The sequence below is a fragment of the Pelodiscus sinensis genome, chromosome 4 (genome assembly GCF_049634645.1).
Source record: "Pelodiscus sinensis isolate JC-2024 chromosome 4, ASM4963464v1, whole genome shotgun sequence".
NCBI classification, from domain to species: domain Eukaryota; kingdom Metazoa; phylum Chordata; order Testudines; family Trionychidae; genus Pelodiscus; species Pelodiscus sinensis.
This window is the reverse complement of record NC_134714.1, coordinates 31,000,409-31,144,587: the sequence shown is the minus strand read 5'-3', so window position 1 is coordinate 31,144,587 and position 144,179 is coordinate 31,000,409. Positions and strand designations below refer to the sequence as shown.

General features: G+C 43.2%; 2 protein-coding genes across 5 annotated transcripts; both read right to left on the bottom strand.

Annotated features, from left to right (window-relative positions):
* Positions 1-6,629: 6,629 nt before the first annotated feature.
* On the bottom strand, positions 6,630-51,965 carry TC2N (tandem C2 domains, nuclear). 3 transcript variants are annotated; one of them, XM_006133650.4, is made up of 12 exons: positions 51,745-51,965; positions 35,411-35,524; positions 34,666-34,890; positions 32,247-32,414; positions 25,438-25,529; positions 24,804-24,879; positions 22,057-22,157; positions 21,138-21,254; positions 15,722-15,913; positions 14,129-14,243; positions 13,467-13,666; positions 6,630-9,518 (listed from the first exon to the last, which is right to left on the bottom strand). In XM_006133650.4, exons 2-12 carry the CDS (start codon positions 35,475-35,477, stop codon positions 9,408-9,410), a joined length of 1,464 nt encoding a protein of 487 aa, XP_006133712.1. In that variant the 5' UTR covers positions 35,478-35,524; positions 51,745-51,965; the 3' UTR covers positions 6,630-9,407. The 3 variants fall into 3 exon arrangements, with proteins under 3 accessions (XP_006133712.1, XP_006133713.1, XP_006133711.1); XM_006133651.4 differs by lacking the exon at positions 51,745-51,965 and adding an exon at positions 51,165-51,494; XM_006133649.4 differs by lacking the exon at positions 51,745-51,965 and adding an exon at positions 51,038-51,492.
* Positions 51,966-67,798: 15,833 nt separating this feature from the next.
* FBLN5 (fibulin 5) lies at positions 67,799-138,519 on the bottom strand. Of its 2 annotated transcripts, none has more exons than XM_006133652.4 (11): positions 138,116-138,519; positions 134,818-134,872; positions 130,611-130,662; positions 129,260-129,490; positions 95,653-95,775; positions 91,669-91,785; positions 88,340-88,459; positions 84,731-84,853; positions 84,087-84,213; positions 80,821-81,016; positions 67,799-76,946 (listed from the first exon to the last, which is right to left on the bottom strand). In XM_006133652.4, exons 1-11 carry the CDS (start codon positions 138,139-138,141, stop codon positions 76,785-76,787), a joined length of 1,332 nt encoding a protein of 443 aa, XP_006133714.1. In that variant the 5' UTR covers positions 138,142-138,519; the 3' UTR covers positions 67,799-76,784. The 2 variants fall into 2 exon arrangements, with proteins under 2 accessions (XP_006133714.1, XP_006133715.1); XM_006133653.4 differs by having other exon boundaries at positions 130,611-130,659.
* Positions 138,520-144,179: the final 5,660 nt, after the last annotated feature.

Genomic DNA, 144,179 nt, shown 5'->3' with positions numbered 1-144,179 from the left:
AAAAAAAATCTGACTGCGTGTGCTGATAGATTTGGGTAACTCCCGGTCACGCTGGCCCAAAATCTCTTTATGAAAGACTGCTGGTACACATCTTGAGCCGCAAAATCATTTATCAGATCCAAGAATTCCTCCTGTAGATCCTCTGGAACACTATTAACATCTGTTGTAAATGGATTCCTGATGAAAGAATCCATCCCTTGTCCTGTCCACCTCTGGAAAGTATCGTTGGCTACTTGTGAACACAGCATAAAACAGCCTGACGGCGGTGCCTGCTCATGCTGTGTGACTTTGGACAATGTTCCTGTGGACCACCAAAAAAGTCACCATGGACCACCAGTTGAGAACCACAGTTCTAAACTGTGCAGGAGCACAGCTTCCCAGGAGGTTAATCAGCCCACCCACTCAGTCAGCCCTATGCACTCAGCCCTGAGCTGCTGACTGGGCAGGGTTGATTAATCACCTGTGAAGCCATGCTGCCACACAGCTTAGAGCAGTGGTTTCCAACCTTTTTAAGCACAAGATCATTTTTTGAATTTAAGTCAGTCCAGGATCTACCTCATACACAAATACCCCTGGCCCACCCCCTCTATGAGTCCCTGCACCTGCCCCACCCCTTCACCGAGGACCCGCCCTCCTCACTCTTTGAAGATGGGGTACAAGGGAGCGGGACAGAGCAACATCAATGCCCCCTGTCTCTGTCTCCCACACCCTGCACAACAAACAGGAGGTTCCCAAGGGGCAGCACTGAGGCTCTGGGCAGGAGCAGCAGAGCAGTAGAGGGAGGTGCAGCTGAAGTGGAGGCACTTGATACCTTCCCGGCCAAACCATTCAGGATCACCTGTCAGAGGCTCCAAAATCCATTGGTAGATCCCGATCAACTGGTTGGTGACCACTGATTTAAAGGGATCACTGAATATCACTTCTAAGATCAACACAACAGTCACCCATTTTTATAAGAATCTTAAATTTTTTTCCTCAAGGAATACCATCAAATTGAAATCTAGAGAGTTAAATGCATTTTCACGGGCCTGGTCTAGTTGCAACTCTACCTTTAGATCATCTAAAAGTTTAAAATAAACTGATTTAGTTAAATTGGTGCAACTTTACATAGACTTTTAAGAAACTCCATGTTTAAATCTGGTTTATAGCGCTTGTTAAACTGAGGAAGTATGCTGAAGCAAGTGTCTATGCCCATTCAACTAAGTCTGCTTTCAAGATGATTTAAGTTGTTCTGCTGCTACCAGGGTACGTCTAGACTACAAGCCTCTTTCGAAAGAGAGCGTCTAGACTACAGCCAGTACTTTAGAAAAAGCGAACTGCTTTTTTCAAAAGAGAGCACCCAGGCAGTCTGGATACTCTCTTTCAAAAAAGCACAGTTTGCATTTCATAGCACCTTTTTTCAAAAGAGCACTTTAGAAAAAAAGGCACTATTCCTCATAAAATGAGGCTTTCTGTAGTCAAAAAAATTGCCACGGTTCTTTCAATTTATGTTCAAAAGAACACGGCAGCAGTCTAGACACGGGGGAAGTTTTTCGAAAATACTCTGTAGTCTAGACACACCCCCTGTGTTAAGACAAGGCTATGCACTTGTAGCCCACTGGTCAATGCATAATATAGATCTCTCTGCTCATCCACAGCAGGAATGAATGTGTGTCTGGGAGCAAAGCTACTATGGATTTCAGACCCTTTAGATGAACGACCTTTGTGCAGAGAAGGTACATAATACTTTTTCAGTGCATTTGTAAACATGTCCCTGTATACCCAACCTACAGATGATATGGGTCTGCTATAGTGACAGCTACCAAACTATGGCTCCTTATCTCTGTGAGGAAGGGCAATTTCCTGGACAAACCTTAGTCAGGTAAGTTGAATCTTATTAAATGCAATTTAAGTATTTTGGTAGCCATCCCATTAAAATGTACATGTGTATATACTATTATGGGATATATGGAACTATTTTTGGAGGAAGAAAGGATTCATGTAATATCTGGGGAGTATTGCAAACTTCCCAAAACGACAGCAACATAGACACAGCTGTCTTTTGGGACAGTGTGTGTGAAGTGGAATTCTTACAATATGGGGAGGAGGTGGGGGGGGGGAGAAGAGAGAGAGTTGGAATGCAACCCCTATGCACCTATCAACAGCCTTTTAAAGGAGACCTTTTATCTACTGACCACCTGTTACATAAAGACTGTTCAAAAATTCAAACTAGATTCTCCAGGAAGCAAGAAACAAAGAAAGGACTTTTGAATAAATAGACTAAATTTAAGCTGACTCAGGACCTGACCTTCTTTCCAACACAGGAGATGAAAAGTACTTCAGGTCCATAAAGGGTCTCAATACTTAGGGAAGATCTGGAAGGACTTTGGCTGGCTGAGGCACTCATAAGACTGGTTTCTTGTTCTGAGAAAAGGGTGTGATAAACATGAAATCACAGGAAAACCCTTGGGTGGGATTTGGAAGGACTGCACCCTCTAGTATGTATGTTGGAAGGGATGATCTCTGATAAGTTCATTAGCACGTGAGTAGGCTCTTTTATGGTTTTCAGTATGTTTCTTTTGTAGTGCTTTTACCTTAATAAAATAGGCATGCATAGGAAACAATGTATGGTATCTTGTAACTGTGGCAATCATGCTGCCTACCATCTCTGAAGAGAGAAATGAAACAGATCAGCCAAGGCAGATGCTTTTTTGCTGGCAAGAGAACAATGAAGGCCAGGAAACTGATCAGGGATACCTGGAGATAACCCACTGAGAACGAAGACACACTCTTCTCTATCTAAGAAAGGAAACAGATGACATCTGAGAGCAAGTGCCATTGCTGGACTACAGAGATGGGCACTGGGAAAACTCATGCTTCTAGCTGTAACGGTCCCTAAGCCAATCCCTGATGTATCCTCCAACATGCTCTAATATTGTCTTCGCACTTACATTTTGAAAACAGATTCTCTCAAACAAGATGGAGAGAAAAACAAATGAAAGGAGAAATGGTGAAAGTGACTATATACACTACCTTCTGCCACATACACAAAATAAACTAACAAATAAGAAGTCTCAGGGGTAGCCATGTTCATGTGTAACTTAAAAAAATGTGTAGTGCTCTCTAAGGTTTATAAATTATAAAATAATGGAGATTGCCTATCTCCTAGAACTGGAAAGGACCTTGCAAGGTCATTGAGTCCAGTCCTGTGCCTTCACAGCAGGACCAAGTACCATCCCTGATGAATTTTTGCCCCAAATCCCTAAATGGCCTCTGCAAGGCTTGAGCTTACAACCCTGTGTTTAGCAGGCCAATGCTCAAACCACTGAGCTATCCCTCCCCCCTAAGGTGCTGCAAGATGCCTGGTTTTGCTTTGTTTTTTAAATAAAAAATATTTTCTCCAGCCTTTTCAGTGATAAGCTTGGATATTAGTTGTAACCAAAGGTAGTTTAAAAACGTTAACATACAAGAGTGATTTCTTTAGGTTGTCCCTTTAGAAAAGTCTCTGATGCATTTTCCTGTCTCCATTTTTTTTTTGGTAGTCAGAAGTAGACATCAAATGTACATGCAACTTCACTGATTGGGCTCAGAAAATCACTCCCAGACTGATGGCTTTTCTTCTCTTAGGGTATGTCTAGATTACATGCCTCTGCCGACAGAGGCATGTAAAATAGGCTACCCGACAGTCAATGAAGCGGGGGATTTAAATATCCCCGGCTTCATTAAAATAAAAATGGCTGCCACGCCGTGACAGCTCAGCTGATTATCGGCACAACGCACAAGTCAAGACGCAGATCAGTTGACAAGGGAAGCCTTTGTCGACCACTCCCTTATGCCTCGTGAAAACCTGGCCCCATTGAAATCAGAGAGAGATTTGTGATCAACTTCAATGGGGTCAGCATCTCACACAATCTTGATAGCATTGCAACTACCAGCTCTTGAAGAAAAGGATCTTTGAGATAAGAAGCAGGGTCTCTTACCATAGGTGCTCGAACTAGTGGTGTGGGGAAGGGTAGGGGTGCTTCCACGCCCCCTGGCTTGAAGTGGTTCCCTTTATATAGAGAGTTTTCAGTTTGGTTCAATGGCTCTCCACAACACACTAATAATTGTTCCAGAACCCTCATCTCTTACACATAGCTCTCAGCAACTGGCTATGTTCACCTTAACTTCTTTACAATATACAACACAAGCTGAGGAAGAGGATTTATTAAAAACCCATTAGGTATTATGTTCTAAGTCCTATGCAAAAGAAATTGTCTCCTGGAAAAGCAATGCTTCCATTTGTGCCAAGGGTAAGTTCCAGCACTTCTAGGGTTGGCCATTCATAATCCCAGCACTTCAAGGCATTCAGCATCAGATGTTAAGGTTAAAAAAAAAAATTGCTTGAGCCCCAGTAGCTCTTTCATAGCAAATTGCTGCAAATAGCCAAAGCTTTCGGAAGCTCAACACGTGTACATGTGTGTGTATAAATAAATGAGAGAGAGAGAGAGAGAGAGAGATTACCTCAGTGTTCAGCTGAGCTCTCATTAACATCGGAATAACTTTTGAATGCTTTTGAGGCCATGTCTGAATGAAGAGAGCTAAATTCTGCTTACACTGAAATCAATAGTAGTTTTATCGTTAACTTCAGTGGGAGGAAATTCAGGATCTAGGTCAGATCCAGAAGCACCAAAATTTTGCTCAACTTTCATAGTGCATATTGAACCTTTCCATGCAGATTCTCTCTCATGATCCTGCCTCCACACACTTAATCCTTGATTTCCCAACCCCCTGCTGCCTCCCTAAAACAGACTTCCCATTTAGTCTATTTTACTGGTGGAGTCCCTCACCAGCCACCTCCCAGCTGATTCGTGATTTATCATGAATTAGCTGCCGCATCTGCTCCAAGGACCTTGTCTTAATTATCACCATCTGACAACTGAATTATAGGCATTTACAATTCAACAATTTGCTAACTTTTTTGCTTCATTTTAAAAGAGGTCTGTCTCAAAAACTCCATTTCAGAGTGTTCTGTTCCCTGTGTAAAATACTTCTCCACTCTCCAAGTATCCAATCAGTTCCACTCTTCTCCAACAATAGAAATCAACCCCATACTTCCAAATCCATCAGTCCCTCTTACCCCAAACCTGTTTCCATACCTTTCAACCCATTGTTTTCTTTCCCATTATCAATACCTCATGGAATCTCCTATCAGCAACTCCCTTACCTGGTAGCAGTTCTTGGAGACCATCAACAGTGTTGTTTAGTGGCTCATCCTGTACTCTCTGGCTTGCCTTGGGTAAGGAGCTCTCCTACCTGGATAAACTAGGTTAACAATTCTTGAGGGTACACTTCCAATTCAACTGGCCTATTTTATGCAGAAATGCGAGAGAGAGAGAGAGAAAGAGAGAGGCCTTTCATCCCTTCCTCCTCTTCCCATTCACCAATCAACCTCCTGCAAAGGAATCATGGTGCCTTCAATTCCTTGTGATGTTAGGGAATTTGCATTGGTCATATTTTCTAGACCATCTTGACAATGATGAGAGATTAAGGTCAAATTTTAAATAGACCTTTTAAACAGCCCAAACAAATAGTCCTTTAATATTGCACTCAAGTGAGGCCCCCCAGGTTAGGCAGGGGAAAAACTGATTTTTTTTTTCTCTCTCTCTCTCTCTCTCTCTCTCTCCCCCAGATACCTCTCTCTGAACATTTTGCTTTCAAGAAACTTGCAGAGAGTCCTCTTTACCCTATGCTACAAAAGGGAATCTGATCATTATTTTTGCACCCTGGCCTTTTGTTCTCAAAGCTAATAGAGTGGACAGTTCTACAATGGATGAAGAAACCACAAGAATACATGTGTAACATTGCTAAAATCTTCTAGTTTCCACTTATGAAGAACAGAGCAGAAAAAAGCATTGCTGAATGGAAATGCATAAAATAGTTCACAGCATAGTGAAGCTTCATCTAGAAACAATTTGGTATATAGGGGATTGATTGTGAATGTCAGGGCTGCTGAATCTTCTAGCTCCAATTAAGTTCAATTAGAACTGTGGGTGCTCAGGTGTTGTTGTTTTTTTTAAATCCAACCAACAATTTGTTTTTTGGGTTTTTTTTAAACCAGTCCTAGATCTTTGTTCTGTATGCTAAGGATCTGAAAGCTGTTGAGGACCTAGTAAATAAATTGTGTTGGCAAGAGATAGAGGTATTTTAGTTAATTTCTGAGTCTTGCCAAGTCAGTTCTGCACAGTTGATATTGTAAAACCTCTGCTCCATGACGGTTATGTGACTTCAGAGAAGTAACATTCCACAGTGGAGTGCACTGCTCTGTTGTATATTCTTAGTAGGTAGGAAGACATGTGACTTCTACATAATGGCACAAAGAGCCATAAACATAGCTCTTGAAAGTTCTGGATCTTTTAGATTGAGCTAAGGGAGGTCAGTATGTTCTGCATAGGCATTTACACAACTGCTGTGATAGCTGAGCACCTGCTCAAATTCAGAGACCACACACAACCCCAGTTTTAATAGAATACACTTTTTTAAGTTAAAAAGAACTCAACCACCTCACCAATTACTAAGTTGAAAAGGAGTGTCGTAGAAAAAAAAAGTCAGAATTGTACTCAAGGAAGAGGACCAGGTAAACATTATAAAAACCACAACCAACAACAAAATTAGTTGTAAACACACATTTTTATTTATTACCGATGTATCTAGAATAGATGTTAAACATATACTAAAATGTCAATATATAAGAGAACATGACCAGCTATATTTTAAACAAGGCTCAGTGTCAGAAGACAAGCTTAAGTAATTTTAAATGCTACTAATTCTTCTCTTTAGAGAAGACTTTGTAATGAATAGTTTCTTGCCCTTCACTTTCCCTCCGCCTATTAGCAGTGCTGACCAGGACTGTAGGAAGCAACAGATGTAAACAACAATGCTGTTTTACAATACTGCTGTTTTCATGAAAGGAGATACTTTGGACATATTAAAATAGATCACTGCTTTTTCTGTAAAGGCCAAATCCTGTTCTCATTAAAAATCAGCTGGCCAAATTCATCTGATGTAAATCAGTATAGCCTACGATGAGTTGGGCTCCATAGCAATTTTGTAATTGACATCAATGGGAGCAGGATTACATTTTTGTTTCCTAACTCTGAGAATCCATGGATAAAATATTACAATCTTGTTTCCGTTTTCTATAGCAGGTGAAACACACACATACCTCATTGCATTTCTCCCTCTCCTATATTTTTGGTCAAAATGTCAATGAAAATTTGTTAAAAGCTGGAAAGTTTCAGCCAACAATATAGCCAGTCAAAAAAATAGAAAGACATTTCATGAACCTTCCCTGCATCAAACTGTTAAACATTACAGGACTATCAGTAAGATATATGTTTTTCCACTAGAATTTTTTCTGTCCCCTCAGTTGTTCCTTCACACAGCCAGTGCGCGCCTCTCTCCCCCCTCCCTCCACTCTCATTCCAAAAGCACACTCATTCCAATCCAAATGTGAAAACTCATCATGGGTGAGTAGGATTGAATTTAGACAAAATGATTTTACCTATTCCTTATTGGTTATTTATTTAGAGTAAGCAGACAGTATCTGTGCGATCTGTATTAATATTGTAGAATGAAATGGTGAGAGAAGTGAAAGGTGGTGTTTTTTTTTTTTAAACACATTCCAATAATTACCAGAGAGCAAAAAAGTTTGTGGAATTTAGATGTCTATATATTAGACATGCATCTTATTTTTGGATTAAAGACCAAAGTAAAATTACTGTTGTTCTGAATAAACAGGTACTTGAAGATATGGAATGAAAAAGAAGCTAGATTTAGCAATGGCATGCCAAGATGGCACCACAAAAATAAATAAATATTGGTACCATTTGCAACAATCTCTCTCAATCTGTTTCAGTTTCTTATAACTATTAAAATGTAGTCTCACTTTTGGCCTGCCTCAAATAAAACCTGAGTACTACAGTGTACTGCATTCTTTATTGAATATTCAATAAGCACTTCTATATCAGTAAATCTTTGCTCATTCCACAGTACGTTAGTCTGGTTTTAATAAAATGTAAGTAAGCTACCACATTTTTTATTAGATAGGAGGAAGTGGTCTAGGTTTTAAAAAATACAAATGGACACATGTATCCGCTAATACTGGCCCCAATCCCAGGTCTTGTTCTGGCCATTTTGCCCCATTCCATGGACACAAAGCAGCCAACAGATCCAGCCCATAGGGAGATCATTGGATGACACTGAGTAGCCATAGTAACTTTTACAGTGCCATTCCACTCCCTGTGTCAGAACAGCAGAGGCAACTGAAAGAAGAGATAATCCATTCCTGGCAGCTATCCCTGGCTGACTGCTACTAGTTAACACAGGGTAGAGCAGTTTTTGGCCTCTAATTACTATTTGGGGTGATCCCAGCATCCCACTCCTTGGCAGTGCTATGTGCTCCTTGGCTTCAGCTGAGACTCTACCCCATGAAGTTTGCTCTTTCATAGAGATGTTCAAATACAGTCAACGCTCATATGACCCCTCAATTTTAATGGAGGGGCTCCAAAATGGAAATACCTTGAATATTAGTGGCCGCCTGCCTTCAGTGTGAGCCTGCCCTACTAAAGACTTCACATATAGGCCCACACCAGAGAACAATGTTTTATTTTTTAAATTGTTTTCTATTTGAAATAATCAGGAATACCATGTTTGTATTTCCCTGTTTTCGTGCAGGTCTCAGGAGGAATAGAGTACTCTCAACCCTTAAATGGAAGTGAGATGTTGCAACTTTAATAAAGGCATCTTTTCTTCTATTTATTTAGCAGTTACTTACAAAAATGCTTAGTCAGACTTCATAACTAACATTTTTCCTTTCAGTCCAGTTTCATTTGTTTGGTGTCAAAGTGATCATAATTTTGCCAGTTCTCCAGTCATCCGCAGACACATCCGGGGAAGAGGAGAACTGAGTTTCTACTGTAACTAAATAAGTTCAGAAAGAAAACTTTTGGGAAAAGGCCAAAACCAAAAACACATGTGCAACCCCTTTTCAGACTTCTATAAAGAGGTATAAATTGCAAAAGGGCATGAACTCAGTTCCCTCACCCCATCTTTAAAATAAGCTTTAATTTACATAAAGATTAACAACTAATCCTGCTTGGAAAATAATCAACAACAGTTCACTTTTCAAGGTGGCTTTTTACTTCAGGTGTACAGTTTCACTAATTCCGACCTGTTGTCATACCAGTATTTTACCAGGGTATTCTGTAGCTCTGATCCCTTTTCTTTTTGGCTTTTGTGCGTTAACAGTTATGAGATACAAGTCCAGACTTCCTGAAACAAGCATTGAAGTAGGCTGTATTTTTCCCTCTTATCTGATTAATTCATTTTAAGAGTGTGGAGTTTCTTGTATCAAGTCCATATCAGCTCTGAATTCATCTCTGACATCTTCAGGATGGATTAATGTTATGCCATTTAATGGTAACCTTTTCAGGGTTTATAATTGCATCTCTCCACTGATTTGCTGCTTCATTACTACTGCTATTAGAGCTTAGCCAGACCTGTGGTAAGAAACAAAAGCAATAGCTGAGTTGTCAGAGATTACGTTACTAGCAGCCTCAGGCAATCCCCTAGCATTACTTCTGACCAGTGATTGTGCATGCATATAATGAAAGCTAGCATGTATCTGCAGAGTATAACAAAATTCTGTCAAAGTTTGTATGGTCCAACCTGAGGGCTGAGAACACAGGGTATAAGAACAGAGTTCAATTTCTGCCTCAGAGAGAGTGACTAGAGTGTGGTGGAATCACAGGGAACAACATACATATTTCTACTTTGCAACAAACTGCCAGTTAAGCACCATTTGCTATCTCTGAATTCCACGGGTGCTACAAGTCAACGCTCAGGAGGAGTCTCAGAACTTTAGACTGCGGGTGGCTCTACAGTACTTGCATGATGCATTTCAAATTCACAGTTTAAAAAAAAAAAAAATCAGATATGCCCTAATTGTGCATTTCCTTGACCTTAGTGGACTTCTTGCCTGAATGACAGAATGGGTGATATAATATCTTGTATTGGACAGACTTCTATTGAGGAGAGACACACAAGGTTTGGGCTTTGCTCCAGGTCTGGGAAAGGAACTCAGCAAATCATAACTAAACACAAGGTGGAACCAGGGCCATCCCTAACAATGCTGATACCCTACATAGCCCAGGACCAGCACCATGAAAGGGGGAGTGGTTGTTTCAGAGGCAAAAAGCTAGGGTTGCCAATTCGCCCAGAGTGGATGGACTGGACACTGTTTGTTACAATGGCATCTGGTCCATCTCATCCAGGAGAGTTAGCTACTCTGGAGCAGGGCAGGAAGGGGGGCTCACCCCCACAGAAGTGTGACTGTGAGCTGGAGGACTCAAGAGGAGCAGTGGGCGGCTGCACAGCCAGCTGCAGAAAAGCAGTGCTTAGTAGGAGAAACCACTGCTTCTCTCCAGCTGCTAATTGCAGGGCCACCCTCTTTTCCTTGAGTCCTCCGGCCAATGCTTGTGTCACTTGCATCACCTGGTGAACAGGGGCTTGAAACAGCCCACCTGGGGGAAGCCCACCTGAGACACAGGGCTGAGGGCTGCTGGGCTGGTGCTGAGACTACCAGGGGTGAGGGGAAGTTGGAGGGAGAAGCTGTGGCCACTGGAGCCCATATGCAGAATCTAGCTGCATAGTGATAGAAATTTGATCTGAGGAAGTGGGTCTGGCCCACGAAAGCTCATCATCTAATAAACCATCTTGTTAGTCTTTAAAGTGCTACATTGTCCTGCATTTAGCTGCATAGGGCACCACAAAATTGTGGTACCCCATGTGGCTGCAGGTTTTGTGTATTGGTAGGGACAGCCCTTGGTGGAACAAATTGCTTATCATGAGTAGTCAACACACATTCTAGGAGACCATTCCAGGGGAAGTGGCCAGAATAACAAGTGAAGGAATGTGCCCATACCACGTATAGTCATGCAAGAAAAATCAGTTATCAGCAGTGTTCAAGTAACAGACAGCTGGTACAGAACAAGGAAATGAAGAGCAGCGCAAAGGAGGAAGTTTCTGTTTAATAATCTCCCTTCCATATGCACAAAGAGTTTCTATTAACTAAAGTTATTGGGATAAAACAGATAAAACTTTTCATTCTTTGCTCCATGCTTCAGAGGACTAATCCATCTAATACAAATCCCAATAGATTACACTATAATTGTTGTTAAAATACACCATGCATACACAATGTTGGCTCTCAGGACAGTTAGTGGGAATTTCACAACCCAGGAGACTACAGGATTAGGTCCTTTGTATACCTAATATCACAAAATAACTCCTTTCTGCATTAAAATAGTCATGCTTATGATCAAAGACATGCCTACAATATGCACAGTCTAAGCTTTGTCTTAGAATGCCATCCAATTAAACACCACAATCTCAAAAAAAAAAAAATGAAGCTATTGGCTTCAGCTATAGTCATCTTTTTTCAGCTCTACAGCCAATTGTTTGCAAATCATTTTTTTCTGTGGCCATGTTTCATGTCGCCTGTGTTATATAGCAGTGTCAGTTTAAGTATAAACAAGCCTTCCCACATCAATTCTAAACAGCAGAGGTGGTGCATTTTTATTTTTTTTTAGGAAAAAAATAAGATATTGAGAACAGCTCTGCAAATCAAGACAAAGTGACAAAGCTTGAGAACTGCAACATCATGCCCAAGATATTATTTATCCCAAATTAAAATAGCTAAAAAGGATGTGTCTATCCTCCGGCCCTTTTTTTTAAAAAAAATATAGTTTTACTGACAGGATCACAATGAGATCCAGCACAGGTGTGGAATTCTGCTCTGTCCAGCCTGGGGAATTCATCTTACTCAAGCTAAGATATGGCCTTCATAGCATATACAGCACTCCAGTAACTGTGTAAGTTTCAAATGTCATAAAAACAAGGTGTACCGATACAATGGTAAGTTACATGTTTACTATGTAAATTGCATGGTACTTCAGAGGGACATTATAAAGGTAGCAAAGCTCTCAAATAGATAATTTAGGTTCTAAAAGTCAGATAGCACTGGAAGTGGATTATCAGGCCTGACCAGTTGGTCATTAAAGCAAGAAGGGAGGAGCGAATAGACAGGAAGTTGGGAGGGGAGATTTTAAAAAACGAAACTCTTCACTAGTAAAATAAATGTGGCCACCCAGTACTTTCAAGATGATGTAAAGGAAATCACCAGCATAAAATAAAATACTGTGCATTCCACTCAAGCATTTTATTAACAAACAAACAATTATGGAGGATCAAGATAACCATGGAACTCTGATTAAGTCTCGTGTACTCTAAACTGTGCTAGTTTCAACAACCACTGCAATAGATTTCTGAATTTCCTGCTTCCCTTTCAGGGACTTGAAAAGGAAACAAAGGTAACATTTAATATTCTGAATTGTAGGGGAAGGGAGGGAAGGCAGTCATTTAAGCTCCTGACATTTCCTTCTATGCATACATGTGAGAGCACTGCAAGCTGATATACCCTTTTTTTTTTGTAGAGGCTATTCAGAGTTGCGGAGCTCCTGTGAATGTTTCATTAGTTTAACTTCAGACAGTCTAAGTTATTGTCTACACTACAGACCTTACAGTAGCACAGCTGTACAGTTGCACCTGCACTGTGGTAAGATCTCCTGCATAGACATTATGCTAACAGAAGAGAGCTGTCCTGCCCAGAGGAGACTGGTGAAGGAGGGCACCACTTGCTCCGCTGTTGCCAGTAAGAGTGAAGGGAGAGGTGTATCTCCCCGCTACTCTACCTGTTGGTTGCTGGTCAGCCCTTTTACCCATGGTTTGAGGGGGACCCCTTTGTGTCCCACATGTCACTTATGCTCCTGCTGCATAATTAACTCACCCCTAACATCAATGGTAGCTTTATTGGCAGGCGAGCATTTCCAGTTGCCATAGCGCTGTTCATACCAGCACTTTCATTAGTGAAACATTCATGGATCAGGAGGATTTTTTTCCTCGCACCTTTGACTGACAAATGTTTTACTGACTAAAGTAGTAAGGTAGACAAAGCCTTAGTTGGTTAGGTATTCCACAAGGAGGAGTTTATCTGTATGTATGTGTGCATGAGAGAGAGCACAAGACTGGTATTTCACAGAGTGGGATTCTTCAGGGTAAGAAGGGGAGGGAATAATCAATAGTGCTGTGAGGTATTAAGTGCCTTCTGAAGGGCAATAAGCACCCTCAACTACCTCTGCATGGGCCTTGTAGGAGCTCAGCACCACTCAGGAGATGCTCACATCATTGTAGAACAGGGCCCAAAGCTGGTACTAGCTGTTTAATCTCTGAGTGTCAACCATTTCATTCAATATACAATTCAAAAATATGAAGAGCATTTACTTTAGTGAAGGGCTTGACAGGATTGCTATTTAGCTCATATTAAGTAGATTTTTAACCTCTGGATTTCATGATAGTTACCAGTGGTTGGGGGAACAACAAAAACTAACCTGTCCCAGGAAGTGTTTTCTTCTTACTGAGGTCCTGCTGTAGAGTTTGATAAGAAAATTAATTCCTTGTTCATTCTGACTGACTGGAAAAATCATAGTTTCTCCCCACTTCACTCGGCCATTGGTGGGCTTCAGTAGACGAGTCTTTTTCTTATAAACCAACCCTTCTGTACTAAACATTGAAACCTTCACAAAGAAATCTAGGATAAAGGAAAAATGTGACACAGAGAGGTTAGCCCACTAAATCCTGACAAGGTTCATGTGTGTAGTTAATAGTCTAATAATTACTTAAAAGCTGAGCCAAATGAGTTCCTTTACTTAAACATTACAAGATCCATACAATAGCTTTCATTAAAAAACAGACATGCCTAATATATTCAATAATGTTGAAAAGATTAACATAGCATCCAAATCGTAAGGGCAGGCTAATGCTCTTGCATGTTAATATTAGGAGAAAAGAAAAGCCCAAACATAGAATAAAACCAAACATTTAATCTAGCCTGACATCTAAGGAAACAAATCTTGGCAATGGAAATCTACTGTGCTATTTAATATTAACCCGAGGTTTGTGCGGAATGTTACGAATTGCCAGCTGTTCAAGCAGTACTCTACCTGTTACAAATACTTCTAGACAGGAGGTATGAGACAGCTGACGTACGTACTTAAAGAGAGTGGTGTGGATGAGCTTGGGAGGCTTTGGGCTTCAAGAATCTGTAACTGAATCCTGCTGTTTATAGCTTGAAAACAGACTCCAATTTGAAGTTCTGCATTGCACACCTATAAAAAGAAGAATTTTGCTTTATTGTCTGGATTAAGTTGCATATAAACACTCAAGAAACATTAATTTACTTATACAGATATTTAAATAAACAGATGCCAAATTTCTGAATACTGAGGTATAGACAGATATACAATACTTTATACCATGAATACCCTGACTCTTACCCAATGTGTTTATGGGCTTTGAGCTTTTTTATGTAAAATGTATTTGTTCCATAAACAAATATAGTGTAAATATAATAAGACGTCTGAGTTTAACAAACACTGCACAAGTGAAATGGTCAGGACAAATTTTGAGACCTGTTGCTGTGTCTTAGCAAGCTCTATAAAAATAATGGTAATGAATGATTAGACATTATTTCCAGTATCTCACCCCCTCTTTTCAAGTATTAGGATGGAACTTCATGAACAAAATCTGGAAGCAAAATTTAGACTTTTAACCAGGCAAACTGCCACAGAATTCTTCCTGAAATGCAAAACCTCAGGAGCTGGCTCTTTATGAGTTAGTTTGTATTTAAGAATTCATCTGAATCCTACCATTAGTTATGTAATGCTGTCTAGTGTCACACAGAGGATTATAGCTTCAGGTGATGAATGAGGAGCATTTATGAATATTCAACAACATCTACATTTGGCAAACTACAAGTATCATTTACAAAGGAACATTACTGATTTATTCAGATGTAGTTTGCTTCCAAATGTATTAACTAAAATTTGATTTATAAAAAATATGAGCATGTGGGCACATTTTCACATCAGAGATATATTTGGGGGAACTCCCCACAATGAAAATTAAGATGACTCTATTGTTGTGACACACAATTCTGTAACAACTGTCATGCTGTGGGTATGTCACCACACTGGGCTTCGTAATAGCAATAAGTAAAACAAACCTTTCATTACATTTCTCAAAGGATAGCTTTATTGTAGTTTCTGATTTAATCAGGCCTATAAATTAACACAGGTTTTATTATTCTTTCCTGTAACACTGAGCCACCAGCTGCTGTTTATTGCTCAGTTAACTGCCTGAGTTATTGCTCCAAAGCACGTAGTTTGAATACATACCATTTACATGGTCAAAACATCAAAATGGAGCAAGTAATTACTAATACTTCTTAGTACTTTTAATCCATAACACTTCAGGCCCTGTCTACTTTGCATGAACAATAAATTTCCCCAGTTGCCAGAGTGTGGTGTGCTTTCCAACAGCTGGTTGCAGCGCTGCACCCCACAAGAAGCTGAATTTCAGGAGTTTAGTTATAAAAAGTGTTCTGTTGTAAAGGGTTTGTTTTTTTGGGTTTTTTTTGGAGGGGGGGGGGGGACAAATACAAACTGGTGGAAAATATTTAGTATAACACTCCAATTTCCAGAATTAATCTTACACTTGTTATTTGACTTTTCATCTCTCCTTCTAGTGTATGTGATAACAGTAGCAACCACGGTATATGGTATATAACTAGTGATCTGTCACTTACTGAAACTTTGGACGGAGGCATTATATCCAACCAATAATCTGATTCCTGTGCATTGAGTTCTCGTAGTGGCAGGGCACACTCTCCAATTGTTTTCTTCCGGGGAGCCTGAGTTTGTATTTTAAACACTAGTTTTACAGTCTGCAGAATTTGCAGTTTGATAGTAAACACAAACGTTTCCATGAATTCAATGTCCTGGAAGAAAATACACATATGTAATAGAGCAGTACAAAACAGTCAAAACAATGAAAAGCCCTATACAGCATGAAACCCAGAAAACATAGGTTAAGTCCTACAGTAGGTATAACTGGAAATATTCTTAGGCTGTGGCCATGTCTGCACTGCCACTGTACTACACTGCACCGCACCTTTCTGGCTGAGAGCTGTGGAAACCCTCCTCCCTGCCACCTAAGTGCAGCAAGTTACAATGCTGTAAAGCACCAGTGTACATGGGGGCTCTCAGCACTGTTAGCTACTCTGCTCATTTAGGCAGTTTACCTGGAGCACTGGGAGAGCCGTCTCCCAGGGCTGGAGACATGGTCATACTTTCACATTAAAGTGCTGCTGCAGCATTACTTAATGTTTTAAGTGTAGACTTGGCCCGTGTCTTCAATGGATAAAAAAAAGTGTATTTTTACAGCTAGATAACTATCATGGACTAACTATCTTGTGTAAAATCCTAGTAGTGACAACTCTCTAGACTCTTTTTTGCAGTGTAACTACGCAAGGATTGGAATGTGAGAGATCAATCGTGTGAAACTCTGAAATAAAACACATGCACAAAGACTCACTGTAAACCAAAGAGTTTTTGTTTCCTAGAATTTCATCTCATGGTAAACACACGCCTTTTTTGGCAGAGCAGATAAAGGTTTACAAAGTTCTCAGTCAGGACATTCTCTGCCCTGTGCTGATTGGCTGTCTGCTTCCACCCATCTCTTTCATTATTTCACTTCAGCCTCACCTCTGCCTGCCCGCCACTCTCTTTTCTCTGTCCCACCTATCTTTACCATCTGTGGTGACTTTCTTTATAGCTAACTCCCTCTTTACCAGCCACCCCCCAAAAATGCAACAAAACAAAACAAATAAATGGTGATACCAACATGGAAGTTTTCAAACCATTCCTTAGCTTCTGTGTTACACCTCTGGCTTCTTCCAGGTGTCTGGCCTTTTCTTTTAGGCCAAGAGTCCTTTGGGACAGGTGTTATCTACTACTCTGCCTATCCATTGCCCTGTATAGTGGAGATCTATTCTCAGTTGGCCTCTACACTGTACCGTATCATTGTGCTCTCACAGAGGTCAGTGGGAATTGGCTTCCATAAGGTAGGCCCCTTACTTTAAGATTTCTACCCCTTTGCACAAGCAAGGTGAATCTACGCCTGTCTCTATTCTCATGTAACCCTCAAAGAAAAAAAGAACCCTCCTTACTGAAGTAGATGTTCAGTCATTAGTCAGCCAGTAGGACCCCCAAGCTTTAGAAATACACAGTAAAAATTAAGGGATCAAACGATCCACTTCCCAATTCATGTTTGTACAAAGAAGTATGTCCAATTTTAATAATAAAATATCACCAAAGATAGTCATTGTAAGAGAGGCAAGTTTTTGAACTATACAGAACTCTTCTTGAGCTCTGGGAAAAGTACTCCGAGCGTCCCAGATACACAAAAGGTGGAACAGGTTGTTTAACAAAGTAGTTCATACATATCAAGGGACTATTCACACCTCCAGTCATAAGGGAGAAAGCAAGGGAGCAGAAAAGCAGATGGAGATGAGGGAGTTTCTAGTGGGTAATACAGTAGATGGCTGTAATAAGCCCTAAATCCTGTGTCCCTGTTCAGTCCATGATTGTTAGCATCTAGAAGATTTTTTAATTTAAGTTCCAAGGCTCATCTTAAGTGTTGTGCAGGGTTCCTTTGAACTTGTCTCTCTCACCAACAGAAGCTGGTCCAATAAAATACTCCTGGGGGAATTCTGTGTCAAAAATTAAAAATGTTGACCACAATATTTGAAAACTATGCATATTTATCAAACTAACAATACATTCACATCAGTTTCAATTACTTTGATAATGTTTTTAACTACAATGCAATGGATGGAGAATCACAGAATCATAGAACACTAGAACTGGAAGTGACCTCAAGGGGTCATCGAGTCCAGTCCCCTGCCCTCACGGCAGGACCCAGCACCATCTAGACCATCCCAGATAGAGGACTACCTAACCTGTTCTTAATTATCTCCAGAGATGGAAATACCACAACCTCCCTAAGCAACTTATTCCAGTGTTTAACCACCCTGACAGCTAGGAAGTTTTTCCTAACTTCCAATCTAAACCTCCCTTGCTGCAGTTTAAGCTCTTTGCTTCTTGTCCTATCCTCAGAGGCCAAGATGAACAAGTTTTCTCCCTCCTCCTTATGACACCCTTTTAGATATCTGAAAACTGCTATCATGTCCCCTCTCAGTCTTCTCTTTCCCAAACTAAACAAGTCCAATTCTTTCAGCCTTCCTTCATAGGTCGTGTTCTCTAGATCTTTAATCATTCTCGTTGCTCTTCTCTGGACCTTCTCCAATTTTTCCACATCTTTCTTGAAATGTGGTGCCCAGAGCTGGACACAATACTCCAACTGAGGCCTAATCAGCACAGAGTAGACCAGAAGAATGACTTCTCATGTCTTGCTCACAACACTCCAGTTAATACACCCCAGAACCTTGTTTGCTTTTTTTGCGACAGCGTCACACTGTTGACTCATTTAGCTTGCGGTCCACTATGACTTGTAGATCGTTTTGTGCAGTGTTCCTTCCTACATAGTCATCTCCCATTCTGTTCCTACCTAAGTGGAGTACTCTGAATTTGTCTTTATTAAACTTCATCCTATTTACCTCAGCCCATTTCTCTAGTTTGTTCAGATGATTTTGAATTATGACCCTATCCTCCAAAGTACTTGCAATCCTCCCAGCCTGGTAACATTTGCAAACTTAATAAGCAAACTTAATAACATCTAAATTGTTGATGAAGATATTGAATGGAACCGGTTCCAAAACAGACCCCTGCAGAACCCCACTTGTTATGCTCTTCCAGCATGATTGTGAACCGTTAATAACTATTCTCTGAGAACGGTTATCCAGCCAGTTATGTACCCACCTTATAGTAGCCCCATCTAAGTTGCATTTGCCTAGTTTATTGAGAAGAACATCATGCGAGACCATATCAAATGCCTAACAATAATGAATGGGAGTGGGGAGCATAACTGCAACCCCCTTTTGCCTAAAAGTAACATATGATCTTTTACTGATAATTATTAGTCAACAAATATATGACACCATATGCTCAGTGTTACTTTGTAAGCAACTAAAGAGCAAGTGAGTGCTGGGGAATCAAATTCAATTTATATTGGCTACTGAGCATCTGCAGAAAGGTCAGTAGCAAACAGGACATGGAACATATTTTGATAGGATATTTTTCCATTCCAAAATGTGGACCAGTTCTAATCACTAAAGCACCATAAGCATTTTTAAGGCCACAGAGTCTTTTACAAGAAGGCTCCTTTACACCACTCTGGCAATGCAAAGGACCCTTTAAAAACGTTTACACCTGCTTTATACTTTTGGGAAAAATTCACTAAACAGTCAGGCTGCTACATTCTGCTTTGTGTGTGTGGATAGACCTTGCCCCATACCTGCCTCTCTCATGTAGAGAATGCCACAATAGCAAGCAAGAGACAAAATGTCTCTCTCTCTCTCACACACCCCACCCCGCCTAGCCTTTTCCCTCCTCCTCTTCCTCCCTACCCCATGGTGATTTACATCACTAACTGCTCTGGGCACCAAAACCAAACTGCTCTGGGCCCTGCCTGCATTGCCAATGAAGGGTACATGACTATTCCTGCAGTTTTCCTTCTCTTCCATCAAAAGTCATTTCTATCTGAGGAAACAAAGAAATCTGTGGAACACATGAATTCTGTGCTTGCACAATGGAGCAGAATTCCCCCAGGACTAAATAAAAGCTATTTACTCACTCACCTTCTCCCTCTAATATCCTAGGACTGATACAACTATGACAAAACTACCTACAAAAATAATCATGTCTTGCCCATCCACTTCCCCCCAAATATAGTTTATATTTTCCAAAGTGCACTGTTAATTATCACACTTACGGCCCGATTCTTCTTCTTAATATAGAAGCAGAGTTAACAGGTTTGCACAGGGACTGTGCAGAGATGAAGATGAACTGAAGCCTTCATATGCAATTGCTGGGGAGTAACACAAGGCAGTACCAGTCATGTGACAGCCTCCCCCCTTCTCCCCCCCCCCACGACTCCTCCCTATTCCACATCTAGCCCAAGGAAGGACCATCACTAGGAGGGTGTGGAGCCCAGGACAACCCTCTTTCACCCCAGGCCCCGCTTCTTCCTGCCCTAGCCCCACTCTCATTCCATCAAGCCCCCTCAAGTGATGTGGCCTGGGGGTCTGGCAGAGCACCTGGCAACAGCAGCAGGTGTTCCCCTCACAATGCAACTCCCACCGATGGTGGTGGGAAGCAGAGCAACCCAGCTGCCAGCGACGTTGCTCCATTTCCCGTTGCCAAAGAGCGCGGGAGTCGGTTCCACCCCTTCCCAAAAGCCCCCTCCCCATAGCCAATCTCTACTGCCAATGCCAAGTGCCACACTGGCCCACTGGACCCTCACAGGGCTCTTGATGATTGCCTCGAACTACCCAATGGATGGGACAGCTCTGCCTGCTGACCCCTTGTCCCTTCCCCACTGCATTTGAGGGGGCACACGACTCTTCATGCCTTGCTCCCCCATATTACCCCAGAAGCCTCCACTTTCCTCCCTAAGCCAGAGCCAATGTGAGAACTGTGAACATACTCCAAGGCAGTTACCAGGGATCTTAGCCAGTGGATATATGCAGGACATGAAAGTAAGTGGGTACACACAGATGCACAGCTCTGGCAGGAGTTGGCTGAACTGCAGCAAAAGCAAGCAGGGAGCTACTTAAAGAGCTGAATAGGATACTACTTGTAAAAAAAATTAAATTACTTTCACTACTAGACATATGTAACAACTACACCCTCTGGCCAGGTGCCTTCACCTCCCCTGACCTCCCCTCTGAACTGTTGCAGAAAAAGGCACTTATGATCTAGTCCCGTCAACTAACTCTCCATCTCCAATGGAGCAGGACTACAAAAATTCTGCTCTTTCATGATGTTCTATACCTGCAAAGGATGAAGGAAAGGATTGGTGAGATAAACAAGGTGTGTCCCCTTTTTAACTTCTTAGAAACCAATAATAATGTCCTGACACTAAGAATTCTTATGGAAAACATGGTGCAAGAGAAAATGAATTAAATAGAAACAGGATCAAAATAATTTTTGTTTGCAGAAAAAAAAAAAAAAAAAAAGATGTTTTTCCCTACCACCACTTACATTGGAACCTTCTTTGGCTGAAGATTTGAAATGCACCGGCTTAGGCAATGTGAGAATTCCTTTGACAGTAATATAAGGATTTTCTCCACAACTGGACGGCCAGCTCAGATCTTTGCACTACAATATTGAAAAGAGAGTCATGTTAGAGAGCGCGAGTCCCTACCTTTAGGCTAACACAAAAGTATGTATTTTTGTTTACTGTATATTGTAAGGAAAACATTTTAAGAATATTTTTAAGGTAAATCAGAGATAGTGTGATGTCCATGTCATTTCAGAGCTTAATTTTTGAGTACAAGAGAATCCATTTCTGCAGCAGGGTGGAACAGTTACTTAGGAAACTTTAGTGAATTACATGATATTCCAATAGTAGGAAAATGCCCCAATGCAGTGTATATTGTTCCTTTCAAGCGTCACAGGATCCCTTGCTATTCAAAATTCTACTACCACAAAACCACTTACAGTTCATGGAATTGTGTAAATATATGCAAACAGAAAAGCCACAAGAAGTTACAACTCAAAATATTGTGTAATGGTGTTACGGTTTTGTCACTGACATATTGGCACAATTCAACATTACTTCACTGCATCTTATTTCAAGTGCAAAACTATCATATAGGGCCTGATTCTGCCACTCTTGTACAGAGTGAACAGTACCTTATTCCAAAAGCAGTCATACTACAAAGCATGACAGACATTCATTAGTGATTAAAACAAAAATTCAGGAGGCAACATCTTGAAAGAAGCAATGAAAGGTATATCACAGTTAGGCCAAAGTAAGGGCATATATTGAGATACAGATGGTCTCTAGACTGAAGTATCATCAGTTCTCTCAGTTAGGTTGGACTTCTTGCTTCTGTAAAACTAAGTACAATAAAGTCTCCACTTGAATCCATTATTTAGCTAAGCAATATTCTCTTACATGCAAGACTGTGATCCAGATCTGTTCTGCAGAAGGAACATAACACAGTTTCACATTCATTCGTCCAAAGTCTCGTTCATCCCCTGATAATGTAATGGTATCTGGGGAAAAAGCCAAAAAAGCTGTTTAAAAGCCTTCCAATATTTTGGAGATCATTCTGAAAAGCCAGGATACTGTTCAGTTTTTGACTAGCATACAGGCAGTCCCCGGGTTACATGGATCCGACTTACATCGGATCCCTACTTACAAACGGGGTAAGGCAACCCCGCACTAGCTGCTTCCCCCCAGCAGACCAGGGAGCCGCGAAGCTAGCACCCCCCCTCCCCCCCAGCAGACCAGGGAGACGCGGAGCGGCTTTTCTCAGCAGACACCTCAGCTTGAGAATAAAGGACTGAGGGAAGTGAGGTGTGAGAGAATAAAACTGAGCTCTGGAGAAATGTTTGGCTAGAGTTTCTCCTACAATATGTACCAGTTCCGACTTGCATACAAATTCAACTTAAGAACAAACCTACAGTCCCTATCTTGTACGTAACCCGGGGACTGCCTGTAATTTAAAGCTCTCTCAAACTGAGTTTGAAATATTTCAGCTCTGATTTTAAGGCTGAGGGCCCAACAGATCTTCAAATTGACCCTCTGTGAATTACAGGGTATTAAATTTCATCCAGTTGCCCTGCACTAAGACTAATAATGTATATTTAATTAAAACATATCCTCTAGAAATAGGTCCAGTATTGATTTGAAGCCATCAAGAGATGGAGATTCCACTAGTGGTTAACCACTTTCACTGTTAAATGCGTGTCTTATTTCTAACTTGATTTTGTATGGCTTCTGCTTTCAGCCATTGACTCTTGTGATGCCTCTCTCTGCTAGAGTAAAGAGCCATTTTAGTAGCTGGTATTTTGTCCCCATAAACGCACTTCTACATAAGGCTAAGATTTGTCACAGATATACGTAGTAAAGAGTCATGGACAAGTCACAGGTAATAAAGACAAAGTCACATAAACCCATGACCTGTTAGTGACTTTTAATAAATGTATCTGAGATAAAACGGGAAGGGAGAAGGCTTCAGCACCCATTGCTGTTGGAGCTCTGAGGTCCACCACTGTGGTTAAGGAACTGAGGCAGGGCACCACCTTGGGGCTGAAGTCATGGAGGTCTCTGGAAGCCACAGAATCTGTGACTTCTACAGCCCGTAACAAAATTATAGCATTACTTATACACTATAATTAAGTCACCTCTCAATCTTTTAGATAAACAAATTGGGTTCTAAGTATCTCACTATAAAGTCATTTTATCTAATCTTCAAATAATTTTTATGACTCTTTTCTGCACTCTCTAAGTTTTCAACCTTTTAAAAAATGTTTATACTAGAACTGTATGCAATATTCTACTAATAGGTCTCAACAATAATAGTGGTATTGGATTGCAAGCTTCTCCATTAGGAAAGGAAGAGAAAGGACCAGAACTATCACTGAGATACTTCCCCTTTTCTGCTCTCCCACAAATTGACCAATATCCTAATTAACTAGCTAGTTAACTCATGGTGGGATTTTCCAGAGCATTGAAGCTTGTCCTCCTATGGGTAGGTCTATATTGTAATTACTGGGTGTGACCCCAGCTTGAGTTGACATATCTGAGTTTAGCTAGCGCAGATCCTGGGGCAGGAAGCATGGGATCTACGAGCAAGCCCGCAATTCCGGGTAATTACTCAGAGGGCTAGCCCACACTGAAACCTTGCATCGCCGTGCAGTGATGTAGCTAACTTGAATCACACAAGCTGCAATTACAGCATCTCCAGACTTTAGGTCACTAAGGTGGTCTTAAAAATCCCATGTTCCATCTTTTTCAATAGAAAAGCTGCAGATGGAAGCCCAAGATAAGTAGGCATCTGTCAGGGGGCTCCCCCTGGGTTTGGGGTTGCCACCCCCATCCGGGGCATAGTTCGGCCCACGTGGGCCTAGCCCCCAAAGTACAATGCCCCTCTCCTAGGGGAAATATGGCCTCCTGGGCTAGTCCTCCTGATGCTGGCTCTGCAGCCTAGTCCTCTGGCTGAGTTTCCCACTCGCCGGGGTTCTGGGCAGGAGGGGTAGGGGGGCCCCGACCCAGGGCCCTATCAGTGGCGGGTGGCTCCCACCACTGGCTCGGCGGGGGTTCCTCCCCGCAACGCACCCAGCTCTCAGGGGCTTTTCCAGCTCCCTGCCCTGGGTCACTTCCTACCCTCTGCCCCCGGCCCGTCGCGGCCCCACCAGTCGGCGTTGGTTGGGTGGCTGTAGCGGCACTTCCCCAGTCAGCGTCGGGGTTGGCAGTGTCCGGCTCGGTGCCTGGGTCCCGGGGTGTCGGCTGGCGGCTCCTTCGTTGGAGTCGGGCCCGGCTTGGGCCTGGCAGCGGCGCGTTCAGCCATCCCGTTGACTCCCTCCTCGGCAGTTGGGTGCTCCCTCCACCTCGGGCCGCAGTCTGCCCCTCCTCAGCAGGCCAGCAGCCTTTTATACCTATGCTCCCCTTGGAGCGTGCCCAGTAGGGCTGTGTGGGTGGGGCTCTCTCCGCCCCTGGCACCAGGTGGTTTCCCTGGGCTTGAGTGCGGGGCGGGGCTGCCCCGTCACAGCATCTTACATTGCACATTACAAACTAGCTACCAATGGATTTGCTTCTCAATACCACTCCATAAAATCACCTGTCTGCAGTAACGCAGTTTAATGTACATTGGACTTCACTGTGTTTCATTGCTAAACTAAAAAAGCACCTCTTACCCAGGCTCTTGTTACTGCCTTGTGAATCCTTCTTCGAGGAGGTACTGCTGGGTACGCTGGAGACGGAATCATATCTCTGCAAAGAAAATGCCTCTTTAGTCAGAGAGTGGTGAGTGTGACAGAGCCAGGAGAGTTCAGATTGTAAAAAGGTGGGACACTCTGATAACTGAGAGGATGTAAATTGAAGTTCTCATTCATTACTAACCCCATGGAGCTGACAGTCTGGGATTCCTTGGAGCTAGGAATGAACATAAAATGCAGTGCCAGTAGGCATTGATTTTCCCCCATTGACGCATGAAGATTTGTCATGAGTTAGCAAGGTTTTCATTTCCACTGCACTGTTGACAAACTAACCCCCTGTGCAGTTTTATATTTGGCAAGGGATATGCAAGACAAGGAACCACAAGTACTTATACTTTTCCGAACCAATTGACTCAAGTTTCCCCACTATGCTGTGGGGAAGGCATGATGGGGGGAGGGAGATTAGGAAAGAACCAAGTGAAATTTTTTACAGTTTTGAACTTCTTCCACTGCACATCAGATCGGCTCTTAAAATGTGAAATGTGATGGTATCACACAGGTACACAAAAGAAAATGAGTTCTGGGTGTGTCATAAGTTATTATAAGAACTCACCTGGATGACACGGTGGGGAGGATTTGAGAGATCAAACAAAGAATGACTTAAACCAGATGACCCAGGAAGTGTACTACTCCTTAAATCACAAACTGAAACAGAAAGGGACAAACATATTTACTCTGAGCAGCTGAAATGACTAACAGTTGAGCTGGCAGGAAAAAAGAGAAAGTAGGTCTTCATAAAACTGGATTCAAAACCAAGTTACAGTAACCAGATGTTTGTCCATCCCAAAACTTGCTTCCTTCACCCAGTCCCAAACCAAATATGGGTTTAAAACCATTTGTAACTATTTAGATGCATGTGGCTATTCTGCATGGTAGAGCACACGCATGCCAGAGCCATATCCAAATCACTGCATTTTTAAATACATTAACTACAGATTTGTCACACTGATTGAAAAGGACATGAAAAACAATTTTTGTTGAGCTATTTATTACAACATACAATAATACACTTTGATGCACAACAGCATCTAGGTTAGATGCAGGTATGAACTTGAAAAGGGGGACAGACATGACTGTGGTTTTTGCTGAACAAGTTAAAAAATAAACCATAAGAGATTGTTCACTAATATGAGATTTAGAATTAAACATACCTGGGAGTGGGAGGAATCACGAAAAATTGAAACATTGTTTTCATTTTGAAAACGTAAGATCAAGCTCCCTTTAGTTTTGTTTCTAAATCAGCATTTTTACTAAAGAGAGTTAATGAACATGGAGTTTTCATTGTATCAGTGATTTATTAGTTTTGTTTTAGGGTGAAAAAAGCCCATTGCTGGTTGAGAATTTGAAAAAAGGATGACCAGCTCTATTTATAATTTAAGAATAAATCACTAAGAAAGAGGAATAAGCAAATGAGAATTTTCAGACATTTTTGCAGGTTTGCTTTCTAACTATGAAGTTCAAGAAGCCATTAGGTGTGCAGCAAAACCAGTCAGATTACGTGCATAACAGGGGTGCACAGTTCAGTGCAAGTAGTAAGGAAGAGCAAGAATTAAGGTTTCAGCAGCTAAGTTAACTCTGCTGCATTGCACTCATCCTGCATATTTTATAAGATCAAACTGTAATACATGGAATGACACATGTAACCAGAAAAAGGGAAATTGATAGATGCTTTAGAAAAATCTGTGCGCCAAATATCAAACAGACTTCCCCTTTGCCTCCTTATTTCTTCGCGCACTTCTCTCTTCTGAATGGCAAGAAGTGGCATTGCTTATGGAGTGCTTTAGCAAAGACATGGGTCTTCTCTTCAAATTCGGTTCAGACTTGGGTTCAGGTTGACCTCCTTAGATAAGGTTTTCCACTAGGGTTTCTTCACCAGGAATTATTAATTTTCTGCACCCAGGGGTCTTACCCTTGTGCTTGCAGCAGCACGCCTATCATAATTGTGTTGCTGAGTCACAGGTAGGAAACTGGTCACAACATCCAGCTCCTAGTGAGTTTTGTAGATTAGAATTAGAGTGATAAAGTCAGTCTAGAGGCCATAGTGCCAAAGAGAAGAAGTAAGGTAATTGATCAACAACTTTTCTTGCTAAATGGGCAGACTGCTGTCCAGAGCAGTTTTCATGTTGCGTCTATATTTAACTTCAGATAGATCAAGTTGTAATAGCTAACGAGGAGGTGACAAATTGTTCTCTATCACAATAGCAAGGTCCTCATTTGAGGGGAAGGGCAGAATCTCCTGGCTAGCTAGAGATGGTTGAAGTACTTATCGCGCCTGGAATCCTTGTTTCCCCAGAAGCAGTGAAAGAGGCTGGGCACCAGCCAAACACTACAATATTGAGAACAGAAAATACATCTTCATATTGGTGAGTTACTGTCACTGTTTACAGAAGCTTTTCAACTCCCTCCCAACACCAGTTTTCAATAGACCTCTAACTCCGCCATGCTGACTCATCTCCAATTTTAAACCTATTAGAAGGCCACTTGCCGCACTGCAATGCTTTCCTTACTAAGTGATCTGTAGTCAAGGGACATTCATTATTCACAGTTCAAAAGGAGGGCACAATGAGAATTTAGATGTTATCATTTTCAATTGCCTTCTCACTACCCCCAAAAGAAAATAATTTTGTTAGTATGAACTGTCATCACAGCATAATGCTCTTCCTGAGAGGGAGAAAGAGGCAAAGTTCTGACTTGAAAGAAGGAGGGAAAAGCAAGAAGAGCATTCAGTGATCATTTGTGGATCTGAGACCACTTCCAAATTATCTATCTTTCTTTGCAAAAGAGCAACAGGGCTTCTGGTCGGTTTACAGCAGCTTATGCAGAAATACTAGATTTAGGGTGACCAAGTGCCCGGTTTTGAACTGGAACATCTGGTCAAACAGGAATCCTGGTGGGTCTGGTCAGTGCAGCTGTCCAGGCCATTGATTATTTGGTTGCTACACCACACAGCAGAGCTGGCAGGGTTAGGCAACAACCGGTATGTCCAGCTTCTAAGGGTGGCCGGCGTGATGCATGCTCCACCCCGTGCTCTTAGGCACAGCTCCTATGCAGGACAAGGGAAGAACTCATGCAACTTGCAAGTGCTTACCAGGCAGCTGTTGAGGGTTTGTGTGGTGCACTCTTGTCTCCCTGCTGCCTGGCACTCTTTTCCTCACACTCCTCCTGGACTCAAGCTCTGGTGCATGCACTGTGGTGAATTGTTGTGTGCCTGTCATCCCATCACTGGCACAATGTATGCATATACTGTGACAGAGCTCTGGCTGTGCCCATGGGTCCTGGCCAGTAACCTTCAGTCTCAGAGGCACAATGTGTCCACCACATGGCCTCCTCCTTTTTACTAGAGGCAGGGTTCATGGCATACTGAGCCATACTCATCCCAGGCTAGTCCATAATATGGGAGTGAAACCCCCTCTCTAATCCCAGACTCCCTATCCAGGAGGGACTCTGTATGGGCATGGGAAAGGTTGGGGGGAACCTGGGCACAACCACTACTCCAGGTTCTGGCCCAGGGACCCTAAGATAGCAGGTTTGTTCTACTGCCCGTCTTGCAACTACTTCCCTGGGCTACTTCCCCAAATGATCCCTCCCAGTGCCTTTCCTCTGGTACCTGATCCTCCACCACTCTCTTCCTGCCTTGCAGCTCCTAGCTCTCAGCCAAACTCCCCTCACTCTCAGCACTTTGGCTCCTTCCTTCCCTCTTCCTTGCATGCCACCTAACAGAAGAGGAGCCCTTTTAAACTAGTCTTAACTGGTTCTTGATTGGCCCAGGTAAGTCTAATTAGCCTGATTCCCTTTGCTCTGGAAAGCTCCTAATGAACTCCAGGTGTTCTAACTGCCCTGATTGCTTCAGAGTGCTTCCAGAAAGTTCCTGCTAATTCTAGGCCAGCCCCTGCCAGTTTACCCAAGGAACAGAGACCTAGTTAGTCTAAGGCTCACATACTTTCCTTCTAGCACTCTTTTGTAAGCCTCTGACCTGACCCTGTCACAATACCCGTCTCCAAGTGCTGGGAACAAGGCTGCACTCAACCTCATCCCCCATCACTGCATCCCTTCCCGTCCCAATCCCTAGAACCAGTTCCCATTCTGCCCTGCCTCCATGTGTCTTATAGCACTCTCCCTCCCATCCTCACCAGCTCTCAGAGCTCCCACCCTCCAACCCTCACAGCCAACAGCCCTGCACCCCATTCACTCCCATTGTCCCTGCGTGCCTTCCACATCCTCATGCACCAATAGCCTTCTGCCTCCCCCTGCTCGCTCATCCACTCTACATATTCCTCACATCTCCCTCCTCACTCTTCACTGCCCCCTCACACCTTCACCCAGGTCTTATCCTTGGCCACTTTCCTTCTCCATCCTCTCTCCCACCCCTATCTTTTCCACCCAGCTAAGCTCCCCACCAGTTGGGTGAGTTAAGCTGCCCCTGGAAAGTGTATGAAAAAAACGTGTCTCTGTGTAGGCCAATATGTGCCTATTAGGTGAATGTACTGCCACACGTGTATACCTTTGTGAACAAAATTTGCAGCCTGACTTTTGTTCCTTTTGCTGGCCTGCGCACAAAAATTGATGACAAAATGTGTATGTACTCATTTCATAATGAATTTTTAAAAGATAAAAGAACTTTAAAAGAAATCTATTATTTCTTAAAAAGTGAGTGTTGATTACTAGTATTTGCTGAAAGAGCCAATGTATCCTACATCTTTTCCCTCCTTTGTATAGCTGCATTATAAGCTCTTTGTTGGGGATTCTTTGTGTGTGTGTCCAGCACTTTCCGCCCTGGGGCCCTAATCTTAGTTGGGTTTTCTAGGCTTGAAACAACAATTATAATATTAAATAATGTGGAAGTATGTATGCTAGTGCATGTTAGATGCGTGCACATGAATGCATGTGTGTATCTGCATGTAGATGTGGGAATCGGTTTCTGCAGATGTGTATATGCCTAGGCTTTGCAGTGAAAATGAGCATGGGAGGGTGGAGGAGAGCAAGCAACAGAGGCAAGGGGGAATGGAGTGAGTGGGGGTAGGGTAAGGAGTGTTCCATTTTCTGGCATTAGAAAATTGGCAACCCTAACTGGATTACAAAAAAAACATGCAAACTCTGGAAACACAGTTTTGATGTAATGAAGCAAAATGAGCTGAGGCAAGCCCATAACTTGATTTAATAAAAGGTGAAATGGTATTTACAGAAATATAATCCATATGCAAAACAAAGGAACTCAGATTATTGGAAAATTTATCCGGTTGTTTATTCTTTTAGTTGAAGAAAAGGATTATAAATCAGTTGGACATTTTGAAAATGGCATATTTGTAGTAGGTTTCTAGTACAGCTGGTTGACATTTTTCAAACGAGTGGACTGACGAGTGGCTTTTTCTAAAACCAAAAATATTCAAAAAAATTGGTAACCACTTTTTAAAATCTCTCATTTTATTTATATATATATTTTCGAGAGTTTGTGCATCTGTCTGTCCATCTGTGAGTCCATTTGTTCAAGAACGCCTTCTAAACAGTAAGAGCTAGGACAACCAAATTTGGTAGGCAGCTTCCTCTAATCCTAACTTAAAGCAAAGTCAGGGTTTGGTTGTACCAGGAAAATGGGATATACCAGGATTTCAATTGTTTTCCATAAACAGTTGGGACAATTATGCTCCAATATGACCACAAGGGGCAGCAAGCATGGGGGACAGTCCTACGGCAGAGGGACCCTGATGGGGCAGGGAAGGGCAGCTACACTGGGAAGAGAGTGGCCAGGTAGGGCTGGGGGTCTTCACTTTGCCAGCAACCAGCCCAGGTAAGCACCAGAGCTGGACGGGGGTGGCAAGGGGGGGAAGAAGGAAGAGAGCCACTGGGGGAACCAGGCAGCACAGCCCCAGCCCCTCCCTTATGAGAGACCACAAGGGCAGTGTAGCCCCAACCCCCCCGGAAGGAGCTGCCTTGGAGCACAGCCAGCCTCACCACCACGGGCAGCCCCAGTAACCAGTGTTCCCTCTAAACTGCAGCAGCACAGCTTCACAGGTGATTAATCAGCCCTACCCAATCAGAGGCACTATCACCTGTGAAGCTGTGCTGCTTAGAGGGAACACTGCCAGTAATCCCCCACCCCCAACTTCCTAGACCTCTGCCCTCAGCCCTTTGGCTTGAGCCTCTCTCCCTAAGCCCTCCCCCCATCTCTTCCTCTGAGCCCTACATCTTCTGCCTTGCCTCTTGCACTTCCCATTCCATGCCATGACTCCTGCACTCCCCACCCCCTATCCTAAGCCCCCCAATGCTTTCACCCCTCACATCTCCAGCCCCGTCCTGAGCCCTCCACATCCCCAAGCACCTGCCCTAAAGTACTGCCCCCAATGCCTTGCAGCCCCCTGCCCTGAAGGACCTGAGAAACACCAGGTAATATCAGGCTTTCAAAATGCAAAATTTGGATTAACCTATATTTCAATACTGTTTATTTTTAACCCCATGAAGTGAAAAATTTCAAAAATATTTTTTCCCCCCCCTTACATTTTTAAGCCAACTCTACTAATAAGATCATATGCATGCAACAGAGACACTTCTACATGCTGCAGCACCGGGGCAGATGACGATTTTGCAGGGCTCAGGGCAGCACAATTTCACGGCGTCCCCCTTTTGACACGGTGCATGCACGGTGGCACCACGGCACATGCATGGGGCTTCTTGAAGCGCAGGGCCCGGAGCGGCCGCCCCACTCGCCCTGCCCTATATCCGCCCCAGTGCAGCACAGTAGGCTTAGAAGATTACCAGCTAGATTATGAAAGATGGCAGAAACCTTACAAGGGAAAAGTATTTAAAATTCATAAATAATGCCGTTTTTATGTTGCATCTACATTTATTTTTAGGAAAGTCAAGTTGCAATAGTTTAACTGGCGGGAGACAAAGGCATGATGTCACCATAGCAAGGTCCTCATTTGAGAGGATGGGTAGGGTCTCCTGGATAGCTGGAGATCCTCATTGTTGGCATCATTTATTGGTGAAAAAGACAAGGTTTCAGGACTACAGCATTGATTAAGAGCACTAGCAGGCTTGAAAGCTGAAGTTGCTCCAATATATTGTCTTCAATCTTTTGCTTAAGTGAGATCAGGCACTACTGATCCCTGCACAGATTTATGGATATTAAGACCAAGTATCAAAATATTTTCTTAGTGTGGACCAAAGATCACATATGGGGGGTCTTTTAAGCAGAGAAGTTGGGAACAAGGAGCAGGACCACATAGACCAGCTAGTTCTGTGGTCAACAGACCACAGTGTAAGAATTGTGGTATTCATACATACCTTCTATATTCCCAGTGAGTGATCCTTCTGCATTTAAGCATTTTAATCAGAGGAGAGAAATACAATGGGATCAGCTCTTACCTGATCCATACAACCTCACATCTGATTTTTCTGGGAAGCGTCTAGTCAAATCTGGTGAAATATGCTGCTGCCTATAGAATGGATTGTACACTGTATCACCATGGGGTCCTTGCTGGTATATATTGGAAAGTTCTGCTTTCCTGTCACGAATAGAGACACTGGCCAAGCCTGTGAAGCAGAACATAAACCACGTGTCAGAGTCTTAGCAGTTAATGAATGTATCGCTATGGTTCATAAAGCAGACAACGTGCCTTTCAGGCAAAGGACACTTTGCTACTTGTTGAGGAAAAACTAACAAGTTCTATTAGATTTCAGCACTCTTAGAAATTAGTGGCACAAAAATGAAATTGTACGTTGAGTCACATACACATACTTTGGAGTTCTTTGATAAAAACTGAATGTGATTTATACATAGATAGTTCCAAAGACTGAGCAAAACAAATGTTCACAGAAAACTGACCAGCATGTGCAGAGAACCTGTGCTTCCACATTGGCTATATCTCAGAGTGGCAGCCCACTTGGTTATAGTAACCCCAGCAACTTCAAGGGGGATCTAGGAAGGACAGATAATGTAGCCTGTGGCTATGTGTACGCTTTGCTTAATTTCCATAGGATACCTATCAGTACAGAGAGATAAAATGACTTGGTCAAAGTCATTCAAATTGTTGGCCGAATCATAGACCATAGAAAGCTTGCCTCTCAGCTGGATGTTTAGTCCATTACAACACAGCTGCCCTACTTCTCTTTTTCCTTTCCTTTTAAGGAGTTCAGGTACAATATTAAGGTCCTAGTATCAGGAATTCAAGTGTGATGGAAGCACAGAAAGTGATGTTAATTCCATTAAGAGCAGTCTGCCATTTAGAGGAACATTATGGTAATATTAAACACACGGGCTATGTCTACACCGGTGGCTCCTTGCACAAGAACTTGCGCAAGGAGTCCTGCGCAAGAACATGTCCACGCTGCCACGTATGAGATGTGCTTTTGCACAAGAGTGTCCATGGCAGTGTGGATGCCCGGCAGGGGTTCTTGCACAATAAAATTCTATAGCTAAAATAGCTAGAAAGCGTCTACACTTGTGCTTCTTATGCAAGAGCTATGCTCTTTTCTTACAAGTGGAAGCTGTCTTGGCAAGAGCTCTTGCACAAGAGCTATGCTCTTTTATTACAAGAAGCCATCTCTTACCACGCTGTACTGTACATCGTCTTGCGCAGGAGCAGGTGGGCAGTGTGGATGCACTGTGGATTATTGCGCAAGAACAGCCATTCTTGTGCATGAAGCCACAAGTGTAGACAGCCACGGAGTTAGAAACGCAGACTTTTTTGTGCTAGCCTAGTTTGTCACGTAAAATCATGGATAAACTGTTACAAGCCTTGCAAAGAAAATTTGCCAGAACACAATCAGCAAAGAGGCAAACAGCAATTCTGAAAGCATGTCCTATTTAAAGAAGATACACACTCACACATACAGAAAATGGTGTTGCACTAAAAGCACAATTTGGGCTGTTAACCAACCGTCTGAAAACCACGAAATCTAACAGTACTAGTGCTTTAGTAAAATTTAGTGAAGGAAGAACTGCAGCCTATTTCTCTAAATGCAATAAATCTTCCTAAGAAATACATTTTGCCTTTAACATAAGTGGCACACAGCTTACAGGGGTGATTCAGTGGCAATGTTCCATGTTGCCAGTGGGTCACAGCACCCCATTTCTTCTTTGTGGGCTGTTTGGCTGCTTTATGGCCTTTTCTGAACTCCAAGACCTTACAAAACCAACTGTTCACATTGCTTTTTTTGCTGGTCGTTTGTTTTCCCCTAGGTGTCATCCTCTATTCTGATTGAGACTTGGGGGCTTTGTCCACTTTGAGCATTTCTCATATTGCAGAATGAGTGGGTTCCATTGAAAGTGTTCGTCACAGCCGCTCTTGTGGCTGTCAAGGGAACAGTGACTGAAGTAAAGGCAGAAGTATGGGCTTCTAGAAAAATTCTTAAGCTCAAAATCGGCCATGAATATTTACAGAAGACACATTTAGCATCTTTGGTTTCCCCAAATGAGAGCTGAACAGCAGTTCTGGGACTGATATATTAAGTATTACCTAATTTTTAAATGCATGAATTTTTACTAACAATGGGGGAAAACCTGAAAAACATCCAAAACTCTTCAGTTTGCTAGAATGCCAGAATAAAAATAGCATAAACATTAGAAACAGAGATTGTTCAAAACCAAAATCTATGAATATACCTTCAAAAACTTTGGTTTGGCAGTGATGCTGGGAAGCATTGGAATGCAAACTAACATCCGGAGAGTGGTCTGATTTACATTGGTTAGGCACATAGCTAATTAACGTATCTAATGAAATCCTGTCCTTTTTCTGCAGTTTTTTTATTGGTGCTATTTCACAATTGTGATTTTTAAATTTACCTTGAATTTCCCCAACATGTGATAAACTGCCAAGATTTTGGGGTTGTATGTAAGTTAATTTAAACTGAGGGACCACAAACGGGACCTCCCTGCCATCTGATGGCAGCTTGGCAAGGAGATAATCTTCGGAACAGCCCACTTGACGCTTCACTGACACAGCAGACAATGGAGGTTTCTCCACAATGCTTGTTTTGCTTTTGGCTTCAGATTCCTTCTCCATGGAAACTGTTAAAATAAAGTAAAGTAGTAAGTGCACTCAATCTTGGACAAGAGTCTGAATAGATGTCGTGTGTTTAACAGGATCAACATTTCACAGGGTTTCCTTACCCTCATTGCAAATAGGACCAGTACTTGGAAAGTGCACTCATTATGGAAAGCATTTGTACTGATCCAAACCAGTTTGCTACCCAAACTTTACTGTAATAAGCATCTGTGATTAATACATTATACCTACTGAAAGCTGGGATTACAAGCTTCCAGAAAGTAAACTGTTTTTTTGTTTGTTTTTGCCAGTATTCCAGAACCAAATACAACAAGCACCAGAGTTTGGATAACTGTCATTTTCAGTTCCTGATTAATAATGCTAATTTTGAAAATAAGACTATAATAAGAATTTTGGGTGCTCTAAACAGATTCAAAAGAAGTTGATGATTTTATATTTGATTGCCAGGAAGTATTAATGTTAATTAATCTTCAATATAAAAGCTATTAACCTGCATGCTTATTATTATAGTGTGGAACTCACAGTCATTCTTTTCCTTCTCCACGTAGAAACACCCTTTGCAGCAGTTCTTTATGCATTCTTTTGCCATAGCTTCTATTATTTCAACATAGGCAAGGCTCCAGTGCTGAAATGAATCTTGAAAACATACACACCACACATCAACAGCAGAAATTAAATTCTAACACCATTATTTTAAGACTGCTACATCATGTCCTGAAGTCAACACTATTTACTTCAACGGAAGCAGGATAAGCACTATGAGGTTTATCTTATTGTAGCTAGTTTTTCTTCTAGATAAAACATGGAGGTGGAGAAAAAAAATCAAAAGATTGTGTTTCTAAGGCAAAGTCACTGAAGATAAACAAAATTCTTCCTTTTAAGAGTGCTAATGCTTGCCTCACATTTATATGAGCCACTTGGCTCCATAGAGCTCATTAGCCTTAGTAAAGCGAGTTACAAGTTGTTTATTTTTCCTCCAACTTCTTTTGTTCACAGAGCCCTATAGTCTAATTTTCCACAAACATACATCAAATTCCATGTTTTACAATTTAACATATGATATTCATGAATGATACAAAAAGTATTTTTCCCGTGGAACTACTCTTTCATTTGTTTATGTATAGAATGAAAGACCTATTTCATATACGATTGTGTCCTCCCCACACACAGAAGAGCAGAGATTGCTGACATCTTCTAGAAAACTAAGTGGAGAGGAATCAATGCAGGCCTATAACCCCTGGTGAACATTTAAAGTACCTTATAACAGTAATAACTGGCTTCATATTTAAAGGTCTCCTTTATTCTTTTCAGAGAGACAAACAGCTGCACAGCCTCCCATCCAAAAACAATCTAGCTGCCATAATATTTATGCACATCTCAAATGTGAGGTCCTTTACAGAACATAATGAAGACACCATTGCCTCTCTTTGGAACTACAATATGAGACCAAACAGAACATCAATATGAGCAGAAAGGGTAAGACAGACAACAAAGAGGAAAGATGGGAGTTATACAAAAAAACTCAGACCTGTGGTTACTTGGTTATCTCCGTCACAGAAAATTATGCTAATAGTTTTCATGCTCCAGTATAAAGACTTCCATATGTGCTTTAAATTAGTTTGGTTTTTGTTTGGGCTTTTTTTGGCATGGGGAAAAAGGCATTTAGGGAGCCCCACACACTGATCTAGTGCCTTTATTGCTAATTGTTAATAGAATTAACAAAAAGCCTACATCTACACAACGAGTTTTTTCTGAAAAAAATATGCTAAAGCAGGACTCATTTGCATGAGTTGCAATCTCATTTGTATATTTTCTGCCAATCCGTTTTTGTGCAAAAATAAGCAGTGTGGACGTTTTCTTTTTTGCACAAAACCCCCTTTTTCTGCAAGAGCCTATGAAAATTTTAATTTACTTTAACTTTTCTGAAGGATTCTGAGGGGTAGCAGTGTTTCTCAGAAGGACTGTAGTTTTCTTTATCAATGGAGAGGAGACCACGACTTCCTCTAATTTATTTATCTATTACATGGCATGCTCAAGATCTCACTGTGGGCCAAAAGTTAAAATCCAAAAGTAGCCCTGTGATTATATAGTCAAACATGGCACCATTATTGGCAGTCTGAAATATGGGTGTGTTTAGCTGCAAGGCAGAATGCTACCCAGGAAACTAGAAAACATCCTGTTCCTTTGCAAAAGTTGTTATGGGATCTTTAACTTTCAAGGATAATCAAACAAGACTGTGGCTTAATATTCCATTCTAAAAGAGGGACACTTCTTATCAGAGTATTGATTAAAAACGCATAAGAATTGAATTGCTTATATGGCTGATGAAGGGAAGTGAGATGCAATGTAACATTAAATCCACTGGACTACCCCTCCTCTTCAGGCACATGCAACCTGTTGGCTAAGCATTGTGTAATTAGAGTTTACTGATTTTCCTTCCCAGTTTTTAGTCAGTACACAGCTGGAGTTAAATATTTACTCCCCCCCCCCCCCCCCCAGTTTTTCAACTGGGCTTGTAATAGTTATTAATTTTGTCCTAACCTCTGTAACAATAGTATCTACAACTTGTCAGTTTTCTTAGGTGCAACAGCATTCTCTATCTCAGAATGACTGGTTTGAATTTATCACCAACACTGAAAGATTTTTGGTCTCCAGAAATTTCCCCAGGCTTCTAAGGGCAGGAAAACTAATTTTCCACAAAAAATGTACCAGAAACAGTTCACTACATGACAGAGCAGATTTAGTAACTCATACCCATAACATTACTGAATAGGGCTCACTGTACTAGAGAAATACTTATGCACTATTCATCAACCCAATGACAAATTATTTGCTTTTCATCCCTTCCCAGGGAAGAGAAGAGCATAAACATTGTTGTAGCAGATTTTACACTAATAGTAGTAACTTATTTCTGTATCTTAAGCAGACTTTTTTTGTTTTAAATAATAAAAGCAGGCCATATCCTGTTAAAGTTAAAACCAACTGTGATCTTATTATTTGATTAGTGAAAACAGGAAGTCAAGGCCAGTGTGTGACCAGCCACACATTTCCATTCTGTAGGTGTGTAAGTGTAATTCATCATCTACTGTACAGAAACAAACATGCCGAGATAGTGCTGTGTACACATTAATGTTTTACTGGCATAGAAATATCAGCAGTGAGCTGCTGAGTATATAGACATGAACTTAGCGGCTACGTCATAGCATTAGCTTAAATTAGACTTTTTAGAAAAAAAGTTCCCAGAGCAAATGGGTAACTAACTAAAAGCTATGCCTGTTCTAGCACTTTGTAGCCTCTGCTTATGCCACAAGCACATTACAGAAGCATGTTGAACCTTGCTGATGGACTGATCATTTAAAACATGGCTCCAGCTTATGTTGCTTGGCGTGTCTGACATGGAACCTGAATTACTCACTCTTTCTAAAAACTACTTTTAAAACTAACCATGAACAAACTATCGAGTATAGCAAAAGGTTTCAGACTCATTCAGATATTAAAGCCCCATGTTTCCACTTTAGAAACGGAGTAGCAGTTAAATTATTCTAAATGATTTAGTCTACCAGTCCTCAGCACATTTACCTTTTCACTCCCACATTTTCAGAGTCATATAGGATTAGCCACATAACTGCCATTGACTTTATGCATCTAATGGTAAAAAAGTTATGTGGGATAGAGATTAGTTTAACAGATTGTAGCATTGCCAATTCTCACACTTATCAGGACTCTCGCAATTCTGGCATGTTCTCTCCTGAAAACCTGATCAAAAGCTGCTAAGTCATGAATCCTCTCTTACTTAAAATTGAAAATATTTTATGTTGCTGCCCATGGGGCTGAGAACAACAAAACGTCTGACACTTCCCTATAGTCTATGTGCACATGAAAGAGAGGCTCCCAGAGGTAAAATTGGCTGAGACCTTGCACTGTTTTTAAGGAGACTGAAGCCACGCCTACAGGCAAAATGGCTCTTACCAAGGGTGCTGAGAAAATGTTTACAGTCGGAGTATGGAGAGCCATTGAACCAAACTGTAAATCCTGTATACAATGGAAACACCTTCAAACCAGGTGTGCTGCAGCACCCCTCTCATCCTAGTTCCAGCACCTATGTCTGCCACTCCAGAGTTTATAGGGCTAGACAGGACACCAGCGCTGTGAAGAATAGTAGAGACTGAAAACAATATGGAGAGAACCAAGGGTGGTGACCATGGAATCGCAGAGGAATGGGGTGCAAGGAGGTATAGGAGGCAGAGAACAGTGATATAAGTCTGATGGGAGTTCAGCTCTCCTAGATTGAGGGTTGCCAATGCTGTGAACTGATTGCAAGTCCTAGTATTTTGGCACCTGCAGGAACAGGTATTGTGATCATGTGAGTAGCTCCTTTTATTTGGGTTGCCAGATGGTTTAACCAAAAATACCAAACACCCTCCCCCGCAACAGTTGTTTAAAAAAAAACCCCAAAACCAAAAAAAAAAAAAAAAAAAAAACCACCACAGAATGGCCCCTTTAAGGCCTTTGGGGTTTTTTGCCAGCAGCCATATTGTTTTCTTACTCTGTGTGGGAAGAGAGCTCCCCTGCAGAATGAGGTAAGTGGGGAGGAGGAAGGGCTTGGGGAGAGGGTGCGGGGGGAAGAGGGGTGTCCGGGAGAGGCCCTGGGACTCACCCGGTTGCTGAGTATGGAAGGGTTGCCAGGTGTCTGGTATTTTCGCCTCCTGGCAGGGAAAAAGAAAAAAAAATACTGGACATTTTAGGTGTCCGGTATTTTCTGATTTTTTTTTAATCCGTCAGGAGGCGAAAATACCAGACTATCCGGGTCAATACCGGACACCTGGCAACCCTATATTTTATCCCACAATTTTCAGGCCTAGGCACATGAGGAAGAGCTGTGTTTGTGAATCCTGAGGGGGGGGTTGTGTGTGTGTATGGGGGTGGGTTCTCAATATTAGAAGGTTCTGACTCATGGTTTTGTTTCTCTTAAAATTGGCAATATTGAAGTTCTGTTGTATACAGGTTGACCCTCCCTAGTCACTGGCACTCTCATACCAGAGTGGTCCCAAACAAGAGAATTTGCTGGACCAGAGAAAGTCAGACATTCGGGGTCTAGAGTGACTCCCCTCCTTGCTGCTGCTCTGAAGAACCCAGAGGCCTGACTTCCTGTGGCTCATCTGCCTAAGTCTGCTGCCCCCAGCGCACTCCTGGGGCTTTTCTCCCTGACCCCAGCCCTGCATGGCAGGGGCAGCTGCTCCCCGGGTTCCCCAACTCTAGCCCTGCATGTTAAGCAGGAACAGCTGTTCCCAGGATTCCCAGGACTTGCGTAAGGCAACAGCTGCTTCTGGGCCTCTCTACCCCCAAGTCACAGCCCCTGCACTCTGATGCGGACCAGACTGGCTCCGCTCCCAGATGCTCTCAACTATTGCGGCCGGAGCTCTCTGGTCTAGCAACATCTGTGGTCCTGCCAGACTATGGATGTTGCTGAACTAGGGAGTCCCAGACGAGAGAGGTTCAACCTTTACACTGATTATTTTTTAAAAAAATCCTGCTGGGGAGTAGAATAGGATTTTTCCTATAGGTTCTAACTATCATCAAATTCTGTATGATTTAGAGATATTGGCTCTAAAGGAAGGATTCTGAGAACCCTTTGCTCAGATCTGGTTACAAATTTCCAGTAGTGTCACTGCTGTGCTTACATAAAAATGAGAGGCAATCTGTATTTAGCCCCAATGAAAACAAATACCTATAAAATAGCAAATACACATTTTAAGTACACATGGGAGACTGATGTTTCCCACTGCACCAAAGAAAGCCTTTGTCAGCCTCACAAATTCTGCTCTGCTTTACCTTCCCATCACTGACGCGAGAGCCCCATTTTGTTAGGTCTGTAAACAGAGATTCCCTTCTGCAAAGAGCTTACAGTAAAAATAGACAAGATGAAGAAGATGGAAGGGAAAAAAAGTGCTCTCCCAAATATACTGGTGAGGAACAGAAATTAAGTGACTTGCCCAAGGTCACACCAAAAAAGACTATAGCAGAGAAGAAACTCAACCCAGCTATCCTGAGCACTGTCCAGTGCCTTATTTACAGAGCCCAACCTTTTCTCCCAGCACATCTTAACATCAATCTTCGCCAACCATCCAACCTCTGGATGATCAGATATAACTCAGTGATAGTCCTCTACAAAACTGAATGGGAAAGTCCAATTATTCTCCTAACAACATAAAATATATTCTTTCAGATTGTTTTCTAACAAACACAATCCAGAGACTTAAAATTGCTGCTATTTTAATTTAGACAGAAGATATTTACCTTAAGGTTTTCCAGCTCAGACAGAAATTGTAATTGAGTTCAAATCAGTTAAACTGGATATCAAAGACATTACTGCCAGATGCTTTCTGAATAATTGCAAGAAATGAGATACAAATGTTTGGACAGGGAAGCCGATATTTTCAACAGCTCATTAAACAGAATTGGAAATAACTGAATGTAGTATAAATATTCAGGCTGGAAGTGGTCTAAAGAAATGTCAGATCTCTTATTGTCCCATGATGCAAAATATATTGTTCTAAAATATTAGAACTTGGACAGCTTGTTTATTTGGTAAGATCATTGCATCCTTGGAAACAGACAGGTGTTCATACATATACTGATCGGATTTGCCATACTGCAATTTCCCACAGGATTACATTTAGAAGTCAGGCCAAAACAGTTATGTGATTTCTTTCTAGCCTGAAATACATAAAACTTGTTCTCAGACCTCCATTCCACAAGTACATTACCGAATCACTGCAGATATTTTGTCAGGACACCATTCTAAGAAGCATTCAGCAAAATAATCTGGAGGAATAGTGCCTACCATCCAGGAGCAAACACTCAGCTGACGTAAGTGCTCATAGCTCCACTGACTTCATTGGTCCTGGGAGCATTTATGCCAGCTGGCCATTTGCCCCTTGAATATTGCAACTTTGGACTAGGGATGTAAATGACTAGTTGAGTAGCTGACTATCTGATAAGCCTAAGCATGAGTCACTACTGACTATTCGCTTTTCCCCCACCCAGCCTTACTTCCTCTGTATCAGATGCTGCACGAGGGGGAGTAGGTGCTGGGGAGAGCTGACTTAAAAGCCTCCACTGTGTGGAAGGGAGAGGGGACAGATTTGCAGCAGGGGTAGGTCAGGAACCTAGCACGAGCCATGGTTGCTCAGTCCCGGTTCACACCAGGTGCCAGACCTACCCCCCACTGCAGCAGCTCTGCCTTTTAAATATAGCAAGAGCCAGGCCACATAGCAGAGTTTAAAAATTCCTATTTAAATATGAAGCATAAAATGGCATGCTATCTGGGGCTAGAAAGCAGCTGCATTTCCCATTTGCACATCAGGACAAAGCTTTGATCACCTCAACATGTCCACCATTCTGTTTATCTTCTTAGCCAGCATACAGCCCACCCATCATGTTTCCACTGGTGATTCCTCTGCTTGAAACTTGGGGAGCAGGGGAGTGACCTCTCTGTCAGACACCAGACTTTCTTCTCCAGAATACTTCCCAATTATAACAAGGAGCACCCTCTCTTAAAATAGAATCATGGCTTTAAGGCCAAAAGGGACATAATCTAAATTTACCCTTTATTATAATATAGGTCAAATAATTTCATACAGTCAGTTCTGCATCAAGTTACCTATGAAGTATTGTCGGTAGATAGCCAATGATTACCACATTTTGCCACTCGGTGTGTACAGTGGTACTCCCACAGTGCATTGTGGAATGCTCACTAAGACTAACAGGAATTCTGGGATGTAGTGTCAAGATAACTCCCATTGTGCCTTTCCTGGCATCTGTATTTTTCAAGGTCTATTTTTGAATTGGCATCTTGCAGCATGAAAGATATGCTCGGTGATTGAGCTGGTGCATGTGTATTGTCAGTCAGACAGCAATGTGTGACTGATGTGGAGAACTATTCCTCAAAACTTTCAGCAGAGTTACACCAAAAGTCAATTTGCAAATTTCATAGATAACAGATAACCATGGTTGAGTTTACAAACCCCTCCTCCCAAAAAAAAACCCCTCTCCACCCCCCCAAGAACATTGTACAAACCCACAACCAATGGAACTGTGGCATGCTCAAAGTGTAGAGTACTAACACACTACCGTATGTAGGGCATTGTAAGCCATTACCTCCAAGGGGGATGGAAAAGCCCGAAATGTGGTGGATTAAAAGGTGGTCCCAGTTTGACATGGTCCCCATAGCTTGCAGGACAGTGATAGGATCAGGCACTGTACTTGACCTTTGTAACAGAATGTGCTGCACTGCATTTACTACCTCTGCCTTGTCTGCATCTTACTTTTCAGCACCACACGCTCCCTTTTGAGCATCTGAGGGTATGTCTACACTACCCTGCTAGTTCGAACTAGGAGGGTAATGTAGGCATACCGCACTTGCAAATGAAGCCCAGGATTTGAATTTCCCGGGCTTCATTTGCATAAGCGGGGAGCCGCCATTTTTAAAACCCCGCTGGTTCGAACCCCGTGCAGCGCAGCTACACGGGGCACGAACTAGGTAGTTCGAACTAGGATTCCTAGTTCGAACTACTGTTACTCCTCGTGAAGTGAGGAGTAACGGTAGTTCGAACTAGGAAGCCTAGTTCGAGCTACCTAGTTCGTGCCCCGTGTAGCCGCGCTGCACGGGGTTCGAACCAGCGGGGTTTTAAAAATGGCGGCTCCCCGCTTATGCAAATGAAGCCCGGGAAATTCAAATCCTGGGCTTCATTTGCAAGTGCAGTATGCCTACATTACCCTCCTAGTTCGAACTAGGAGGGTAGTGTAGACATACCCCAAGTGTGCTCCAGAAAGGCATTCCTTCCACATTTCTGGCCTTTCCAGCCCTCTGGCGGGCTGCAAGCATTCATCTTTTGAACGCTTCCTTTTGCCTTTTCCCCTGAGGTTTGTCTATTTTTCAGCAGGTGACAAGTTAATGCCAAATTTATGCACAAGCTAAGTAAGCTACAGTTTAGAGCCTCAAATTATGAGGAGCCTCTAAATAAAAATAATATATACTATTTTAAGTGCATCCTCACCTATGTAGTGATATACATGCACATATAAAATTGTATTACTGTACTTATATTTTCATTGTCCTTTCTGTTGGAATACAGTTCTTGCCTGCCATGGGGAAAGAAAAGTCTCCTTCTTGGATCCTCTTAGTTTTAGGGCAGTCAAAAAGCATCTTTTGTGGATTGTGGTTGCTTTTCAAAAAGCTTTCATCACAACATTTGCATATAATGGCATTGTGGCATCCCTTTGAAAAATGCAGTCCCAATACTAATGCAATGGATAGGCAGTAGGAACATTACCACGGATCCGTTCCCTTGTGCAGGAACATTACCAGAGATCCTTTCCCTTGTGCAGCGTACTTGGCTTTGCATCAGCACTAGCACCACCTCCAGAAATGTCCCTTCAACTTCATTTGCTCAAAATGCATCAAGGAGAGGTCTGCATTTGAGGACTTCTCCAGGCAGGACTGAACACGCAGCTCTGCAAAGAGGGGCATCAGTTCCAGGAGCTTTGCAAAGGTCTACATGGAAGCAGGGGCAGCTGATATAACTGGTAAATTGGTTGTGTGAACTCACAACTACCTGGTATCCATGAGGGGCATATCTGGCTGAGTGCTAGCGTTTAACAGAGAGAGGATACATACACCTGATTAAGTAACACTTGGAGTAGTGACGGGCACACAGGCAGGCTGATTCAAGTATGACAAAACTGCACAGTATAGCATTGCACACACTTCTGACAGTGAAACAGTTAGGAGACGGACTACATGTACCTTAAAGTGAATGAACCTCATGTGACAGTAAAGTTTCTCGTGTTCCAAGGGGGATTACTTGCTGCAGGCTCTGATGAAGAATTCTTAACTTTTTAAAAAAATACATGCATGTGGATACAAGGTGCTGTGAGGCAAATTGAAGTTACTCTGATGTAACATCTATGTGCAGACAAGCCCCCTCCCCTCCCAGAAAGCTGGTTTATTGATAACTGAACTGCAGTTCACTGTGGTTCCACTATTCACTTCACACGCTTCTGGGACTATAGGTATGCTGAACCACTGCAGTTGCCATGGAATGGGACTTTGCCTGCAGCAGAATAGTGGACACCACTTGACTGCCAGGCTTGGCCAACAGCAATTTGTTCAGATGTCTCTGCCCCTATAAAGATCTATGCACACATCTCCCCCCATAGAGGCCTTTAACTGAACTCTGCAGGACACGCACTTGTGTAATCTTGCATTAGCCTCTGTGGGTTTAGCAGCTGCTTCATCAGGCACAGATCTTGAAAGCTGAGAAAGATGCCTTACCCACTCACCGCAATCAATATATCTGTGCACAGAGTTGAGGGACAGACCACCAGCAAATAAGGAACAAAGTAAAACTGCAGGTATTGCTGGCTCCTTCCCCAAAGATAATATGGAGCAGCAAACATGCCTTTGAACTGTTGGCAGCTGTAGGAGCAATTGCCTCAGCTCTTAAGACATCCCTTAGAGAAGAAGGAAGGAAACTTTCGGCAGTTGTTCCTACGACATGGCCCCAAATGACAACTGTCCACTTTGACCCCATCCCACTCCTCAGTAGTCACAAGAAAGGAGGTAACCTTCCCCCGATGCTAGGCCAGCATGCTTTGGAGATGCAAAAAGTAACTGAATAAAGTGAAAGAGCATCTTAAACTAAGATATTTAAGAAAGTCCCTTGGAGGGAAACATTGCAGCAACAGGAGCCTCCAGTGAGTTGGGTGAGCAGCTGTTTGCTTGTTTCCAAGTCACTTTATATTTGCACCTGCAGTTCTTAAATGCTGTCATAATCCAAGGCACTAGATGATTAATATAATTTTAAAGGGGCCAAAATGCATAATATCCAAAAGTGAGCCAATTTCACATGAAATATTAGCTCCAATATAAATGAAGTGATATTATACAGTAGTGCAATGCAAGCTTAAAATTTATTTTTTAATATACTGGGAACCCCCCTCAGGACTAGCACATGTAATAGCTGTTAGAGGTACTATATCTATGTGCCTAACCCAGCATTAGGCAAGTACCACTGCAATTATTGTACTGATATCTTCAGCTTCCAGGAACAAGTTTGTGGCCACTGACCTGGACAAGAAAGTACAGTGAAATAAGTTGTGGAGGTGGTTAATGCAAATGAATGAATCTATTATATTGGCTGGCATTAGCATTTGATTCAGATCTTGTGGGCTGACAATGAAAGAAAGTTCTGAGAATGAAACTTGTAAGAAGAAGAATGTGCTTTCAGTGAAAATGAAGCAGTAAGTCCAAGAGGAGAGGCTTCATCCTTTCTAACCCAAGACATTGATACTATTTATCATAATCAATGGTTACTTTATAAGGAGTATAAAGGATTTACATTATCTAACATTCTAAATTTGTGATTCCAAGATGGTTTAGGATGCAGAAGTCTCTTCTTTTTACATGAAGGAGAAGAGTAGTTTGAGAAATGAACCATCAACTATCCTGCTAAGCCTTAGATACTTGAAGAACTGGAGCTATTTGTAAGCACCGTACAAAGACTATAACCAGGAGAGGATACTGCAAGCAGAAGACATCACTTTGATGTCTCAGACTAGACTGGAGGGCCCAGCTTGGAACATTTGTCCCTTAGTAACATATTCAAAGTAACATACCAATGCCCCTCTGCCTTATATATATATTGGCCAAACCAAACAGTCTCTATCCCAAAAGATAAATGGAAACAAATCAGATATCAGGAATGGTAACATATATAAACCTATAAGGCAACATTTTAACCTCCCTGGACACATTCATTAATAGATTTAAAAGTAGCCATCCTTCTACAAAATCATTCCAAAATCAGATTATAAAGAGAGACATCTGAACTGGAATTAATTTACAAATTCAATACTATCAATTTAGAACTGAATAAAGATCTTAACTAGTTAACATATTACAAATGCAATTTCTCCTCTCTTGATAGCCACATTTCAACATCAACTGCTGTGAGTGAGCCATTTCCACCCTGACTTGATTAGCCTCATTTACACAAGCACCCTTTCTTTTGTTGTCCTTATATATACACTCATGACTCTATAAACTCCACTCCAATTCATCTGATGAAGTGGGTTTTACCTACAAAAGATTATGCTTGAATTAATCTGTTAGACTCTAAGGCAGTGGTCTCCAACCTTTTTAAGCACAAGATCACTTTTTGAATTTAAGTGCAATCCAGGATCTACCTCATACCCAAATACCCTTGCCCCACCTCCCTTAATGCCCCTTTTCCAAGGCCCTGCCCCTGCTCACTCCGTCCTCCCTTCCTCCCCCATTCTCCTTCCCTTACACCAGGCAGGGGCACAGGCTCTGGTCTTGGGCTAAGGGATTTGGAGTGTGAGAGGGGCTCTGAGCTAAGCCTGGGGCAGACAATCAGAGTGCAGGAGGGGTTTCAGGGCACAGGCTCTGTAAGGGAGTTTGGGTCCAAAGGGCTCAGGGTTAAGGCAGGGGCTTGGGAGCCAGGAGAGGGTTCATGACTGGGGCTGGTTCCAGCTGGACACTGCTTACCTAAGGTGACACCTGGGGGGGGGGGGGGTGCAGTGAGGATAAAGCAGGCTCACCCCTGCCTTGGCCCTGCACCAATCTCAAAAGCAGCCAGAAAACTCCCTCCATCCCAAGCCCTGTTGTGCCTCCATTGTGTGGAGATAGAACACAAGGAGGGAGAGGGAGCATCCTGACATCAGTGCCACTGCTCTCCCTTCCCTGCTCTGTACCTCAAGCAGGAGGCTCCTTGGGAGGGGCAGCACCAACACAAAGGGCAGGAGGTGTGCAGCAGTGGTAGGAGGGGCAGCTAAAGTGCTGCACTTGATAGCCTCTTGTCCAAACCCATCAAGATCACCTGTCAGAGGCTCTAAGGTCTACCAGTAGTTCCGATGTACTGGCTGGTGACCACTGCTCTAAGGTGCCTCTTAAGCTTTACACTAAGCAGACCACCGAATAGAACCCAGATCTCTTCAGTTTTAAGACACACAAGATATTTTTGGTGTATTGATGGACAGCTCACAGAAATGAACTTGGAGATGTCACTGGAGCTAGTAAAAAAATTCCCATTTTCACTAGAGTACAGAATTTCAGAACAAGTCAAGGGTGCAATGCAGAGGGAAGATAAGCCATCAGCATTTACAGTGGAAGTGATCTGAGGGTTTTTTTAAGCTTTGACTTATGATAAAACCTAGCAGTGATGATAAGCAGACAAACACACATACTAAGCAGAAGAGATGTGCCCTAGCTAATTTTGTATGTTCTGATGAGCCAACTAACATAGCTAGGAGTTATGAATACAGATAGGGTGTAACCAAATCCAGCATCTTATTTTCCTCCCAGTTTATGAACCAGTCCTACACAGACTTACATTCATGTTATAGTCACTAGTGAACCTTTGAGTAAACCTCCTATGAGTAAAGTTAAATCCATGTGCATAACTGTTTGCAGGATCAGGAAGGAAATCCATAAGCAGATTCTTATTCACATCCAATGTCACATGGCCTCTAATATTAACATAAAATGTATTCAGAATTCATTACATGGCCCTAGTCCCTGACTGGGGTCTCTAAGTGTCACTGTGCATACTAACAATGATGTTGTTTGCTATATATGTAAAAATTAGCATCTGTTATCATTAACAGTTTTTTCACTTTCTAGATGGTTGGGGGGAAGCTTGTTCATTGGAGCAGTCACCAGGCTGCAAAGGAAATTGAGTATGCTATTCACTGGGAGGATAACAAGATTTAACACAGTCAGACCTGCTCTCTGATGGTAGTGAGAGTTGTGAGCATTGACTTCAAAATGAGCAGCTCCCAATTCTGTGCTGGGGGAGTTAAAGATTTGTCTGAGGAAGATTAGAGTGGGGATATCTACTAATTTTAAGGCATCTCAAGAAATGTAGCAGCTTGATGTAAATACTGTTATCTAGGTTGCAAAATTAAATAAACGCTTAAAAAAGTAATGAGAGGTTTTGTTGATGGTCAGACAAAACCCACTGATTAAGATGACATTGTTTATTTCAATCTACTAAGCAAAGTCAAAGTTTAAAAGAGTATTATTGTCAGTTTAAGCCAGAGTGCAGCAATGAACATCTTTAAACACAAACTTCTTGCACTATTGGTTACTAGAATTGTTAGTGAGGAAAGTCCAAGGCCTAGTTCTCATTGTTACATCTCCATTGATTTCAGTGGAGTTTCTGCCAATTTATACCAGTTTAAGTTGAAGGAGATTCAGTGCCACGTTATTTGCCCTTTCATTCTTGACTAGTGAAACATGCTGCTTTCAAGTATGGCAGCATGCCTAATGCTTAAAGTCAGTTACAACATGAGCTTAATTACAATTAATCTTTGTTTTTACAGTGCTATTGTAATGATTAGTGCGTGAACACACCACCCAAGCATACAGAATTCATTAGCAAAAGTACAACCTGGCTTTAGAATGGGATGTTTTTATAGATACTTCTAATTCACAGATGACACTAGGAATTTAATAGATCAGGGCTAGAAGAGCAGAATAAGTATGCATGAGATATGTTCTGCCACGTAAGGGAAGGATACCTCAGTTGACTATACTTTACTTTTATTTATGGTGATCTTAAGCCATCAGTTCGATACAGAGTTCCTCTGCAAGTGATTGTTAGCTACACTACTCCTTGTCTGAGCTTAAGAATGAACAATGCCCAATTACATTTTGATCATAATGAGTCTTGGTTTACATAAATTATTTTGAGACAAACAGATTCATTCAATAATGATGATTTAGTAATTGTTTTGGTGAAAGAGTTCTGAATATATGGATGATCACATAATTAATGCAAAGTTAATTATTCTGTAGCTGAATGTAGTAACCACTTCTATCATCCACCTCCATTCTTGGCTGTTTGCAGCCAGAGGAAAGCTGTTGAGAGCAAATTCTCAATGGGACACTGTCAATTCAAAACTAATATTATTGTAACAAGAACAAAAGCTCCACCTTGCAGAGTTCCACTGACTCAATTTGACCTTCAGCTCACATCAATGGAAGTTGTGGATACTCAGCACCTCTTATGAACAGGCTGTTCATTAGTGCCAACTTTAACAATTGACATTTTGCCAGTTGAAATTACACAAATGATCCCATAAGCAAAAGTGATAAAGAGTCTGTTATTAAAATTAATGCTATGATCCTGCAAACACTTCTGTATGTCTAACTTTATGTATGAGAGGACTCAAGCAGGTAAAGGTAAGCAGGATCAGGGCACCTGTTTGCTTTACCTTTACGGGAACCTTGTATATCCCAAGACAGAATTATAATTTGCATTCTAAGATTTTTCCATCTTCATTAGTGTGTGCACCAGGATGTCAGCGCACACCTCAGTCAGCTCTTAATAGGGACATGTTTAAATACCAACAAACCAAATAGTTATTGTTAGCTGACTCAGGCCAAGCTCTTTCTCCAACAGCTTCTTGTAACTCTATCCCTAGTCGCTCTTAGGTCCCACTGGCTGCAACGGCCTGAGCCAGCGCGAATGCCAGAGCACAGTGCTGCGACAGAGTGGGTGCGTGGACCACACCACAGCGCAGTTCTGGTGAAACTGCGGAGCTATACTTTAGCCTTCAGAGTGGCGATTGCACAAAAGGATGGGGGAGGCACGAACTCTTGTTTCCCGAGCCCAGCAGTGACCGTGGGGGCTGCTGACACTCCGTCAGGCAAAGTGCTTTACCCGCTAGACAGCGCCCTGGCCAACTCTCTCCCGCCCTTCGCCAGAGAGAGCAATCCAATGGGACCCTCAGGCAGCATCACAGCTCCTAACGCAACAGGGCCGGCTCTAGCCTCACTGCCCAGGACAGTCACTAACGCTGAAGGGCCGAAGGGGTGTTTGGACGAGCGCACCTGCCCGGTTCGCAGCCGGGATGTGTCCGAGCAGCGCAGCCGCCGCCCCGCTGTAACACGCCGGCGAGGCTGGGCGCGGCAGAGCCCGCAGTGGGAGGCTAAAGCCTCCGAAGCCACTTCACCAAGAAACCCCAAGAGAGGCTCCGCCCTGCAGGAACCCCCGGCCCGGGCTCAGAGCCCGTCCGATAGCGCCCACCCTGGTGCGCAGCCGCTGGGAACGGGCTGGTTACCTCGGCAGCCTGCCCTGGGCAGCGCGGCTCCTCATCCTCCTCTCAGGGCCGGCGCCGGGAGCAGCCCCGCTGGAGACAGCTGACTCCTCCCCGGGGCGCAGGGGCCAGGCTGATGTGGGACACTCACCGCCAACGTCGCCCCTCCTCACTGGGCACGGGGCTTCCGCTGGCTGGACAGCGCCCTTGGCAGCGGGGTGCCAGGCTGCCTCCCCATGCTGCAGAGCGGAGGGCGCTTGCACCTGCCCTCCCCAGCCGCTCGCCCCGTCCCGCCCCAAACCGCTGGCTCCTCTCCTCCTCCTCCCCCGCCTGCCCCACACCGCTGGCTCCCGTCCCCGCCCTCCACACACAGGGCTCTAACCACGAGATCTCCCCAGGGTTTGTCCCGGGCCCAGCTGGCTCCTGGTGCCCCCTCCCCTGCACGCAGCTGGCTCTAGCCTCGCTGCCCAGCGTCTGTCCCCAGCCTCTCCTGCAAAGCTCCTCCCCGTTAGGCAGCTGGCTCTAGGCACGCAGCTCCTGGACCTTGCCCCAGCCACCTGCAGGCTCAGTGCGGTTGCTTCCCAGCTAGAGCCCCTCCCGGCCCTTCCTGTGCTCAGCTGCCGCTAAGATTTTCAGCCAGGGCTTCCCTCGCCACCTGCCCACCCCGGAAAGCGCCCCAGGGCTGCAGCTCTTCCCTCTTCGTGTGTCTCCCCGGGCACTGGGTTACTCACCCGCCCAGGGTTGCAGCCGCCTTTCCCTCTGGTTTTGCCGCCTGACAGCTCTCCGCGGCCAACGCAGGACTTTCCGAGCTTGCTCTGCCAGCCGGCTGTAAATCGCAGGTGTCCTCCCGCGGTGCAGCGGTTCCTCTTCATTAGTGATCGATCGCTCTTGTTAGGAGAAGAGGGAGCTGGTTCACTTCGTAATTTTCCGTTTGCGGGGCTGACCGCAGCTCTTCCCAGGAGTGGCCGCTTATGGGATTTCTCAGAAGGGGCAAAACGCAGGAAACGCATTTAATTAAATTAACTTCCCTTCACTGTGGCATGTGGTGGCTATCCAGCTCCCATTGAAGTCTGTGGCAGCCTCGCCATGAACTCTTTGGGACTGGGGTTAGGCCCCTATTATCTGGATTGGGCCTCATGCTATGATGGTGGGTGCAATAAAACCTCTATAGAAGAGACTATTTAGGGAGGGGTGAGTTATTATTTATATTGGGGTAGACAATTTTTGTTGGGGGGCATGCCAAGATTTTGGTAAGTTATCAAGGACTGCACTTTTCTAGGGGTGTGTGTGTCTGGGACAGAGGCGGGGTGTAGAACGGGGCTCAGGGTAGGGAACTGGGGTGCAGGAGAGGGTCTGAAAGGGAGTGTGTGTGAAGGAGGAGGTTGTGACCTGGGATAGGGGACAAGGATGCAGGGTTCAGCAGGGGGTTTACTGCAGGAGAGGATTCTGACCTTGGGAGCAAGATGTAGGAAGGGGTGCAGGGATGTGAGAGGAGGGTGGGATGCCAGAGGCAGGCTCTGGCCTGGAGGTGCTTACCTAAGCAGCTCCTAGCCAGCAATCCAATAGAACCCTCAGGCAGGCTCCCTGCCTGCCAGCAGCCCCAGACCAGCTGTTCCATGTGGCCCTCTGCACTGCCAGAGTGGGTGGGGAGGCTTCGCATGCAGCCCCAGTACAATCTTTCAACGCCTGTTGGCACGGCACAGAGAGCCAGAGGGAGGAACCAGATGTTTTGAGTGGCATGGAGCTGCTCTGTGCTTCAGGGGCAGGCAACGGGCCAGATTAAAAGGCTTGGTTGGCGGCATCTGGCCCACAGGCTGTATCTTGCCTGCCCCTAATTTATATTTTTGTAATGCCCAGAGGCCTCATTCAGGCTCAGCCAAAAAGTTTGCGGGGGCCCAAGGCAGCACACTGTGTTTGGCTGAGCCGCACGGCTGCGTGGCTCCCAGTCAGGGCAGAGCGGGTGGGCGGGGCCCTGAATGCATAGACCCCAAGAAAACTGCCTCACTCACCTTGTCCAAAGGCCAGGCCTGGCCTCTATCAGGAAACAGCTCCCCTTGTGCTAGGCACTATGAAGGCACATAATGAAAGAAAGCCCCTAAGTCTATAAAATAATTCACAATCTACCACTGGTGGGTAACCTGTGGCCTGAGGGCCATGTGTGGCCCATCGGGGTTCTGTGTGAGGCCCACAATTCATTTTGTTTACCATTGCCCATGCAGAGGGTTGCCAGGTTCTGCTGGTTTCTGTTTGCATATTTTTTTTCCTACTGGTATTTCTAAAGTGATACACATGTAAAGCAAGAGCACACAAATCAGTGCATGTTGATTGCACACAACATTGACTGTAAGAGCCATGTGCTCCCTCTGCTGCTAATTACAGTGCTGTTACAATTCAACTGGCACACCCTGCAAATTTTAGGCATGCAAATGCAGTTAGCAAAACTACCCTAATGTGGGTTACAACCATCTTGCAGCCGACTGAGATAGAGGGCCATTCACTAGCCTAAGTTGCCCATCACTGATCTATACAGTGAAGCAGTTCAAAATTTCCCCAGGAACATTTGCTCATTTCTAGACTCAATCGCTAACTGAATGTTTTGTGAGATTCCAAAATGTTTACATGTATTTATATAGGTCTCCTCTTTCCCCCGCTTCTCCTTTCTCCCTTCCAGTTCTGGCAAGTCCCAAATTAAAAATGACAAAATTCTTGAGGGATTCTACTCATAACAGAGACAAAAAGCACTCGATTCCACATAGTCTACAAGTTTGGAAAGTTCAAAAAAGGCTCTAAATGTTGAGTGCTCATACTAAAAGCCTTTTGAGGTTCTTCAAGTCCTAGAATATTTTAGAATTCATAATGTCATAGATTTGATACCAATTAAGAATATCATGTCTGTTACCATGGTATTTGGTTGAGCCACATGAAACTTCAGTTTGCAGTATGCAATTTGCATACCTTTTTTCTACTTTTTTTTTCAGAAGAGTCTTTCCCAACATTTAGCCCATCTACTTGGAGCCAAATGTGGGAAAAGCCTCCTCTTCTGAAAGAGCCCTTATACCTTACAAAATGAGGAATACAGGACTTTTGAAAGAACATGCCTGCTTTTTCAGAAACTGTTCCGAAAAAGCGGACATGTTCTCTGGACGTGGCAGAGTATCCAGAGGTATCCTGGAAAAACTCTGAAGTCTAGACATACCCCAAAAGCATGTCTGTCGCCAGTACAGAGCCAACTGCCACATGGTTGAGCAGCTCTTATTTTCTCCAGCAGAGGGCACACTACCTAGTAGTAATTTGCGACTGTTTCTAAAATATGTGGGTTTGTTTGAAGCTTAATTCAAATAAATCTTTCAAGGCATCACTTTAACTGATTTGGTTGAGCATATATTTTAATGTTCCTGATGAGTAGCTATTTCATATATTCCAAGGCCAGAAGAGATCACTGTGAGCATCTAGTCTGACCTGTAAAACACATATCAAAGACCTTTTCCAAAATAATTCCTAGAGTAAATCTTTTAGAAAATTAACCAAACTTGATTTAAAAATGGTCAGTGATGAAGAATTACAATAGTTACAATGGTTATTTACTCTCACCATTAACATTTTTCCTTTTTCCATCATAATTTCTATAGCTTTAACTTCTAGACACTGGATGGAGCATAGAATCATAGAATATTAGGACTGGAAGGGACCTCGAGAGGTCATTGAGGGTTCCCTCACGGCAGGACCCAGTATTGTCTAGATCATCCTATTCCTTTGTCAGATACATTGAAGAGCCCCTTATTCATGGGCACGGGCTTCTTTAGGCCCATAGGATGCTTCACCCCAGGCCCCACCCACCTCAGCCCTTCCCTAAGTCCCCGCTCTCCGCCTTCCTCCCAACGTCTCTTGCACACTGAGAAACAACTGATTGTAGGTGGCTGGAGGGTAGAGGAGAAGATAATTAGTGGGGCCACTGGTAGATGGAAGGCACTATGAGAGAAGGGAGAGTAGGCTGGCAGCGGGTGCTATGCACCACCTGCACATTTTTTTCCGGGGGTGCTCCTGCCCCAGATCACCCACAGAATTGGCACTTGTGCTATTATTAGATAGTCCTTCTGTATATATGTACTTAGACACTGTAGTCAAGCCAATGGCCTTTCTCCATTGAGCTTAATACATTGAGCTCCTTGAATCTATCACTGTAAGACAGGGCTACTCAACTTTGGAAGCCCTGGGGGCCACAATAATACAGCACATGCTGAGGGCTGCAACTTAAGTGTGGTTGCATATACATGCAAATATATATGTAAATATATTCAAATAGCTTTTTTCACACGGATGGGCATGAATACAAAGCACTTGCCACAATGGCATAGAGCTCCTGGCACTTCCTCCCTGCGGGCTAGAAACGCCGATACCCTGTACCCATCTGTTCCGGCCAGCCCATCCACTTGTGTCTTTCAGTGCTCACACCGCCTGGAAGATGCCTCGCCATTGTGGAGTGTATTCCCAGTGGAGGCCATGTTCAAAGGATCCCACCTGCAGGCCACATGTTGAGCCCAGCATAAACCCAAAACACACTGTGGGCTGCAAACAAATGGGCTGCAGGCTGCATGCTGCCTACAGAAGGTGTGTTGAGTAGTCCTGCTGTAAGGCATGTTTTCTAATCTTTTAGTGCTCAAGAGGGTCTTCTCTGAACCATCTCCAATTTATCGACATCCTTATTGAACTGTTGACATCAGAACAGGAGGTAGTATTCCAAGAGTGGCCACACCAGTGCTCATTAGTTCGAGCTAGGTAGGGTAATGAGGGCAAGCGGAGTTGCAAATGAAGCCCAGGATTTAAGTATCCCGGGCTTCATTTGCATGTTCCCGGGCGCCGTCATTTTTAAATCCCCTTTAGTCCAAACTCCGTGCCCACAGCTACATGCAGCCCAGACAGGTAGTTCGAATTAGGATCTTTAATTCGAACTAACGTTACTCCTCATTCCACAAGGCTCTTTCATTCGAACTACCTACTCCGTGCTGTGTGTAGCTGCGGGCACGGAGTTCAGACTAAGGGAGATTTAAAAATGGCGTCACCTGGGATCATGCAAATGAAGCCCGGGATATTTAAATCCCGGGCTTCATTTGCAACTCCGCTTGCCCTCATTACCCTACCTAGCTCAAACTAGCCAGCTAGTGTAGACGTACCCATAGTGAGCTAGAATAACTTTTCTGTTTACCCAAGATTTCTTCTCTTTATGCATACCAGGCTCACGCTGGGAGATCATGTTCATGTCCACCATGGGCCCCAAATCTCTGAGTCACTGTTTCCTAAGACAGAATTCCCCCACCTATTAGTGTGGCTTACCTCCTTTGTATATAGTTATATTTAGCCATATGCATAGATGACTGGTTCCGGTAGGGGAGGGGATGCAGAGAGTGCCACCCAGGAGAGCGAGGGGACAAATGGGGGCACCCCATTTAACAATTAACATTTTTGTGGGGGCCTATGAGGGTGTTGCACAACGAGTATTATCACAAGTCACCTGTGGCCATATTAAAATACAGTATCTGAAAAGCTAATGTACCTGAAATATTTGAGCTCCAAGAGATATTTAAGATGTCGCACTGATGATGTGTATTAAACCAACTACACTCCTATATGTTCTGCCATAGTCAGCTGACAACTATCAGCTTTTGTTCCTTGTCCAGCTTTCAGGATTTAAAACTAGAGCTCTATGGGAATACACAGCAATGGGCACCTGTCCCAAGTCCATGCTTGCCATTAAAGATAGCTGACTGTCTTATCCATAGCTTTCTGCAAGAGAAAAGTACCCTGCAGGCAACGTCTTTATATAACAGAACATAAATTCTTCTCAGCCAGAGCCAATAAGGAGTTAATATACCTTCCTTTCAGCCAACCTCTGCAGCCAGTTTCAATTTCATAAAAACTTTTTCAGTCAGATTCTGTCTCTTGAGTTCTCATTGGAAGGAACCTCAAACTGTGTCCCTTCACCTTTCCTGTCCTAATGAAGAATAATCTCTGCAGGATTCTGCCTTTTCCACGCCAGTGTAAACTATGCACTTTAACAGACTGCTGGCTTGTCTTCTCTGCCCATTGAGAGTTAAAACCTTTTCTCCCTAGCACAGGGTACGGGCCATACTCTTCATTATACTGAGCAGTTATAATTCAACCAGTGGCTATTACATTTGAGTTTCCTTTTTTCATAAATTTCTGACATGTACTTTATACTTTCCTGATATTTTTCACTGAGATTAATAGTTACTATTTGCACTGGCAGCCAGATATTCAATATTACAATGCTTTTGAAACACACATCTAATCCATTATCTATATAAATCTATCTGATGAGTCTCTAGAGAGTGCAGAGCACCAAATTAAATAGTAAGATACACCAGTATTGTTTGGAGCAGTTTCTTCACTCTGCTTTTCCCCATTCAGCAGTCTTGGTTATCTATGTCTTTGGGGTGGTTTGTTTTGTCTTAATGTTGCAATTCCTTGCCTTCAGTGATAGCATGAAAACTTTTATGAAAAGCTATAAAACATGCTCTAAAAATAATCCAAGTTGGGTTCAGGTTTTTTTATGACACTTTATCATCTCACTTCTGAAGTAGTGCTACAATTTACGATCACTAAGGAAGGAGAAAGGAGAACCGAGTAGGAGGTGGCAATCTACACTTCATAGGAGGAAAGTTTGGAAACCTGAGATGTCTTTGACTTTGTCTTTATTTCAGTGTGCATCATAGTACAGTTGGACTCTGTTCAATAGAAAGGTTACAATTGTTCCCAATATTTCAATGCTTAGGAAGAAAACAGGAAAGACCTGTTCCAGGAAAGATTATTATATAATTGAAAACTGCCCATACGAACACCTGACCCTGCAATCCTTTTTAAAAATAATTTCCATGGCATCACATTAACAGACATAAAAGGTCATGAACTCTGGTATCTGAAGCAAATGTGTTTGACATCTGGCATCTATTCCTCCTGTGGGACGAATTGTTTGCGCAGAGCTTTATTGAATATTAAGAATGAATTACAAAATATTAGTTTAACCCAGTAAAAAGTTGTTGTATTTTTTAACATAACACATCTCGCAGAGCTACTTTACTTAGCCAGAATCAAAGTTATGTTAAGGAATAATATCTAGAGACACACATTTCTGTGGTTTTAAGTATCGCAGTTGAAATTAAATTTGGTAGGAGTGGCCCGGATTCAGGAGAGCATTTAAGCACATGCACAATCAAGGCTTAAAAAGGACTATATTCTCACTCACTATGAATCTTGCAAGAAATACAATTGCTGGAGGTTGCCACTGAAGGAGAAAGGGAGAAGCTAAAAAATAAATACTCTCAAAGTTTTATTACAGCCATGCCATGTCTCAGAATGGGGCCAGATCCTTAGCTGGTGTAAATCAGGATCAGTGATGGATTACCACATCCCCCCATTTCCCCTGCAAGCTAGAACCCCTCCTCCACTCTCCATCTCTCTTCCCTCCCCAAACTCCAATGTGCTTCTTGTCCTCTTCACCCTTGAGGCCTCATTCCCTGGCCTGGTTGGACCAGGATAGATGCAGGGGCTGTGGTAGGATGAGCACTGAGCATATTCCTCCCGTGCAGAGCTACTGCCCTAAACCCTTACTTCCTGTGTGGATCTGAGCCTGAGCACCTCTCCTTCCCCCAGTTTATACATGGGTACAGTGAAATATACAGAGGCTGAGTGAATTGCCAACAGTTAAGCACAATCATGTATCACTGCTAGTTACAGAACTGAAGAGTCCGGACTCCCAATTTTCCACGCTTAACACTAGATATTGTTTTAAAAACAAACAAACAAACACCTCATGTCTCAGCTATTACAATATTTTCACTAGGCAGAGCTCTCTGGAATAACGATATATTATGTGTACAGCAGCTGCAGCTGTCAACATGCACTCACCTGAACTACTGGCTCCAAAACTACAGTCACAAGTAACAAGGTTATTAATTCAGAACCAAACAATTTTTTATAAGGGGATAATTTTAAGATAGCCACATTTTAGAACATTGAACCAATTATTTTTCTCTGTACTTATTTCTATGCCACCTAGGCAGCTGAGGGAAGCCCCAGACCCTCCACCTGTCCTAGGTGAGGAGGCAGGGTGCCCAAGAGCAGCCCCTAGTCTGTGTCGCTGCCCTCCAGGGCACACCATCCATAGGGGTTTCTTGCGCAAGAAATTCATGTTGCCTGTCTACACTGCCTTTTTGTGGAAGAGCTCTTGTGCTAGAGAGCTTATTCCTTGTGGGGAGAGGAATAAACTCTTCCAGAAGAAGCCCTGTTTTCTGATGCTGTACTGTAAATTTACTTGCGCAAGAATGCGCATGCAGTGTAGACACCCGGCAAGTTTTTGCGCAAGAACAGTTGTTCTTGCACAAGAAGTCTACAGTGTAGATATAGCCCTAGTGTGGTTACCATGCAGTGGTACCAAGACCACAGCCACAGTTAAGACCAAGAGACTTCTACAGCACGGGCTGGGAGCCAACTGGCTTTTAGCTCAGAGCATAGCGGCTCCTATACTCCATTTCAGAAGTCCCAGGTTCATATGTGCCTGGTGGTGATTACAGTAGCACCTAGAATCCTAATCAAGTCAGGGATCCATTGTACTAAGTACTGTTTGTGACAGATATGGCAATTTCTTGCAAAGCCCTGAACAAACCGTAAGTAATTAAGTTAAACTTAATTCGGATTAATTTAAGTATCTTAGGAGTTTGCTATATTAAAATGCTAATATTTTTGTAATATTGTAGAATTATCGGTAGTGTCTTTGTGTTTTGCTGGGGAGTAACAATGTGTATAAGAACAGAACCATCAAGTTCAGTAATACCCTTGTTAGGAGGGAGAGAGACAGATGTATCCACCAAAGAAAGGTGAGAGAAGCCTGAGTGTGGGTGTCCTTGCTGGACCAAAAAGACAAATACAGCTACAGTTGTCCTGAATTATGGCATTCATAACAAAACAGTCCCTGCCCCAAAGAACTCCCACTCAAGCACACAAGAAATAACTTATAGATGAGCCAAAACAGGTGGTGGGGCATGTGCATTAGAGGACAGGGGAAGACGTATTACTGGGTATTTTTGGGTGTGTCTAGACTACCTAGTTTTGTCGACAAAAGTGGACTTTTGTCGACAAAACTATACCAGCGTCTACACTACCGCTGAGTTCTGTCGACATAACATCGACAGAACTCAGCAGTTTTGTCGACACTGGTATATCTCATTTTACGAGGCATAACACCTTCTGTTGACAGAACTCTGTCGACAGAAGGTGTTATTGCCTGTAACATTGCGTCCAGACTACGGAGTTCTGTCGACAAAGCAGCTTGCTTTGTCGACAGAACTGAATGTGTCTGGACGCTCTTTGTCGACGGAAGTTTTGTCGACAGTATCTGTCGACAAAACTTCCGTCGACAAAACGCGGTAGTCTAGACGTACCCTCTGTGCAGACTATATGAGTGTGCAATTCTTAGGCAATCAGTAGATATTAACTCTTTCTACAAAACGGCTGTTGATATCAACAGGAATTCCATGCCAGGAATGAGGATAGATTATGCTCATCATAGAATACAGGGTTTTAGAATTCCCATTAAGTTGAATGCATAAACCCATGCTCTCTGAGATAATGTGTATATGTCTGCACAGACCACATCAGTGACTAAACAGAGCCAAGTCAAAGAAGAATGTGTTTCACTCATGTGCAATTCATAACTTGGGCTGCATTAACCAAAGCTGCAAATTGCAAAGCATTTATTCTTAAAACCGTTTGATAAACAGAGTAATTTCAGGCTGGAGCAATCCACATTAACTATATGTATAATATCTATTTGCAGGGAAAGGTAGCTGCATTTTGTATTTGTTTATGCTCAGGTAGGAAGCATTCATATTTACCATGAAGACTGGTCCTTTAATATCACAGGAACCACATATGTACTAACTAGGCATTCTGGGGTGAAGGGTTAATCATTTCACTGCAGCTCAGGGATTAGTATCGCATTAAAAACACATGTATGTATATCCAAATGACATGATGAAAAATGACCAGTGGGGGTAGAAGGTGCATTCACTCAAGCAAAGATATGTTCAGCACCGTTTCAAGGAATAAGTAAACTTTACTGCACACTTCTCAGTTAATGCACTGATTGCTCCCCAAGTGCTCTTGGTTATATCAACACAGTGTGTGTGTAATCTTCAAATCCATCATTAACATGCAAAGGCCAAGAAGATTTTGCTTTGAGCCCTGCTTCACTGCTCTATTTTAGATTAACTTGGTGATCATCTTGTAATGATATGGTGACTGAATTTGTGGAAGCACTGTTGCAGGGAGAGATATTTAAAGATAGAATGGAAAATATGACAAGATCCTTACTGCTCATCTTATTCTTGCAGAGCATGTTTCATCGAAGAGGACCTCAAAATGGTTTATAAACTATGGGATAGATTGAGAGCAGTTACTCACATGAGGCCTCCACATGAAGGCAATAGGATTAATGGTATGAAAAATTGCTCCTTAGTATAAGTATGGGATTCACAGTCTGATTTTATAGAATTCACTTCACCTGCCGTTGATGTAGGCTCCTGGATACTGAAATGGAACAATGGGTTAACAGCATTCACTAACCCCAGACACACAAGAAGGGAGGAATGCCTAGTGCCACTGAAAGTACAGGGGGAAATTTAAATAGGTAAAATGCATTTCCCCAAGGGTATGACACAGCAACATTATTTTGAAATAACTAATGTGTTATTTCAGGCAGGCAGTTATTTTGAAATAATGTCGAAATACTTTCAAGCTGGAGAACTTCTTACTCTGACTCCTGTAACCATCATTGCAGGAGGAGTAAGGGAAATTGGAGGAAGAGTGCTCTATTTCGAAATAGGTGCTTTGTAGACCTTCCAAATTTTGAAATAAGCTACACAATTGATGTAGCTCAATTTGTGTAATTTATTTTGAGTTAAGCCTCCTGCATAGATGTGCCCCAACTGAGATTCAGTCAGGAAAATTGGGCTAATACTCCTACCTTTAGGAAAAATGCAGCAAGAAATGTAGTGACAACCAATTTCCAGGACCTCAGTTGTACACCTAGCCAAAAAGGAGATTTGTCTAGCAGCACAGGGGCTCAGTATTGACAGAAAAGAGTGCAAACTCTTCATGTATCATCCAGACTTCCACAGACCTTGTGGGTTTCCCCCCCGAAGAGCCAAATTATTTACAACCCCATCTGCTTTGCATGTGAGATCATATAAAAAAGGTCATTGGAACAGCTTCTAGCAGAAGACAAGTCTTGGGAATGGGAACATATTATCCTCATACTGTAAGTAGGGCTGAGGGAGGTGGCAGTACTGCTACGTACAAACCCAGAAGGAAGTGACACACACCAGTGATTATAACAACACTGACTTTAATAGTACACAGGGAAAACAGCTAGAGAAGCCACATTGTACAAAGTGCTTAAAACCATATTCAGACACCAAACTGGAAGTGGCCTACTTTCCAAAGTGCATGGGAGTTGCAGGTGCACAGCAAGTTTGATAAGCAGGCCATTTCTATTAAGAAGCTCCAAATACAGCTGTCATAGCCTCATTTTCAGCTCCCAGTTTGAAGATTTTTGGCCATGGACCATAGAACAGTGCTAACAACTTTTGGCCTGGGTAGCTTTATTAGGATGTTTGGCTCTGCTCAGGTGTTTCTAACCAGTATTCCTGCCCTTGGTCTCCTTTCCCATCAACTGTTATATCACACTCTTTCAAGATCCCTCAATTCAGAGTGTACAGTGCAGTAGAGGTGACTTCAGTATACTGGCGACATTGTTAAAGAGCAACGTAGCTGTCAATTTGTATTTGAAACAGTTAAAGATCCTTATCAGTGCCATGAATAGCTTATAAGTCAACATATTCCCAGTGAATGTCAAATTGACAGGGCACGCATTACTCCAGTCAGCCGTAGGAGTTATTTGGTGAGAGGCAGGAAAAGCAACATTATGACCCAACGTCATTTAGCCCCTAAACAAAAGGAAATACAGTCAATGACTCAACTGCCTCTGGAATTTACTGTAATAAACAATGGGAGAACATTCCACTTGAAAGAAAACAAAGCAGAGATAATTAAACCTGTTAGGCCAAAAACTGGAGATACTTTCCTGTAGTAGAGCCCTAAGCTATGCAGCGCATGTGGGGATGAAAGCTAACTGGTTAATGATTTAGTGAGCAGGAAGTGCCCCTAGAACATATGGACACCAGACAGAGTGATGTGATTTAGATCATATTAAGTTGTATCTTGCAAAGGCTAGTTCGCCTTCCACATCTCAGGGTGAAATTCTGGCCTCAGCAGCTGCACATAAGCTCTAGTCTTCTCTTAAAGGAAAGAGGAAGACTGCTGGGGCAGTGTGGAGTGAAACCACTCAAGGGGCCAGGAAAGTACATCAACTCCCCACTAGGCAGCAGCACCAGTGTACCGCATGCAAGCAGGGGTGACAGATTTGCAAAAGTTTTGGTGGTGCCCAGAACTCCTGGAGCCCACACCCTCCCTTACTGTCCCCCACATCTGCCTGTGGCTCTGGGAAGAAGCTTAGTGCAGGAGAGATGCAGGCTCTGGGAGGGAATTTGGGTGCAGACTTTGGGCTGGGGCAGAGGGTAGGAGGAGATGTGGAAGGGAATCTGGTGCGCAGGCTCTGGGAAGGAGTCTGAGCACTGGGTGCAGGCTCTGGACTGGTGTGGGGGTGAAGGTTGCAGGTTCCAGAAGGGAGTTTGGGGGCTGAATGGGTGTGGATGGAGGTGGGGTGCAGGAGGGAGTTTGGAGACAGTAGGGGTACAGCACTTACCTGGGGCACCCCCACTGGCAGCAGCTCCTAGACGAGGGGCACCAAGGGGTCTCCATGCACTGCCACTTGCAGGCATGGCCCACACAGCTTCCTATTGTCTGTAGGGTCTCTCAGGCTGGAGGCTGTTCCTGCAAGCAGCAGTATGCAGAGACCTCTTGGTGCCTCGCACCTTGGAGCTGCTGCCAGATACCCCTCCCCCAAGGGCCACAGGGATATGCCAGCAGCTGTGTAGAGCAAGCAGCCGGAAGCCACCTGTTGAGCTGCCGGTGGTGGTGGTTGCCTTAGCTCCATGTCATTTTAAATTGCCGAGGGACAGCATGTGAGTGCATGGAAGCAGCAGGTGGGGTTCGGGGAGAGACCCAGCTCTGAACTTTGCTTAAGTTGGGCCCCAGGCCATGAATATTTTCAGTACCCAGGCAACACGGGCCCATGCAATGCGAGAGGGTGCAGAACAGTCTCCTTTACAGCTGGCTGTATATGCTTGCCATGTGTTGGGATAGGGTATGACTAGTGCCCTCCCACCCCACCATAGGAGCTTGCTGGAAAAGTATAAGTGAACCTTTGATGGGAAGTTTGAGGAGGAGGAAGGCCCCCACATACCCATTTCTCTCCCTGATGAAGTATTAGTCCGGTTTCACATGAACCTTAACACACACAAGTCAGTGGGAGAACAAACAAAGACACATACGTACAAAAGCTAGCTGCAGTCTATATGGATATTCAAACTGCACATCAATGCAACAATAACAGCATCTTTAGTTTAATGAAATTTTAATTATGCATGGAATTAATTAACCATGGCTTTATTAATTCATTCATTAATCACAGCTATGGTACTGTAAGTTTAATCAGCACTTACGGCTAATTGAGTGAGTTTGAGATGATTACATCTATTTCCATTGTAAAGAGATTCCCTTGGGATGAATACATTAAATGGAATCAGAGCTATCATTTAGAAAACTTACCATGTGCAGAGCACTGGTCACAACAGTTTCATTCAATTATAGTTTTATGTATTTTTACTTTAAAAAAGCTTTAAGAACAGTCCCACACTGCATATCCAGGATAAATCCTTCACAAGTGGCAAAACAGTACAAAAAAAATACTTTCAGATACAAATGAAGGAAGAGTTTGTATGTGGAAGGGGCATGAAGAATACAGAACCATCTATTTTAAATTACAGTTCTGTCTCGATACAAACCAGGGTTATAAAACACAGCATGTGTTTAGCAATCTGGAAAATCTGCACATAAACTTTAGAGAAATGTTCATTACATTTCTGCTTCAGCTTAAACAGTCAGCTTCTGATCTAAGTAGTGAATCTGCTCCTATAATGAACACTAGAAACTGTTATACCTTTGCTGTTTTGGAAGCCCTGTCTGCCTTTTAGCATTTATTACTAGATGACAGGTTGAAGCAGCAGTAAGATAAGCAAGAGATTTTGAACACCTTAAACAAACATAACTGAACAATCCAGCCCAGTGGTCCCCAACACGGTGCCCGTGGGTGCCATGGCGCCTGCAGGGGCATTTGTATTTGCCCGCCAAGTGCTTGGGGCTGGCCTGGCCCCGGGCATGTGGCGCAGGCATGGTGCCGGAGCCGGCCCTGGGCGCATAGCGCACGGTGAGCGCCAGCCCCGGGAGCGCTACGGATTGGCCGCCCGCGCTCTGCACTTGGGGGGAGCCCCGGCACCGGGCGCGCGGCTATGGGGGGCCCCGCCCCCGGGCGCGCAAGCATCCCCGCCATCTGGCGCCCAGCGGGCGAACGGCCACACCCCCTAGCGCCTGGCAACCTCAAATGGTTGGGGACCACTGATCCAGCCTGATTCTTTAAGGCTGGAACAGAGAGAGCATCCTTCAGCCAAAGTCCCTAGGGGACAGGGAAAAGGTTTTCAGGCTGAAGTGGCAAGGGACCAATCCCTACTATTATTTCAGGATTCTGGCTTCTTCCTTCTTCTCTTCTCTATTGTGAAACCTTATATACACACCCATCAGGCAAACAGCTCTTCTGTATTCATGTGGTGTAGACATGTACTTAATCCCTTCTAGTACAGCCTCGCCTCAACTTATGAACCGGTTATGGACCAAGCAATTGGTCATAACTCGGTTTGTTCGTAAGTCAGACCCCATAGAGTTACACGTGACTGCGCTGTTTGTAAGCGCGGATCACGTTCGTAACTCGGGGTCCACCATTTATGACAGCTTCAGTCGTAAATGCGAATGGTCATAAGTCAACTGTTCGCAACTCGGGGACCGGCTGTATAAAACAAGGGTGAGTGGATGTTTGGGGTGGTGATCCCCTGCTTTCCAGAATTAGTGTGGAATCCCTTCATCTCATAGCTATACATGGTGCGCACACATTTTCTAAAAAGGGTGTCTCTGGTTGTTATGGCATTTGTTGTCAGGGCCATCCTTAGGATTTATGGGGTCCTACACAGTACTATTAAACTAGTGCCCCTGTGCCCAGTGGCGGCTGGCGTAGAGGAGACTATTTTTTAAGAGTTGTGATTTTTGTAATCTTCAGCAATGCATTAATGAAACATGTTTAAAGCAAATTTTAAACTAAAGTCATGTAGACTAACACAGTACACTCAGAAACCAACAGTATATACCTGGGGATAAATGGCTTCAATACTACTTGAATGGCTTTTTCAAAGGTCCGACATTCTGCTAATAGGTCTGGCAGGCTTTTTCACTTTTAAGTTAACTAGATCCTCTTTCCAGAGGAAACTAAGTCACATAATAGGAAGAGGTAGATGGGTTGACATTAAGACTCAGTGGTACCCCAAATTTTTGGGTGCTCTATGCAACTGCGTATTCTGTGTGCTGGTGAGGATGGTTCTGGTTTAGTGATGCTATAGACACAGAGTTGAAGATCAGTGAATAACCACCCCTTATTTTCATAACTCCCTGATTAATTATAGTTTTGTTCCTTTATAGCCTCCTAATCTAAATTGATGGGTCTGATTCTTCTTTGTCCTACACCTTGTACAGTTACTTATACTTGTATAAAGTACTACCGAATCAAACTGGTAAAGACTGATACCGTGTGCCAAAGTAACTGATTGCACAAGGTGCGGTGCCTGATCAGTCCTTCTGATAGTGATGAAGGAGGAGATTTTTTTGGAAAATATGCATCCTTCTTTTTGATGTTGCCAATTCTGCCCCTTCCCTGCAAGGTCTAGGTGATATCAGATTGTCAAGTCTAATGGAGGTGATTTTAAAAGATCTGTTAGAGCATTGTGAAAACCCTAAATCCTTTTTTTCCCCCTCCCTGGCAATATTTATCCTGCCATCACACTGGCCATTTTGCCTGTATTCATATCCATTTTGTTTTTAGGTCCCAAAACATTCTATCACATGAGCTTTCTGGCTGGAAAGCTTCTATGAAATAGCCAATTTTAAGTGAACATTAGAGAATCTTGAACTTATTGGTGCTAGAATCTTGAATCACACTTAGCTAATCATGGAACACAAATCATAGTAGATGACTTAAGCTGTGTGACCAGTCAAAATTAACAGATTCAACTATAATTAGATACCTTGAATACTGACGTCTTACAAAGAGTGCTCATGAACATTCTATAGCTAGACCAAGGCTCCAGTCTAGCAAAGACGTATGCACAATGCTACACTTAACACACTGAGCACTCCCGTTGAATTCACTGCAACTATTTACAAGGAGGAAAGATGAGTCAATGGATATTTTCTCTGAATTATTTTTGGGCCTGCAAAGATATGCATGTATCCTTAATTTTACGCACCATGAATGACCACACTGGGGTCAAAGGGACTTTTCACAAGGTGTTAACATGTGCTTGAGTCCTAGCAGAACTGGTATCCAACAACCATTCATAGCAATTTATTAGTGAGTAATCTGAAACATGACAAAAATCTCAAAATGCCTAAGGACACTTCCCAAACAGAAAGAGAAGCTGCAGCTATACAACTGTTTGCATTATTTATTAGAAATGAATATTCAGGCCTTGTGTGAAAATATAAATATAGTCAGATAAATTGTAACTGATAATGGGACAACAAATCTTAAAATAAAACAGGGCAAAGTCCAAGCCTAATGTAAGGGAGGTGGCAGCTCCACTGACTTCAATGCAGTGTGAGCACTTTACACTGTCTATGAATTGGTCTAGTTGATGTTTTCACAAACTGGGAAAATATCTAAAATGTAATGTATCCAGATATGTATGGCATCACAGTCATGCTTTTTTAGGAATAACAGAGACTCCCAGACTGGCATGAGATAATCAAAATTTCAGGAGAGAAACAACTTGCTAGAAGAACCAAAAAGTGTTTGTTACCGTGAAAGCCAATTTTCTTTATCCTCTTTGTAAAATCCCATTCTGTAAGCAGGCTGATCTTTGGGCAATCAATTCAGAGCTAACATTTTCCCCAGGAGAAACAGGATCTGCAGCTTAACATTACAGTAACTGCAGGGAGGACAGAATATCTGTGTTTCCAGAGGAAACATAAGAAAGAATTCTGAGAGCTTGCTATACACACACAGTCATCTGGGCAGCAGTGGAGGGTTTAGCATGGCTCTCCTAGACTTGTAGAAATCATGAAACCAAGGGTGCAGAGACAGGCAAAAACACACTTCTCTTCCTCCAGTAGGGCAGAGTGGCAGTGCCCGGGTTATGGAGTGAGTCCACCCCATGCTCAGCCTGCAGCAGCAGCTCCTGTCCCACGGGTTTGGGCCTAGCTCCCCACTCCAGGCATTGTGACCTGGTGCATGCGTGGCAGTACTGCTCAGATTTGGTGAAGGAGTGAGTGTGAGGTAATTTACAGTCATAGATTCATCAAAGTACAGAAAGAAATGAAAGCCTGCCAAGAGATTAGTTAATTCCACCAGGAAATATAGTTGTTAGGGGTATTTTATAAGTGGAGCATTTTCTAGAGATCATATTTTTTATTCATTTTGACTTAAAATTATTTTTATGCATTAATATTGACTTGTTTGCATCAAGGTGGATCTAAATAGAACCAAATGCATCCCTGATGCGACTCCTGTGATGTTAGTGGAATTCATATTTGTAATAAATTTGGCTCATGGATATCCAAGATACAAATAGTCTCAGGAGGGGTAGCTGTGTTAGCCTGTAACTTTAAAAACAACGAGTAGTCCTGAGGCACCTTAGAGACTAACAAAATATATATAGTATCATGCACTTTTGTGGGCAAAACCCACTTCAGAAACTGATACATCCTAGGAATAGGTGCAATTTCCCATCCACTCTGAGTAATGTGTGTATCACTACATAAAAACGTATAATTATTATTAGTAGTGCAAAAGAGGCAGAAGTGATCAATAAATATTTCTATTCTGTATGTATGGAAAAAAAGAAGATGCACTCAAATCATATAACACACTTTCCATTCCACCAGTACCTCTGAGGATGTAAAACTTTTTACGAGTAGATCCAGATAACTTGAACTCAAGTATTTTTAAAAAGAGCTGTCTGAGGCACTTGCTGGACCATTAATGTTGATATTTAATAAATCTTGTGGAACTTCCCTGATGTTCCAAGACTAGAAGAAAGCTATGGCTGTGCCAATATTTAAAAAGAGTAAGCAGCAAGATGACTTGGCAATTATAGAACTGTCTGACATTGATGCCAGGCAAGATAATGAAGCAGCTGATATAGGACTCCATTAATAAGAAATTAAAGGAGGGCAATATAATTAATGCCAATCAAAATGGATTATGGAAAGTACCTCCCGTATCAATCTAACTTGATCGTTTTGTGGTGAGATTACAAGTTTGGTTGATAAAGGTCAGCGTTTATGTAACTTGACTTGGTACCTCTAGTATCTTTGACTAGACTGATACAAAATTAGCATGCCTTAAAAGCTGTCTAATGGAAAGGTCTCAAAATGTAATTGTATATGAGGAATTAGTCAGGGTTTCTGGGTCAATCCTGCAGGGACTGGCTCTTGGACCTACCTTGATTAACACTTTTACCTGGAAGAAAACATCAAATCATCACTGATAAAACTTGCAAATGACACAAAAATTGGGGTGGCAAATAAGAAAGAGGATGGCTCACTGATATAGATAATCTTGGACTGCTTGCTAAATTGGCTTAATGTATTTTAATATGGCTAAATATAAATGTATACAAAGAGTGCAGGCCACACTTCTAGGATGGGGGAGTCTCTCCTAGGAAGCAGTGACCCTGAAGTAGATTTGGGGCTCATAATGACAGTGAAATGCTGTAGCCAAAAGTACAATGTGATCCTGGGATGCCTGAACAGGGGAAATCATGAGTAGAAAGAGTTTTTATTTTACCTCAACAGTTGGCACTGGGATGACTGCTTCTGGAATACCCTCTCTAGTTCTGGAGTCCACAAGTCTGGAGTCCATATTGGCTGGATAACCGTAGTCAGAGAGTTGTTGTTAACGGTGCTAAATCCTGCTGGAAAGGGATAACAAGTGGAGTTCCGCAAGGGTCTGTTTTGGGACCTGTACTGTTCAATATCTTCATCAATGATATAGATATTGGGATAGAGAGTACGCTTATTAAGTTTGCAGATGATACCAAACTGGGTGGGGTTGCAACTTCTTTGGAGGATAGGGACATAATTCAAAATGACCGTAGCAAGTTAGAGAAATGGTCAGAGGTAAACAGGATGAAGTTTAATAAAGAGAAATGCAAAGTGCTCCACTTAGGAAGGAACAATCAGTTCCATACATACAAGATGGGAAGCGACTGTCTAGGAAGGAGCATGACGGAAAGGGATCTAGGGGTCATAGTAGACCACAAGTTGAATATGAGTCAACAGTGTGATGTTGTTGCAAAAAAAGCAAATATGATTCTAGGTTGTATCAACAGGTGTGTTGTAAGCAAAACGCGTGAAGTCATTCTGCCGCTCTACTCTGCACTAGTTAGGCCTCAGCTGGAGTACTGTGTCCAGTTCTGGGTGCCACATTTCAAGAAAGATGTGGAGAAATTGGAAAGGGTACAGAGAAGAGCGACAAGAATGATTAAAGGTCTAGAGAACATGACCTATGAAGCCAGGCTTCATGAACTGGGCTTGTTTAGTTTGGAAAAACGAAGATTAAGGGGGGACATGATAGCGGTTTTCAAATATCTAAAAGGGTGTCACAAGGAGGAAGGAGAAAATGTGTTCCTCTTGGTTTCTGAGGACAGGACAAGGAGTAATGGGCTTAAAGTGCAGCAAGGGAGGTTTAGATTGGACATTAGGAAAAAATTCCTAACTGTCAGGGTGGTCAAATATTGGAATAAATTGCCAAGGGAGGTGGTGGAATCTCCCTCTCTGGAGATATTTAAGAATAGGTTAGATAGACATCTGTCAGGGATGGTGTAGACGGAGCTTGGTCCTGCCTTGAGGGCGGGGGGCTGGACCCAATGACCTCTCGAGGTCCCTTCCAGTCCTATAATTCTATGTTAAGTCAGGAAGGATGTTGATAGATCGGGGTGGGTTGAGAAAAGGACCATAAGAATGATTAAGGGTTTAGAGAAAATGTCTTATTAGTGACTGAGTTAACTGAAACTATCTATTTAGCGTACAGGGAAGATAAGACTGATCAAATCAAAGTACCTACATGAGAAACAATTGTTTGATAGTGAGCAAGTTCTTCCATCTATCAGAGAAAGGTATAACACATTCCAATGCTAGAAGCTGTAACTAAACAAATTCAGAAGTTTAAATGTGAAGGTGACTATCCATTTGAACAGTTTACCATGGATTATGGTGGATTCTCTAACACTGGCCATTTCAAAATCAGGATTGGATGTTTTCTGAAAAATCTGCTGTAGGAAGTATCTGGAGAAGTTCATTTGTTTGTGTTATACAAACTAGTTGGGATCCTCAAACACTGCTCAGTCATCTTCTTTACCTTGCACTCTTTTACTGTACATCTAGACTTACTCTCACTTTCAAAAGATATGCAAATTCAGTGGTAATTTGCATATCTTTTTCCGATTGCTTTTTTGAAAAAAAAAATTTCAAAAAAGTAAGCATTTTAGAGTTTGTTCTTTTGGGAAAAATATCCCTTTTTTTTTTAAAAGAATCTTCTTCCTCAAAAATTCACAGGCTCTTTCAAAAAAAAAAAACCCCCTCCTTTTTTTCGAAAGAACCACATCTAAACTGCTTGCTTTTCGAAAGTTTTTTTCGAAAAAGTGATCAGAAGAAGATATGCAAATTACTAGCAAATTTGCATATCTTCTTTCAAAAGTGAAAGTCTAGACGTACCCTTAGTTAGGACCAGGGCTCGCCTAACTGCGGCAAGCCCCGCTTGCCAGCCGTGCTGTCCGGCGATCTGCACATGTGCAGATCGCCCAAACCCGGCTCTTCCGGGTTACAATCTACTCGCCTGTGGCGAGTAGATTGTATTATTTGTCGAGCCCTAGTTATGACTATTTCTAAATGCGGCCGAGTAGATTGTATTATTTGTCGAGCGCTAGTTATGACTATTTCTAAATGTGTATCTGCACACACCATATCATATCTAATATTTAGCCATTATAAATTCTCCCTCAATTCATGCAGAAATGTGTAGACACACAGAGAGAAATAAGGGGAAGACTCTCTGTTGTAATTTTTCATCTCTATTGAAGTCAAGGGAGCTATGATAATTTATACTGGCAAAGGATTTATACTAGTGAAGGATCTGCAATAAACAGACATTCACCTTTCGTAAAAATTTCTGAACTATAGCAAGAATGAATCATCTGACAGAATTAAACAACATATGAACAAAAATCATTTCTTTTCTATCTTGCTGAGATGTGAATTTTCCAGCAGGATTTTAATACTGATAGAGACTACAACAGGAAATCCTAGAGACAGACTTCAGGTTCAAAGTGTGTTTCAGTGGAGGTCAGTTAATGAAAATAACATTCCATTTTCTGTATATAAAATATACCCCTAAGAAGATCCCCACGATAAATGTGCTTGATATAAGCAGTTAGAGGATCCAGTCAGTTCCCCACTAGGTCACCCACAGATTTTTAATTGCAGCGTCTAGAGGCCCCAACTGAGATTATGCTAGGTACTACAAACACATAGCAAGAGACAATCTCTGCCCAGAAGAATTTACAGTTTAAAAAGACAAGACAGTCAAAGGATAGAAGGGGAAAGAGATGCAAAATGACTTACCCAAGGTCACATACCAGGTGAGTGGTAGAGCCAGAAACAGACCTCAGATCTCCTGAATTTCTAGTCCAGTGCCATATTCACTATGTGTGCTGCCAGCTCTAGATACTTTTGATTAGAACTATTGTTTATTAAAAGCTTCCTAAATAGAGATATGTCATAGTTCTATATACTCCCACCTAGCACAATGGGGTGAGGGACTAGAAGACTAATTGTACCACTAAGATCAGAATTATGTTCCAGCTCAGGTTATAAAAAGTTTGGGTTGTAGGGGGTGGCAGAGTAGGGCTTCTCTCCAGCATAACAAGCACTCATAGCTATGCCCACACTTGCTTTAGGCCCAATTTACTGTTCAAACTGAAGCAAATAAGAAGTTCCTCCTGATGGTCTAAGGTTTCTCAGCCTCTTTTTCCAGGAATACTGAGTACCTGACTTCTTGCTCCAGAGTCTACCAAAAACATTAGTATCACTCCCCTACAGTTCCCCATTCCAGGAACAGCCTATCCCCCTCAGCTATCTGCCTTCTGACAGGCCTGGATAGCCCCAGATGTAGCTCAAGTCCATTTAATTAGCTCAAGTGGCCACACCGGCTCTGCTGAGGCAGCCTAGTTATTTGTGCCACAGGGTTATGCAAGTGTTTGAGGAGCTGGAAAGTTTGCATTTTTAATTATCTGGGTCAATAAGATGTAGAAACAAGTGTAGTCCTTATTTGTGAGAACTGCTGCAATGTGTGCTTGTGTACTGGAAATGAATCCTTTGAATAGAAAATGTAGGGGGAGAGGAGATTAGATGCTGTAACCGTCTAGTAATTTGTTATTTTGAGGTTGGTACATAGTTTGGCCAGGGTGATACTGAGTGATGGACAACTTCATGGCAATGGGGAAGTGGCTGATTTTTCATTGCTTCTAGACACTTTCACATTTTTTAAGGCGCAAACTGTGTGGAAAGTGTTTTATGGGCATTCCTGGGCTCTGCTGAATCATGCTTTCAACCCTGAGTCTCTTTTGACAAATGTTTAGTTATGGAATTCCTCTGGTGTTTTCATGTGCTTTAATGAGTGCCAAAGGCTTGATTAAGTTGGCAGAGGTTGGCCCAGAAAGAAAGACCTGCTCCAAGAGATTATATAAGGACCAGCAAAGTGGGGTTCCTGTCTAGGAGACAGGACAGAGAGGGCTGGGCAGAGCAGGATTTCTTGGTGTGCTAAGGGATTAGAGGAAGGAAAACGAGAAGAGAGGATTTTAGCTACATACAAAACTAAACATTAAAGTTTCATAACAGACAGCATTAAGAATTTAAATAAAGTCTTTCATGCAAGACGTTTTATTTCCTGGTGGTGCTCCCAGATCCCTTGTTTCTCACTTTTTATCTTCTACTGATGCCTATCAGTGCTCCTCTATCCTGCCCTCCCAACCAGCTCCATATACCTCCTATCACCTGACCTCCCCTTTCCTCCAAGACTGAGGAGTATGACACCTGCACCTGTTTTGAACTTCAGTCCCTATTGATACTTCTCTCTGTGTTCCTTCCCTGGCTCCTCCAGGGCAGCTGTTTGACCATGTTCTCTCTGACCCCTCAGTCTTTATTTCTAGCTCAGCACAGCCTGGAATCGGCAGCAGGTCAGCTTATACTCTGTAGACACATTAAAAGAGCTCTGTGTCAGCATATTCCACCCAGCAGCTAAGGTAGCAGGAAAAGATAAAATGATAAACAAAATACTACTGCTACTTTAAGGCACACTCAGCTCTGTTTGGACTTGGGCTTTCTTCAGGCAGATTAAAAATAAAGAACTTGGTAAACAAAGGGTACTGCTGCTGGGAAAAATACAAACCTGGCCTGAATGTGCAAAGCTAATTATAAGGAAGATACAGGTCGAACTTCCCTTGTCCGGCACCCTGAGGACCTGTGTGATCCCAAATACAGAATTTGCCAGACAAGGGGAGGTCAAGGCTCTACCCAGTTGTAGGCCCTGCTCCTGGCTGGGGCTGCACTCAGTGCCATCTGCTCCATTTCCTCTGGCCCTCCCTGTCAGCCCTGGCTGGGGCTGCATCCCCCTAGATAGGGGCCATTTCCTCTGGTCCCCTGCTGACTCCAGTCCCTGGTCAGGGCTGTGCTCCTGGCTGCTGGCCTGCTACTTTCAGCCCCGATGGGGGCTGTGCTTCTCACTATGCCAGCTTCAGCTGGGGCTGTGTCCTTCCCCCCTCCTGCCCCACTCCGCCACACCAGCTCTGGTGCACCATGGATGTTGCTGGACCAGAGAGTCTCAGATTTTAGAGGTTCAACCTGTAGTCGGTTTCTCTGTTCCCTCATGCAATCCGTGCCTGAGAGCTTCCTAAGCCTGTAGTCCTCTTCTTTACATCCCTACTCTAATGAAGCTCTGTTAGTATGATCCTTCCCAGTCTACCATAATGTGAGAGTAAAAACACCTCTTCTACATTGTACATCATCATAAATCCCCTATTAGACCTCTCTGAGAAACACTCAGCCAATTATCTTAAGGAAGGCCTGCAAAATTTAGTCTTTGTTGGCCATGTCAATTGGTAGGTAAGGTGAGTCAACAGGGAGGAAAGCCTGGAAACATTACAGACAGCCAACAAGAGAGAAACTTACAAAAACCACATCAGGGTGGAATCCTGGCCTACTGAAGTCAATGGCAAAACTCCCCTTGATTTCAACAGGGCCAGGATTTTAACCCATAACTTAAAAAATTCTGTTTCTAAATGTTTGCCTCAAAACTTTTCAGAAAAATTGTATTCTGAGAAGAGTTTGGGCCTATGTAATTTCAGGGGGATTATTTTCTTGTGAAGGAAACTGAGTTTGGCAAATTAGTGCTGGCCGTAACTACAGAACTAGCACTGGCACTTCATAATATTTGCTAATTATGCATAATCATTAAACTAAGCAAAGCAGTTGAACATTCAGTACCTGATTATCAGTGATGCGGAAGCCCCTTTTATTGTTTTGGCAGCATAAACTTATGCTCATACCGCATTGGTGCTGTAAAGAGTAGGGCCTTGGTGAAAATAAGGATCAAGCCCTAATTATTTTAAAATACATGATCCAGTGATAGGTCCCTTTAAACTCAATTATGCAGAAATATGTAATACAGCAAGGAACCCATACAGGTGACATTTGGTAAAAATAAGGAGGGCTTGTAGACCTAGAAAGTATAGTACAACATGTATTTTAGAAGGAACTTAAAATGACTCAACTAAAAAGTCAAATAAAAAAAGGACAAATGGAACTAAGACAAATGTAAGGACAACTGAGACAGACTGTATGACTGACAATTCCAGAAACAGCTAAACAGCTGGCAATGGTAGTTAGCACATCTCTGATACCACTTTTCAACAGATGAATTTTTTGTTTGTTTACCTTCCTGTTAAAATGAAAAAAAAAAAAGCAAAATAGCAAAAGCCAGCTTTTTCCTCAGTTTGTTTGGTGCCTTTGCTAAGCAGTGTTACAGTTACAGAGGTGGGGAGGTTCACAGTCTTTGGAGCATAAAATCAAACTCTAGAAAAGTTTTTAAAATCAACAACAAAAAAAGGTTCTTAAAACATATAATCACATATAAAATCATACGGGATCTGCTGACAATACATGTTCATATGTCTGCATCCTGAAAAAGACTGTACACGAAGAGGCTTCTCTCATCAGATGGCATAGGCCTTTATGTCTATGGTAACACTGGTTAGATTTTGAGCTGCTATGTATATGGACTTCTGAAGAAAAAGGTCTGCAGAAAAAGGCAGAATGTCTTTTTGTTGTTGCTTTTAATGTTTAAAGGGCACGGAGTGAAGGTTTAGAATGGGTACTGTGATACATATATCCTCAGCCGGATGACGGAGCTCCCTCTGAAGTTAACGACAGTATTGACTGTGATCATTTCCAAGTCCAACTGAATGGTACGTGGCCCTTTCACGGGACGGGTCATCACTAGAGTAGCACTGATTGGTCCTGTTTGCTGTATGCAAAAGAGAGAGAGAGAGGCAGGTGAGATTTTGCAATATGATGCATGACGTTTATTATTTTACAGTATCCCACTCAATGTTTGAGTCTTTAACATTTCAAAATGATGATTCCTGAATCTTTCCATCCATTTTGCTGAGCTGGTCAAGCGTCATTATTTCTCTTTGATGCATGGAAAGATTTGGGCACAGAGTAATTAAGTGACTTGAACAAAAGTCAGGCAGAAAGTCAATGGTGTAACTGGGAATTAAATCCAGGTTTTCTGACCCCTAGTTTAGTGCCCTATACATTGTACCTCATTGACTTGGTGACTACATGCGTGGGCCAACTCCAGAGGAAACCTACAGGCTAGTGATTCAATAGGTGTCACTATTTTCTACAAAGGTATATACACAGCAATGGAGATGTGTGATCATAGTGCAGGCAGGTGCACGTCTAACAACTTTCATTTAGCTAGTATGAGTAACAAGGAAGATGTGGCAACCTGGGCTGCTTTGGGGCGAGTACAAGCTCACAGACTTGTCCACAGGGGTCCCCAAATACAATTTGGGATGTAACCTGTGTTGAAATCTGTGCTGCCTTATTCCCTCTTCCTTGTTACCCATGTTAGCTTTTCTCACTGCTCATTTGCTGTGTAGCCACTGACACAATGCTCTAGCATAGGGCTAGAGGACTCAGTCCAAATTCAGCAACCACAGCAGCACAGATGTATAAAACAGAGGTAATTAAAGATCCACATTAATCACTGTAAAATTCTTAAACAGACCATTGCATTCTGCCTCCCTAAATTCTCCTGCGGTCTGCTTCCAATTGGTGCTTTGCATTTCCTGTTCTGAACTGTTGTGTATTTACATGCACTGTTGAAAGCTACTGCACTTCACCAAAGCTGGGAATGCATTTCAATTAGGGCTGTTAAACTATTAAACAATTTAATTGCGATTAATTGTGAGTTTAATCATGTGCTCTTCCCCTTTGAAATGCTGTGGTGGCATTTCAACAGAGCAGCACTGCATGGAGCCTGAGATCAGCAACAGTCCCCAGCTCACCCCGGTTTCCATGCAGTGCTGCCCCTTTGAAGCGCCAGGGCAGCATTTCCAGGGGACAGTGCAAGGCAGAGTCTGGGGTCAGCTGGAGTCGCCAGCTGACCCCAGGCTCCATGCAGCACTGCCCCTTTGAAGTGCCGTGGTGGTGCATCAAAGGGGCAGTGCAACACGGAGCCCAGGATCAGCTGGAGTGCCCAGCTGACTGCGGGCTCCACAGCTGCCCCTGTAAAACACTGCCTCTGTGTGTTTCAAAGGGACAGTGGAGCCCAGGGTCAGCTGGGGTGTCCCCAGCTGATCCCAGGCTCCACATTGTGCTGACCCTTTGAAATGCTGCAGTGGCACTTCAAAGGGGCAGCACAGCATTAACACCTGCAAATTAACGCGTTAAAAATTTAACGTGTTAATGCTGGACTGCATTAATTGCAGGCGTTAACACATTTTCAATTGACAGCCCTAATTTCAATAGAATAGGAAGTGTCACTGTGTAAATGTATCGGTCTGTAAAGCATATGGTGACCCTTGCAGTTGTTGTACATAGGAAAGTTGTTGTACATACAAATCCATCATTATTATCTGGAGGAAAAAGCAGGAACATGGATGCAGGAGGTGCTGACATATTGGACCAAGTAGCCTTTTCCTGTTTCTATTCATTCTTTTGCTTCATGCAGTTTATTTTGCTTTCATGCAGAGAAAATGTATCCATTTAAAGACACACTAGGGTGTGGTTTTAAGTACAGGCTGGCCCTTCTAGTCCAGAACCCTCGGGACCTGACTGGTCCTAGACAAGGGAGTTTGCTGGTCTAAAGGAGACTGGGGGAGAGGGGGAGTCATGCCAGAATCTTCATCGGGCTCCTCTTCCTGCCCTCCTGGGGCCCCGAGCTGTGGCAGCCCTGCTAGCTTTGGAGCCCCATTGGCTGTGGGCTCTGGTGCCCTGCAAGCTCTAAAGGTCCTGGCAGCTCTGTTGGCTCCACCCAGTGTCCCTGCCCTGCCAGCTGTGGGCTGTGGTGCCCCGTGGGCTCTGCTTGCCCCACTGACCCTGTCAGCAGGCTCTGCTCCCAGCCACTAGATATCTCTGTGTTGGGGCTCTCTAGTCTAGCATCATCATGGTCCTCCCAAACCAGGGAGCCCTGGCCCACAGTTCACCCTATTACAAAATTTAGACTGTATTTAAAAAGTGTATATTACAAAAAATGTGTGTGTCTAGAAATCTGCTCATGAATATTTTCCTGTTTCAGCAGGAAAAGGGTTGGCTTTTCATTTATGTGAGCATGTGTTGCAAAATTGGACCCTTTGGAGAGACTCCTTTAAATGTATTAAACACAAAGATTAAGGCAATCCTGGGATTGTGGGTCAGATTTTCAGTGCTCATAGTAACACACCCCTCAAGCTTTTCTGAAAGGCTAACTGTCTTTTAGGTACCTAAATAGGTGCTGAATGCTTCATAATCCAGCCAGAACGGATTAGCATCCAGAACCAGCATCCATGGCTAAACTGAGCAGCAACATACCATCTAACAGAACATCACACAAACCACGTGGGACAGACAAAAGTGTTAGCCAGAGCACTTGGGTTGGGAAAAAGTACCACGAACATTTGAGCTGACAGTGGGATATCCCACCAGAGATGGGCAGCATGGGCTTAAGTTTAATCACCCCCTTGACTGATGGCACCTCTAACAATACAGCAGTATTTGCCCACCCCATCCTCATCCTCCACAACTGCAATCTCTTGGTTTTTTATTCTGATTAAAACAAAGGAACAGGCACCACCTGCTGGCTATAACCGAGACATTCTGGGGATGTTCTGTTTCCAGTTGAAGCAAAAGTGCAGCTTTGGGGTATTTTCTGAGATATATGAAAGACAGGAATCACGTTTGAATAATGGAATTTATCCCTGAACTCCAGACAATTGACTGATCTGCTCAGATAGGTGAAAAAAAAAAACCCTGGGACAATACAACTTTGCAACAGCAAAATCCTGCTAACAGGATGGAAATGATTACTTCTGGAACAGCTTGGAACCTTGTGACAGAGCAGATGCCATTTTAAAGCTGACACGCCCATGAAGAATGTGAACTGGGAAATGCCAGAATCTATTCTATTATTATTTCCTATGATGTGCTGCATATGTCAATGAATGGCACTGGTGTAATTCTGCCCAAGCTTTCCAAAACTACCGCCATAAATGATGATCCGTGTTCAGAGAATGTTAGATGTCCAATACCTATCCCCTGGAAATGGGGGAGGAGGAGGTTTGTTGAAAATTGGGAGTTTTTCTTGAAAATCCAAACCCCCTGCAAATTGAAAATTTTTCACTTCTTAGCTGAAAACGTTTGTGTTTTGGAGTTTGGGATTTTTAGCTTTCTGACGAAAAATCAAGAGGTCTTAAAAAAAGCAGAGATTTTCTTTTAATAGTTTTTAAAACCCCTAACAATTTTAAAACACCCTTCCTCCTCAGCTATTTCAAGGCATGAGGTCACAGATCTCACTGAGCCGTATTGCCATGTATGAAATAGCACAAGTGGGGCATATTGGACCTCTCTGGTGAATTCCCTACTCTGCCATTGTAGAGTATCTTTCCCTAGGGTACAGCACCTTCCTGCAGAACCAGCATCCATGGCCTTTTTGGTTTGAACATCCCACTGTGATTAGAGACCAGTACCTTACACTGCCTGGCTAGGGATGTAGTAAGACAGATACACATCTGCCCCTTGAGAGATCTTGCTCTGAAATTGTAAATAGTATACATTAAAATCATAGTACAGCTGTCAGAGAAGGATGTGGCAAACCATAAGATACTCATAGGACTCAGTACAGATTTACTCACCCGCATGTAGAATTCTCTGCCCTCGTTCCCTGATTTGATTTGGAAGATGTAATAGGCACCAGGGTAGCGAGTTGTTGCTTGCATTTGGAAGATGTCAGACGGCACAGACCGTCCTGATGCCACATCCATGTCTCTGTACAGGATGGTGAATGGTTGGTCTCTGCAACCGGGGTTTTCAGTTGGACACATGCAGCGACTAATGCAGACAGAATTATCATCAATATTGAGCAAATTCTGCAACACCTAATTCATTACATGTTGCTATCACAGCAAAAAATAATAGAGTACAAAACTTAACTGGCTTAAAGAACCAATGGAGTTTAATTTAATTTGCTTGCATTCAGGGCTCTCCATTGCTTCACCCCCACCCTGCCTCTACCTCTACCTTCACCTTCCTCCTGCTTTCTGGCTTCTGTCAAAGCTCCTCTTCATATTGTAACTTTTGTCTCCTTTGATCACACAAGAATTTGAACTTTTTTTCTGGCAGCTGTTCAGCTATGGCCTCCTGTTGCACCTTTGTCCTGGTAGGAATTTAGCCTATATGCTCTTCAGAGTAGGGACCTGTTAATTATTGGCAGCTCACTTAGGGTGCAGCACCATGAACATCAATGGTGCTACATAAATAAACAAAACTTTAAAAAAAAACCAGACTGTGTATCCAACATTTTCTGGGCACAGGCCATGGTTTAAGTACAACCAGAGAATCAATCTAAAGACTGGCAGAACCACAATGTCCAATTCTTTCAAAGCCTGCATCTGGAATTTTGGTTCAGGCATGTCTCTAATTAGATCAGACAGTCCACAATGATGATCTAAGCAGCCCCCCCTTTACTACACACCCCAAACATAATCCATAAACACTCCACCCAGGGTCCAAACTTGAGCAAACACTTTACCAAAGAGATGTCTTGCATTGATGGTCAATAGAGATAAATTTTGTTAGCAATGCAATGTTCTAATGGTCCCTGCTGGCCATAAACTCTGTGGATATTAAAAGACTTAGCAATTTGCTTTCCTGTGATTACTCTGGTCCCATTGTTCAGACTGATGACATTACCCTAACAGCTTCCTATAATCTTTCATCTTCCCTCTATTTAATTAACGCCAGTTTTCTTGACAGTGTTTCTAAAGTAAAATCTGAATCTGCATATTGATATCAGAGCAGTTTAAAATATGGATCATAAACCAGGAATTTTGATCTTGGGGAAAAACTCCCAAAAGCAGCTCTCAGGAATGCAGGTAGAGAAGAAGAAACTTGTACAAGATGAATTTGCTTAAAGTGCTCAGACTTTTGGTTCATGCGTGTTGCTCAGGTTCAGTGACTGCAGCATGTCACCTTGAGCCACACAGTCACTGTAACTGGTGATAAAAGACTAACTGGAAACCCTTTGGATGTTAACAGTCTTGTTGCACATGTCTTTTATTATCTTCAGCATCAGCTACTGACACACAATCTGGAGTTTTCAGCTTTATGATGAGTAACTTCCCATGGGGCAGCAGCCACCATACAGTGATTGAAATGAATCCCAAATGACTAAGATTACACTGGGGAGAATTACAGGCATCATTTGACTCCCATGTATGTGCAAAAAAGCAAGACCCATCTGATTTTGCTGCATTTTTAGCAGGGGGTTATATCTTGAACACTTTGCTCAAAGGACACCACTTATGACCACTTAGTAAGGACACTAACCTTACATATGACCCTCATGATGCAAAGCACATTTCACAACAATTTCTGTCAGCATGTAGATTTACAGCTCTTAGAAAAATCATCTTTTAAAGGGTAAGTGAATCAGCCTTCATTCTAGCAGAGCTGCTATTCCATTATAGTACAGCGTGTTATACTTTCAGAGGACTGTACAAACATTAACTAGTTAATCCTCACAACCCCCTGGATAAGGTATATAAGGAAGTACTATTATAGATTGTGTCTGATCAAGTACAGTTAAAGGCAGGTGGCAATGGAGTCACTTAACTTTTTTGTTGTTGCATTACAACCATTTTGGCCTTCTATTCTGAACTCATTCTGATGAGGGCTTTTCCAGATTAATTTCCAACACAGCTGAATCTACTGCCACCTGGTGACCTAGCAAATAACTACAATTGATCTTTTTTATAAAGCTTGCTAATAGTAAATGCAACAATCACATCTGTATCACACCTTGGATGTGCTTTGCTGTCAGGTCACAGAAGTGCAATGTATTTGCCGCAAGCGGCTTTACTGCCCTTCCATGTTTGTGGGTCAGTTACTGTACCACAGTGTGACTCACCGCCACACATGCCTCCTGCTGGACACTTTGGGAATTAGCATTTCAGCTCTGGAGTGCCCCCTTTTAGCTGGTAACACCCACTGTTAACTATTTTTCTCCACCTCTGTATTACTAGGACCCACATCCCTCCCAGACTATAGCATCCTCTCCTCTCGGTACGTCCTATCACAGCATCCCTGTGCTCTGGGGTCCTCTTCCTTAGCAAACCTCCAATTCCCTATCCCCACCTTGCTTCAGTGACCCACTGCCAGTCTTCATCTAATCCCTTACCTCGGTGGCAAACTGCAGTCTGAAATGGCCACTCATCATTGGTAAGGGGGTGTGGACCTGCTGCTTTTGCCTATCCTGGCTAAGGTTGCCAGGTATCTGGTTTTCACCCGGACAGTTCGGTATTCAGGCCCCCATCTAGTAAAAGAAACAAAAAATACTGGACATGTGAAATGTCCGGTATTTCCTGTTTCCCTCGGATGGAAGCCTTGGGAGGGGGATGACAGTTTTCCCCTGACACATCTGTGGGGGTAGGGGTGTTACGGAGCATGAGGCCATTTAAAGGCGTAGCGCCTTTTTTTTGCTCAACAATTTCGGTTCCCCTCTCCTCTCCCGCCCTTCTTTTTTTTTGCTCAACCAAGTTTGGCATGTTTGGATTTTTGTTGAAAGCATCTGGAAAGCCTAATCCTGGCTGCCTCTCTGCAGCCCTAGTAGCCTCAGGCCTTGCAGCTTGGGATTTTGCCTGGCCAGCATCCCCAGCCCTGCTCTAAGTCAGGAAGTTTCTAACTTTCCTAGCAGTTAGATCCTTCCTACTCCACAGCAAGAGTGAGTCTGTCTCCACTCAGACTCCAAGAGCCTTTATTTATACTGCCCTCAGCTGGCTCCTAATTAGCTCCTACCTGCCACAGCTGCTGGCTCCAGAGCTCCTCTCCAGCCCTCTCCCAGGGCTGGGGTTTAACTCTTAAAGGGCCAGTGCGGGACAGATGCCCCATCACAGTTACTCACTTGTCATTGATCTGGATATAAGGATCCTCACACTTTACTGGGTCTAGACATTTGTATCCTCCTTGGATATTGAAACAGGTTTGCTGTGTAGTACAAGTGAAGTTTCTAGTTTCACATTCATTGATATCTGAAACACAAAAACGAGAGAGAGGATAACATAAGGAAAACTCTACAAAATGCCACCTTGTAAAGCCTAGTGGCTGGAGCACTGAACTGGGCCTTGGGAAACCTGGCTCTGCCACTGACTTGCTGGATGGGGGTTATGACACTAGCCTTCTTTAAAAAGTGTCGTGAGAGCTAAGGATGTAGACAGCTATATAATAGTTAGATATCAGTTATTTGCATAGCCAAAGTGACATTAGATTTATTGATAGCAGAGGGTTAAGTATAAGCAAGGCCTTACTCACACTAGTGAGCACTTCCTACAGATTGCCCCATTCACCTTAATAGGATCACTCATGGAAAGAAGCGCTCACCAGCATTACGCAACAGACCCCGTAAGAAGATTTCCTACCTTTTGCAATGCCAAGATCAAGCAAACATCTCAAGTCTTGATTCTCAGTGAGTCAACTTAATTTTCCTTCCAGAACTATGAGCTATTTCCTGTTTGGTTGGGTTTCAATTCACGGCTGGAATGTTCTTACCTTGGCAGCTTCTGTTATCATCAAGCATAATATAGCCAGGAGGGCAGGAGCAGTAGTAAGAGCCGGGCTCATTCACACACTGGTGCTGGCAAAGGAACTCGGAGAAGCTGCACTCATCCATGTCTGCAGTGGTAGAATGAAGTGTAGAATGCTTTGTGTTAAAAAGAAGTCCTGAAAGAAGTCCAGCCTAATGACAGAGCCTGTCACAACAAAAGTTCTTAGCGCTATAAGATCATGGTGTTTGCTATTCAGCTCAGTTTAACAGGCCTGATTCAACTTTGAATATGACTCACAATAGCCAAGATTGAATGTAAATTATTATTTTACTTAAAAAAGGGAAATGGCCTAATTTGCTATTGTTTACTAAGCCTCACCCATGTCAAGCTCAACCTACAACAGTTAGTAAATGAAAATGAAAATGAAACCCACTCTCAGGAGATCTTCCGGTAGGCAAGCCTGTCTAGAAATGGGACTCTAGCCTGAATGAAATGTAGATTGGCACCTTTCTATTCAATATACCTGCTCTGAGTGTGTATCAGTCAGGGTGGCTTACTTGTCTGATTGACATAACTGTCCAGTATTTCTTTCTTTTGTTAGCTCACAGAGCTAAGAGGCAGTGATCTGGATTTTATTCCTTTGTATGTATCCTGAAGAGAACTGTTTGTTACTTGTCACTCAGCATATAGTTTGACCCGCAGAAGTTTTATTTCTGGTGATGATGGAAGGAACTTGACTCTTGGGTTCCCAGATGATTTTTTAAAAATGGTTTAAACTGACTTCCTCTGATTTGGGTCATGATAGACATGGATGTCCAGGGGGCCATTTTTAAACAACTACTTTTTAGAATGAAATATCTCAGAAAAACATGTGGCCACAAGTCATCCCAAGGCTCCTAGGCCATTTTTATTCTGGGTCAGCGCTACTATGCAACTGAATGTTGCTGATCAAGGCGGTGAGGTGGCCAATGATTAGTGTTTCTGTATTTTTAAAAATACAGCCTATTTTGTTAGTTCTGCTGGGAGACTGTGGTAAAACTGACTGGAGTGCACAGCAGGACTTCATCAGTGCCACTTTTAAAGCTCTTTGATAGGTATAATTAATTCTGTGGTGTCACCAAAGTATACATACACCTGAGGGTCCATTCCTGCATGCCTTGTGTACTCAAAGGCATCTGTTTAGGGAGGGATTTGGTGGGTGAAGAACACAGGGTCAGACCCACAATGACCAACTGATAGTTCTCAGTGCAGCTACACAGGGGACTTAGATTTCATGTAAAGAGCTGATGATAGCTGGCATTCAGCACCTTCCCAGCTCAGGAGCATAGTAGTAGAAGCATGCCCTCTGCTAACCAGCACATACAAGGGGAGGAAGTAGATGAATGAAGAGCAGTAGCCTTGCAAACAATGTAATCCATCTATGTCATCTGCTCTGTTTGGGGTGTCAATGCATCCAACTGAAATGTTACTTCATAACTTTTTGATGAAGCTTTCTCCACAGGTGAGGAAGCATTGAATGAAAAGCTGGAGAATAAAAGGAGCATTGCTCTTATTTCCTGTATCATCAGAAAACCTGTTTCTGATTGTCCATGTTTTTGGCCATTCACTTACCTCCCACTTCACAGATGGAACTAGCTGTGGAACATAGGTGTGTTTACACAACCCACATATTACAGACCTGACATAGCTCTAATCTAAGGCATGGAAGTAAAAGGGCTCTGCTCTGAGAATGAGTGTGTGTGGAGTCTTCCCTCACACCAGAGCTGTGGGTTTTAGTCTAGTTTATAAAGAGAGAAATCTTTTCTGGAAAGCAAAGCCTTCCCTCCAAAAGAGTGACTCCAGTCCCAGCAGAAATGCTGCATCCCACCCTTGCAGCAGCCAGCTCTGGGTTTTTGCCTTGATTCAGTTATTTCCTAGGCATTCCAGTATGGCTTAATAACATCTTCCTATCCCAGTGCAGGTCTACCGGAATGCCTCTAGAGAGCTCCAAACTAGTGAGGAAGCTACGCAGCCTTTCAAATCTTTGATTAAAACCAGAAATGCTGTGTTTTGTTCCATTTACTCTTGATTTGCTAAGTCAACATAATTAGCAGAAGTCTGTGTCCAAGGGAGACAACGGAACTTCAATGTTCCACATGGGATCATGTCTAACTGAGGGAAAAACAATAAGAGGAACGTTGTTGTTAATCATTTCCTTATTCCCCTGCTCAATTAATAAGAGAAACAAAGGCTTGAGTTGGAGCCACCAGACCCTGTGTTTTATTTCCGGCTCTGACACACTGACTCCCTGAGCAAATCACTTGAGCTCTCAACTGGATATTCTCTATCTTTAAAATGGTGGGTAACTGTATTTACCTTCCTCACCAGGGTGTTGTAGGGATGAGTAAGTATCTATAAAGTGCTTTAAAGAGAGGAAATGGTTGATAGTGTTGTTGTTGTTGAAGGGGTTTCTTGGCTTTAAGTTATTGGCAGGGAATGTGCAAAAAACATTTGACAACTTGTGTGATCCTGCTAAAGTCAGAATTTGGGCCAATGAGTATGTTTGAACAAGGCAGTATCTCATTGCCAGAAATACTAAGTGTTGCCCCATGCAGGATTGTGAGGCCTAAGTCCCATTTTCAAAAATGACTTTAGACTTTAGGAGACTAACTGCCTCTGACTTTTGAAATTGAGACTTAAAACTCTTGAGACGCATTGCAGTGCTGAGCAGAGTAACCCCTAAATACCTTTAAATCTGGGCCCGAATCCCGTTCTTTACAACAAGGCTTTCAAAGAACAAATGCTTAACATACACTGCACGTCACATGCTTATTCTCTCAAACACAACCCTTTACATCTGTTTAATATACATTAAAAAACAAATATTTTCCAGTGAGGTTTTTTCCTTCCAAGAAATATTGGCTGGATTCTCTCATTTAAGCAGACTGTTGGGACACTCACCAAAGAAGTAAGCTTAACTCTTCTTTTTCAATTAAGCTAAACAACACAAGAAAATAAAAAAGAGAGGGGGAAAGAACAGTACTGTAACAATTTTTCCATAACATGACTACATGTTGGATGGATCATTCCTATCTGATTAGCTTCATATTCTGTTTCTTTAAATCTGTATGGAGAGCCAGGCAGGTAGCTCTGGAAAATGTTTAGGGAAGTTCTGTAGTACAGCAGAGTAAGCGAAATAGCATGTGCTTAAATACCTGTAGAGTTAAGGTAAGTATATTTGCTATATCGGGATAAGAGTAGACTTTGAAATAATGCTATTTTATTTATTCCAACAAAGTTCCTTGGTGAGTGTTAAAAGAAAGCAACTCGTTTCTGTGGTTCTTTACCATTGTCACAGAATAGTTCTAATGTTTAGTCTATTTCTTTAAAACCATTATGAGAAAAAACAAATGCCACTATTGATTTTTATGTGATTTTTACGTTTACCCTCCTGTTTAACTGAAAGTAGGAAGGGATGAATTGTTCTACTGTATTGGATAAGTAGATATATTCTACTTTTTAACAGTGGACCGTACTTGAAACTTCAGAGGAAGGTATATAAAAATGACACATTACAAAGAATTATTTAAATACAGTAACCCCCTTCCTGCACCCAATCACTGAAGACAGTTACCGCTGCAGCTAATTCCATCAGTTTCCAGTTCATAGCCAGGATCACAGCGACAGAGAAAAGAACCATATGTGTTGACACAGTTTTGCACGCAGGGATTCTGGGCTGTACATTCATTCACATCTGTGGGAAACCAATGATCAGTTTATCAATGACTTCTCCCAAAGCATTGCTTCTAATTAATTAGTACAAACAAACATTAAGAAGGACTTAATAAACTGCTGTGCCAGTATTGGTTTGATTCTCTGGCAAAGATTGACTGAGTTTGTACTGTCTAGCAATACCTTAAAGACTAACAAAACATGTAGTTGGTATCAGAGGGGTATCTGTGTTAGTATGGATCTGCAAAAGTGACAAGGAGTCCTGTGGCACCTTATAGACTAACAGATGTATTGGTGCATAAGCTTTCGTGGGCAAAGACCCGCTTCGTCTCATGCATGTAGTGGAAATTTCCAGAGGCAGGTATAAATATGCAGGCCAGAGTAAGGCTAGAGATAATGAGGTTAATTCGGTCAGAGAGGGTGAGGACCACTTCTAGCAGCTGAGGTGGAGGTGTGAACACCAAGAGAGGAGAAACTGCTTTTGTAGTTGGCTAGCCATTCACAGTCTTTGTTTAATCCTAAACTGATGGTGTCGAATTTGCAGATGAACTGTAGCTCAGCAGTTTCTCTTTGAAGTCTGGTCTTAAAGGTATTTTGCTCCAGGATGGCTACCTTTAAATCTGCTACTGCGTGTCCAGGGAGATTGAAGTGTTCTCCTACAGGTTTTTGTATATTGCCATTCCTAATATCTGATTTGTGTCCATTTATTCTTTTATGAAGGGACTGTCCAGTTTGGCCGATGTATATAGCCGAGGGGCATTGCTGGCACATGATGGCGTATATTACATTGGTAGATGTGCAGGTGAATGAACCCGTGATGGTGTGGCTAATCTGGTTAGGTCCTGCATGGATTGGTTCCTGAGTTAGAGTTACCGTGGTGCGATGTATAATTGCTGGTGAAAATTTGCTTCCGGTTGGCGGGTTGTCTGTGGGCGAGGACTGGCCTGCCTCCCAAGGCCTGTGAAAGTGAGGGATCATTGTCCAGAATGGGTTGTAGATCACTGATGATGCGTTGGAGAGGTTTTAGCTGAAGACTGTAGGTGATGGCCAGTGGTGTTCTGGTGGTCCCTACATAAAAGAAACCAACAGGACCTAACCAGATCAGCCACACCATCACTGGTTCATTCACCTGCACATCTACCAACGTTATATATGCCATCATGTGCCAGCAATGCCCCTCGGCTATATACATCGGCCAAACTGGACAGTCCCTTCATAAAAGAATAAATGGACACAAATCAGATATTAGGAATGGCAATATACAAAAATCTGTAGGAGAACACTTCAATCTCCCTGGACACACAGTAGCAGATTTAAAGGTAACATCCTGCAGCAAAAAACCTTCAAGACCAGACTTCAAAGAGAAACTGCTGAGCTACAGTTCATCTGCAAATTTGACACCATCAGTTTAGGATTAAACAAAGACTGTGAATGGCTAGCCAGCTGCAAAAGCAGTTTCTCCTCTCTTGGTGTTCACACCTTCACATCAGCTGCTAGAAGTGGGCCTCACCGACTCTGACTGAATTAACCTCGTTATCTCTTGCCTTACTCTGGCCTGCATATTTATACCTGCCTCTGGAAATTTCCACTACATGCATCTGATGAAGCAGGTCTTTGCTCATGAAAGCTTATGCTCCAATACATCTGCTAGTCTATAAGGTGCCACAGAAAACATGTAGATGGTATCATGAGCTGATATCATGGGTGAAATGGGTTGTGCCCACGAAGGCTCATGATGCCATCTACATGTTTTGTTAGTCTTTAAGATGCTGCTAGACTATTTGTTGTTTTTTAAGTTTTTCCTATTACAGACTAACTCAGTTACCCCTCTGAAACTTTTGAGTTTGTATTGTTACTGGTATTTAAGGCTGATGAATTGTAATGAAAAAAGTGATTGAAAACACAAGACATGTAAAGCAATTTTGAACATCTTCACTAATGATGTTGATGAAGCATTAGGTAGCATTGAATATGAGATTAGAGAGTCTCATATCTAGTAAGTCTGATAACACTTGAAATCGCCCCTAGCGAGGAAAGAGGATCAATTACAACTGAGACTTTGTGGGGGGAAAGCTGCTTGATTTGTCTATGATCAAAACATAACAAGAAACACTGGGATAAACTATCTACTGCAGATGCTTCCTTGTTTATCTAGTAATTATACAGTTCTCCAACTGATTTTATCTGAGCAAGACCAAGCCAAAAGCAGCAGGATAAATCTAGTGAATGATGATGTAATAAGGAAATGATCCTTATAGAAACCTCTTGCTACCAGAAAGCAAAACTGTCCTTTTAGGACACTAGAAACTCCTGGAAGTTCTTTATCCCATTAACACAGGGTCATTTCCTGAGAGGCCGCTTTGAAGTATTTTACTGTTCAAGAACAGAATATAACATTGATCATGAGATCACAAAGGCTCTGATCCAGCAAGGCACTTAAAGCACATTGGAAATGAAGAATGGTCCAACAGAACATGTAGAAGTGGATTGAATTTCCTGCTCTGCAACCTTGGGCAAATCATTTCATCTCTCTATCTCTCTTCTCCATATGGAAACTGGAGCTAATGGTACTGTCCTGCCTGACAGGGTGTTGTGAGTACAAATGCAGTAAGGATTAAGAGGGACGCAGATACTACAAAAATGAGGAGTCCTGTGGCACCTTAAGGACTAACAGATTTTTCTGGGCATAAACTTTTCTGACAAAGTAGGCTTTAGTCACAAAAACTTATGCCCAAGTAAATCTGCTATTGGCACCTTAAGGTGCCACGTGACTACTTGTTTTTGCAGATACAGACTAACACAGCTACCCCTCTGAGACTCGTCAGATACTACAGTGATGGGAGCCATATAAGTACCTACAGGAATGATTACCCTGCAAGCTGAAATTCTAGCACAAGGAGCTACACCTGCAGGATCAAGCGAGCATACTAAAAACAGACTGCAGTTGCAGCACCAGGGACTAGCTGCCCTGAGTACATGCCTAACAACTTGGACAGAGATGTACGTGGGGCAGCTAGCTGCTCACAGCATTGTGGCTATGCCGTATTACCAGTTCATTAGAGCTAGCATAGTTGTCTCTCCTCCTGCTCCAAGAGTAGACATGCCCAATAGCAGACAGTGTTAACACATGTGAAGTCAGCAGGATATTCATGTTCTTAAAGTTTCACACATGCTTAAGTGCTTTGCTGGTTTGGGGCCAACAGTGCAGTAGTTATTGCCTGCATATAGTACCTTGGCATGATCTTCCATCATCATTAAGGGTAAAACCTGGATTGCATGTACAGGAGTAGGAACCAGGTACATTGGCACACAGCTGCTGACAGTAGCCATAGCGACATTCGTCTATGTCTAAAAATAAAATTAAAAAAAAGATGCAAAGATTGTAGTTATTCTTGTCATGCAGCACATTAGATAAACTCATGTAATCGTAGGACTAAAATCTACTCATCAGGAAGGAACAGATTAATATATAATACTCTGACTCCACATCTTGAACAGCCAAAGTCTGAAGTGTTCAGGAAGAAGGTTGTTCAAGTCCATCTCTTTCCAAGACAGCACAACAATACATTTTATTATAAAAGTATGCTGAAATATAATTATGGGGGCTGATGGGTTCTATTGTCAGTTGCCAATAATTCTGCTCAATGCTTTATTGTCTAAAAGCCCAAAACACACATCATTCATATCTATGCTCGATTTGTGTCTGATAGCTTATAGTGAAGAGCACAAAATATTACTCTGTATTTTTGTAATAGTTAGATTGTAATCCTGGTAATTGACACACACATCAGGTCTCCTCATATACCAATGTGAGCAGGATTTGGCCCCAAAAGCTGCTTTTAGTCTTATATGTGGCAATCTTTAAATATTTTTGTAATCCTGAAAACTATTTTTATGGGACTGTTTTCATGGGTTTACGAGGAAGCTTTAAAATATAAGAATTCATAGTTTCACTAAAATAACATTTTTTGTTGAACTGCAGCATTAACAATCATTACATTTGTCTGTCATGAGTAAGAGACAAGATTGAAAGATACAAGCACAATGTGAATTTACTCTGGGATGGCACTGGAACCTAATAAACATTATTATGAAAGTTAGAGCTTTACTCCTTGCTTCAGAGCAGAAATAAAACACCTGATGAATTGTCTCTTTTGTGGCTATTCATTTTCTTTTCGATCAGTTGCCTTCTGATTTATGGAGTTAGTTTTTTGATTACCCTCAAGACTTCATGACCTTCCAATAGTTATTCAAAGTTTATGACCCTCCTTATGTTTTTCTACATGGCTGATTCAAATAAGTTCTTAGAGCAAACACTGCATTGATTTTCAACTTCCATCTCTAGTGACAACCCAAGCCTTGTAGTGACAGTGCAAAGATGATATTGGAAGACATTTCCCATATGAGTGCTTCCTGTAAACAAGGTCATGGATGAATGGCTTACAGGAACAGCAACTCATTCTTCTCTCTCTTTGTGCCCCTCTCTCTGTTGTTTGTTTGAGCTGGAAAGTACTGCTGTGTTTTTAGAAAATCTATAATTATATAAAAGTCTGTGGTGAGCTGGAAAAATAACAACTAAGTTTGATGGAAGCTTAACAGACTTGCACTTGGAGAACCAGAGATGAGCTTCCTCAAAACTGTATCTCTTAGGCTCCTCAATGGTATATTAAAGGATAACATCACTAAGACAGATAAACACAGCTAGATAGGGCTGATTCTTGGCTGAATGTCAAATAGTGCTGAGAACTATGTTGGTCATGGAATTCAGTGAAAATTGTGAGTGCTGAGCATCTCTCAAAGTCAGGCCATGTGTCCAGAAACTTTTGAAAGCTGCATTTTCTGAATTTGATTTTCTGGGCTGATTCTTATTCACTAACTCACAAAGGCCCCTCTACAAGGCCTGCATCTTCTCTCTGCCATACCACTTTCATTCTGGTGCAAATCCTTTGATGTAAATGGAGTTCCACTGGCATAAGCCAATGAGACTTGCTCTCTTCCCTCTGCTTGCTAGGGTAAGTAAGGAAAGCAGGAATTGCCCTTTAGGGTGTCAGGTATTTCAGAAGTCTCTCCAGAAGTTGTGACACATTTGAAAATCAAAATACTGATAGTTTCAGTTTTGTCTCTGTCACACACATGCACAAACTACACTTCATTGTTCATCATTCATCATGTACTTTTTAGCATAATATCAACATTCTCTACTATCTTCAAATCGGTTTAGGGCTGTCAAGTGATTAAAAAATTTAATCGCGATTAATCACGCGCGCCTCCCCTTTGAAATACTGCTGTGGCATTTCAACGGGGCAGCGCTGCATGGAGCTGAGGATCAGCCGGAGTCCCCAGCTGACCCCAGGCTCCATTCACCGCTACCCCTTTGACGTGCCAGGGCAGCGCTTCCAAGGGGCAGTGCAAGGTGGAGCCCAGGGTCAGCTGGAGTCCCCAGCTGACCTCGGCTCCATGCAATGCTGCCCCTTTGAAGCACCAGGGAGGCATTTCCAAGGGGCAGCACAAGGCATTCCACGCAGCATTTCAATGGAACCTGGGGTCAGCAGTGAAGGTGGCATTTCAAAGGAGTAGCTGCCACATAGCTGACCCCCGGAGCAGCACTTCAAAGGGGCAGTGCAGCATTAATACTTGCGATTAATGCATTAAAAAAATCAACGCATTAATCCTGCCCTGTGTTAATTGCAGGGATCAACACATGTGAGTTGACAGCCCTATGTTTCTGGTTTGGATTCTAAGCCGAAATTAGGTGTTGAAGTCTATCTTATCCAATTGAATATCTGAATAATTTCAATACTGAGATGATTTTATATCACCTTGAAGAACAAACAATACTGTGTAGCTTCTAGCTGGCTAGATCCAATTTATCAGGTTTAAGTTTATGGATTTGTTGTGGCTATTTTAGCAAAGAAATAGCTCAGGAAGCTAAGTTATTCAGGAAAAAAGTAATGGAAATATAATGTTCAAAAGCATTAAGGGGCATTAATTTTCATCTGTAATAGATTTATTTTCTATTTTAGTCCAATATCAAGATGACCCAGATGCCAGTGACAGGTGTGTCATATAAACAATCTAGATAGATGGATAAAACCCTAACCCTACAAAATTTTTATACACATTCTCAACTTTAAACACGAGTACTTCTGTTCTCCTCAATGGGACCACTCACAGCACTGAAAATTTAGACACATGCTTACGTCTTTTCAGGACCTACAATTGTAAAATCTTCAAGATGGGGACTTTGTTTTTGTAGGAAGCCATTTTGTGACTGTCCCCTCTTGGCACCACTTTGTTACTACTGTGCTGGCACTTACTAGCTAAATGTTAAATAGCAACAACAACAATTTGGTTAGACAGATGCGGTATTCAACAGTGAAGAAATGTACCAGGAGAGACTGCCCTTGTAAACTCAATCCAACCCTACAGATACTTTTAAATTATCTTTTTTCCCCCCTATCCCCAGTGGAAATGGATTCTGCAGAGCCTTTGGGAAAGTACAGAAAACTGAGAGGAGTTTTTTCAGCACAGATTTTCTTGTTACATGTTTGCATTGTTTTGTGGTGACCTGCCCGCCCTGACTCAGAGTTACCTAAATCAAGCATTGGGATGTTATTGTCTCTTTAAAACAGGATAAACAGATATTCTTGGGCAAACTCAACTCAGTGGAGCAACTGCTATGGGTCTCTGATACTTAAACCAAGCATCAAAGTGTCTGAATTCTGACTCAGGGCCAAATTCTGGTTCCAACACATAGCTCATGTACCTTGTGAACTACATGGGAATCATCACAACCCAGGGATTGATGCAGAGCACCCCCATACTTCCATGCACGGGATTAGCCCAGTGCATTCATAATATCAGAGATCACTCGCTAGCCCCAACTCCCCACTTCAAGAGCAGTGCTGAGGAGTCACACAGAGAAGTGCTTAAGCTTCTCCCATGGGTCGTGATGTCAGTTTATCTCTTGTACCACTATATGCACACATCAGAATCCCAAATTGTCCACAATAATGGAAGATTTTTAACACAGAAGAAATATGAAATGTATGGAATGTGGGAGACCCATAATAATAATCCAACTTCAGTTATCAAAACATTGGGGACACAGAAAGAGACCCTAATTATGACTGAAATGCATTGGATTAATCAAACACACGCTGGTTTTCCAGAATCACTCCAGAGAAAGCATATCAACACTCCAGAAGAACATACCTAAACACTGGCCTTCCAAGAGCCAATAGCCCTCAGTGCAGGAGCAGGTGTATCCTCCTTCAGTGTTTATGCAGATCTGGGTGGGGTTACACTGGTGTGACTCGGAAGCACATTCATCGATATCTGAAACACAGAAAGGTACCAACAAAGCTTTATATAATTATTAAAACAAATATTGAGTTTATTTTCATTGTATGAACACATGCACTATATCAGAAGATGAATCTGAGAATAAAGCTGAGGCAGTTGGACTATACGGAGTGATTTTGAATGTTCTCAATGTTTGACACATTGCACAGAAATCATTAAAAAAATCCAAATTGTAAAGTGCTGAAGTCAATGGGGAAGATACTTCGCACCTCTAAGAAAGATCACAGATCCCTTCAGGATGAGTCTTATAAAAGAAGTGATCAAAAAATCAGTTTTTCCATCCCACGGGACATTTTTGGTGGCTGCATTAAAAAGATTAATATCAACCTACCCAAAACAAAACATTTCAATTTCCCTGATGTCTTGTTGAAAATGTCAATGAAACCCGATTTTTCAAGAGGAAGAAGAGCTCCGTGTAGGCTTGAAATCTTGTCTCTCTCACCCACAGAATGTGGCCCAAAAAAAGGTATTACCTTACTCACCTTGCCTTTCTAATAGGAAAATATATCACTCACAAAACAATAACTAGCCTTACTATTTTCAATATGTTTGGCATTTGGAAAACCTCTTTGGGGTTTTCAGTTGGCTTGCAAATAACACTTCAATATTCATATAAGCTGGGATACAGTAACCTAAATGATTAAATATGGCACCACTAGAACCCTCAGATTGACCCTAACACTGCACTTTTTCACCCATCCATTCATGTGATACCTTAATGCATTAGGAATTCCAGCAGATCATAGCAAACAAATGTCTGCACATCCACCAAGACCTTAATAATGTCCCTTACCACCACTTGAAGTCATGTAAGCCCTTTCAGATCCATGTTTTTAATCTGCATCAATGCAACTTCAACTCTGACACTAGGAAAGACAAATGGAGTTTACAAGAAGTTACAAACACCAACGCTGAAGATCTCCTTCCATCTCCTGTGATGCTCCTGGGCAACCCTAAAACACTTCCACACAAACCACGGGAGATGGAGTCAATTACTGCACAAATGGAAACTTAAAGGCTCTCCAGTGTGCAATAGTGGTCATGCAGAGCAGACCATGGAACGTACATCGCAATGCCTGATTCACAAATACAAAGGAGGCATCAGAGCAATACATTCTGCTACTCTTGACACAATTATCTGGATCAACTATCTGAATGTAAAATTATAGTCATTACTCAACATCTACATCAGCCTTACAAAGAAGAAGAAGATAGAAAAAAATGCATTTCAGAAGCATGAGTTCAGTTTGAATCTCTCCTTGTCTAGAATCGTAACCAATGTTTCAGGCATTGTGTATGGCTTGAGAGATCAGATACAGAAAATCAAATGATAAATGGTAACATTCTTTCAGCTAACTTAGAAGCCTATGCTTTGTTAATGATTTTTAAATTAATCTTGATTCCATCATACGATGATTCCATCATCAGCTGGCCTGCGCTGAGTTACGTCATCAAATTGATATTACTCCCTCAAATCCTCCCTGGCTGTTTTGTTATCCCCAACTCTGTTGAGTCATGACTGACACCTGCTTGTAAGCTAGGGATCACACCTTTGCATCTATCTCATGAGGTATAGAGTGCATTCCAGTTGCTATAAAACAATAGCAATAGAAATATTGATCCACACAGACTTGCTGTATTTAATGTATACTTAAATGAGTGGTACACTTTCCACAGCCATCATGTGTTATTTGTCTTCTTATATCGAGAACTCCATAGGGCTTCTCTATTACTGCAAGTAGACGTCAGATCATGGATACCAGCCAAATACAGATAGTAGATAACAATTATGTTAATGTGTTTTTCATCAAAATGCTTTCAGTTTTTTACTTGCACTTTTTATTTTAAAAGCAGGACCTTGGGACCCTGCCAGCCACGAGTGCTGTTGCCCACAGCAAGCTCTTGGTGGGGCTTGGCCCTGTGCCTCACAATAGACTGCATTCAGGCCATGCCTTGATTATATGCTTACAAAAATACAACTTGGCCCAAAGTGAGGGCAGGAGAGGTTTCTCAAGGTATTATGTGGCACCAATAGTGTCTGAAGTAGGAATGTAAAATCTCAAGTAATGACTTAACCACTTAACCGGGATCCTTCAGGCAGTGGGCCCAGCTGGGCTGAAGTGGCTCCCTGTCCGTGGCACAGTGGGCCCAGATAGGCTGGAATGGCCCCCCACCCATGGCAAGGCACGAGTGGAAGGGTGCTCCAGCCCAATCAGGCCCACTGTGCCTCAGGCTGCTCGAGCCCAGCTGAACCAGAGTGCCCTCCTCCCATGACACCATGGGCCCAGCAGAGCTGGAGCGCCACTAACCTGCATCAGGCAGGGGGCTGCTCCAGCCTAGCCAGGCCATTAGTTAACCAGTTACTGGTAAGCAACACCTGTTAACCAGTTACATTCCTAGTCTGAAGAGTATGACCTCCCTTCACTGTTTTCTCTTCATTCTTTATACACAGTAGCTTCCCCTCTAAACTCAGTACCCCCCAGTACTCTCTTAACTCAGGTCCTAGAAGCAGGCATAATTTGCCTTCATCCAAAACAGAGCACTGCTCTGACATCAGCTCTCCTCTGTGTATTGACCTTGTGAAGAAATTGCTGAAGAGTTACATGGAACGTATTTACTCCAAGAGTATGTCTACACTGCAAAGTTAATTTGAAATAACAGCCGTTATTTCAAATTAACTTTAATAGCGTCTATACATGCAAACTGCTATTTTGAAATTAATTCGAAATAGCGGAGCACTTAATTCGAATGTGGCAAACCTCATTCTACGAGGAGTAACGCCAAATTTGAAATAGCTATTTCAAATTAAGTGCTGTGTAGACACTTAATTCAAAATAGGGGGCCTCCAGCCCTTCCCAGGGAACCCTGGTGGCCACTCTGGGCACAACCAGGAAAACTTACTCTCCTCTCCCCCAGCCCCGGAGCCATTAAAGGTGTAGACCCTGGCCACAGTGCCTGTGCCAGCTTCAAGCCTGCCAGCCCAGAGCCAGCAGTGGCCACCAGGGCCCCTGACCCAGTGGCCCCAAAACATGAGCCAGCAAGCCACTGGCAACCATCCTTTCACCGCTCCCCAGGAACAGTCTGCCAGCTCCTAGAAGCCTGACACAGGCCGGAGAAGGTGAGCGCCTTCCTGGTCCAGGGTGGAGATCATGGACCTTATTCAGGTGTAGGAAGGATGCCCCCAACGTCCATGATCTCCGCACTGGATGGAGGAATGTGGCCCTCTATGGCAGGATAGCTGCCAGCCTGGCCACCAAAGGCCACATGCAAATCCAGAAGCAGGTTTGCATGAAAATCAAGTTGGTCCGGCGAGACCCCCAACCCTGGGCCCTGAGCTTCCCCTCCCCCTTCTTCCCCTTGCTTCCCCCTTCTAGCTCCCTCCTCCCAGGTTTCCCCCTCCCCTCTCACGCCCTCTCTCTTCCCCTCTCCCACCTCCTTTTCCAGTCTCCCCAGAGGTTCATTCCCCCCCCCCTAGTTTTGCTCCACATGGCCGAGTGCTGTGGTGTCCCTAGTGTGGGTACTCAGGGCACTCCAAGACAGGGATGCTTTGCTGACCCTCATCGAGGTAGACAAGCAGGTGGGGAACCCTGAGAACTATCTGTCCGGGGTGGGCATAGGGACCCTTTAAGCACGGAGCTCAGTTAGCTTCAGGCAGCAGCCCCACACACTAAGTCCTAACCTGATGCCCTGCCGGCACTGGTTCCAGCCAGCCTTAACTTTGGTTCAGGGTCCACTCAGTATGGACATGCTATTTCAAAATAGCAAAACGCTATTTCAAAATAGTTTTTGTGTATAGATGCGTTAATTCGAATTAACTATTTCGAATTAAGTTAACTCGAATTAACACTGTAGTGTAGACATATCCCTAGATATTAAGGCATCTTTACTGTTGTCTGTGCTACCTACTGAGAAGAATCCTTAACTTACTTTCAATCCACTGTTTCTGCGATGGTAAATTCTGCGATGGAGACAATTCAACCTTTATTTCTGTGTGAAAGCAAAATTTGGCCAGCAAGGATTGTCAACACTGCTTTTGCCACCTTTGGAAAACTGGCCAATTTCCACTTCTACTAGTGTGCAGTCACCCAGCCAAAACACTTTGTGGTGCCTTATATTTTGCTACCCATGTTGTTCACCTGTTTGACTTGCATGATAAGCCCGGCCTTGCATACAGGAGGCAGGTATAAATTGTATGGGGAAGATACATAACAGACCATGGGTGGCTTCATATCCCTTGACAAGGCCTGAATGTAAACATTCAACCTTTACATTCCACATCATTGGCTGGCTTCCTCCAGAGCAAGCCACACCAATCATGCACATTTAAAACCTTGAAAGCCCCAGTCAGTGGAATAAAATAAATATTATTTGGCAAGTTGCCATCTCAGTTCAAATATATCGAGTAATCCAGTGTAATATGTCATGCTCCTGTCTGCCAGCATGTATTTACATTACATTGGCCTGCTAAGTGATGGATGACAGCTGTACCCTGGGAAAAATATCTGCCCAGGAATGTGGTAACCTTTGCCTGTCCCTTGAAAGAAGATGGAACTGGCACTACTGGAGCAGCTGATGCCTCTTCACAGCCCTCCTGTTTGCACAGAGGCACAAGCAGTGAGAAATCCATATCATCTGTCTGATTGGAGCGCTGATAAAGATGAAATTAAACATTTAATAGGGAGAAAGCAAACCAGCTGGAGGGGAAACTACCTATAAAACATAGTGACCCATAGACGAGTTGGCCATACTGAATAGATTGGACTTCAATACCTGCGGAAAAATACATTCAACCATGCCAAGGACATTCTTTGGCATCCCCTGGTGCAGCGGAAAATTAAAAGTAAAAGTAACCTACTGTAGGGCATTCTGTGAAAATTATGTCCTTTTTTGGTTGGATGGTTTGTTTCTACCCCATTCTCAATACAAGGGAAAAGTGCAAGGTGCATGTTCCCCAGGCTTTTCCTTGCCAAATGCGCACAGAAGCAATAACACTAACACTTTACTAGTGATTTTCATTTCAAGATACTTTATCACCATGACCTAATTTTGAGGGGATGGTGAGTTTTGGCCTTAACACCCTGCTGTAATGCAACCTCCTTGTTCTCTTGATCTATTTATTTAGGTCCCGTTGGTATTTGGGTGCTGAATGTACATTTATTTCAATGGAAGTTAGATGCCTAAATACCTTCACTTCTCATTGGTAAAGAGATTGATATTTGATATTGATATTTCCTCTTTCATGCAACTTGTGTCTCTTGTTTATTTACACTGCAAACTCTTCAGGGCAGGAACTCTCTCTTTCTGTTCATTATCTGTGCACAATGAAGTTTGCTGTTACATGGCTCCTCTAAGAGGTACAGTAATACTAATTCTATTGAATATCCTCATAGTACTTTGTAAGATGGATAAACATTACAATCCCCTTTTACAAATGGAAACACTGAGGCTGAGAAGTTGAAGTATCACAACCCAGAAGTTCCTTCCTTGCTCACAGTCCTTTCACTGAGACCACACTGTCACTCACGTCTCAAAAAGTGCAGTAGCTAATTTCCCAAGATATAAGTGGCAATGCAAGTGGCATATCAAAGTGCTACACATAGGGTTGTGAGATGGTTGAAACAAAAATACCAAATTCCCCCCCCCCCCGAAAAAAAATGAGAAAAAATTCTGTTGAAGGGAATTTTTCAAAGGGGGGAGGGGAGACCAAAGTTGTTGAGCAAAAAAAAAAAGGGGGGGGACTCCAAGTAAGCCAAAAAAAATAAATAAATAAAACCGCACGTCCCCTTTAAGAGTTAGTGCAGGAATAGGAACAGGAGAGAAGTTAAGCACTAAGACCTAGGGGAAAGCATTGCTTCCCCTAGGTCTTTTGGCCAGTTTATTTATTGATATAAAATTAATGCACATTTTGTGATTTTATTTGGGAATAAATAAATAAAAAACAAAATATCCACCTCCTTTCCCCCAGAACCAAGCACTCCCATACCCCCGTTCTAACCCAATCCCCCTCTGCTCCCCCAGAACCCCTCCCCCTCTAACCCAATGCCTTCCCCCTCCCCCAGAGCCAAGTACCACAACCTAATGCCTCCTCCCTCACCCAAAGCCAGGCACCTCCCAGGCTCCCCATTCCTAATGCCTCCCCACTCCCCCAGAGCCAGGCACTCCCAGACCCCCCTAACCTAATGTCTGGGTCCCAGAGCCGCTGCCATCTCCGCCACGCATTTCTTCCTCCGGTGCTGCAACAGTGTGAGCACAGAGGCCAGCTGTGAGCAGGTGCTTGATGCCTGTGCAGAGCAGCCGGCTGGCTGTGAGCACATGCTGGAGTGCCCAGTGCAGAGCGGCCCAGCCGGCCATGAGCACGTGCTGGAGAGCCAAGCACAGAGTGGCCCAGCCAGCTGTGAGCAGTCACTGCGGTGCCGTGTGCAGAGCGGCCAGTCAGCTGGCTGTGATCTGCACTCAGCCATGTGCTCTGAGTGGCCAGCAGGCTGCACTTTATTCTTTTATAAAAATGTAGTGGCGGGCCACAAAAAATTTTGATTGGGCCACATGCAGCCCGCTAGAGGCCTGTTTGACGTACCTGCCCTACAGTAAGGTCCAAATCAATGAGGCTGCGTCTACACTGGCATGATTTTGCGCAAATACATTTAACGGAAAAGTTTGCGCAAGAGAGCGTCTATATTGGCGTGTGCCTTTGCGCAAAAGATTTATATTTGTACATATATATATTCATCTACTAAATAACTTCCCAGAAGCTGGGAGTATTCTACACAAGCAGTCGTATGACTTCCATCACTATAGTATACAGTAAAGCCCTACGTGTCCTGCTGAGATATATTTATAGAAGTGTCAAAAATTGACATTGCATTTACTCAGCTGAATAAATACAATTTTGCTGCTGCTGAAGATGCTATAATTTGTTGTACTGCATTCAGTGAAACAGGACTGTGTGCATATTCTTTATAAGTTAACAGAGCTGCACCCAAGATATACCTGCTACAGGAAACAGCATGGTATGGCTCTGTATATGGCCTAAAGATCAAAAGGGGATAACAATATCAACAGTTTTAATAAAAAATTCTGGTTTTGGGAGAAGGCCAATTTGGGAAGAAAAAATTATTTTAATTAAAAAAAGAATAGCTCTGCTACTGATCAATTTGTTTTATAGAATGAGAGAGCAAAAGAAAGAGTATGTATGTGTGTATGTGAGAGAGAGACAGGATGTGGCCAAGTAATCCAAGTAGGGGTGCCCTGCTAGCAGTGGGTGTATGATATAGAGAAGACACATGGAAATTGACTTCTCTTTCTTCTAGGTGTTTTGATTCATGAGTGTCTTATTTTTATGGTTTTACTTTTCCTCTTTTTTTCCCAGTTCCCATCATGAAACCAGCTGGGATCTTACCCAGATTCTAGGAAAGTGTCTTCCAATGGGGTGAAGGTTCCCAGCATCATGTCCCACCTCTCTAACTAATGGAGCTGGTTTGGTAACTTAAAACACTGGGGGCTCACTTTGAGAACAATAAATAGAATAGATGTCTTCTTATTGTTTATAAGAATAATCACAAGCCAGCACTAAACAGCCGAGCTCTGGGACACAGATATTGGTTCCAAGATTATTTGGAACAAAGCTGTTTCCCCAAATGTCTCCACCATTCCTTTTTTGGACACAGAGAAAATAATTTCCTTGGTAGTAGATTTTTACACAGTGAAATCACATGTTTTCTCAGAAAGTATTTTTTTCTCATGATAATTATATTTGATAAGAAATGGGAGAATAACAATGCCACATTCCTAAAGTGCAGACTGTAGCCAACTTCAAACTGCTGCTGTGTGGGGTCAGTGTTATTTTCCAAGGACAGCCAGCCCAGCTGAGATTGGAACCTATCCAAGACCAACTCCCTGTACACCTGTTTAATTACAAATTTCAGTGCCTGAGAACTGGCCCTTGACTGTTGAATTCATCTTAGATCTGCATCCTATTTACATTACAGTAACTGTTGATTGCTAGGATAAAGCAGTTTTATATATATATGGTCAGCCTATGTTTGGACATTAGTAATCAATGTGTATAGAACTGCTCCTACTGGCTAATATAAGAACTGCTCGGCTATGTGTCAAGGCTCAGTATTTCTGAAAAGTCCACCCTGGCAGTGCAACCCTTATTCCCAAGCTGGGGTCAGGCTTTTCATAACAGGGAAGTACAGTGAGAAGGGTGAGCCTTGTAGACATGCCTAGAAAATGGGTCTAGAGCCCATAGGGCAGCAAATGAGCCCCATGTCTCAGCCACGACCTATGGTCATTCCTCAACCAATAAGAGGCAGAGGCCCAGTGGTGTTGGTGACACTTACCTTGGCTAGAAGGAAGCAAAGTGACACCATTGGCTTATTTCGTGTAATGTGCTGTCCAACAGTCACTGGACTTTCTTAAGGCCGGTGGGAGCTAAAAACCTAACCGGCTGCAAAGACTGAGCTTGATAGGTTAGTGGAGGGGATGGTGTGATGAGATTGCCTACACTGGCAGCATATATCCCAATTGGTTGGTGATGGGACCCTAGATGGGGAGGACTCTGAGTTGCTACAGAGAATTCTCTCCCAGGTGTCTGGCTGGTGGGTCTTGCCCACAAGCTCAGAGTCAAACTGATTACCATATTTGGGGATAGGAGGGAATTTTCCCCAAGGTTCAATTAGTAGAGACCCACCAGGAATTCGCCTTCTTCTGCAGCATGGGCTCATTTGCTAGTTTAGACTAGAGTAAATGGTGAAATCTCTGCAACTTGAAGTCTTTAAATCATGATTTGAGGACTTCAGTAAGTCAGCCAAAGGTGAGAGGTCTATTACAGGAATGGGTGGGTGAGGTTTTGTTGCCTGCAATGTGCAAGAGGTCAGACTAGATGATCATGCTAGTCCCTTCTGACTGTAAAGTCTATGAGTCTATGACAGGGATGGGCAATCATTTTCACAGGGGGGCCACTCCCAAAATTTGGTAAGTCATCACAAGCTGGCTCCAGGCCCTCAGAAGGGGCAGAGGCTGAGGGCTAGAAAGAAAAAGAGAGTGACTTTGAATGTATGAGACACACAGAAACTTTGTGACACAGATTGTATGTATGAGAGGCCCAGAGACGGACAGGCAGAGTGCATGGCAGAGAGAGACTGGAGGGCTGTGTCTAGACTGGCATGTTATTTTGCGGAAAAACTTGCCAGCTGTCTACACTGGCCAATTGAATTTCCGGAAACGCACTGACGATCGCATGTAAGATCGTCAGTGCTTTTCCGGAAATACTATGCTGCTCCCGTTTGGGCAAAAGTCTTTTTCCGAAAGACTTTTGCGCAAAAGGGCCAGTGTAAACAGCACAGTAGTGTTTTCCTCAAAAAAGCCCCAATCGCAAAAATGGCGATTGGGGCTTTTTTGCGGAAAACCGCATCTAGATTGTCCACGGACGCTTTTCCACAAAAAGTGCTTTTGCGGAAAAGCATCCTGCCAATCTAGATGCTCTTTTCCGCAAATGCTTTTAATGGAAAACTTTTCCGTTAAAAGCATTTGCGGAAAATCATGCCAGTCTAGACGTAGTCAATGTGTGTGCTGGGTGCTGCTGAGAGACACCATACACAGTCTTTTTAAGACAGGGAAAACTCTCCTGCATCTGATGAAGTGGGTCTTTGCCCATGAAAGCTTATGCTCCAATAAATCTGTTAGTCTATAAGGTGCCACAGGACTTCTCAGTTCTCCTGCTCTGTCATCTGCCCTTTCCCCTGCTCTGGAGAGATGAGCTATATATGTGGGAGAGAGAGAGAGAGAGAGAGAGAGAGACTGTCTGTCTAAGAGAGGAAAGTTCATGAGCTGACTGCTGGAAAAAATAAAACAGCGCCTTTTAAGACAGACATTCATCTCAGTTGTTCACTTCAGACTGGAGCAGCCCCGCTGTGTGTCTCACTCTCCCAAACCCCTCCTCTGCAGAGATGGGGTCCAGCACCCTGACTTCAGCACTCCCCTCCCCCGCCCACTCTGCACAGCTAGCTGGAGAGTCCTGGGAGCAGCCAGATGGAGTAAGGTGGTGGAGAGGCAGCTGAACACACACTGCAGGCTGTAAGTCAGCTGGGCAGGCTGGAGAGAAATGCTGGGCGAGCTATATGTTGCCCTCCCCTATTCTATGATGATAATAGCTCAATGGGCAAGGGGCTGCAGGGTTCTAGCGCTGCTACTGGTGTTTTTTATATTACAGTGGTGCTTGAAGGTCCCAAACAGATTAGGGCCCATTGTGTACATACTCCTAAGGAGAGGCGGTCCTTGCACTACTCCCAAAGCTCAGACTTTTGCAGCTCTGTGTCCCTACAGATTTGCTCTTCCGAAGTCAGAAATGATTTGAACACCAGGTTATCAGGGAAGATTTTTGTCTAAATAAGAGAGTCTGCAGCAAGCTGGCTGGTGTGCAGGCATGCCATTAGCCTGGAGTTGCTGGAATCAGAACAGCTTCTCTCTGTTTTACACAGACTGGACTTCCGCTCAAGTGCTACTGCCCTGTGTTCTGGAGCAAGGGTCTTAGTTGTTTCCCTGCTCTCTCTGGGAAGTTATGAGGAGCCACAACGTGACAGAACAGTAGGGAGTAGGATGACCCCTGGGAAAGAGGAGCATTTATTACAATATTCACTGCATCAGTCCCATTAAACTAAGAGGCAACTTTAATTATCAGAAAACATGTATTCCCATATTTTCATCTTCATCAGTAACAAATTATATTTATTCAGCTGAACAAATATATCAATTGTGTGTCACAATGTACAACACTTACATAAGTATATCGCCACAGGACACTGAGGTCCATACTGAATGCTATAGTGATGGGAGCCAGATGAGTGCTTGGATCCAGTACTCCCAGCTGCTGGGAAATTATTTACTGAACTACAGTTCCTATTGCATCAGCAATGGTAGCTGAAAGAGATTGCAGCTGGAATCCAGAGCTGCACAGACAGCCACACTAATTATTTTGGTGTCTGGGGACGTAACTTCTAGCAAAAGAGCATGTATACTATTCCTTTGCCATATGATATGAAACGCAGCTCAGGACACAAAGAATGATCAACCCATGTGGAAAAGTCCTATAGAACTCAAAAGAAAAATGTTAACTTTTCTATAGCTTTTAATTAGACCCTTGCACTTGGATTTTATAGGATGGTTTTTAAAGAACCTATGGAAACCTGTGTTAAATATATAGCATAGTTGAGTAATGCTCAAAGGTGAAAGTAAAGCAGTGCACCCTGGTGCGCCACTCTAGTAAGAAGTGCCAATCCCTCTCCCTCATGGCTGGTGTGGGGAGGGTGCAGAGGAGTGAGTGACCCACACTGTCCTTTCCTCTCGCTCCCTGAGAATGATGGAAGGGGAATATCAAACAACAAGCATCATTGATAGGAATTGGTGTGGGGGGGGGGAGGTTCAGTCCCTCTGCCCTCCTTAAAGGGCATCCTGCCCCCCCCCCCCACTTCCTCACCACATCTCCACTCTTTGCCCTGGGCCCCCCAACCCTCTACCCTGATTCCTGTACACACACACACACACACACACACACACACACACACACACACACACACCAACCCTCTGCCCTGACCCCTTCCCACCTCGCAAACCTGATTCCTGCACCCTCACTTCCCCAGTCCCCTGAGTTCACTTCTGCCCTTTCACATCTCCACCCCTGCTTTGAGCCCCACCCATTCACCCACATCCTTACCCTCTGCCCTGAGTCCCTCTCACACTACCCCACACTTACAGGTACTGTTATATCAAACATACCCCTTGCTCTGAAGCCCTCCCGTCCTGCCCCCAGAGGGGGGAATACAATAGTACCTGTAAGAAATAAGTTACTTTCAAGCTTGGTAATATTTATAAAAACTGTTTCACATTTCCATAGAATCCTATTGGCTTAATTGCCTATTGAATTCCATAAGACTTTTCCATTAGGGACTAGAACATGAGGAAACTGGAGAAGGGGTCTATTTGGGCAGGGAGAGCACAGAATTGCTATTACTGCTCTCAATCCCCGGGGAGCCTGAAGAAATCACTAGCACAAACAGTTCAGCCAACTGATTTAGCCAATTGGTGGTCAGCTTACATTTGCTCTAATGAGTGAACTTCTTGACCGTATACTTTAACTGGATCATTAAGCACTCCTTTTCCAAGAGCTCCTTTTGGCAGACTAAAGATGACAGACACTGCTCACAGATCACAATAAAGCAGAATAGACATATTTTTAAGAACAGTTTATCAGAAAAAAACAACAACCCAAAGGAGATATTAAATAGAAATTAAGGTAGTAAAGAAACAGATGTGCACAAATATCCAGTTACAAGTCATGATAATGGTATCTTTCATCCTGACAGACCTTGCCACTGAAATACAGCCATCTCTGGAGTGAAATGTGCTTGCTGTTTTACACATTGTGCAGAAATACTACCTAGCCATTTTGGCTGTATACTGAATCGGTGACACCATTAAACATGGAAGAGAAGTCTCAAATATGTAGGTTGTAATTACTCACTTCGGGAATTCAGTCTGGATGTTGAGGCTTCTTGCCCAGAAAGCACCATGGAGTCTTCAATGTCCACAAAAGCTCAGAACCTCAGGTACAGATGCCAATAACAGAGGCCACTGTAATGCTTGAAGTTCCCGCTAATAGAGTAGTCCTCAAATGGTGGGGTATGCTACCATAAGAGGCAGGATGGAATGTCTGAGATAACCATGACAGGGCCTGGGAATCTGGTTTTTGACGGCAGCTCAGATCAGCACTGCAGACTGGAACATTAAAAGTTCGGTTGGCGGTGCACCAGGGCTAAGGCAGGTTTACAGCCTGCCCTGGTTCCATGAAGCTCCCTGTGGCCCTTAGGTGCAGAGGCAGCCATGGAGGCTGTGGGCGCTGCCCCTGCCCCAAGTGTTGGCTCTGTGGCTCCCATTGGCTGGGAACCCCAGCCGGTGGGAACTGTAGGTGTGACACCTGCAGGTGAGGGAAGGGTGCTGAATCCCTTAGCCACCTCTGTATAGAGGCTGCAGGGATGTGCCGGCTGCTGCCAGGAGCTGCCTGAGATAAATATCACCCAGAGCCTATCGCCCCAACCCATGTCCCAGCTCTGAGCCCCCTCTCACATCCAAACTCCCTCCTAAAGCCCACACCCTTTTACACACTCAAACAGAGCCCATATCCCACAACCAACCCCTCCTGCACTCCAAACCCCTTGGCCTCAACACCACCCCACCAGCCAGAGCCCTCATCCCCTCACATTCAACCTTCTGCCCCAACCCACACTCTGAACCCCTGAGCCTCACTCCAGTCCCTGTACCTCCTCATGCGTGCTAGCTCCCAGCCCCAGCCTGGTGAAAACGAGTGAGTGAGCAGAGGTGGGAGAGAATGAGTGATTCAGGGAGGGGAGATGGAGTGAGAGAGGGCAGGGCAAAGGCACTCAGTTTCCTGCAATCAGAAAGTTGGCAACACTATCCAGACCAACCCACACAAGGAGTGGGGACAGCACCACCCAGTTCCACTATGCTCCGGCTCTATTTCCACCCCCAGTTCCAGCCTTGGCCTCCAATCTCAGCTCATCTCCCAGATGCAGCACTGCTCTCTGCCAAGACCACAGCTCCAACCCCAGCCATGGCCCCAGAACCTGGTCCCAGCTCCTCTCCCCACTGAGCATGGACAAATTCCATTCCAGGTAAGGTGCAAATGTGAGGATCATGGCTCTAACACCTTGCTGAGAGTTGGCTGACTTTCTTTTCTCAGGTCTTTGGATATCACATGCAAGAAATGACTAGATCCAAAGCTGTGTAGTTATGAAAGGTAAAGTTTTCCCAGACCAAGCTGATATGGCTGCAATAGCTTCACCACCCTTCTCTGTGCAAGATACATTCATCTGAAGGTTGCAATGTTTTGTCTTCCTTTGGCAATCTGATACCTCTTGTGACAAAACTTCCCTCAGTCAGTTAGCATCTTGCAGCATGCTGGTGAAATCTGCCAGAAGTGAATAGACAGTTTTTTTCAGGAAAGAGTAAAAATAATGTAGCAGGACCCAGGATGTTTGCAGGGAGGGTGGTGAGACATGCTCACTTCTGATTGGGAAGCAGCCATTCAAATTGTCTGCAGAGCTGGCCAGTTCCAGGTGGCCTATGGATCAGATTCCTCTGGATCCAAGTGTGAGCCTCAGCCTTCACTATTAATGTTCCAGGCCTGCTGGAACTGGGAGATTTACAAGAGCTGTGCACTCATTTTTGGAAAGAATGAGCCTTGTATATCCCTCTGCAGCAGCATCCACTGCCAGCTACTTTAGGAGCAGCGTTGGTGAGCTCTTAAAAGAGAGTTGTCCACTCCTGCTTTGTTGTGATTGTGATGCTTGGTGGCGAAAGCTATTTTTCAAATTTCATTTTATATTGAGCATGGACATGTGCCAACCAGCTTTGTGCCAAGACTAAAAGCACCACAAAACCAAGGTAATTCTTGTCTAAACATTGTGGCCTTTTGGTTCTTTTATAAGCAGAGAACTGGTACTGGATAGAAGCCAATTGAAAAGGAAAATCCTTCCGAATTATTCTCTGAAAATACTGGCTATGAACTCAGACAGCTGTGTTCTCATTACTGTTAATTACAAAGAGTGATGCATGTTGAGCAACATTCTTCTCTAACTATGCACACAACAAGCCACCTATTGATTTGTTTCTGCAGCAGTGCTTGTTGGAAAATGCCAGCAATCCCAACTCAGATAAGAACTGAAATTTAAAATCAGATTTGGCACTTACTAGTTTAGAGTCACTGAGCCACATTTTCTTGGAATTCCTAGCTCCAATCTATGAAAAAGTGCCACCAGAGAAAATGAAAACTGAAGGTATATGGAGTTTTTAGGTTGTTTTAATTTGTTGTGATGAGGATTTGTATAGCTGCTTTTCTCTATCAAACACCTTTCCCAAACTCAGTTCAAGACCCTTTGGAAAACAGATAGTTAATCTCAGTAGTTTCCTCCTCTCTACTGACCTATCTTTAAAGGGATACATTCAAACAGAACCCTCAAGACTTTTGGTCTGGCAAGAACTGGCAGATGATCCCAGCCTCTAGTGGCAAAGAGGGTATATTACACCAACTCCCAACTGCTTCCTTCTCGCCCAGCCTGGTACAACACTGTGGTGCTGAGGAGGCTGCCAAGTTTTGTATGGTGATGCAGCTCCTGTCAGGAGTGCTGGGATAATTTTTGCAGTGGGAGTTCTGAGAACCATTGAACCAAACTGTAAATCCTGTACATGATGGAAACCCCCCACACCTCTAGTTCTAGCACCTGTGGTTCCTATCAGTGCAAAGAGGTAGGGAATACGGTTCAAAGTGCAGCAAATGAAATAACTGCCTAATGAAGCCTTGGCTTCAGTCATTTTGTACCAGTTTAATATCCCACAACACAGATGACACAAAAAAATAAGGGTCAGATCCTCTTCCCCAGTTGTAAAATGAGTCTGTTGAGCATGTGGGTTTTAGTGATTCTCTCACACAGTATAAATCAGAAATCTCTTCACTGAAGCCAACATACCCCTGCTGCTGTTAAACCAGCATACGCCTTTCTTTCTGGATTATTGCTAATACGTTGCTGTCCTGTGTCACCATCTATCTGGGGACAGTAACGGCACATTTACCCTGCTGGGCAAAACTTGAATTAAGCTACACAACTTCAGCTACATCAGTTGTGTAGCTGAAGTCGAAATAGCTCAACTCGGCTTTTGACACTGTCAACATAGCAGGAAGTCAATGCAAGAGCGAAATGAGGGTTACAGGAGTTGGAGTAAGAAATCCTCCAGCTTGACATTATTTCAAAATAATGGCTTGTTGTGTAGACGCGGGTTTTTTTTATTTCAGAATAACACTGCTGTGTAGATATACCCTAAGTGACAGTGAAATAGGAAAGTAAATTCTCCATTTTACAGACCAGGAATCTGAGGCACAGATGAGTTAAGTGATTTGCCGAAGGTCACACAAGAAGACTGTGTCAACTGGAAAAAACAATCCTACTCTTAGCTCTTCTGTGCTTTGAACCTGGCACCAGTACATTGACTTTTCACCTTCAGAAACTTGAGATCAAAGCTGATGAATGGCAAAACTTTATTCCTAGCAATCTAAAAAAAAAAGTAATTTTGATTCATGATGCATCCAAGCGCAAGCACATTTGTTTTTTATTTAAAAATCCCTTTAAATTTACATCCCAATTAGGTGCCATCTTTGTGGCCAGTGGGGCTCTCAGGCTACGTCTAGACTGCAGGCTTTTTGCTCAACAAGCTTTTGTCAGAAGAGTTCTTCCACAAAAACTTCTTGTACTTTTCCCCCTTTCCTCTTTTTGCGCAAAAGCCCCCTCTTCTCTGTCCACACACGCCTTTTTGCAAAAGAACTCTTTCGCAAAAAGGTGTTCTTCCTCGTAGAAAGAGGAATACCAATTGCACAAAAACCCCTCTGTTCTTTTGATTCTCTTGAGCAAAAACGCACTTGAGATGCGGACAGTCCACGAGTTTTTGCGGAAAAACAACTGTTTTTCCACAAAAACTCTGTAGTGTAGACAATAGCCTCACTGTCACAGATTTTGAGTGGTCCCTCTGTAATTATAATTCAAGATAAATATTTATGAGAATGGGGGCCCCATTATGGTGGGTTCTGTACGACTAATGATCAAGATCAAGTTCAATGGGAAAAATTCACAACAGAAACCTGAGCATGAAGATGCTGACCTACCAAACTCAAGCTTGTGAATAGTTTTAATACAGCTGATTGAAAGGTGGGATTTTTTTTTGAAGAATGTTTCTGAAAGTGCCCAAAATTCAGAAATTTCCAACCAGCTCTGAATGTTAAGTACACAAATGAGTCAGTGAGGCTATTGGCTTAAGTGTGCCAATGTATTTTTCTGGATTGGTTTCCCAACGTCTCAATTCTACAAATACTTCTCCTTATACATAAAACATTGGAACACTGACACAATTCTTTTTACATAAGCAGGTGGCAGGGTGCTTAGATCAGAGAAAATCTTACACTGTATAAGTGTAAGAAATAACTATGGTAGACTTTAGCATCTCGTCATTAGAAAACGTTGACTGTTCCTGACTGGAATGTTGAAAGTAGAGCTGCTAGAAAATCCAAATGTCTGTTTGGTAGAAAATTCAGATATTTTGACACTTGTTTCCATTCTGATGTGGGACAAAATGTTAAAATGTCAAAAAATGTTTGCAGAACCTAAAGTTCTAAAATACGTTGATTCAAGAATGTCCGTGATCTATTTCAGATCAGTTCAAAATTTATTTCTAGGATTTGTAGTTTGGTGCTCTCTAGCCCCCGTTCTTTTCTATTGGCTGGCTCTCCAGCTAGACTACATCCCCTATGATGTATTTCAGCTAGAGGGGTAGCATGGTGCATCACAAGAGATGCAGTTCAGCCAGGGAACCTGGCTCCTTGGGGAGTATGGGCCAAGCCAAAATGTTTCAATTAGACAAGCAAAAATGTTTTGTCTGAGGCTGACCTGATCCAAAACAGACCATTTAGATTTTCCTGCAGTAATTTCTGCAGCAAATGCATTTTCAGTTAAAGAGAATTGACAGACAATTCCTGATTAGCTGTAGTTTGGTGATACTTGTTGACTTGACCATTTACTGTTTGTGATTGTTTCTGGAGCAAACTATTTCTCTGGCTCTCCACCAGGCAGGCTGGAATTCTGTACTAGCACATGCTCCATCATTGTACAGGCTTGCTGTTGTAAAAAACAAATAGCATTTTTCCTTTGTCCTTAGCACTTTGTTTATTAGCTTCTTAGAGCTACAAGGGCTTTTGTCATACTTATTCATTTAAAAAAAAAACACAGCGCATGCTGGGCAACATCTTCAGTACAAAAGGGCTCCTACTAATTCCTTTAATATAGACACATTTCAATATTTTTATTTCATCTTCAATTATACTGTGCAGATAAGTTTAACCTTTAAGTCCACCTACATTTAGCAGAGTAAATGGACCAATGACAGACCAAATGTTTCCAATATGATTTTATGCCTTGAAATATCTTACTTTATTGTAACGTTTTAACTGTGTCCATTATTGGTTTGGGTCATAGATGAGGAAATTGTCCGTATTTGGTGCCCAATTCAACAAATGGAAATGTAGGTATGTGTATGTTTTCACTGTTTACCTCTGAGCTTGTTCTGTGTGCTTTCCTTTAACTGTCCCTTTGAATCACAAATAAATGGCTATAAAAATAACTTTACTTTTTGAGTGTGGGATTGATTAGTTGGTCCTATGCAGAGAACTCTGTAGATGAAAACTATATCCATTCAAATACCTTGATTATGCATGTAGAGAGAGCAAACTGTGAAACTTTTGACACTATACAAAAATCATTTATAATGGATTGTGCTACTTTAATGAATTTGTCCTATTCGGTAGCAATACTCAAAGATGGGTTATACTACAGAGTTAGCTCAGCTTAACTACATCACTCAAGTCTGTGAAGAATGTCACACTCTGAAAGCGTAACAGAAATCTGTCAAAATGCATCACCCCATCAAGAGTTAAATGCACAACAAAATCCAAGGCCTTGATGTCTGGAGGAATGAGCTTTGCTAGTTATTCATTGCTAAGGGTAAAATGTACACAGCATATTCTCCTTCCTAAAGCTTCTCATGTCCCCATCAGTTTGAGAATCTCTGGGTCAACAGCCAAATTCTTCCATTGACTTAACTCTGCCTCTCACAGAGGTGGTCTTACTACAGAGATGGAAGAACCTCTATCCTTGAATCTTCTCCTATCCTTGAATTAGACTTTTATAAGGCAACTTAACCACCGTACTAGAACACAGGCATCTTCAAACCATGCCCCTTGCAAACTCCTTTATTCCTCTTAGGTGTTTTTATGCCAATATTGAACAACAGAAAATCTGGATCCTATTATAGACACTTATTTCATATCCATCCTGCAGTGCAATTAATTTGGACTTTGCTTTCAATGGGGTGGGTGGGAACAAGGGCTGAGATTATAAATTAGACACAGGCCCTGGAAGGGAGCAGAGGGAACCAGAATAAGTAGTGGAGGTTCTGGGGGACTTGGGGTCCACACCTTCCTATTTACCTTGCCTAGCTCCTGCTCTGCTGTCTCCACTGCTTGCTATCTCCTGTTGCCACCCAGCTCTGTCTCTGTCTCTGTCTTGGCTTCCCAGCAGCTCCAGACCTTGTGTTTCCCTTCCCAGTCTTGGCTGCAGTGAATCAGGCTCTATCCACACCACCCCACCACTGAGCACCCCTGCCTGTACCTGGCCTGCTTAGAAGATGCTCTGCAGCAACAGGGATACAAAGGGGTTGCTTGGACCATGACCACCTCCCCCCAGCCTAACACACAGAGGCAGAAACATAAGTCAGCCCTCAAAATACGTCCAATGCCTCTACTTCTAGCAGCCCTGGTTCTGCTCTCTGGCTGCCTTCTACTAGCTCTTTCACTAAATAGCTGTGGTCTGGGATTCTTTTCTTCTCCCTTATATATATTTGTTCATGCTGAATTTCCTTCTGTTCATTTGCTACCCTTAGGAAGGAAAGTCTGTCACCTCTCTGTGAGTATGCGTGTGCTACATTTTTAAAGCCTCGAGTCTCAGAGCCAGGCTACAGATTCAGGCTGCTGGGCTTGCACTATGGCTCTAAAACAGCTGTGTAGATGTTCAGGATCCTGTTGGAACTGGGCCACAGAAGCCAAGGGATGGGAAGAGGGGCTTCAGAGCCCACTGTTCAGCCCAAGCCACAACATCTACATAGCAACAGTGACACAGCAACAGAGCAAGCCCAAGCCTGTAAACCTGAGCGCTGAGACTCACTACTGCAGGGTCTAACATGCAGTGTAGATGTAACCTAAGTGTCTCTGGGTTATTCCTCTGCCCATTGTGCTGTTCACAAAAACTTCCCATTTAATGTCCCATTTAGAGGGTCCAAAGAGGATGGAGAGAGGCTATGCTCAGTAGCGACAGATGACAGTGTAACCCACATACCTAGTGTGTCTTACCTGATGCTGTGATCTAGGTACCACTTGCATTGCTCAGTAACCACACTAGGGCTACGTCTACATTGGCCCCTTTTCCGGAAGGGGCATGGTAATTTTTGAAATCGCAATAGGGAAATGCGCGGGGGATTTAAATATCCCCCGCGGCATTTAAATAAAAATGTCTGCCGCTTTTTTCCGGCTTTTAGAAAAGCCGGAAAAGAGCGTCTACACTGGCCCCGATCCTCTGGAAAAAAAGCCCTTTTCCGGAGGATCTTATTCATTTCCCTATTGCGATTTCAAAAATTACAATGTCCCTTCTGGAAAAGGGGCCAATGTAGACGAGCCCTAGGTGTGTGGGTTACAACAGAACAAGGAACAATGGTCTGAAGTTGCAGTGGGGGAGGTCTAGGTTGGATTTAAGGAAAAATTATTTCACTAGGTAGGTGGTGAAGCACTGGAATGGGTTAACTAGGGAGGTGGTGGAATCTCCATCCCTAGAGGTTTTTAAGTCCCAGCTTGACAAAATCTTGGCTGGGATGATTTATTTAGGGTTGGTCCTGCTTTGGCCAGGGAGCTGGACTCAATGCCTTCCTGAGGTCTCCTCCAGCCCTATGATTCTATGTGTCATATGCAAATAAAGGACCTGAGCCAATGCCAAGGGAAACATTCCTATTGATTTCAATAAGCACTGTATTGGACCATAGTTAATGCATGAGGTGAACTTTTTTTGTCAAGAATAATAACAAAAGAAAGGTGCCTGAGTATTGGAATCCCAGATTGTTGAGAGAATCAGATCTAATCCTAGAGAAACAGCTCCAAATAGCAAAGGCAGCTGAACTGTTCAGGGAAAGGCTCAACACAATAACAGCTATTAGAGCAGAACAAGTAAACAAGCTCAAGCTTGAGGAACCCAAGAGGCATTACAGAGGTAGACCTACTGGGAACGAGGACATCATAGTCCAGTATATCTGTATATATGCTGTGGAATGTTACATGATAGAGTGAAAACAGCCCTGCCTGTGGTCAAGGATGCAAGGGGTTGAGAAACAGAACAACTTGATGTTCTCCCAGTGCTGAAGCTACCGCAGGAAGAAAAAAAATCAACAGTACAGTTAATGACTGAGGTTGTAGAAGCTTTAAGTGAAGAGAAAGCTATCTGCTGTGTGACTAGCAGATCCAAAGACTCTCAAATATGCACACACTGAAAAAGAAGACTACCAGCCATTAAAATGCCATATTTGCAGCTATGTACTATTAGATCAATGACTAATCTGATTCCCTCTGGATTGTGGAGTCAGATGCAAATAATCCCAGTGACAGTGAATTACTCAGCAATATTTGACTGCAGGAATATGACCATGGATTGATGATGTACGACAAAACCATTCTGAAGTCAGAGAACACTGTCTTCCACATCATTAGTGAAGATACTTAATAAAACCAGACTTTATAAGGGTCCTTGCAGAACCCCACTAGAAACCTCTCTCTACTCAGGTCATGCCAGTTATCATTGTCCTTCAGCTCTTCAGCCAGCTTTCAGCCCATGTGATAGAGCTTATGTTCAAATTAATTTGAATTAATATTTTATAATACCATATCAAATGCTTTACCTAATCCATCTCTGGTGTAACTCCGCTTTGGGGGAGTTATTGAAGAGTTCATATTAAATTATTTATTCCTCTTTTACAATACAATAGGCCCTGTCTATCCTCATTATGACAGCAACTGACTGCCTTACAATCTTCATTGTATTCAACCTCACAACTGTGTGAAATAGGGAACATTTATCCCCATTATACAGATGGGAGAACTGAGAATGAATGGGCCAAGATGGTCAGAAATAGCAAGCAAACTGGGGTATCTAAATTAGGACCCTTTAAAGGGACATGATTTTTCAGAAATTTTGAGCACCTGCCCTCTGAAAACCTGGTCCCTTTAAGATGCTAATGTTGGACACAAGCCGAGACATCCAAAAATCATTGGTGATGTCTGAAACTCTTGGGCTCAGTGAGTTGCTCAAAGTAACATGGGAAGTCTATGGCAGAGCCGGTGTTAGATCCCCATTTGCCCTAGGCCATAAGCTAGTGCTCTAACCACTGGACAATCTTCTGCCATGTGCCACTGTGCACCCTAACATGATAGGAAGCCTGTAACCACAGATGATGGCTGCAGGAAAGCAATACTAGTGAGAGACTTGCTAGGGCAAGACTGAATAGAGATTTCTGGGTTTGACCTGTAGTTCCTGCTCAGAAGCCCCTTCAGCCCTCAGATAGATCACTAACCAGTACTCCACTGAACAGAGCTGGGACTGCTTTGATCTCAAGCATGTGCTAGTCAATTTATTTTCTTTCCAATATTTTCACATCTCTTAAGTAATGAAGTTGAAAACCAGACAACTGATGGATGAAAAGGTCAGAGCATATTCACCTCCCCACAATATAAGGCAGCTCTTATATATCTGTACTGCAGCTTCCTCATGGCCTCTTGAGTCTTAGGGACAAAATGCAAGAGCAATGTCAGCACGTTTACTCCGCCTATAGAGTCTGGCACAGCACATGGCTGAGTTGGCTGATTTACATTTGTAAAAGAGCCAATTCATGTTTCTATATATTTTGGCCAAACATCTCAATTGTGACATGTAACTGTGGCCAATTTCATCCTGGAGCCAAATGGAGAGAAATGAAGCTGACCCAAGAAATATAAGTCAGGAGCCAAGAAAAATGATGACTTTTATGTCAGTGAGAATCCCACCATCTGTGCTATAGACACTGCAGACACACAGCCGAACACAGGGCTGAACATTGCCTTGATGCTACATGGAAACGAATACGTCTTTTAGGTATATCTCAGACTGAAGTATCCCACATTACACTGCTGGAGGGGGAGACAGAATTGTTCAGGAAACATGGAAGCTCTCAGGGCTCACTGGAATGTTAGACATGGATAGCCAGAGCCAAAATATGCAGTTAGAAAATGGAGAAAGGAACAAGCCCCAGACTTGATTGATTGGAGAAGAGAGACTGAGGCTGATCTTCCAAGACAAAGTGATGACTTCAAGGAAAAAATGCTGTAATTGGATGGCCAGAATGACCTGTTCCTTCTTTTACTTTAAGAGCTGGCCCATAACATGGTGCTCCATTTAATCCACTCCCGCAGCAGACAGAATTAATTGGCACATTCTTACTTTAACTGATCTGGCACTGTTGAAATCTCTGGAAGTGAAAGAAAAGTAGGACATACTGCAGTAAGACAGCCTTGCAGCCTCCTCGGTAAAATTAGCAATTCCCACAGTATGTAAGGGATCCATTAGAGATTAACAATGTGGGTCAAATCTTGCCCTGGCTGACACAGTGCTCAGCATGTTCTCTGCTGCAGGAAAGGACTGGAGCAGGCTGGGGCAACAAAATGCTACTCCTTTTAATTGAGTCTCATGTAACTTCTCACTGGCCAGTTGTTGCTGCCAACTGCAGCATACATGCTGCTCAGCTAGGAGTTTAAAGTCTGGTGACCCCTCATTCTCAGACCATGCTCACTTGAGGCCATGGCATGCAAAACACCATATTAGCCAGCACTGTGCAGAGGTTATCCCTTGCACACTGCCCAGCACTATGGAGAGGATCTGCTCTGCAGCTTTCCTGAGGCAGGGAAGATATGTTCCCTTAGCTGTCCATACCTTGTATGCCAATACAGCAGGGCAATTCTGGAGCTTGCAAAGTGAGAACAGAGAGTAGTGAAGAATAACAGATTCTAGGTAAACAGAGTTCCAATGTATGGGATGTGACACTGGTTATGACAGGATCCCTATTTACATAGGGACGTGCACATGCACAACTGCCCCATATGTGCTTCCAAAGCTGTGTCTTTGCTCCCTTGCTTTATGCTGTGGGGTTACAGCTTTCCTTTCAACCAGTGCTCTACATACTCCCTTTACTCCTCTGTTCTGTTCTTTAGCAAATTCAGCAAACAGCTCTAGTGCCCACAACCATCTCCCCACTAACAGACTAAAAAAAAACCAAATCAAACCGCAAAACACTATAAAGTACACTATAAAACTTCTTAAAGTAAAAGAAGGAACAGGTCATTCTGGCCATCCAATTACAGCATTTTTTCCTTGAAGTCATCACTTGGTCTTGGAAGATCAGCCTCAGTCTCTCTTCTCCAATCAATCAAGTCTGGGGCTTGTTCCTCTCTCCATTTTCTAACTGCCTACCCAAAAAGCAGCTAAAGAAACTATCATAAGCAGATGCAACTCAGCAATTATAGGGAGCAGCCTGATAAAACTAGAAGAGCAGGGTCCTGTCTTGATAACTGGGCCCTTCAATCCACTTGAAATGCAAGCTCAATTGTTAAAAAATATCTGGAAGAGGAGAATAATCTACAGTAACCAACATTGATGGTGCGCAAGTCAAGTTGCTTTCAATAATGAATGTTATAAACAGGTACAAGAGAATCAGACAGAGAGACTAAATTAGTCCAAACTGACATGATTTAAGGGATGTGTTGAAAACATGCTTGGTAAAAACAGAAGATGCAGAACCAAAAATTAATGAACCAGAATTGGTGCATCACATATGATACCTAATTGGTAGACAAAATATTGAGAGGTTAGGCTGTTTCTCTCTCCGCTTGTATTTTGAGTCCTTAAAAAAAGAGAAAGAAGAACAAACTGAGGCTACCAAAGTAAGCTTCACTATCATTGCTGCCACTTATCTCCTGGCACCCTAGGCCTGAGAGAGATCCTTACCAGACTGGGCCAGAGAGAAGGACCCAGAGGACATTGCCACCTCTGCTGGCTCCATGTGAGTCCCAAACACCACCTGGGATGAAATGGGATCAGACTTTAAAGACAGCAGCAACAGTTCCAGCCTTTCGCTTGGAGTAAGATTGACTCATATGCTGCAGGAGAACAGCCCTGTACTTTGGGATATTTCAGCTCTGTGTCCAGGCCTGGACACAATGGCTTAGGGCCATGACTTGATTAAACTAACTCAGACTTACTGGGCCAAATTTGGCTCCAAGATCCTGAAATCTTTTTGAAGCCAATAAGAATCGCACACTCATATCTGAACCCAGAATTTGGTCCTGTGTCGTCAAGATTCTCTTTAGCTGACATGAGTTCATTTGTGGTTCCACTGCTAGTCTCTTCCCACCTCATTATATGTCTATAATTACATGTTAGTCAGTAATGCTTGAAAAGCACTCAGATGAGGGATGATATGCTCTTGCTTATTGTTAAGCTTCACCAGCCCCAGAGGGCTAGCTCTTTTTTTGTAGCATGTTCCAGAGATTCCAGTTTTCTTAGTGACATGAAGCTTTCTTGGCTCACTCATTATATTTCTTGGGTCAGTGTTACTCCTTTCTATATAAACAGAATAACCTTCACACACAAACCAAGTGCTCCCCTGTGTACTTTAACCATTGGCCATGCTCCTTCTACACAGAGGCTTATGGGGATGACAATCTTACTCACAGAGGGCTCCATTTATACCAATGCACAGAGATGCTTGAACCATGAACTGATTCACACCACCGGGAGGCAGCTTTCGCTTCATATGTCTCACCTGCAGGTTCCACAAGGGTCGGCGGAGTGGAATTAGCTGATAAGCAGGACTCCATATGCACCCTGCTGGGGAGGATACCCAGCAGAAGCACCGAGTTATGCCCTATCTCCGATTACACCCTCTTTTGCAACTGTGCTGGTGTAATGGCTTTCATCGTTGCCAGCACTGAGGGTTAAACCAGAGCCTCACTGAGCTAAAAACACAGCTTTCTTTCACTTCCAACTGTTTTCCTTGATTCTTTCTCCTCTTCCATCCCTGGGTCCTCCCATTTCACAGATGGGTTAATTGGATAAAACCAGTAAAAGCAAAAGCCCGTCTCTTACAATTCTTTCTACAATGCTCAGAAGGATCTATACTTCAGACATGTTTTAAAAGTCATTGTAAATCAGGAAATGGCAGGGTGGAGTGAAGGGAAATTGGAAAGAACTCTCAGCTTATGAATGTATAATGCAAGAACATGAGCTCCAGTTCCAATCCAGTCTTGCCAACGGTTCCTGGACTGAGTTCCTCTAACAAAAGGGGCATTATGATGGTTAAGCAGCCTACAATTTGAAAGGAAGAGAGCGTCAGAAATTATGTGAGTAAAAAGGGACACTGTCAAGTAAATGCTCTTGAATGAGGTTGCTGTTTACACCAGTGCAAATAATGTGCAGAGTTGACATAAATCATTCCCATTCAAAGTAGAAAGTTACACTCACTTTTTGAAGGTGTAAGGAATACTGCATTTGCCATCCCCAAGGCTTGGTCTACACTCAGGCCAGATTGATGCAGGGGCTTTAGAGACTACAGCCCAGGGCCTTGGCCTAAGGAGGCTCCACAAGATCACAGGTTTCATGAGACTCTGCTGCTTCTTTTCATCCGGCCTTTGGCAAGTCTCCCAGCCTCGGTGCCACTCCACCAGGACTGGAGCCATAAGTGCCAATTTGCCGACATGTCCCTGCTGCCCCTAGGTGAGGGGCATTTAGGATATCTCTGTGCACTGTCCTCTCACCCCCAGAGTTGGCTCTGCAGCTCCCATTTACCGGGATCTGTGGCCAAAGGGAGCTGCGCAGGTGAGGCCTACAGTCACAGGCAGTGAGCGCAGCTCATAGTGGCCTCGCCCCTCCTCCTAGGGCCTAGACATGCGATCCTGCCTTAGCCCCCAGGCCTTGGGGTTGGCAAATGCAATATTCATTACTGACCAGGAGCCACTGAAGGTAAGCCCCTCCTGGCTGAAGTCTGCACCCCCCACCTTCTCCTGCACCCCAAGCCCCTACCCAGCCTGGAGCCCCTCCTGCACACAAATTCCCTTCCAGAGCCTGCACTCCTCCTCCCACATCCCAATTTCCTATCACAGCCCACTCCTGCACTCCAAACCCCCAGGTATCCCACAAAGTCTAATAGTTCCAGGCCCAGAGAATTGATAATCCAGCCCTGTCTACACTTACAATTAGGTTGATATTGCTAAATCATCAGGAGTATGAAAATGCCACACCCCTAAGCAACATGGCTGTGCCGACCTGACCACTCTGGAGATGCAGGTAGGTAGCCAGAAGAATGCCATCCCTGGGGGAGATATTGTTCCTGCTCTGAGGGGAAACCTCCCCCCCACAATGGGTTTTGGCTGTGTGCAGACACTATGGGTATGTCTAGATTACATGCCTCTGCCAACAGGCATGTAAAATAGGCTACCCAACATAGTCAATGAAGCTGGGATTTAAATATCTCCAGCTTCATTAAAATAAAAATGGCCACCACGCTGTGCTGGCTCAGCTGATCTTCAGCAGAGTGTGGCAGTCAAGACACAGATCGGTCAACAAGGGAAGCCTTTGTCGACTGCTCTGTTATGCCTCGGCAGAGGTATGTAATCTAGACATACCCTAAGGGTGTGTCTAGACTACAGGGTTTTTTTTGAAAAAAGTGGCCTTTTTTCGAAAAAACTTCCCCTGCGTCTAGACTGCTGCTGTGTTCTTTCGAAAGTAAATCGAAAGAATGCGGCAGTTTTTTCGACCATGGAAAATCTCGTTTTACGAGGAATAACACCTTTTTTCGAAAGAGCGCTTTCGAAAAAGGAGCTATGTAATGCAAACTGTGCTTTATTGTAAAAGAGCATCCAGACTGCCTGGCTGCTCTCTTTCAAAAAAGCAACTTGCTTTTTTGAACGTACTGGTTGTAATCTAGACATGCTTTTTCGAAAGTATCTTTCGAAAAAGCCTCTGTCAAAAGAGGCTTGCAGTCTATTTGTAGCCATGAGTCTATGCTGAGCTAGCCACACTGGGATAATCCCTGTAATGTAGACTTGCCCCAGGTATTCAGAACCATGACTCAGTCCCCAAGGGTATGTCTACACTACCCCCCTAGTTCGAACTAGGGGGGTAATGTATGCATACCGAACTTGCTAATGAAGCCCGGGATTTGAATTTCCCGGGCTTCATTAGCATAAAGCCGGCTCCGCCATTTTTAAAAGTCGGCTTGTTCGAACCCCGTGCCGCGCGGCTACATGCGGCACGGGCTAAATAGTTCGAACTATGTAGCCATTCTGATCTATCTGTACACCTCGTTCCACGAGGCGTACAGATAGTTCGGAATAACTACATAGTTCGAACTATCTAGCCCGTGCCGCTTGTAGCTGCGCGGCACGGGGTTCGAACAAGCCGTCTTTTAAAAATGGCGGAGCCGGCTTTATGCTAATGAAGCCCGGGAAATTCAAATCCCGGGCTTCATTAGCAAGTTCGGTATGCATACATTACCCCCCTAGTTCGAACTAGGGGGGTAGTGTAGACATACCCCCAAGGAATCAGGAGGTTTAAAAATTGCCACCACCCTCTGGAATCTTTTTCTTTGCCTGGGTTTTTGAAACTTCAGGTTGCACTTGGGTCCTAGTTTCCAACTTTGCTCTGCAACTGCAAGAGCTAGAAACCTTTTTTTTTTTTTTTTTTTTTTAATGAAAGCTGAGTGTTTGATGCAACATCACCCTTCCAGCAGCTGGGACTTTAAGAAAAATGCCAAATACGATGAGAGCAGGAAGCACTGTGTAAATTACTATACAAGATGAGGACGGAGTCTCTGCTGGCCTAGTTGTCTTTATGAAAATAAAACAAATATCTTTCCCTGTGGCTCTAAGAGCAGCTTAGGTTATGAATACTGCAGCACTTCTTACCTTTTCATTTACTTTCTCTAAGCTGTTGGCTTCCCTTTGGGACAGGGAGCAGAAGCCCCATGCCTAGACCAGTAGGAAAAAGGCTAACCCCTTCTGCCCTGTATATGGCCACAGCAGTTCCTTTCCAATGCATGCAGGGTTCTTGTACTGGGTTAATCCAAGGACATTCCAGAAACAAGGCAGGTGAAGTATTATCTTTTATTGGACCAACATCTGTTGGTGAGAGACAAATTTTCAAAGGACACTCAGGAAGGGAGTCAGGTGACAGCTGCCTAGAACCAGTGCAGACTATAAGACTACGTCCACACTACAAGGTTTTTGCGCAAAACCAGCGGGTTTTGCGCAATAGCCGGCAGTGTCCACACCTCAAACACTTAAATCAGCAGAACAGAACAGGACTTTTGCTGGTAGAGTTATTCCTCTCCCCATGAGGAATAACTCCTTTTTGAACTACAGCTCTTGTGCAAAAAGGCAGGTGTGGACGCTCCAGAGGGGTTTTTGCACAAAAGCACAGGTGTTCTGCAAATGGCCATCAGAACTTTCTTGCAGAAGAGTGTCCATGCAGTGTGGACGATCTCTTGCACAAAAAAGCACATCGCTTGTGCGATGCGCTTTGAGGTCTGGATGCGCTTTTGTGCAAGACGTTTTTGCGGAAGATCTCTTCCGCAAAAGGCTTCTTGCGCAAAAACCCTGCAGTGTAGACGAAGCCTGATAGGGGCTGTTTGTCACTCGGTGCAAGAGATTGACAAGGAGTTTCTCTGGCTGCAGGATTGTGGGTGAGGACTGTGTTAGGGTTGAGGAGAGCCAAGCTGCGTCAGGCCGGGGGAAGGAATCTGTTCACCTTGCTCCCGTGACTCCATCCAGAAAGGATGAGGCCTGGAGGACTAGAAAGGGATGGAGTCCTTGTGAACTCCTGCTGCTGACCAGGAGAGGAACTAACTGTTTTTATGTTAGAATAAATCAGCCCCTAGAAGGGGGAATGTGATGTGAACCACCTAGCGTGTGTATTCCATGGAGAGTCACAGCAAACGGAGGGTTGGGCTGACTAACCAGTTGCCAGGATGGGACAGACAGATCCTCTCACAATGTTCTCGCATGTCTCTCAGCTCAGACAGTGCACACAGGTCTTTCAGGATATGTTTCCTCTGGAATTTTTTTTTTTAAAGTAAAGATTTCTATGGCATTAGTTTGGCAAAAGGGTAGCTTACAAACCCTAAATGTGATCTGAGAGAGCTCCTCTGTTCCTATGTTTCATAGCATAGGCGGGCACTAAGCAACCACTGCTCCCATTGAATTCAAAAGCTGGCACTAGGCACTGTTGAAAACATCTTCGTAAAAGGCTGTCCTGGTTTTCAAGGGCCTTGGAACGTGGGTAAGTGAGGAATGGCAGGGCAACTTGAAGGGTTACTGACACTAGCACTGGGGAGCATAAAATGTAGCACACAGCCAAATCCAGCCCATCATGTTCCTTGGCCCACTAATGTCCCATGGCCCAATGGGGCACTGAGGCAGGCTGCCTACCTGCTGCAGTCCCACACACTGCTCAAAGCATCCGGCTGCTGGGACAAGAATGTCTGCATGTACATCCCTTGGTGGGAGGGGGGCATTGAGTCTCATTGCTCCCACCCCCCAGCGCCATTCTCACTACTCCCATTGGCTGGAAATCAGCCAAATAGCGCTGCAGGGGCTGTGCTTGCAGGTGCTGCAGCCCCCTCGCACACTCTGAGCAGAGCCAGTTCTGCTCCCCAGCCTGGAACCTCTTTCTGCCCCCAAATTCCTCATTCCCATCCCCACCCCTGAGCCAGCATCCCCAGCCCAGAGCCCTCAGGTTCTCCTGGTTGTCCCACACCTCAGCCCCCTGCCACAGACCACAAGAGGAGGTGCACATAGGGCTACATGCACCCCCCAAGGCAAGGGGCAGGGGCCAGCTAGCAGCCATCAGGAAGGCGATTGGGCCAGCACCAGCAGCAGGAAGCCACTCCACGCCACCCCCCTGTACTCAGCAGTAGTGGCAGTGGGAAAGGTGCAGGAAGGTGTCTAGACCCCCTAGGCTACCTGGGATAGGGGAAGAGGCGGGGTGGGGAGGGGTGGAGCAAGAGTGGAGAGGGTGGAGCAGGGGCAGGGAGAGGCTGGGCCTGGGAAGGAAGGGGGGTTGTCCCAGCTCTTCCCCGGGTTGGGGGGGGGCATATGTCTGATAACCCCCCTTTTCCTGTCACCAGTCACCTCTGCCCCAACCTGGAGCCCCATTCCCACACCCTAAACATCTCATCCCTGGCTCCACTCCAGAGACTTCACTCCCTCTTATACCCCAATTCCCTGCCTTAATGTGCAACCCTCTCCCACACTGTGAATCCCTTGGTCCCATGCACGGCCAGTCCAGAGCTCCCTCCCATACCTCAGAAATGCTTCCTTCCTGGGATTTGTGGTTTGGAAGCCATAAGTTCCCATACTTTTCTATTTGCTCGTCAGACTAAGTCTCCCATCATGCACCAGGGTCTCCCCTCTTAGAGAGGGGAAGCAGTGCATCCTGGGAGATATAACTGAGCCCCTAGAGGACAACAAGGACATTTAAGCAACTGAATTATATCTCCTATGAGGTATTGCAATAGAAATATTGCAGGATTTGGGCATTCAGTTTTTTAATGAAAAAGTATTTTTTCTGTCGAAAGTGGACATTTTAATGAAAAGTCCATTTTGTTGAAAACCCAATTTTTCCAACAGTTTTCACTGAAAATGTTCAGCTTATTTCCATTTTACAGTTGGGATAACTAAGGTGCAGCAAAGGATAGTAGTTGCACATTGAGACAATGACATAACAAGTGTGGTTCCACAGGGGTCTATTTTGGGACCGGCTCTGTTCAATAGCTTCATCAATGATTTAGGATTGTTATAGAAAGTACGCTTATTAAGTCTGCAGATGATACCAAGCTGGGAGGGGTTGCGACTAATCTGGAGGATAGGATCATAATTCAAAATGACCTGGACAAATTGGAGAAATGGTCTGAGGTCAATAGGATGAAGTTTAATAAAGACAAATGCAAAGTGTTCCACTTAGGAAGGAACAATCAGTTCCATACATACAGAATGGGAAGCGACTGTCTAGGAATGAGTACGGCAGAAAGGGATCTAGGGGTTATAGTGGACCACAAGATGAATATGAGTCAACAGTGTGATGCCGTTGCAAAGAAAGCAAACATGATTCTGGAATGCATTAACAGGTGTGTTGTGAGCACGACACGAGAAGTCATTCTTCCGCTCTACTCTGTGCTGGTTAGGCCTCAATTGGAGTATTGTGTCCAGTTCTGGGCACTGCATTTCAAGAAAGATGTGGAGAAATTGGAGAGGGTCCAGAGAAGAGCAATGAGAATGATTAAAGGTCTAGAGAACATGACCTATGAGGGAAGGCTGAAGGAATTAGGTTTGTTTAGTTTAGAAAAGAGAAGACTGAGGGGGGACATGATAGCAGTTTTTAGGTATCTAAAAGGGTGTCATAAGGAGGAGGGAGAAAACTTGTTCATCTTGGCCTCTGGGGATAGAACAAGAAGCAATGGGCTTAAACTGCAGCAAGGGAGGTTTAGGTTGGACATTAGGAAAAAGTTTCTAACTGTCAGGGTAGTTAAACACTGGAATAAATTGCCCAGGGAGGTTGTGGAATCTCCAGCTGTGGAGATATTTAAGAGTAGTATTCTATGACAGAGGCTGGACCCATGACTCCTGCACTAGAAATCACTTGGAGCCTGAGAGTGAACTCATTGGTACCAGTTTAATGCTGAAGTAACTTTGCTGATTAGTGACATTATGCTTCTATCACCATGTCAGTTCAGAATTTGGCTTAAAAGCTGTACTTTTGAAGCTAGAAATAACAAAAACAAAAATGGTTGTGATTCTTTCTACTTAAACTGATATAAATCAGGAGTAATTTCATGGATAGCAAACTTAGTAGCTGGGTAAAATTGGTGTGCATGGGGGTCAGAATCAAACCCAAAAGATCCACCTTTAGAAAAACCACCAAAACAGTAAGAATAGTTATTTATTTATATTCCATTAGCACATAGAGGCTTTGTGTAAGATCAATGCTCTGTTGAGGCAGTTTCTTACTATATGTTTGTACAGTGGGGCCCACTTTTTGCTGAGGCCCCAAGTCATTAAAGCAATCTTAATCATAATACTAGTGTTAGGCATTATACATGTATATAGTAAAAGACAGTCCCTGTCCTAAAGAGCTTACAGTCTAAACCCACAAGGCAGACAAATGGTGTGAGAAAGGAAGCCTTATTATACCCATTCTAGAGATGGGGATCTGAAGCCCCAGAGATTAGAAAACTTGCTCAAGGTCACAGGGGGCATCTATGGCAGAGCTTGGAATTGACCCTAGAGCATCCAAGTCCAACTCCAGTTCTTTAAATATAGACCCTCCTTTTGCTCAAGGATAGGTTCACGTGGGTGGGTGGGTGGATAGATATAGCAGATGCCAATAAATCAGCTGATAGAGTCATCTTTAAAACTGAAAAGTCATCTTGATCATTTGAAAGAAATATGAAGACTGGAAAAAATACATTTGCTTTCCTGAACTAAGGCCATCCAAGAAGCATAATACATGTCTTCTGTGAGAAATGATATAGATTAGCCACAAGTTATCTGGCTTCAAGCAAGGATTACTGTGTGACATTGGCCTCTGTTATGCAGGAGGTTAGGTTAGATGGATCATCACAGTGATCCCTGCTAGCCTTAAAACATAGACAGTGCTCTACTACTTACCAACACATTGGTTGCTTTCATCCATTTGGTAGCCAAACCGACACATCAGAGGTCTCGTAGCAGTGGGGTAGTTGGAAGCTGGAGGTGGTGGATAAACATTTGAATAGGGGTTCAGATATGGTGATCGATAAACTGGATTTGTTCGGGGAATGCACAAATAGCCACCATTCTGGTTAACACACACCATATCTCCTCTGCAGGCTTCGGGAATAGTCCGACATTCATCAATATCTGGAAAAATGTAGTAACAGAATGGCAATTAGATCAGCAATTTCCACAATTGGTTCTTAATGTGACACATGCACAGAATAGCGCATATGAAAATACTTTAGATTTTGTTGAATTTGTGATACACAGCATGTGCTAGGAAAAGCTATGCCAATCCCTTCCTTTGTGGAGTCTCACTTTGAAGTCAGCTCACATCATAACAGGAAATAAGGCATATTTTCAACCTAGCATGTGTGCTACTTGTTCTACTTTACAATTGGGGGAAAAAACACTTTTCTATAGAAACTCAGTTTAAACACGGAGTGCACATGGCTAGAGCATCCTACAGCCTGTTTCTCTTAATGGGTCTGTCCAAGCCACAACATTCAGATCCAGATTTCAAACACTGGTGGTTTGGTTTGCCCAGCTGTGAAACTTGGATCCTGATATAGGACACTGCAGTGCCTCCCACACACAAAGGTTGAGATGCTCAAATATGGGGATTTGATTCGGGTCTCTTTTTTGTTCTAACTGGGATTTTTTGGGTTGACCTTAGAAAGATGCAGAGAGAGCAGCAGGATCTGAGCATTTGCTTGTCGGGAGGGTGGAACTGCTAGATTACTCAGACAAGGCACCTCAGCTTTTAGGTTAGCGTTTTTATCTTACTGTCTCTTAGTGTAAGTGGAAAGTGCTGTATTGACAGCTCTGAAGACTGAAGTCTTCTGGTCATCCACAGAAAAGATGTTGCTTGGACAACAGTGTAGCAAGCTTCCCTACACTGCCCCAAAGTGCACCTTAATTCTGACCTAGAGGGGAAGAGGAACTGAACCTGCCAAAAATAGCTACTAGGGGATATTTATGATGCTGTACCCATGTCCTCTAGCAACTAGACTGAGCTCCCATACTCATGTAATCATAGCCACGTGAAAACCACTGCACCCAATCTGAATGAGGATATTTTCATTCATAAGGAATGATGCGGGTGACCAATTTCTAAAGGACTTTTGCATAACTGATATATATTTGCCAAACACTGAGAGCATCCCCATCAGCCAAAATACATGGATAGTAGCATATTATTCATTTAAGCAAGCCAGCGGGTCTGAACCCCAGTTTAAATGAATTGATTCCATCAAAATCCTACCTAAGCATTGCCCAGAGGCACGGTCCAGGTCAAACCCGTTAGTGCATTGCTGCTAAAACAAGAAAAGAAAGGACACTCAGTGATTGTGAAATGGGTTGATGACAAAAAAATAACATGATCATCTGGATTATTATAGTCCAATGTGTTCACACTGTACAGTCTGCAGAAGACTAAGAGAGCCCCTTCTTCAGAAGACACATGTAATGACTCTTACATGAGAAGTCAGCAGAGTTTGAACTCAAAACCCTCGGCACTGTGGCACGGACCTCTTACCTTAGCTCATGCAGCGTTCTATAAGCTGGTAGCAGCAGCAGGCTGTCATTCTCTAAGGCTATGTCTAGACTACATTGCTCTGTCGACGGAGCCACATAAAATAGTTTATGTGGCATAGTCAAAGAAGCGGGGATTTAAATAATACCCACTTCATTAAAATAAAAATGGCTGCCAAGCTGTGCCGACGATCAGCTGATCAACCTTTGTCGACCGTGTCACATCTAGACTGCTGCGCTGTACCAGATCAGCTAATCGTTGGCATAGCGCGGCGGTCATTTTTATTTTAATGAAGCAGGGATTATTTAAATCCCTGTTTCTTTGACTGTGCAGAATAAACTATTTTACATGGCTCCGTAGACATAGTCTAATAGAGCAACCAAAACCTAGCCTGCCAGTGACTTACAGCTTAATGGATAGGCCACTGGATGGGGACTGAAGACAGCTGGGTTCAATTTCTGGATCTACTACCAATCTGAGTGACTTTAGACAAGTTACCTCCATTCAGTTTCTCCCTCTGTCAAATGGGAATAATGATACTGACCACCTGTTTTGCCAAGCACTTTAGGATCTATGGATGAAAAGTGCAACATACAATCTAGGAATTATTATTACGTCTCCTGTTAGTAGTAGATGTAATAAGGTGTGTTCTTAAAAGGCATTAGCCAACTCTAGTGTTGACAAGGCAATATATATTTTTAAACACACACTAAACTGCTGGAGTTGGAACCTATGGTATAACCAGCTTAGCACACATACAGACCTGTTGCTAATACCACATGTTTAAATCCTACTGTAGACAAATCCTTAGGGAAAACTTTTTTCAAGGGTGCAATCTTGCCCTGCTACACAGCCCATTAGCAGGACTTGACCTGAGATCTTCAACACGGCAGTAAAGCCATCTACCATGTTAGAAGTTACTCCAGTAGGGCCTCCTCCAAAACCCAGCAAAGTCGGTGTAAAGATGGTCATTGACTTCAATGGGTTTTGGATCAGATTGGCAGCTGGTAACATCTGGTCAGCTAATAGAGGCAAGATACCCAATTTGTCAGTAGGTTACAGGGCATCCATGCTATACGTCGCCCCGGTATACATCCGTTCCACACTAAAGTCATTGATGCTTGTAGGAACTGATTTGTTATAAGTCCTCCCATTCCCCACTCTTAAGTCATGCAAAAAAAAAACCACATGTGGGCAAATGGAAGTCAGCCACGGGGAAAAAAAATCCCTGCTTTAAGTTGTTTCGCTATAAGTCCAAGTTTTTTGGAACGCGTCTTGGACTTTTAGCAAGGACGGCTTGTACACTGACATTGTAAGAAACCGGGACAGAGAAAATAGGATGCACTGGAAGAACCAGAGTGCAGAAGGGCTTTGTGGTGTTTTTCTTCTGGGCATCAAGTGAGAAGTAATTTTTTCTAAAAGTATTTAAGGTCAGTAGAAAGTATTGACTTGATGAGCTGGGAAGGGAAAGTGTGTCATGCATACATGGGCAGTCAATGAAGGTAAGGCTGGGGGCTGGGGTGGGTCTCACCTCTTTTATGGTGAGACCCTGCCCCCCAGGGAAGCCAAGCCACCTCCCAGCCTCTCCTCCACACCATGAGGAGGGGAGAAGGGTGGGTGGGTGCTCACACCCCAGCCTTCCAGGTTCAGAGCACAAGAAGGGTATGTCCCCAGTCCAGGAACATGTGGAGAGCAGGAGGCACGCGGCCTGAGCCTCTCTGGTCTGGGAGCAAGGGAAGGGCGGAGGCCACACAGTCCCCAGCTTCTCCAGGTCTGGAGCATGGGAAGGGTGGGCACTCCAAGGCAGTAACACATGGCCCCCAGAACGCCTACAATAGGCATTCTGGGGACAGAGCACGGGTGGGGCCAGGCTGGTGGTTTGGGAAGGCAATGCCTTCCCCTGCCTAGCATACCGGCCACCTATGCATGCAAGTAGGAGCGATAGAATGAGTGGAATGAACAAGGCACTGACAGAGGCATTTTGAAGAGACTGATGGGACAGGGCAGGAAATATATAAATAGTCATTTAAATACGTGAAGCAAGCCCCTACATCTACCACAAGAGCACTCCAGGCCATCACCTACAGATACAGAATATATGGTGGGGAAATCTACCTGTACTTACGTTGACATTATAGGATGTTTGAGCATCATCTGTGGGAAGCCAAAGGTATTGTGATGGGAGAATAAACAACAGGCTGCCATGTAAAGAACATACACGTTCTGCGTACTTCTAACTTCTTCACCTAGCTACAGTGACATTCTTCACACCTTGTGGCTGTTGTCTATGTTGGATAGAACTGGTCAGGAACTTTTAGATGAAAAATCTTTAATTAAAAAAGTCAATTAGGTGAAACAAGGTACTTGTGAGAATTAGGTTGAATTCAACAAATGTCTCTTTAAAACAACAACCCTGAAAATAAAGTTTAGAAATTGTCAAAATGATGTCCTGTTTTGACATTTTCAAAATGAAAGGGTTCCATGTTTTTTCAGCTGGAAATGATTTTGTTTTGAACTTTAATTTATAGAAAATAAAAGTTTTAAACAATTAAAATATCAGAATCAGAATGAAATATTTCAAAATCATAAAAGAAAAATTTCCATTGACTCAATCCAATTTTTTTATTTTATGTTCAATTTGTGATAGGGTTTGATATTTCAGCTTTTCATCCCAATTCAGGATGGGAAACAATTGCAAAAATCGCTAAACTCTCACAGTATGGGAAAGCCATTTTTTTGCCCAGTTCGAATGTTAGCAACAGTATCAATTAAAAAGCTACATGCAGTCAACTATCAATCCAACAGGAAATAAAACCTAAATTTCAAACTCTTCTGTAAAAGGTATTTAGAAACACAACCCTAAAAAAATGCAGGATTATTAGCTTCAAATCAGAGCCTAACATCACTTTGTGCACTCCCTCTCCCCCCGGAACAGGAAGGATGAATAAAATTGGCTTGAGCGAGGCTTAATTCAGGTGGGGACTATGTACGCTTCCTCATGCAGCTCTACTAATGTAGTAACCCTCAGTCCTGAGCTCCTATTCCCAGGAATTAAAATGACAACTAGGATGACATTATCAGGCTCCCAGGCTCACAGGTGAAAGGCTGAGAACTGGAGCCTGCAAACTTTCCACACACGCAGAACTCCCATTTATATCAATGAGTTCCAAACTCATGTTCCAGTGAGGGTCCTCTCTGGCAGAACTCAGGTTTCAAAACTCCTGTGTGGATTCTTATACACATTTATTTTCAAGAGCCACGTAGTTCAGAGGGGCTACGTCTACACTGGCCCCTTTTCCGAAAGGGGCATGTTAATTTCACAGGTCGTAATAGGGAAATCCGCGGGGGATTTAAATATCCCCCGCGGCATTTAAATAAAGATGTCCGCCGCTTTTTTCCGGCTTTTAGAAAAGCCGGAAAAGAGTGTCTACACTGGCCCTGATCCTCCGGAAAAAAAGCCCTTTTCCAGAGGATCTTTGAAGTAGGAATAAGATCCTCTGGAAAAGGGCTTTTTTTCCGGAGGATCGGGGCCAGTGTAGACGCTCTTTTCTGGCTTTTCTAAAAGCCGGAAAAAAGAGGCGGACATCTTTATTTAAATGCCGCGGGGGATATTTAAATCCCCCGCGGATTTCCCTATTACAACCTGTGAAATTAACATGCCCCTTTCGGAAAAGGGGCCAGTGTAGGCGAGCCCAGGCAGTGTCTGGTTTTCTTTGAAGTCTGTCTTTCTTCAACAATTTCCTGCTGACTTGACAGTTCACATGAGAGTCCAGAATCCTGCTGGCTCCAACTCCTCCAAGCTAAACCCTAGACCACATAGCTTCCTGTTCCTTTAAGTCCCAGACCACATTTCCTATTCACCTGCTATCTAAGTAAGCCTCATGCTCTGCAAGGCTTTAGTATAAGAGAGTATATGTTTTCAGTGTGCTCATCTCACCTGTGCTTTCCCAGGGCGTGCAAGGCAGGCTGCCAGTATGAAAATAGTCAGAGTCCTGAAATATGCATAGAAAATAAGATGTAAACATTTTGATGCACATGTTCATTTCACAGATTTAGATATGAGGATAAATAGATCTAATGCTATATAGATATGAGATCTATCCCAACTATATATTTAAACTGATGGGATTTAAATTAGCTATTACTGCTCAAGAAACAGATCTTGGAGTCATTGTGAATAGTTCACTGATACCATCCACTCAATGTGTAATAGTTGTCAAAAAAGTGAACATAACATTGGGTATCAAGAAAGGAATAGGTAATAAAACAGAAATTACCACATTGCCGATATATAAATCCATGATATGCCCACATCTTGAATACTGCATGAAGTGGTGGTCACCACATCTCAAAAAGATATATTGGAATTCAAAAAGGTTCAGAAAAGGGCAACAAAAATGGTTAGGGGAATAGAATTGCTTCCATATGAGAAGAGATTAATAAGATTGGGACTTTTTCAGTTTGGAAAAGAGATGATGAAAGGGAGATATGATTGAGATCTATAAAATCATGACTGGTTTAAAAGAAGTGCTATTTACTACTTCTTATAACACAAGAATGAGTGGATGAAATTGTGAAATGAAATTGATAGGAAGCAGGTTTAAAACAAACAAAAGGAAGTACTTCTTCATACAACACACAGCCTGTGGAATTCTTTGCCAGAAGATGTTTTGAAGGCTAAGATTATAACAGGGTTCAAAAAAAGAACTAGATAAATTCATGGAGGATTGGTCCATCGATCGCTATTAGCCAGGATGGGTAGGAATAGTGTCCCTAGCCTCTGTGTGTGAGAAGTTGGGAATGAGTGACAAAGGAAAAATCACGTGATGCTTATCTGTTCTGTTCATTCCCTCTAGGGCACCTGACATTGGCCACTGTTGGAAGACAGGATATTGAGCTAGAAGGACCTATAGTGTAACCCAATGTGGCCATTTTTATGAGGCCAAATTAATCTCTGCACTCCATAGAGACGAACTGTAGAGGAATTTGGCCAGTGACATATAACGTTGCAGCTGTGGCCCAGACTCAGCTCTCCATTAAGTCAGTGTTCTTACTTGGACTTACACCACTGAGATCCGAATCCAGTCCTAAATATTTGTTGACTAATCTGTGTCTTTTATAACAATCTATGCTAAAGCTCTTTAAAGAGCAAGTTTATAATAGCCAATGATAAAATTTTACCCTCTATGGCACCTTTCATCTGAGAATCTCAAAACCCTGCACAAGCATAAATTTAGTCTGCAATATCCTTAAGAGTTAGATAAGTATTATACATAGTTTACAGATGGATAAACTGAAGCACAAACCTCACAGAGTAAGTCATTACCAGGGCTAGACCAGGCTTCATCCCCAAGAAACTACTCTCAAAAATCAACATATTTGTTAGGGTCAGAATTTGTCTCTTTACTCACACTGAATATTAGGTGGCTCTGTAAGTAGATGCATTGTGTCAGGTCATCAGCTGATATAAATCAAAGTCATCAGTGACACTATCCTGATTTACTACATCTGAGAATCTGGCCTTTGTATTTTCAAACAACTTCTTGTAGAGCAAGGAAATTCTCAGTGACAGAATCTGGCCTTAGCTATTAAATATTTGGCTGTCTCTTGAGCTTTGATCTACATCAGTGTTCTTTCTTAGCTGAGCGCTCGGACAGCCACCCAGGAGAGATTTAAATGCCGCTCAGCTGATTAGCAGAGCACCCACAGTGCCCACAGCCAGCAGCATGTGTTTCTACTGGTGGTGTATATCTGTACATGCCTCAGTACACATAACAAAATTTATTCTACACATGGATCAAAAAAATAGAGGGAACATTGATCTACAGTACTAGAGTATGCTCTGTCCATAAAAGTATGCTGGCCAACTGAAAGTGTTGGCTGTTAACTAGTGCCAGATATAAATTTGGAAAGAACAATAAGAGATTTATTTTATTTTCTGTGCGCTTCAATTTCAACATTTTCCAGTTTCCGTATAATAAAGGTGCTTTTCAATAAAATTTAGAGCCATGTCTCATTTACACTGGAGAATATTACTGACTGTCTAGAGTATATACAGTATATTTCAAAAAAACAACATGGGAAGCAGGAAAAATTTAGGCAGCCTCAGTTGGGCTATCTAAAGGAGCAGCCAATTTTCCCTACAGGCTCTTTTAGCTACAGCAAGTCTAGCTACTGAACGTGACCTATTAGGCACATCAGATGAAACTACTCACAAACTGACAAGCACATTTTAAAACATCAGTGTTTTAGTTGAGCAATAAGCACCAAAATGTACACACAACCCCTAAGATGGTTGGTCATGGTGCGGAGTAGGCAAATGTTGCTTGTCTGGAAAGTTAGGTAATAACACAAACTGGCAAATTCTGTAAAGACGTTCCCCTAGAAATGGAGGCAATACATGTAAGGCACTATGTCATCCATTTCAGACTGCATTTCTTTTATGGGTCCCTTAAATCCTTGGAAGTGGTAGAGCATATTTTCTCAAGCATGCCCTTTGTAAATTACTGTTCATTCATTTTGTGTATAGAAAGAAGAAGAATGGAAGAAAAAGCAATACAAAGTTTTATTGCTCTGTGTTAAGTGCTAACTGGGCTATACTTTGTTGTACAACAAAAATTCCTATCTTCTTACTGACAATATTCACAACTGTATACATCCTTCAGTTTCAAGAACTAAGAGCCACTAGATTGTTCTGAGTTATGGGAAAGGTGATAGAATAATACAGACCATTTCCTGGAGGGGTTTGATCTGCAGTCACTAGTTCAATTGACTTTATTTTGTTAAATTCCTTGTCCCCCTGGGAATTATTAACAGACATAACACAACCTCCTAACAACATTGTTTTAGCTGGTCTTGTTCATTTGTTCAGCAAATTATTATAAAATAGCAATTAACTTCTGCAACAATAATGAGTGAAGTGTAATTAAATTACTGTGAATTGTATCTCCAGAGAAAGCAGCTGTGATTTTAGCTAGAAGACCCTTAACTGTAACAATTCAGCATCCCCCCTAGAGACAGATTCCCAAATGCAGAATACTGCATAGATGAAGATGGAAATTGCTAGAGACAGCACAGCTTTTATAACAAACAAAAAAGAGCCTTACCCCATCTTTGACCCTGTCTTTTTGAAATGGCTTTAGCTAGTGATCTGGCATAGTGGCTCCTAGCCACAGACATTTTCCATGAGTAGGTTACCATTCAGTGAGTAAAGAAGAATGGTGCACGGTACCTACCTCTTTACTTCTTGCATGTCCAGCATTGGTTAGGAAAGGTGGAAAAAAGAGAGTCTGCACTGCTGGATAACTAAAAAAAGTGTCTGAACATCAGCGTTTTGCTAGCCCTTGAGTTCCTCCGTCATTTGTATTCCAAAGAATGAAATATCAAATTATAGACAGGGCAGAGAGAGGTCTGCTCCTCTTCAGTCACTGGAGAGAATACAGCAAAAGCACCTGGTTTTGCTTAGTTCTCTTCTGTAATTCAGCATTAAACCAATTGGAGGAGGAATGTTAAAAATGAACACTTCATTTTCTAAGTATGTTAAACAATGCAAATGGGGGCCTCAGTCTGGGGACAGCTGGTTTAGATTACAGAGCTCACCAACTGGCTAGACTCCTCACAACAATCTCGAACAGCCTGCCAGGATAAAAGACTCACAGCTTTAAGGAAAGCCTCTCCTACTGCAAGCTTTACAAGCAAACGTGCCCGGGTGCAGAGGCAGCCCTGTTATTGGATAGAAGCCCTTATCAAGGGGCTGGAAAACAGACTGTTTTCCTTTCATTCAGAGCATAAAACTAGACGTTTTAGGGGCCCTGTAGCTGGTGTCTCAGCTCAGATGATGAATATGCAGCACAGCAATACTTCATGCCAATGGCATACTGCTGAAAGCTCTGGACCTCTGGGATATGAATGATTTGAATTCATGGCGATTGCAATTACAGGGACTATATAATTTTGATTTATTTGAAAATGAGGGAAAACAGATTAGACATTCAAGAGGCAGTAACTGTATTGTCTGAAATTTTGGCCATTTGCAAGTTGATGCCAAACTTAAGGCTTCAGTTTGTAAAATGGAAGATTCTCAGAAAACCTGCTGCACTTCCCTTCTGTTTGTTTCAAGGTTGCCACTTTGACTGAAGAAAGGTACCTTTTGGGGTGTTGTGTGGTTTTGCCACAGACCTTTCGTAGGTCACGCAGAACATATATAAAAATGATCATACTGGGTCAGATCAATGGTCCATCCAGCCTAGTAACCGGTCTTCTGACAGTGGCCAATACCAAGTGATTCAGAGAGCATGAACAACAGGCACGGTATAAGAGGCAGGGAAAGGCAATGCCTTCTCAAACTGCTATGCTTCCCCCCCCCACACACACACGACTCCCTCCTCCTCCCACCCCCCACATTCAAGTGCAGCTGCTACAGGCTCCTGGGGCTTCAGCTCCACCAAGACAGCAGTTTGTGCTGCAAGCCCTCCTCATGTTCCAGGACTAAAAAGGGGCCACCCATCTAACCACCTGCCCTGTATTCAGGGGGTGGGGGCAGGGAAGGCCAGGCCTGCAAGCTACCCATGCTCTAGGGAGACTGGGGAAGGCTGTGGGCCGCTCATGTTGGGGAGGGGGAGTAAATTTCCTTGCATCTGTCTAATAACATATCTCTGTGATGTCTGTGCCAATAAATTCTTGAGTCAGTCCTAAGTGGAACATAGGATTTGGTCCAAGAGGTGAATATTGCTGGACTGCTTGATAATAGTGATCATAAATGTAACATCCTTGGGGAGAAATGTGTAGAAATCCCACCACAGTAGCATTTAATGGGTTTACATCCCTGATCATCTTGGCAAAGAGTTATTGATGGATTTATTCTACGTGAACATACCTATTTCTTTCTTGAACTCAGTTATTCCTTTGGGTTCTTTTTCACAAAATCCCCTGGCAACAAATTCCACATATTGACTGGGTATTGTGTCAACTACTCCCTTACGTTTATTTTAAACTCGCTGCCTATTATTTTTATTGTGACCCTTGCTTCTTGTGTTATGTGATGAGGTAAACAACACTTCTCTATTCACTTCCTTATTCCACACCATTCATGATTGTATAGACTTCTATACAATCTATTCTATTGTATAGACTTCATATTTCCCACCCCTTAGTCATCTCTTTTATAAACTGAACAAACCCAATCTTTTTAATCACTCCGGCTGTGTCTACATTGGCACCCTTTTCCGGAAAAGGGATGCTAATGAGACCAGTCGGAATTGCAAATACCGCAGGGGATTTAAATATCCCCCGTGGCATTTGCATGAACATGGCTGCCGCTTTTTTCCGGCTCGAGGCTTTGCCGGAGAAAAGCGCCAGTCTAGACGGGATCTTTCGGAAAATAAAGCCTTTTCCGGAAGATCCCTTATTCCTGATTTTAAGAGGTATAAGGGATCTTCCGGAAAAGGCTTTATTTTCCGAAAGATCCCGTCTAGACTGGCGCTTTTCTCCGGCAAAGCCCCGAGCCGGAAAAAAGCGGCAGCCATGTTCATGCAAATGCCACGGGGGATATTTAAATCCCCTGCGGCATTTGCAATTCCGAAGTGTCTCATTAGCATCCCTTTTCCGGAAAAGGGTGCCAATGTAGACACAGCCTTGGTGAATACCATATGGTCCTGGTGTCTTATGTTTAATTTATCAGTTTGTTCTAAGACCTCTTTTATTGACACTTCAATCTGAGAATTATCACTTAAAAAGAATGGCTCGGGTATGGGAATCTCCCTCACATCCCTTGCAGTGAAGACCAAAACAAAGAATTCATTTAGTTCCTCTTCAACAGTGTTATTTCTCTTGAATATTCTTTTAGCCACATAGTCACCTAGGCTACGTCTACATTGGCATGATCTTGCGCAAATACTCTTTAATGCAAGAGTTATTGCATTAAAGTATTTGCGCAAGAGAGTCTACACCGGCATGTGCTTTTGCACAAGAGATGTGCTTTTGCACAAGAGCATCTGTGCCAGTGTAGATGCTCTCTTGCGCAAGAAAGCTCTGATGGCCATTTTAACCATCGGGCTTTCTTGGGCAAGAAATTCATGTTGCCTGTCTACACTAGCCTCTTGCACAAAAACAGTTGCACAAGAGGGCTTATTCCTGAGCGGGAGCATCACAGTTCTTGCGCAAAAAGCACTGATTTCACACATTAGAACGTCAGTGTTCTTGCGCAAGAACTCACCGCCAGTGTAGACACGCAGCATGTTTTTGCAAAAAAGCGGCCGCTTTGGCGCAAGATCGCGCCAATGTAGACATAGCCCTAGAATGTGGCTAGACTATGGAGTTTTTTCAGAAAAAGTGGCCTTTTTTGAAAAAACGCCACCTGCATCTAGACTGACATTACATTCTTTCAAAATTAATCCAAAAGATTGATGTAGTTTTTTTCGAAATTGGTAAACCTACTTTTACCAGGAAGAACACCTTTTTTCGAAAGAGCTCTTTTGAAAAAAGGTGTTCTTGAATGCAAACTGTGCTTTTTCGAAAGAGAGCATCCAGATTGCCAGGGTGCTCTCTTTTGAAAAAGCGGCTCGCTTTTTTGAAACTCTTGTGGCTTGTCTAGATGATCTCTTTCAAAAGAAGCTTGTAGTCTAGACGTAGCCTTAGTGCCCAACTGATTGTCTGGCAAGCTTCCTGTTTCTGATGTACTTGAAAAAAAATTGCCCTTAGTTATGTCTTTTGCTTGTTGCTCTTCAAATTCTTTTTTGGCCTGCATAATAATACTTTTGCACTAGACTTGCCAGACTTTATGCTCCTATTTCTCTCAGTAGGATTTGACTTCTAATTTTTACAGGATGCCTTTTTGCCTCTAATCACCACTTTAATTTGGCTTTTTAGCCAAGGTGACATTTTATGGTCCCCTTCCCCCTTTTTTTTTAAAAAAAAATTGTGATATACATATGGTTTGAGCAGTGTTTTTAAAAAGTTTTCATTCAACTTTGAGGTATTTCATTCATGTGACTGTTCCTTTTAATTAGCTTTGTTTTTCTGTATTTCCCCTTTTTGAAGTTAAATGCTACTCTGGTGGGATTTCTACACATCCTCTCCCCCTGCCCCCACCCAGGAATGTTACATTTAATTACTTTATGATCACTATTATCAAGCAGTCCAGCTATATTCCTCTCTTGGACCAAATCCTATGTTCCACTTAGGACTGACTCAAGAATGTATTGGCACAGACATTACAGAGATACGTTATTAGACAGATGCAAGGAAATTTATGCTGGCTGCAAAAATGCATATAAAAATTAAATATAGATATGCGTTATACTTATATGGCATCTTCCATCTGAGGAGTTAAAGTGTTTTGCAAACTTTAATACTTTTATCTTCCCAGAGAATTTAGAAGCTCTGTCTGTTTTACAAGTGAGCAAACTGAATGACAGAAAAACTAAGACCAACACTTTCCAAAGCACACAAGTCCAACTGAAGTCAATGGGAATTGCCTATTCTTAGAAACTCTGAAAAATCAGGCCTTAGTCATCTACAGCTGGGAGTCCAATTTGTGACACTCACCACTAGTAGCCACTTGTGAAAGTTTGTCTCTTAGCCCTTGTCTACACTAGGAACTTATTCTGAAATAACACCCTTCCCCCAATTTTGAATCTATAAGCAGTGTGTCCATACTACCATGCCCGTTATTTTGAAATAATAGGCCATGGAATTCAAACTCTGTACCCGGCTTTTCACAAGGAATAATTCTAATTCCAAAATAGTAATTTTGAAGTAACGTTAGTATAGATGCTCCAATGCCACTAATTCAAATTTATTGGCCTCTGGGAGTATGTCTACACAGCAAAGTTATTTTGAAATAACAGCACTTACTTCGAAATAACTGTGGTAGTGTCTACACAGCCAAACCGCTATTTTGAAATTATTTTGAAATAGCGGAGGGCTTATTTTGAAATTTGTAAACCTCATTCTATGAGGAATAGTGCCTATTCTGAAATAGCTATTTCAGAATAAGCACTGTGTAGACAGGGATAGGGGCTATTTCAAAATAGGGGGCCTCCAGCCCTTCCCAGGGTGCCCTGGTGGCCGCTATGGCCACAAACAGGAAAACTTCTCCCCCACCCCCTCCCCCAAAGCTCTTAAAGGTATAGAGTCTGTCCAGAGCTTTTGTGGCTACCATCAGGCCTGCCAGCTCTGAGCTACTGTGCTGCTGCCCCGACCAGTGGCACAAAATGAGCCAGCCAGCCAGCCCTCCAGCAGTCCTTGGGAGCAGTCTTCCAGCTCCCAAGAGTCTGCCAGGGGCCGGAAGAGACAGGCGCCTTCCTGGTCTCGTGCAGAGGTCATGGACCTTATTGAGGTTTGGGGGGATACCACCAACCTCCACGATCTCCACACGAGACGCAGGAACTTGGCTGTCTAAGGCCGGATGGCTGCCAGCATGGCTGACAGAGGCTACATCCGCACCCAGGAAAAGGAGATCAAAGAGCTGCAGCAGGCCTATGCCAGAGCCAGAGCGGGCAGCTCTCGAGCAGGGGCAGACACAGACAGCTGCCCCACTTCGATGCCCTGGACTGCATCCTGGGGGGGTGGGACAGTTCTTTCCCCCAGGTAGTCATTGACTCTGGGGCAGAGCCGGCCAATGTCATCCTTGCTGAGGGCCCTGATGATGGCACAGAGGAGGAGGAGGAGGGCCAGGAGCCAGGGTCACCACCCAGCTGAGCCAGGACCCCCGAGCTGTCCCTGCAGACCTATCCCAGGCATCATCCGAGGCCGGGGACGGGACATCATGTGAGTACCAGCACTGTCCCCTTATGCAGGGGGTGGAGTGGTGGACCAGGGACTGCACACCTGTGCTTTGCTGGCCACGGATCACACAGAAACCTGTGCATGTGTGAGCATGTGCTGTGCCACTCCTGGGCACATGGCCCCAGCTGGCTGCCATACAGGGGCCTTGGCCTGTTAGTCACAAGGGTGTGCGGAGAGATGTGACATGCTCCTGACCCTGGGTGAGACACAGCAGGATGACCTCCCTCCACAGGCCCCCTCTACAAGGAGGCAGGGGACATACCCCCCCACCCCCACCACACACACACCAAAATAAAGCACAGGGGCATGGGTGCAGTCTTGGGGCAGCTCCACTCCCGGGAATATCAGGGTTCCCTGGACATCCCAAATATAGCGTGTGTTCAAGCACATCGGCTCTGATGGCAAGGAGAATGGTCGTCCTTGACTTGCAGAACTGGGCTGGGCTTCAGGCATTGTGTCCTCAGGGATGACTGACCATTTGTCCTTGTTCTCCACAGCCAGACCAGTGAGTGG

Coding starts and splice junctions, on each gene's coding strand:
- TC2N (XM_006133650.4), bottom strand. CDS start 35,477: ATGGCAAAAGAATGCATAAAGAACTGCTGCAAAGGGTGTTTCTACGTG. Junction 32,415..34,665: donor ACATGTTGGGGAAATTCAAG/GTAAATTTAAAA, acceptor TCTGCTTCACAG/GCTTGGCCAGTGTCTCTATT. Junction 22,158..24,803: donor AGGCAGTAACAAGAGCCTGG/GTAAGAGGTGCT, acceptor CTTTTTCCCCAG/ATACCATTACATTATCAGGG.
- FBLN5 (XM_006133652.4), bottom strand. CDS start 138,141: ATGCTGGACATGCAAGAAGTAAAGAG. Junction 84,854..88,339: donor TGATGGAATTAGCTGCAGCG/GTAACTGTCTTC, acceptor CTACCACTGCAG/ACATGGATGAGTGCAGCTTC. Junction 84,214..84,730: donor TGATAACAGAAGCTGCCAAG/GTAAGAACATTC, acceptor TTTGTGTTTCAG/ATATCAATGAATGTGAAACT.